At 42.8% G+C, this 144179-nt stretch overlaps 1 long non-coding RNA gene across 1 annotated transcript; it reads left to right on the top strand.

Annotated features, from left to right (window-relative positions):
* Window positions 1-54970: 54970 nt before the first annotated feature.
* Window positions 54971-109791, top strand: LOC140472978 (uncharacterized). Its single transcript, XR_011957997.1, has 3 exons — window positions 54971-55040; window positions 56046-56139; window positions 108839-109791. It is a non-coding gene; the product is annotated as an uncharacterized lncRNA (long non-coding RNA).
* The last annotated feature ends 34388 nt before the right edge of the window (window positions 109792-144179 follow it).

Below are 144179 nucleotides of genomic sequence, written 5' to 3'. Positions count from 1 at the left end.
TAGAAAGGATAGAGGTTAGTTTCGAACAGGTGTTTTCAATTCTAGAAGGATTGAATGTAGACAAGTCCCCTGGGCTAGATGGGATTTATCCGTAGATTGTCTGGGAAGCTAGGGAGAAGATAGCAAAGACTTTGGCTTTGATATTGAGCTGTCATTGCCTACAAGTTCAGTACCAGAGGACTGGATGATTGCAAATGTTATGCCCTTGATCAAGAAGGGCTGTTGAGATGACCCAGGTAATTATATACCAGTGACCCTTACTTCTGTTGTAGGAAAGGTTTTGGAAAGGATTATAAGAGACACTATTTGTAATCATCTGGCAAACAACAATATGATTTCAGATCGTTAATATGGTTTCGTCAAGGGCAGGTCGTGTCTCACAAATCTCATTGAGTTTTTTGAGATGGTGACCAAGCATATAGATGAGGGTAGGGCAGTTGACGTGGTATACATGGACTTCAGTAAAGCCTTTAACAAGGTTCCACATGGTAGGCGGTTAGAGAAAATGTAGTGACATGGAATTGAGTGTGATTTAGCAGTTTGGATTAGAAACTGGCTTTCTGAAAGAAGGCAGTGAGTGGTGGATGATGGAAAATAATCAGCCTCCAGTGCGGTTATTAGTGGTGTGCCACAAGGATCTGTTTTGGGACCACTGCTGTTTGTCATTTTTATAAAGGTGTTAGACGCAGGCATAGGTGGATGGATTAGTAAATTTGCAGACGACACCAAAGTCAGTGGAGTAATGGACAGTGTGGAAGAATGTTACAGGTTGCAGGAGGACTTGGATAAACTGCAGAATTCGTCTGAATGTAGCAAATGGAGTTCAATGCAGCTAAATGTAAGGTGATGCACTTTGTGAAGAATAACAGGAAGGCAGAGTACTGGGTCAATGGACAGATTCTTGGTAGTGTAGATGTGCAGAAGGATGTTGGAGGCCATGTACATAGATGCCTGAAAGTTGCCACCAGGTGTACAGTACTGTTAAGGCGGCATACAGTGTGTTAGATTTCATTCGTAGATGGATTGAGTTCTGGAGCCGCAATATCATGCTGCAACTATACAAAACACTGGTGCGACCATATTTGGAATATTGTGTGCAGTTCTGGTGCCCATATTTCTGGAAGGATGTGGAAGCATGGGAAAAGGCGCAGAGGATATTTACCAGGATGTTGTGTGGTCTGGAGGGAAGGTCTTATGAGGAAAGGTTGAGAGACTTGAACGTGTTCTCATTGGCAAGAAGAAGGCGAAGAGAGGATTTGATAGAGACATACAAGATGATCAGAGGCTTAGATAGGGTAGACAGTGAAAGTCTTTTTCCTAGGATTATGACATTAGTGTGCATAAGGTGGCATATCTCCAATTCGAGGGGTGATAGATTTAAGACAGATGTCAGAGGAAGGTTCTTTACTCAGAGTGGTTAGGACATGGAATCCACTACCTACTAATGAAGTTAACTCAGCCACGTTAGTGAGATTTAAACAATCCTTTAGATAAGCACATGGGTGATTTCAGGATAGTGTAGGGGGACGAGCTGAGAATAGTTCATAGGTTGGCGCAACATCAAGGACTGAAGGGCCTGTTCTGCGCTGTATTGTTCTCTGACTATTGTGCGACAAGAGATTTTTACTGTCTTAAATAGAGTGATGGATCTTGTATTGTGGGCTTACGAAGTGTCACTGATCTCAACCAAACATGTAGAGGTAGAGAAAGCTGCCTGACCTGCTGCGCTTTTCCAGCAACACATTTTTCAGCTCTGATCTCCAGCATCTGCAGTCCTCACTTTCTCCATGTACGAGATAGAGTCAGGACAATAATAAGAGGCTGCAACAGGAGGGGGACAGGTAGCTCCATACAAAACCCGACTCCTTCTCAACAGTTTCCACCACAAATACCGAGCGACTTCCAGAAAAGCATCTCGAAATTCCACCACAACATTTTGCCCCCACAATCGTGGTTTCTGGCTGTGCACTAAGAGGCGCACAACAGTCTGTAGTGGGACCCTGAAACGCTGGGTAAAGAGTCAAATCATCTGAGCATTGAGAGCCCCACTACATTGCATGCATTTTCTATTGTTTTCTCTCTGTTTCTGACTTCCCTTGTTTTTCTTAATGAACCTGCTAAAAGTTGTTATTACACACATCTGCACAAGCTGTGAATTGAACCCAGGCCTCTCGGTCCAAGATTCGGGATATTTTCACCGCGTCACAAAACATCGACTTGAATTTCCTTTGTCCCTTGCCTGCGAAGTCTCGCCTGAATCAACTCTGCAATTGGGAGGAAGGGGCGGAACAGGAGGACCGAGTAGCGGCCGGTCCTCCAACCAGAGTGAGTGAGGAGAGGGGCCAAAGCATTCTCGGGGAGTCTAATTGCTGCCTCTGTCAGCGTCTCTCACTCTTGCAGCTACTCCAGATCCTGAGCCAACAGAATTCTCCACTCCAGAGAGATGAGGCAGTACAGGCCAGGAATGGAGACTGGAATTTTCCAGATCTCTGTGGGGCTCAGTGCCATTTTACATGTGTAACCCTCACAAGCATCAGTCTAATTTCCCATTCTGCCTATTTCTGTGTATTCTACAGGTACTGAAGGAGGTACTGCCTCAATAGACCTGCCAACTGCTGGTTGGGAAGATGTTTGGTCAGCCAGAGAGAAAAAGGTCAGGGAGGTCGGGAGCCTTATATAAATCCTGCCGCCAGCTAAGATTACTCACAGTGCACAGAGCAAAGAGCAATGAGAGGGCTCCAAACATCAGCTAAGAGGCCATGACATAGATATAGTGCTGGAGGGGGAGCAGACTCGCCTCAGGCTCAATCACCACTTCTACTTTAAGTTTTATTGTACTGAGACAGCATCGGGAGTTCCCAGTTTTCAATCCAGGCGTGTGCTGTCTTGTTGAGCACCAGGACAACAGAAGGGAAAACAGGCCTGCAATGAGAGAGTGGTAATGCTGCCTGGGATCTTTCTGTTAACTATTCCCTCTCCAATACTGTATCTATGGCTCATCTTGTGGACCAGTGTCTTCAATCATTCGAACTCCTATAACAGTTCCTATCTCTGTCATCTCCTCACCTCTCACCAATTTCTTGACATATTTGAAACCTCCAGTCCAGACGACCACCCGTATCGCTGTAACTTGCTTCAGTCTCGACAAACATGCCTTGTCTCGATAGTCTCCTCCAACAACAACTGAAGACGTTGGGTCTGTTTCTGTGCTGCATTACTCTTTGTTTGATGTTTCCTAAATGGAATGAGTTGCATTTGCCTGTGTTTGGCCCATATCCCTTCCAATCTTCTCCTCTCCATGTACCTGACCAAGTGTCATTTCCATGTTGTAATTGTACTTGATTTCACCATTTCCTCTGGTAGTCCGTTCCATCTGTGCACCATCCTCTGTGGAAAATGTTGCCCGTCAGCTCCCTCTTTAAATCCTTGCTCTCTCACCACACGTTTATGGCTCTAGATTTGGACTCACCTACCCTTCGCAATTCACCTTACTTAAGGCCTACATTGTTTCATACACCTTTATAAGGTCAACCTGTGGCCTCCTCTGCCCAGGAGAAATATTGACGACAATGTTACAAATATCTCCAACTCACGTACTCAATGTTCTGGCCACTGATGACAAGTGTGCCAAATGCTGCTTTCCCCTCCCTGTCCCCCTGTGATGCCACTTCCAAGGAACAATGTAACTGCACCCCTTGATCTCCCTCTGTTCGACAACACTGCGCAGGTCCCTACCATTAACTGTTTTAGTCCTCCCTGGTTTGTCTGAACTAAATCCAACACCTGAATTAAATTCCATCTTTCATTCCTTAGCCCACTGGCCCAGTTGATTAACGTCCCCTTTGATCACTATATTCCCTGCCCACTCTTCCACTAATCTTGGTATCGGCAAAAATGCTAACAGGGACTGCTACCTTTTCACTCAGCTTGTTTATGTAAGTGGTGCACAACAGTGGTCCCAGCACCAATCCTTACAGCACACTGCTAGTCAGAGGCCCCAGTCTGAACAACAACCCTCTCCCACCACCCTCTGTCTCCCACTGTCATCCCATTTTGTATCCAGTTGGCTAGCTCTCCCTGATCCCTTGTGACCTAACCTTACTATCCAATGTATCATGCGACACCCTGACCAACTGTTGCTGAAGCCAGAAACAACGTCTGTTGCTCTGCCTTCATCTATCTTCAAGTCAAATTTGTGAGGCATGTTTTCCCACGCACAAAGACATATTGGCTGCCGTAATCAGTCCTTGTCGTTCCAAATACCACCTACCTCTCAGAATGACCTCCAACAACTGACGCACTCTGATGTCTGGCTCATCAGTCTGTAGTTTCCTGGCTTCCTCTTGCAGCCTTTGTTAATTAATGACACAACATTATAATCATAGTCAGAGAGTCAGAGCACACTGTTCGGTCAATGCTAACCATACTCGAAAACTGATCTTGTCCCACTTGCCTGTACCTTGATCCTATCCCTTCAAACCTTTCCTATTCATGTACTAATCCTAATGTCTTTTAAACATTGTAATTGTCCCCACATTCACCCCTTCCTTGGGAAGTTCAGTCCACACACAATCCACCCTCTGTGTAACAATGTGACCCTCACGACTTTTTTTTTAAATGTCTCTCCTCTTACACTTAAAAATGTAGCTTCTAGTCTTGAAACTCCCCTGTCCTTGGGAAAAAAAAACAGCTCCCATTAACTCTATCTATTCCCCTCATTATTTTATAAACTTCTACGAGGTCATCTGTCAACATTCAGGTTTCAATGAAAAAAATACCAACCTATTCAGCCTTTCTTTAGAACTGAAAACTTCCATACCCAGCCACATTCCAGTAAATCTCATCTGAACCCTTTCGAGCTTAATAATATCCTTCCGATAACTGGGCGACCTGAACTGAACACAGTATTCCTGAAGAGGACTCACTAATGGCCTGTATAATCTCAATGCGACTTCCCAACTACTATATCCAAAGTAATGAAAGCAAGTGTGGCAAGTCCCTTTTTAACCATCCTGTCTCCATGTTGCAAACTTCAAAGAATTATGTACTTATACCTCGAGGTCCCTCTGTTCTACAACACTACTGAAGGTCCTACCATTAATTGTATAGGCCCTGCCTGTGTTTGTTGTACCAAATGCATTCCCTCGCATTTATTCAGATTGAACTCCATCTACAGTTTTTCAGCCATTCACGCATTTCATCAGGATCCCTTTGCAATCTCAGAAAACCTTCTTCACTGTCCACAATGCCACCCTCCAGTCTACCTGCCTATCACACATGGTACAAATATCTCTGCTAGGGGCCCTACAATTTCTTCACTAGCTTCCCACAATGTCCTGAGATACATTGAATCAGGGCCTGGGGATTTATCTACCTTTGTGGTTTAAAACCTCCGGCACCTCCTCTTCGATGATGTGGACTCATTTCAAGACATTGAGTTATAGAGATGTACAGCACAGAAACAGATCCTTCAGACCAACTCCTGCATGATGTATCTAGTCACATTTGCCAGAATTTTGCCAATATCCCTCTAAACCCTTTTTATTCATATACCCATCATATAAAATGTATTTCTATCAGCCTGCACTATTTCCTCTGGCAGTTTATTCCATAGACTCTGCCGGAACCAGTTTTCCTTTAGGTCCCTTCGAAACGTTCCCCTCGCACTTTAAAGCTGTGCCCTGTCAATTTGGAATCCCCCAGCTTGGGAAAAAGACCTTGTCTATTGACCCTCTCGATGACCATCATGATTTTAAACACCTTTATCAGGTAACTCCTCAGCCTCCCACGTTCAAGTGAAAACAGCCCCAGCTTATTCAGGCTTTTCCCTGAAGAGCAAACCCTTCAACCCTGGAAGCATCCTTTTTCATTTCTTCTGAGACCTTTCATGTTCCACAACATCCTCCCGATGGCATTGAGACCAGAATTGCACACAGTATTCTAATAGTAGTCAGGACAAACATGGTTTAGTCCCCTGAGCGCCCCAGTCTTTATCCTCAGTAAGTTCCAAAGTGAAATATTTGTTTCGGATCCTGTAGTTGACCACATTGTTGGCTTCATTGATCATTATGGATACCTGTTTTGTCCCTCACTCTTCTTTTGCTCTTAATACACTTATAGAATCTCTTTCAATTCTCCTTAACTTTCTCTGCCAAAGCTATCTTCTGCTCCCTCTTTACGTTCCTGATTTCCATCCTCAGAGTATTTCTACAGCCCCGATGTTCCTGAAGGGATTCACTTGAGTCAGCCAGTTATGTGCCCCCCTGTTTTCTTGACCACAGCCTCGAAATTCAGCCAGTATTTCCTAATTCAGTCAGCATTGAGCTGCACACTAACAGGAACACGCTGGCGCTGAACGCTCCTTTTATCTTGGTTTTAAAATATTTCTATTTGCCAGACTTCCCTTTACCTGCAAATAGCCTCCCAGATCTACTTTTAAAATTTATGTCTAATACTATCTTGCTCCGTGGTATAACTTGAACTTGTCGACCAGGCCTGTCCTTTTCCATCACTATTTTCAAATTAATACAACTGTGGTGACTTTCCAAAGTGCTCCCCCACCAACACCTCAGTCCTGTTCCCTACCTTGTTTCCCAAGGGGAGGTCAGGTTTAGCCCCATTCTCCAGTTGGGCCATTTACATAATGACTGTGTACCTGTGCTGACACCTTCAGACATCCAGGGACTTGCCCACCAAGGTCCCTGTGTTCCTCAGTTCTCCAGGAGGACCTACCATTCATGACGTATACTGTTCGCTTATGAGACTCCCCACAGTGCATTACCTCACAGTGATCAGAAGTAAACTCTGTCTGCCATTCCTCTGCTCAGTTTATCATCTGATTGATATCAGACTGCAGCCTGAGACTGTCCCCCTCACTGTGGACAACACTCTCACTTTTCATGTCATCGGTAAACCTACTAATGTTTCCTTCTGCTTTCATATCCGATATATCAATGTACATAATAACCACCAATGGTTCCTGCACAGATCCCTGTTGTACATCCACTGGACAAAGGCTTCCAATCATAAAAACAATCCTCCAACAATTGTGGATACAACTTTCCAACTTGCCTTGGATCCCATGGGCTCTTCCCTTTTGGACCAGCCTTCCATGTGGGACCTTGTCAAAGACCTTAATGAACTCCATGTAACCCACATCATCTGCATTGCCCTCATCAAAATCAGAGGACAGTCCTCAAGCGAATCCATACAGACAATTCCTAATATATTCCTGTCCTTTCGAATGTTGATTCATCGTGTTCCTCAGAATTGTTTCCAATAATTTCCCTCCCCCTCCTATCAGACTATCTGCTCTGTAATTACCTGGCCTATCCCTGCTGCTCTTGAACAAAGGAACCACATTAGCGATCCTCCAGTCATTCAGCACTTCACCTGTGGCCAGCAAAGTATTAAATATATCCACCAGGGCCCCAGCAATCTGCTCCATGACCTCCCATAGCAGCTTGGGATGTATTTTATTGTTACTGGGGATTTCTCCACCTTTTTGCCTGTGAAAATATTTAATGCCTCCTCCTCATTGATCTTAACATGTTCCTGAACCTCACCATCCCTGGCTTCAATGTCTTTCTCCTGTGTGAATACAGATGGGAAGTATTCATTGAAGACCTCACCTTCTTCCTCTGGCTCCATGCACTGATTGTCCCTTTGGTTTCTAACAGGCCCCACTGCTTAGTTGGGAATTCTCTTACTCTAACTGTGCTTATTAAGTACCTTGTGGCTTATCGTTAACATTATTAGCTAAGGATATTTTGTGACCGTTGTTTGCCTGTTCATTTTTAAGGACTACAACCACCACCCCCAGCATCCACCCCATCCCCCCCTGCCCCACACACTCGAGACTTTTGAATGGCTTCGTCTGTTTTTATTGCTCTGTATTTTCTTTATCAAACTCACAATATCGCTTGATCAGTATTTGCTAAATGTGCTGTTTGAGCCATTCACTCCTCGCAAAACACATTTGCTCTGAATTCTCACTGCATCACATTTAACATCTCCCGTTTTCCAAATAGAGACTCCAACAAGTGTAGTTCCTTGCAGTCGAGGCTTGCCAGTCTAATGATAACGTTGAATGACAGTGATAATCTCATGATAAATGGCCTCCCCAAATTTAGATACTTAGCTTCTGCATTACCCTTATCTTTTTCCATAATGTCTTTGAAGCTAACAGTTATGGTCTCTGTGCTCAAAAAAGCTCCTCATCTCTGTCATCATGTCCAGAACCTACAGCCCACCCTGTCTCTAACATTCTCGAATCCTTACCAACCTCCCCATCTGTGCACCTTCCTCCAGCCTGGAGAGCACATGATATCACTGTAACCCTCCCCAGTCTTCACACCACTCATGCATTCACCTATTTACAATAGTGGGATTTGAACATGGCTGAGTTTCTGGATTAATAGCACAGCGATAATACCACCAGGCCATCACTTCACCTTCTCACAGGTTTCCCATCCCTGAGCACTGACACCAGAAGCAACATGAATCAAAACCTTCTTTCTACACAATGGTTTGTTACGAAATCTTCCTGCGCTCTGCTGATATCACTCAGTATCTCTCCATTTGGTATTCCTCACTGTGAGGGTCTAATTGTTGCCTCTGTCAGTGTCTCTCACTCTTCCAGCTACTCCAGATCCTGAGCCAACAGAACCCATCTCTCCAGAGAGATGAAGCAACACAGACCAGAGATAGAGATTGGGATTTTTCAGGTCAGTATGGCAATTATTACCATTCTGCATGTGTTTCCATCACCCTAATTTCAGAGACTGTCTATTTCTCTGTCTCCTGTAGGTATTTAGGAAGTTCCCGACTCAATAGTCTTCCCAATTGCTGGGTGTCTCATCCATCACCTCATTGATGATGGTTGGTCAACCAGAGAGACAAAGGGCAGGGAGATCTGGAGCATTCAATAAATCCTGCAGTGAGGTAAGATCACTCACAGTGCACAGAGCAGAGAGCAATGAGCTATCTCCAAACATCGGCTAACAAGACATGACACAGATACAGTGCTGGAGGGAGAGCACAGTACAGACACACCTCAGGCTCAATCACCACCCCCACTGTAAGTTTTCTTGCACTGAGACAGCATCGAGAGTTCCCAGTTTTCAATCCAGGCCTGTGCTGCCATGGTGAGCATCTGGACAACAGAGGGGAAAGCAGGCCTCCTACGAGAGGCTTGTAACCGTGACCAGTCTAAAGAGTCCTTGCTAACTCTGCAACCCTCAGTATTGCTAACTTCATCCAGTCTCGACAACCGAGCAGAAAGCAATGAGAAGGCTCCAAACCTCTGTTAACAAGACATGACATCGATACAGTTCTGGATGGGGAGTACAGAATATCCCCACCTCATGCACAATCACCACCCTGGCTTTACGTTCTGTTGTACTAAGACTTGCTACTCTCCAACGTTGCATCTACGGCATGTCTTGTGGACCAGTGTCTTCAATAATTTGTAACTCCTATAACAGATCCTATCTCTGTAACCTCCTCCTATCCCAATCGTCCCTCCACATGTTTGAAATGTACTGCATTCCAGACTACCATCCCTGTCGCTGTAACTTGCTTCAGTGTCTACAACATGCCTTATCTAAGTAATCTCCTCCTCCAATCACTGGAGACAGAGTCATACAGCACGGAAACCGTTCCTTTGATTCAAATAGTCCATAATGACCGGAGACCCTGAACGATTCGAGTTTCCCTGCATTTGACCCAAATCCCTTCAAAGCTTCTCCTCTCCATGTACCTGCCCAAATGTCTTTTGCATGTTGTTATTGTACTTTGCTCTACCACTTCCTCTGGAAGCTCATTCCATACCTGCATCATCCTATGTGTGGAAAATGTTCTCCTCCAATCCATTTACGTCTTTCTTTGCTCCTTTCATATTTATTCCCTCTAGAACATAGAATGTGGCAGCGCAGTCCAGGCTCTTTGACTCTCGATGTTGCGCCAAGCTGTGGAACAAATTTGAAGCCCAAGTGGCTGACACTATTCCATTCTCATCCATATGATTATCCAATGACCATTTAAATGCCTTTCAGGTTAACAGATCTACTCCTGTTTCTGGCAGACCTGAGGAGAGTCAATACAGTGTGTGAATAATCCTAAGACCTGAGGATAGTCAAGACTGTGTGTGAATAATCCTGGGACCTGAGAATGGTCAGTACAGTGTGTGAATACTCACGTGGCCTAAGAGGTTCGTCAGTACTATGTGTGAATATTATAGTGGCTGAGGACGGTCAATGCTGTTCGTGAATAATCCTGTGGCCTGAGGATGGTCAATACTGTGTCTGACTAATCCTGTAGTCACTGAAGTGTTGTTCTTTTGATTTACAACTGGTTGATCCTCTCCTTCATATGTCCCTCCACATTGCTGCAAATCCCTCCAGCTGCAGCAATCCGTACTGGCTTTGTTACACTGTTCAGGCCCTGATGACTCTCTGTAACACTCTCAGCACATTCGTCTCTCCCTGATCCTGTCGTGTCATTAAACGCTGACAATGAGTCCCCTTCCCACAGCCCTCCCCCTGCTAGCAGACCCTTTGCAATCTCTTTAAAACTTACTCATAAAACACACTCTCACTTTAGGATTTTAAGTACTTTTTGGTGACCTTCTCCACCTCATAATCTAATATGATCCATTTTGTTCTGAGTGAGGGACCGGTGGGAATTTCTTGCTGAGGATTTGTCTGTTTCAATGAAATGTTCTTTTGTTGAGTGTTTTACACTGTTCTTTCAAACGTTTTCCACTGTTCGTTTACAGACACATATTTCAGTCCGTTGAGCCTGTTAACCTTGGTCAGTTCTACTGTCAAACTTATGTGATTGGCTATTTTTGTTTCTAGTTGTAGCTTGGCCTTTCTGTGATTCACTGAAATGCTTTAACTTAATTTAAATTGCACTTTATCGCAATTTCCCAGAGGATCTCTCCAGGTGACGTGACTCATTCACTAAGTTTCATCTCACAACTATTTATCTGAGATAGTTACATCCCTAGCCAGTTGCACAGTGTGTTATTCAAAGAAACACTGAAAAAAATCTCTTTACTCCCCTTCCAATATCACACTTATCTGTGTGATTGTCCCAGATGATGCGAATATTGAACTTTCCCAAAATTATCACAATACATTTGTTTAAAAAATTCCAATGAATTCCTGTGCAATGCAGTGATGAGCAATGAAATACTGTTCTGTGGCGAAAACTGTTCTGCTGCTTGTGTCCTTGGCAAGTACTGGCCAGAATTTGACTACTGGCTGACTCTACTTCATGATCTGAGGCCAAATGATTTCTCCGTAATGCCGTTGTTATCCATTATTATTAGTATTGCCCATTTCGTCTGAGTTTCTGCAAGGTTGTGGATCATTGAATATTTATGTTCCATCGTTTGTTCGCCTGGACACCATGTCTCCCTGGTGTCTAAATCTCTTTTAACTTTGGGTCACAAATCCATCTACCTTATTGATGAGACTTTGTCCATTCCAAAAAAAAATTGCTCTTTCCCACAACTTCCTGTCAAAAACCGATTCACTGTTGTGCGACTTGAGTTAAACCTTGTCACATCCTGTCCCTTTCTGCTTGTCTTCAGCCACATTCCCATGCTGTTCTGATGCGTCACCTTTTCTCTTTGGATTTGGAAAGCTCCTTTCACCTGAACCCTGCATCCTCTGGGTCAGTTTAAAGCCCTGTCCATAAACCTACCAACATTATTGGCCAGGACACTGGTCCCAGCACAGTTCCAGTGGGACCATCCTAATGGATTATTTATTAAATCAGGTATGGGATGTGGGTGTCTCTGGCTGACCAGCCTTTCTTGCCCAACCCGAGCTGACCTTGAGTTGAGTAACTTGCTCAGCCATTTCAGAGGGTCATTGAGAGGCAAACACTTTGCTGTGAGTATGTCGTGCAGACCACGAGAGGATGGGCAGATGTCTTTCTAAAAGGACAAATGTTTGGATATTTTGTACATTAGCAATGGTTTTATACTTATTTATGGATTATTATTATTTTAAAAACTATTGATTTCAAATGTCTCCATTTCAGATGGTGGGATTCAAATCTGCCTCCCCTGAAGATTCGCTGAGGTTTTGGATACATTGTGTAGCAATAATATCACGAGGGCATCACTTCACCTGCTCACAGGTTGCTCATCCCAGAGCACTGATACCAGCGCACCATGAAGCTAAACCCATTCTTCCGACTCAGTTGTGTGATGCGGACATCTTCCAGCAATCTTGGGCTCTTAATTGATATCGCTCCATTTTCCACATCTCTGTGGGGCTCAATGCCATTCTCTATGTGTAACCCTCACTACATCAGTCTAATTTCCAATTGTGTCTATTCCTTTGTCTCCTCTTGGTACTCAGGAAGGTCCCGACACAGTAGACTTCCCAACTGCTGGGTGTCTCGTCCATCACCACATTGATGATGTTTGGTCAGCCAGAGAGACCAAGGGCAGGGAGATGTGGAACATTCAACAAATCCAGTAGTGAGGTAATATCACTTACAGTGCACAGAACAAAGAACAACGAGAGGGCTCCAAACATTGGCTAACAAGACATGACATAGATAGTGTTGGAGTGGAGGCACAGTACAGCCACAACACATGCTCAATCACCACCCCAACTTTAAGTTTTGTTGTACTAAGACTCACTACTCTGCACAACTCTATCTATGGCATGTCTTGTGGTCCAGTGTCTTCAATAATTTGTAATTCCTATAACCGAAGCTGTCCCTGTAAACTCCTCCCTTCCTGATGGTCCCTCCACATATTTGAAACGTACTGCATTCCAAACTACCATCTCCCTATCTCAGTATCTACAACATGCCTTATCTCGGTAATCTCCTCCTGTTTAACTGGATAGAGTCATGCACCACAGAAACGGTTCCTTTGATCCAACCAGTCCATGCAGACCAGAGTCCCTGAATGAGATGCGTTTCCTTGCATTTGACCCGTATCCCTTCAAACCTTCTCCTCTCCATGTAATTGCCCAAATGTCTTTTACATGTTCTCATTGTACTTTTCTCTACCACTTCCCCTGGAAGCTCATTCCATACCTGCACCATCTTCTGTGTGAAAAATGTTCTCCTCCAATTTCTTTAAAGTCTTTCTCTTTCATTTCATATTTATGTCCTCTAGAACATAGGACATGACAATGCACTGCAGGCCCTTCGGCCCTCAATTTTGTGTTAATTTCTGGAACCAATCTGAAGCCCAACTAACTGATGCTATTCCAGTCTCATCCGTATGCCTATCCAGTGACCATTTAAATGCTCTTAAAGTTGGTGAGTCTACTACTGTTGCAGGCTGTCCATTCCACGCCCCTACTACTCTGAGTTAAGAGGCTACCTCTGACATCTGTCCTTCATCTATCACCCTTCAATTTAAAGCCTCTGCTAGGCATTGCCTTCCAAGGGAAAAGGCTCTCAACCCATCTTAGATTATCTTAGATGTCTCAATTAATTCGCCTCAAACATCTTCTCTCGAACGAAAACAGCTTCAAGTCCCTCAGCCTTTTCTTGTAATATCTTCCCTCCAGAACAGGTAACATCCCAGTAAATCTCCTCTGAATCCTTTCCAAAGCTTACATATCCTTCCTGTAATGTAGTGACCTGAACTGTACACAATACCCCAGTTGTGGCCACCCGCGAGTTTTGTACAGCTGTGGCATGATCTCATTGTTCCAAAACTCACTCCCTCTCCTAATAAAAGCTAACGCACCAAATGCCTTCTGAACGAACTTATCAACTTGAGTGGCAATTTTCAGGGATCAGTGTACGTGGACAGAGAGATCTCTCTGCTTTTCTACCAAGAAACTTACCATTAGCCCAGTACTCTGTGTTCCAGTTACTCCTTCCAAAGTGAATCACCTCACACTTTTCTGTATTAAACTCCATTTGTGAAATTTCAGTCCAGCTGTGCAGCTGATCTATGCCTCTCTCTAACCTACAACATCCTGCATCACTATTCGCAACTCTACCAACCTTTACTAACCCATCCTTCAATGCCCTCATCCAGGCCATTTATATCAATAACAAGCAACAGTGGATCCAAAACAAGATCGTGGCGTTACCCCACCAGTAACTGAATTCCAGGATGAATATTTCCCATCAACCACTACTCTCTGTCTTCTTTCATTGAGCCACGTTCTGACCCAAACTGCAAAATTACCAACAATTTTGTTCTGATTTGGAGATGCCGGTGTTGGACTGGGGTGTACAAAGTAAAAAATCAAACAACACCAGGTTATAGTCCAACAGGTTTAACTGGAAGCACACGAGCTTTCGGAGTGCTGCTCCTTCATCAGGTGATTGTTCCAATTACAATCACCTGATGAAGGAGCGTCGCTCCGAAAGCTATTGTGCGTCCAATTCAACCTGTTGGACTATAACCTGGTGTTGTTTGATTTTCAACAATTGTGTTGGTATTGACCTCTGTATTGTCTGCAATAGCTTACCGTGGGGAACGTTAACAAATCCAAAAACACCACATCAACTGCTTTACCCTCATCCACTTCTTTGGTCACCTTCTCAAAGAACTCAGGTTTGCGATGCACGACCTATCCTTCAGAAAACCATGTTGACTATCCCTCATCAATTTATTCATCTCCAGATGGTTATAATTCCTATCTGTTATTAGCCTTTCCAACACTTTACCCAGAATCAAAGTAATGCTCACAGCTCTATAATTACCAGGGTTTTCTCTATTTCCCTTCTTGGACAAGGGGACAATATTTGCTATCCTCCATCCTTCTGGCACTATCTCTGTAGACAATAACAACATAAAGATCAAACCCAAAGACGTAGCAGTCACCTCCCTGGCTTCCCAGAGAATATGGGGATAAATCCTCATAAGCCCAGGGGGGTTAGCTAGCTTTACACTTTGCAGAATTGCTAACACCTTCTTCTTCTGTAGTCCAATCCCTTCTAGTTATGGACTCCACTACCCTGGGGTAAAGACGTTGGCTAATCAACTTACCTGTAACCATCATTGTTTTATAAACCTTTATGAGGTCACCTCTCAGCCAACTACGCCCAGTGGAAATACAAAGAACAATGATACATGTATTTCTGTTAACGTTCCCAACACTACTTTGCCACAATGTACTGGGATACACTTGTTCAGGACCTGGGGCTTTCTCTACCTTTGTGTTTTAAGACCTCCAGTACTAGGTCTTCTGTAATGGGGACTTTGTACAAGACATCACTGTTTCTTTCCCTTTGTTTCCTAGTCTTTGTCCACAGTATGTTCTGACATGAAATATTCATTTAGGGTCTCGCCCATCTCCTGTAGTTCCATATTTGGATGGCCTCACTGATCTTTCAGGGACCCTTTTGACTGTCCAGTTGCTTTTTTGTCCTTGTGTGCTGTAGAAAATTCTTTTGCATTCTCCTTAAACTTATGTGCCAAATCTATCTCACCCTCACTCCCCCCCCCTCCCCCCAACGACACCACCCCGCCCAATGTTGCTTTCCAGCTTATTCAGCCTCTCGGATTTTGTCAAACCCTCCAGTAATCAGGAACGTCTTCGTCAATCTTTGCTCCATTTACAGCATCAGTAAATGCTTCTTAAATCGCGAGGATCAGAATTCTACGCAGCGTTCCAAAGCTGTGCTGTCTATCTCTAAACAATCCTTGCCTTTGCAAATGCATGTAATTCCTGTTCAGCGGAATTGCTTCCAACAACGTATGCATCACTGACATCAAGCTAATTGGCGTTGATGTCCCTGGCTTTTCCTCACAGCCTTTCCTGAGGACTGGCAAAACATTAGCCACCCTCCAGGCTTCCAGCTCATCACCTGTGGCTGTCAGTGATAGACAAATCTCTTTATGGGACCCCACAATTTCTTCCTGAGTTTCCCACAATATCCAGGGATATGCTTGATTAGTTCCCAGGGATATGTCTACCATTTATGCATTTAAAAACCTCCGGCACCTCCTGTTCTATTATGCGGACTCTTTTGAAGACATCACTGTTTATTTCCCTGAGTTGCCCAGTTTTTCCTCACAGTAACTTGAAAAGTGAAATTTTCATTTAGGATCTCAGCCATCTCTTCTGGTTCCACACTTGGTTGGCCCCATTAAACCATATTCAATCCGTGTTTAATGTTCTGTTGTTAATATGCTTGTATTTTCCTCAGTTTGATCTGCCAGAGCTTTCTATGGTCCTCTTTGGCCCCACGTGATCTCCCACTTAAGTGTATTACTTCACCCGTAGTGTTCTTGAAGGGATTCCCTTAATCCAGCTGGCTATACGTGACACCTGGCCCCTTTTTCTGGACCAGAACCTGTATATCACCAGTCATCCAGTGTTTCTTACTTGCATCAGCATTATCCTTCACACTAACAGGAATATGCTGGTACTGAACTCTCATTTTATCTCTCTTTTGAACGCTTCCCACCTGCCTGACGTCCCTTTACCTGCAAATAGCCTCCACAAGCAATTGTTAAAAGCTCTTGACTCATATCTTCTGGATTCAGGCAAGGCCAGTTTTGATCATTAACTTGTGGACCAGCCATGTTCTTTTCCATCACTATTTTCAAACTAATACGATTGTTGTGACTTTTCCAAAGTGTTCCCCCACTAACTCCTCTGTCCCTTTCCCTTATTTGTTTCCCAAGGGGAAATCCGGTTTTACCCCTCCCTGCAGTCTGACCATTTCCATTCTGACTGGAACAATTTTCTTGAACGTGCCTAACAAATCCCTCCCATCCAACCTCCAAACACTCTGGTAGTCCAAATCTAGGTTTGGAAAATTAAAATCCGCGACCATTACAACCCTATCCTTCTTACAGATATCTGAGATTGCCTGAAATATTTACTGCTCAATTTCCCGCTGACTATTGAGGGCCTGTAGTGCAGTCATATCAAAGTGATGATCAATTCTTATTTCTAATTTCCACCAGTAGCCAATACCAACCTGCTGGACAGACATAACAAACAACAGGACGTTGAACCTATCAACAAAGACGGCATACTTAAACTACTGGACTTGTGCCTCACAACACACTTCACATTCAACAACCAAATATACGAACAAATCAACGGAACACCCATGGGCTCACCGATCTCTAGACTCATAGCAGAAGCAGTAATGCAAAGGTTAGAACAAAGAGTCTTACCACAAGTACAACCCAAACTCTGGGTCAGATACGTGGATGACACCTTTGTAATAAATAAAAACACGGAAATAGAGAACACACACCAGATCATCAACGCCACACTCACAGGAATCCGATTCACTAGAGAGGAAGAAAAGGACAACCAACTCCCATTCCTAGACGTGATAGTACAGAGAACACCGAACGGAGAATTCATCACAAAGGTATACAGGAAAGCCACACACACAGACCAAGTCCTAAACTATGAAAGCAACCACCCCAACACACACAAATGAAGTTGCATCAGGACACTATTCAAAAGGGCCATAACACACTGCAGCACACCAGAACTGCAAAAAGAGGAAGAGGAACACCTGTACAAGATATTCGCCAAAAACGGATACCCTCGCAATTCTCATCAACAGATGCCTAAGGGAGAGACAACGGAAAAAGGACATGCCGCAACCCAAAGGACTAGCCACACTACCATACATCAGGAGCATTTTCGAACTGACAGTCAGACTACTGCGACCACTCGGACTCATAACAGCACACAAACCAACAGCCATGCTCAGACAACAACTCACCAGAACGAAGGACCCGATACCCAACATGAGAAAAACTAATGTAGTGTATAAAATCCCATGCAAGGACTGCACAAAACACTACATCGGACAAACAGGAAGACAGTTAACGATCCATATACACGAACATCAACTAGCCACGAAATGACACGACCAGCTATCCTTAGTAGCCACACACACAGACGACAAGCAACATGAATTCGACTGGGACAACACTACCATTATAGGGCAAGCCAAACAGAGAACAGCCAGGGAAATCCTAGAGGCATGGCACTCATCCAAAGACTCTATCAACAAACACATCGACCTGGACCCAATATACCGGCCACTACAGCAGACAGCTCGAACTGACAACCGGAAGCAGCAGAGACAGGCCACTATAAATACCGGAGGAAACAGCACAGAAGCGCTTCACAGGAGGCTCTCAAGCACTGAGGATGTCACCTAGACAGGGGACGAAACATTTGCAAGACAAATTCCCAGCTCGACAAACAGAACCACAACAGAGGCTGAATAGGCTGGGGCTATTTTCTCTGGAGAGTCAAAGACGGAGAGGTGACTTCATGGAGATTTATAAAATCACGAGGGGTGTGAATAAGGTGGGCAGCCGGGGTCCTATTTCCTCAGGTTAGGTGGGTCCAAAACTAGATCACCTGGGTTTAAGTTGAGAGGGGAAAGATTTAAAAGGGATCTCAGTGGCAACGTTTTCAAGCTGAGTGTGACGTGTGTATGGGAGGGGCTAGCAGATGAAGTAGTGGAGGCTGATAAAATCACAACATTTCAAAGGCTTCCAATTGGGTACATGAATAGGAAGGGTTTTGATGGATACAGGCCAATAGATGGTAAATGGGAATCCATTAGTTTAGGATTCCTTGTTGGCTTGGACGAATTGGACTGAAGTCTGTTTCTTTGATCTCAATAAATTAAGATACATTCCTCTATTTTGTGGAGAGCTAGCTGAAGCACAGATAATTATCCTTGGAGCTGAGAAGGTGAAGCAGTGATTTCGATCTGAAGCAGATTTGGTTCCAAGGTCTTGAATTTGCAGAGAGAGAGAGAGGAATTGTGAACACTGTCACAATTTTTAGTAACTACTTTCAAGTAATTGGCAAATAATACAAGGTGAAAATGTGAACACTATTTTACTCCGTAAGTTCTGAGCATCTGGAACAGTCTGAACGACACAGATTCAGCAGGTATTCTGAAACAGACTTAGAATTTTACTTTTTCAGGAAAGATTTGGGGGGCTATGGGCACATGGTAGAGGACTTGGGACAGATTTGCAACATCTCCAGGTGGAGAGAGTACAGCCCCAATGGGCTGAATAGCCACCAGCCCCTGTGCTCTGTGATACTGCCCCATTCACTGTGAATGATGAAGCTCATCCCAGGGCAGAGAGAGGGATTAGCCCTCCGCTCTCATCACAATGGGGCCCAGCTAATTGACGGCAGCTCCAGACCAATGGGAGGAGAGTCTGTGTGGTCCTGCAGCCAATGGGAGTGAATGAGGTGTGTGGCCAGCAAGATGACACCTATCCATGAGCTGTGCAGGTGTAGTGTCACTGTTTGGGGTTGGGAGAGACAGCAGAGACTGGGACAGAGGCTGTTGGACCTGAATTACAAACTCCCGGTAAATTAAAAGCAAAAGAACTCCGGGAGATGTAAATCAGAAACAACAACCAGGAGGTTCTGGAAAAGCTCAGCAAGTCTGGCAGTATCTGTGAAGAGAAATCAGAGTTAAAGTTTTTGATCCAGTGTCCCTTCCTCAGGACAGATGTTACTGAGAAAATAAGTCAGTTTATGTGCAGAAGTTACTGTGGGGGGAGGATAAAAGGAGTAAAGGATAGGTGGGGATAGAGTTAGAAGAACGGTTGGGTAAAGGAGTGGATAACGATCTGGCTGGGGGAGGGTGATTAGCTGTTAATGGAGACAGTTAGAGGCTAACCATAGATAGTGTGTAATGGCAGGCTGTGACAACAAGGCCTGGTGTGTGGGGTAGGGGGCTACGACATGAGGTTGTTAACTTATGGTTAGCCACTAACTGTCTCCATTGTGAGCTGTTGCCCACCTTTCTCACTCCATGATTGGAGCTGCCGAGGACTCAAACCTTTGGAATATCCTCCCTAACTCCCTCTCTCCGCCTTAAAGATGTATCTAAAAATCGTTCTCTTTAATCAACGTTTCCATCATGCGTGAAGCATTTTAGGAGATTTGTCAATGTGAAAGGCTACATACAATACAGGTAGTTGTTGTTATTGTCTGATATAGGGAGAAACAGGGATGAGCCCTCTCTCTCTCATACCTGATGAACAACAGCAAAAGCAGGAAGCACTGAGCATGCTCCAGCCCACAATGGGCCTCGGATTATTGATGTCAGCGCAGGACCAATAAGAGTGGGAGAACGGGGGCGAGAGGTGCAAGTTGGTCCCTCAACCAATCGGAGTGAATGAGGGGCGGGACAATACTCAACCACGTGATAAACTTCATTGGCAGCACAGGGATGTTGTGGCCAAGGCATTGGGAATGTGTGAAGGTGAAGGGCATGGGAAAGGAAAGACATATTGACCAGGAAGAGAAGGAAATTTTCATGGTATGGGATGAGAGGTTTTACAGAACTTAGTGCACATTGTAAAACACAAATTTGAAAATCCCAAATTCTGCACCATTTTCCCTCCCTATAATGCATTTTGCACTCCCTGAAATATCAACTGTGTGTTTCTCCCTCCACAGATACCAGTGATCAGTCCCAAATCCCCGTTGCCTATGGAGAAGGTGATGTTTGACTTCCTTGTACAGCTGCAGTTCGTGTGGTGAAGGTGCTCGCACAGTGTGTTTGGGTAAGAGCTGTTTTAGATTATTCACTCAGTGACAGTGAAGAGTTGACCATGTGTGTGCAAATCAACAACCGTTTTTTTTAATCATGTTTATAATTACACAAAAATACTATTGAGAACTTCTAACATAAGGCCACAGATGGGGATATTAGGTCAGGTGATCAAAAGAATTGCCAATTAAGCAGGTTTTCAGGAATACCTTAAAGGAGGAAAGCAGGTCTGATGGGGTTCGGGTGGGAATTCCAGACCGTGTTTCCTTGGCAACAGGAGAAACAGCCAGACAGGTGAAGCAATGAATAAACACATCGTTGGGAGTCTGAAAGAAAATGAGTTGTCGGGGTCTCACAGGTTGTGTGGTGCAGGGAGACAGGGATGTTCACAGCCAGGAATTACATCAAGGGTGAGAATTTTAAATTGTTGCTTGTTAATAGGAGCCTTTTGATGGATCAACAAGTTTTGGTACAAGTGAGCACTTGGGCAGTAGTGTTTTAGATATTCTTGAGATTACATGGAAGTTGAATGTGGGAGGCTGGCCAGGAGAGTGTTTGGGTAATGAAGTCTGGAGATAACACAGGGATGGACGAGTATTTCAGTAAATGAGCTGAGACTAGGGTGGAGTTGGGTGATGTCACTGATGTAGGAATAGTGCTTTTGGAGTTGGGCTGCTCCTCCTCCTCATCACTCCCCCTCCCCAATTCACAGATATTGTTCCTTGTTCTACCTGTCTGCCTTTTCTGGTTATGTCCTTCTCTCCCATTCTGCTACAAACTAATATTTGACCCCACCGTTGTTGCAAAAACCTACTCCATCCCGACTCTCCCTTTCCTTTCTGAATTCCTTGTATTTGGTGTCCCTTAAGGATCTCTCCTTGGTCCCTCCTGTTTCTCACCTACATACTGCCAGGAGGTGACATCGTCCAAAAGCACCGTGTTAGGTTTCACATGTACACTGACAATGCCCCGCTCTCCCTCCCCAACATCCCTCTCCAGTACTCAGTTATCAAACTGCTCATCACACTCCCACTACGCAATTGGCTGCAAATTCCTGCAACGGAACGTTGCAATGGTTAAACCTTCAGTTGCTATTACAAATTACTTTCCCTTACTGCTGAGCCCCTCCCTCTCCCTGGGAACTATCTGAGAGAGAACCACACTCTTCACAATATTGCTGTCATATCTGACCCCAAGGTGACCTTCTGATCAGACATCTACACAATCACAAACACCAGGAATTCCAATCTCTTAAATGTTGCTCGTCTCCACCTCACCCCAGCTCCATTGCTACTGAAACCCCTGACCCGTGTCGGTGTTGCCTTAAAATTGACAAATCAAAAACAGGACCCCTGATTCCACGACTATGCCAGAATCTGGTTCCAGACTCCCTCATGATGGGAAACATCCTCTCAGTATTTACCCTGTCAAACTCCTTAATAATCCTACATGTTACAATGAGATCCCCTCTCATTCTTCCCAAATCCAGTGAGTAGAGTCCCAACTTCTTCAGCCTTTTCTTTAAAAGATAATCCCTGCAAACCAGGGTTCATCCCAGTCAATTTTCAGTGAAATGCCTCTGATGAAATGATGTATTTCCTTAAATAAAGGGACCAAAGCTTCTGTCATTACTCCAGATGAAGTCATGTTCCTCTCAGGTATATACTCCAAACAACTCCCTTTAAACTTGCACAGATGTTGTTGGAAATGCTCAGCAGGTCATGCAACATCTGTGAAGAAAATCAGTAAAAGTTTTGGGTCTGGTCACCCTTCCTTCGATACGTTAACTCTAATTTCTTTTGACAGATGCTGCTAGACCTGCTGAGCTTTTCTAGAAACTTCTGTTTCTCTTCCTGGTTTACAGCATCTTCAGTTGGTTCGATTTTCATATCCTTTAAACTTACCATCTCTCTTCGAGAATTTGTCATTTCCACCTTGGAAAAAAGATTCACATTTGTTTGGACTCCCCTACTCTGGGGGGAAAAAAAGAAACGATGGCTAGTCACACTATCATTGCTCCTCATAATTTTATACAGTTCAATAAAGCCACCTAAAGTGTCCAGTGCTGCAGGGAAATAGCCTCAGCCTATTCAGCCTCTCCCTATGGTTCAAATGTTCCAATACTGGCAACACCCTGGAAAAAAAATTCTGAACTCTTGCAAGTTTCCCAACATCTTTCGCAGGGAGACTGGAATTGAAAGCAGTCTGGGGATTCCAAAAGTGGCCGAGCCAATAAACTGTGCAACCGAAACATGATCTCCCAACGCCTATACTCAATGCACTGCCCAATAACAGCTAGCATACCAAACACCACCTTCACCGACCTGTCTACTTTCAACCACACTTTCAAGGAACTATCAACCCACACTGCACGGTCTGTTTGTCTGTCAACACTTCCCAGGAACTTGTCATTAAGAGGTTAAGTCCTATTCTGGTAACACCTTTCTGAAATCAGGGAGACCACAATTGAATGCAGTATTCTAAAACTGGCCTCACCAATGCCCTACTGAGCCACAACGTGACCTCCTAACCCCTACACTCAGTGACAGAATCCCTACAGTGTGGAAGCAGGCCTGTCGGCCCGTGAGACCATACCAAACAACGGAACAGCATTCCACCCTAACTCTGTAACCTGCCATTACTCAAAGCTAATCCAGCTAACCAGCATGTCTTTGGATTTGTGGGAGGAAATTAAGAGCATCCAGAGGAAGCCCACGCAGACACACAGGGAGAATGTTCAAACACCACACAGACAGTGGAATCGAACCAGAGTCCATTTATTGATCAGCACGTTCCATTCAATGTTCGTGTCCTAAGTGCCACGTTCAGAACCTGATCTCCCTGAAACTCTACTTTCCAAGAACTACGCAGTTGTTCTGAGCCCTTCAGAGGGAATTAAGGTGAGGAGGAGAAAACAGGAACAGGGTTGAGTTTTAGACCTATAAAATAACTCTACATTTTCTGCCCAACTTCCCCTACTCTGTCTGCTCCACACCCCCATCTCCCCCCACTCGTGTCTGCGCCCCCCGTCGGCCTGTTGCCCCCTCCCCTCTGTCGGCCTGGCTCTTCCCTCTCCCCCCCCCCCCATCGGCCACACACCACTCAACCCGTTGGCCTGTTCTCCCCCTCTGTCGGCCTGTTCCCCCTGCCCCCTCCCCCAGGTCTGTTACCCCCTTTCTGTCAGTCGCGCCCCCCCTTTGTTCCCCCTGTCTGTTCCCCTCCTCTCTAATCCCACTTTCTGTCCTCATCTGTCTCTATGCCACCCTTCTCTATCCCCCCTCTCTTTCTCCACCCATTTCAGTCCCACCCCTCTCGATCCACCCACTCCATGTCTACCTACCTACCCTTCCTCCTAGTACCCTAGTTCTGTACTCCCCCACTGCAGGGCAAATATCTTGTCTATTTACCCTATCCATACCCAGCCTGATTTTAAAAATCTCTTTCAGGTCACCATTCAGCATCTGACGCTCCAGGGAAAACAGCGTATCCAACCCTTGCAACATGCTTTAATTCTTTTCTGATCTCTTTAAAGTTTAAGAGCATCCATCTGATAGGAAGGAGAACAGAATTCTATGGAATATTGATTCGGCAATTTTTGCAATGTCCTGTACAGCCACACTATGACCTCCCAACACCTATACTCAATGTTCTGACCAGTAAAGACAAGCAGACCAACTGCCACCTTCACTATCCTATCTACTTGCTACTCTACTGTCAAGGAACTATGAACCTGCACTCCAAGGACTCTTTGTTTAGCAGCACTCCCCGGGAACTTACTATTAACTGTATACGTCCTGCTGAAGTTTGCTTTTCCAAAATGCAGCAGCTCGCATTTTTCTAAACTGAACTACTCAGTCCATCAACCATCTGATCCATATCCTCTTGTAATCTGAGGTAATCTTTTTTCACTGTTTACTACATCTCCCATTTTGGTGTCATCTGCAAACTTACTTACAATACCTCTTATGTTCACATCCAAATCATGGATATAAATGACAAAAAGTAGTGGATCCAGCACCGATCCTTGTGAGACTCCACTGGTCACAGGCCTCCAGCCTGAAAATCACCTTCTACCTTCGGGCCAGTTTTGTACTCCATGCGATCTAACCCTGCTGACCAGTCTCCCATGAGGAACCTTGTCAAACACATTACTGAAATCCATGCTCTGACCTCAGCAATCCTCTTTGTTACTACTTCAAAAAAACTGAGTCAAATTCATGAGATATGATTTCCCATGCACAAAACTGTTATTAGTATCCAGGATTTAACTCTGTACATTGGGGTCTGCGTTGCCCAGTTATAGGTGTTAATATTCTGGATGAAGTTCAAGTACACCAGCATTTTGTCAGTGAGTCTGTATTGAGTCTTGTTAATGTCACCAACACAGGTGAGTTCCTTTTGAAAGGCAGTCCCTGTACCCTTGCCCACCAGGAAATAGTGTAAGTGTCCTTATCCATGGACTAGGAGGATCAGGCTCAGAGTTGAGTAACAGCATCTTTGAAGAGGCTGATTAGTAAACCTGCCCAAGCACCCAGGCCATACTGTCTCCCAGCTGTCCCTGCCTGAGCCTCCAAACAGAACCATCCTGTAGTTTCTCTCCTGTCAGACTCTCCCATTGCTCAGTTTGTGCAGGATCCCCTCCTGCTGCTGCACTGATCCTGTCCCTCACTGACCTGTCCATCCCCCAGTGTCCTCCACAATCATTCGTCGTTTACAATCCAGTTGTCCCAGTCCTCCAGTCCCGCCCCCTCCACTCTATAGAGACGGCTCAGTGGTTGGCACTGCTGCCTCACAGCACCAGGTACCCGGGTTCGATTCCGGCCACGGGCGACTGTGTGGAGTTTGCGCATTCGCCCCGTGTCTGAGGGGGTTTCCTCCGGGTGCTCTGATTTCCTCCCACAATCCAAAGATGTGCAGGGCAGGTGAATTGGCCATGCTAAATTGCCCATAGTATTAGTTACATTAGTTAGGGGGAATGGGTCTGTGTAAGTTACTGTTTGGAGGGTCGATATGGACTTGTTTGGCCGAAGGGTCTGTTTCCATACTGTAGGGATTCTGATATATTGGGCAGCAACTGCTGTCAATCACCCGGACTCCTGTATGATCGGGAGCACGTGCTGTAGGAGGGGAGACCAGTGCATGGGTGCAGTGCTGGCAACTGTGGGAGTATGTTCAGTATAGGTCAGTGCCTGGGAAGGAGAGGTTGGACAAGTGAGGATTTTATGTTTAGAGCAGAGGAAACTGAGGGGGTTCTTTTCTAGAAGTGTATAAGGCCATGAGAGGCATGGATAAGGTGAATGCACTCAGTCTTTTTCTCAGGAACTCAACGATTGGACGGCTTGATTGGATCAGGTTAAGGTTAGAGGAGAAAGAATAAAAGGGAAGCTGAGGGGCATCTGTTTTACACAGAGGGTGGTATGTATATGGAATGAACTGCCAGTGGAAGTGGTTCAGGCAGGAACACTCTCAACAGGTAAAAGACATTTGGACAAATACATGGATAGGAAAGGGTCAGAAGCAAATTTGCCAAGTGCAGGAAAATGGGGTTAGCGTGGATGGACATTCTGATCAGCATGGGCCAGTTTGGGCCAAAGGGCCTGTCTCTGCTGTAGGATTCTACAACTCTCAGTGCATTTGCTATTTCTCCCACTAACCCTTTTGGTATCCTGGGATGTATTCCATTAGGGCAATGAGACTTGTCTGCGTTTAGATCCATTAGCTTGTCCAGCTCTAACCCTTTCACAATAATGGTTATTATCGAGGTCCTCACCCTCCTTTAGTCTCCTTATCCATTACAGCCATGTTCTTCGTATCCTCCACTGTGAAGACTGACTGCTGTTCACTCACATTCCTAAACCCTGCTGGATAGGAATAACTAGGCACAGAACTCTGAGAGGTCCTCTTTGAGTCTTTATTGATGACACATGGCAGTTACATGGAGAGTGTACATACAAAACACCTTCAGGCAGCATCAGGTAACTCCCCGCCTGTCCGATGGACAGCTCCCAATGTGGTTTGGGACTTTGAATAGAGACTGTCTCTCAGTATTATCTCCATGGCAACGGCATTTAGAAAGTCTAGTTCAGTTCAGCACTTTGTGGTTAAACCACACACCCCTCCCCCACGCCCCCATGACTCCCTCAAGTATCTGACAGGCGCTTCAGTTTCAGTGGGGTATCTATCAGGATTCTGATGTGGAGGAGGTGGTGGTGGGGTGGACAAAGTTAAAAACCACACATCACCATGTTATAGTCCAACAGGATTATTTGGAAGTACAAGCTTTTGGAGTGTGCTGTGATTTTTAACTTGATCAGGATTATCTCTAGTAACTGTTAAATGCTTCAACAATTACAGAGGCCATATGTTCCCCAAACAATAGGTTTCCCTCTAACAGTGTAAACTGCTATTCTGTCCCTGGGGATAGCTACTCATCACTTTTTATCCCCAATTCCATCTAGCTTTCTGTTGATCTTTAAGGTTTTTCTCATCTCCGTGGTCTTTGCCAATCTGTATGCATTCTATTTCCGTTTGATAGACTCCCTTATTTCCTGAGCCACCCATGGCAGCTTACTCCTTTTCCTACAGTCCTTCCTTTTCCCTGATATATACTTCTGCTGAGCACTTCAAAAAATTGCTTTGATATTCTCTCACTGTCCGTCAACTTTCCCACCATAAAGTCTTTGTTTCCAGTCTACATTAGCCAACTCCTGCCTCATCCTATTGGAGTCTCCTTTTGTTTAAGCACTGGATCTTGGGAGTGGATCTAATCTTCCAGCTTTCCATCTGCGTTCTAAGTTCAACCAGACTTAGCAGAAGCCTTTCATCACATTACGAGGGGAGGCAATGTTTCCTGGGAGTTCTGGTTTTCATTGTCAGAGACCTTGACTTTGTAATAAAGTACAGAATAGATATTCACAACAGAGTATTCTGGACGGTGTGAATATACTACACAGTCTACAACCATAAATCACCGTCTCCCCTTAGTTTAAAATTGCAAAATCATTATCTCCTACACGCTTCCTCACTATCTAAGCTTGGAAGGCGAATCCACCTGACTATCTGTCATTTTCTGAAAATCTCCTTTGGTGAAAGTGGTGAGTTTTTGATTCAGCTTTCCAGTTATTACCGTAAGAAGATAAGCACTGGGCACTGGAGAAGCAGCCCCAACATTTAATACGGTGATGATTGAGCTCACATCGGTCTCAGCTGGATTTTCCCGCCTGCTCTCTCTCACCCTTCATCTCATTGCAAATTCAACATCTGTATCTCTTCATTAAATTGGCTCATTGTCCTGGCATCTACCGCATTTTGAATAGGGGATTCCACAGATTCACAACACATTGAGATAGGTACATTCTTTCTCATGAGAATAGAATAGACTCCCTACAGTGCAGAAACAGGGTATTCATCCATCGAGTCCACACCAACCCTACAATGAACATCCCATTCAGACCCACTCGTTCCCTGTAACATTGCATTTCCCATGGCTAATTGTCTAACCGGCACGTGCATGGACACTGTCAGCAATTTAGCATGGGCAATCCACCTAACCTGTACATCTTTGGACTGTGTGAGGAAACTGGAGAACTGCACGAAACCATGCAAACATGGGGAGAATGTGTAAACTCCACACAGTCGCCTAAGGTCCCTGACGCTGTGAGGCAGCAGTGCTTGCCACTGAGCCACCTCTGCTTAAAACCTACTGTGCCTTATTAACCTCCCTATCCCCCAATTGGCTGAATCTATGTTCCTTACGTCAGAAATCAGTTTGTCTAAGCGGATGTCTCAGTAAATCCCAGTGACAGCCCACATGTCCCATGTGTCTGAATGGGGATCCGATACACAACTTCCTCCATCCCACACTTTTCATTCACATTCCAGAGACAGGGCTCCAGTGGCTGCATGAGGACTGCAACGCCCAAATTCCGAGGCAGGGACCACACGTCTGTGGGGAAACCTGGCACTGCACAAATACAGAATGTGGATAAGTTTTGGAGCATGTGCTTTGGGGTAACTAGTGGAAATTATTTCACACTGTGATTGTCTGGAGTAGGAAAGTATTTGCTTGTAGTATTGATCTGTTGGAGGGTCAAAGTGTCACCACACCCACATGGGACCAAGTTACATTCGCAACTTGTCATAACACTGGAATCGACCAATGAGAAACAAAAAAGGATGTGACCCATTCTCCCATACTGAGGGTTCCTCTTCTGTCCAGGATCTGCCAACTCCCTTTCTGTTTCCTTTTGTTTCATTCTGCTGTTACATTATTGCAGCAACTGAAGGGAAAGGAAGTTACACTCAGAAAGGGTGCAGAGTCTAACCAGGGACGGGAAGTGGTGGCATAGATCTGTTTATCAACAACTCCATGAGAATGGGGAGGGTGTACATTAGGGGGTAGCAGAGTCAGAATGGTGGGAGAGAGTAAATGGGCTGGAGGGTTACAGCTTTGGGGGAAGAAACGGGAAAAAGATATTCCAGAGAAACTAGAATAGTCTGTTCTGAATTTCTAATCTGTACATATTCCTTTACACTGGGTGCTAGATGGTGAAGATTTGCAGACTGAAATCTCAAAATCATGTGCCGATCGTGATAAAGTTAACCAGCATTTGAAGAACCAAAGATGGGGAATCACTCGGCCAAATTCCTGCAACACTCTTCCTCCCAGCATTGTTGGTCTACCTGTGACAAATGGGCTGTGAATTGTACAAGACAGCAGCTCACTACCATCTTCTGAAGGGTAACGAGAGATGGGGAATAAATGCTGGCTGAGCCAGAGATGCCCATATCCTGGAAGCGGTTTCTATCTCTAGTTGCTGAAACCCAGTTGATGTTCCTGCAGGATGATGAGGGATGCTGAGTGCATCCTCCAGGAGGCAGCACCATCACATTACTCCTGCCTACACCCACACAGTAACACAGCAACGCCACTGGAACAAAAGGCAGTGAAGCCCAATGAGGACTTAGATATAGTTCTTTGAGGTAAAGTCATGAAAGGGGATTGGAACACATCAGGAACAGGAGACTGAGCTGGATGGTCAGCTGTCTCCCATTGAATCGTGAGGCAGGATTGAAAGGCCGAATGGCCTCCTGCTGCTATCTCCCAGGTATGTATATAACCATGGAGCCCGGGTAGGAAGAAGTGGACAGGGATTCTACAGGAGATTGCACCTCCACATCAGTTTTCAGTGAGGGATGGTTTGATGGATTTTATTTAACATTTGTCTTTAACACAATGTTTGTGAATTTGGTTTTAAAATATTGTAGCTGTTTATTCCACAATAAATAAAACTAAAGGAAAAGAAATGAACCTATCTGAATATAACAGTTTTTAAAAATTTCAAACGCCTTGTGAAACAAAATCCTGTCTATTCCTGGACACCATTACTTTCCAGTTACTCAAACTCCATGGAAATATTCCCTCCCTTTCTGAGCCATTGGTTTGATTTAACTGCTTTTGAGTTCTCCTTCTGTGAGCTGTGAAGTGTTCTATTTCCACCACCCCACCCCCCCATTTCTCCTACCCAGAAGTGTTAGCTTAGATTACAGATTAGATTACATTACAGTGTGGAAACAGGCCCTTCGGCGCAACAAGTCCACAACCCACCCAGACCCCTACATTTACCCCTTACCTAACACTAGGGGCAATTTAGCATGGCCAATTCACCTGACCTGCAAATCTTTGGTCTGTGGGAGGAAACCGGAGTACCCGGAGGAAACCCACGCAGACACGAGGACAACGTGCAATCTCCACATAGTCAGAACTGAACCCGGGTCTCTGGCGCTGTGAGGCAGCAGTGCTAACGACTGTGCCAACCACTGTGCCACCATGCTGCCCATCACACAGCTGTGTGAATGGGTCACATACTTCTTTGTTTCTCATTGGTTGATTCCAGTGTTATCTCTCACAGCTGAGGAACCTTCCCACGTTCATTGTTACGCCATTTTGGGTTTTGTTAATATATAATCACCAGCAGTAAACCATCCATGTAACCAATTCAATATTTACAAACAAAGCCCATTACGGGTAAAGCAAACCATTACAACTGACACAGTGGGAAGGGACCAAATCAAAGTAGAGTTTGGGGTGAGGGGGAAGTAGTGGGGGTGAAGCACTGTATCCCCTGCGATGCCCACCTCTATCTAAAGGCATCGAGAGCATTGATACATACCACATGCTCCTTCTCCAAGGACACTCTGCTGTGTAGCCTTTATCCTCAATCATAGAATAGAATCCCAAAAGTGTGGCAGGAGAGCATTGGCCCATCAAACCCCACCAACCATCCAAAGAGCATCCCACCTGGAGCACTCCATCCTTGTAACACTGCATTTCCCATGGCTGATCCACCGAGTCTGCATAACCTGGATACTGTGGACAATTTCGCACAACTGATCCACCTAATGCACAAATATTTGAACTGTGGGAGGAAACCAGAGTACCTGGAGGGGGCCCATACAATCATAGGGGAATGTGCAATCTCCACACAGGCCGTTGACCAAGGCTGTACTCCAACCTTGTACCTGATGTTGTGAAGCAGCAGTGCTATAATCCCAATTTAAATCAAAACAGATGATCCATGCTCATTGTCACATTTCTGTTTGTGGAGACTTATTGCCTAGAGAGACATCCTGAGATTCAGAAAGAGACAATATAAATTCAGTCAACTCCATCCGAGTTAATGTTATTAACAACAACATCAATACTCCAACAGTGCCATCAGAACTCATACCTACTCTATCATTTACGAATTTTAACCCATGGGAAGTTGTTACCAGCTTCGATGACAGCCATAATGCTCTGACCACTTTGACAGAGCCAGTACAAGTCAGTTCTAATAGTTATCAATAGATTGAATCTAAACAGGATGCCCCACAACAGGAAGTGCTCTGACACTCAATGCCCGTAAACCAAGGTCATTTTCCTAAAACCACTCACGTCTGGCAATACCATTGAAGATATTTTATACAGTAACCTTTCAGTCTCAATTTCCAGTTCATGAAGCAGCCAGGAACATGCATCAGTGAATTGAATTCTAACAGCAGCATTGCCCTGGCAGGAGAGATTGAGGAGCTTGAAGCTGTCTTCTCTGGAGTATCTAAACATGAAACACTTCAAATGAACAAAGATCTTCAATAACTCGAGAGGATAGATTCAGAAAGGATGTGCTCCTAGGCTGGTGTGCCTGGAATAAAATTAACACTAACTACGGTATCTTTACCCAGCATCCCCTTTAGCTGCATCAATGTTTAAGATTTATTTGCTGCTTTAATTACACTCCCAGTTTTAACTGCTGTAAAGTTGATGACTATGCAAATGTATAAAATATAATTTAATCCATCCCAAAACCTCTCTGTACCTGTATCTCACTTGTGTTCACTGAGACTCATTCAATCTTACCTCTTTACAAACCCTGCCCTGATATTTCCTCAGATGGCTCAGAATGAAATATTCACTGAATTGTTACTGCACAAAAGGAGGCTGATTGGATCATCAGCTGTCCAAAGGATCACCTCACTGAATGCTATTCTTCTCCCTTTACCCCATAAACCTTCCCATTCATCCTCTTCAAATATTACAACAGCAAGATCACAAGTAACCACAACAATTGGATTTGTTTTGTTTGTTTGTGGCATCATGGCATCACTTGCTGGGGCAGCATTTGTCATCCATTCTTACTGCCCAAGAGATGGTTCAGAGTCAACCATGTTATTCAGTGTCTAGATTCACATGTCGGCTGGACCAGGTCAGAATTAACAGTTTCTCAGACCAAATGACATGAAAGTTGATTTCTGGCCTATTATATTTTTTCTGAAATGATAATGAATAATTTTTACAGTTGAATTAAAAGGGAAAGACCAAAATGTGTTTTATTCTGATTGAGCACATCCTCCTATTTTCTCAGTTGTTATTGACGGTCTCATTCCCCTCACACCAGAACCTGTTCCAGAGAGTGTTACAGAAAAGACAAATGGTCACCTGACCGGTCACTTTACCCAAAGGTTCACTCTCCACAGATGCTGCCAGATCTGCTGACTTTTTCCAGCAATTTCTGTTTTTGTTCCTGATTTCCCAGCATTTGCAGATGTTTCGTTTTTGAATATTGATCTTGTCTGTTGCAGAGGAGTTTATTGATGAATTTGGAGAGTTTTGAACATTGCAACTTAGGCCACAAATCTGCCATGATCTATTGAATGGCAGAGCAGTGATGAAGGCCTGAATGGCCTCCTCCTGTTCCAATGAAAGTTATCCATCTGCAGCTTGTGGTAACACTTCCCCGTCAATGCTCACTTCACCTCCATGTCTAACACACTGTTACTGACTGAACAAGCCTCCTGTGTTTGAACTAAACCTGCTAATGTTCAGTGGCTCCCTCCACTGCCACTCGGATTTAACTCTCATCATGGAATGCTGTCTCGTGTGACTGCGGGAATGCCCATAAGGACTAATCCTGGAGTCTGTATCCCGTGGGATCCAAAATTCCCATTTATTTCCTTCTTCCTATTTCATTCTGGCATTGAACTCTCAGTTTAAATCCATTCTCCTGTCATGCTCTTCAACATGCCCATGTGGGTGGACGAGAGGCAGCTGGCACCTGAGATTGAATCTGCCTCCCCCCACAATCAGGGATTCGGGAAAACACTCAGACAATGACCTATCCATCTGATTGTTGACTCAGACAGATAGGCGGAAAGAAGATGCACATTTAGATAGCACCTTTGATGACCTGGGGTAATGAAACATGCTTCACCCAATGATTTCAACCTCAAATCTCTGAAAACACAGACACAAAGCTTCCTACTTGTACCAGGTTGTCTCTCAGCCTCCTCTTTTCTTAAGAGTTTTAAGCTGTTATGCCTTTCCTGGTGATTATAACCTCTGTGTTTCTGTCAGATTTGTGACTGAACCTTTATTTTCCTGTTGTGAGTGATGCTAGTAGCAGAAACAGTTCCTGACTTGTGAGGGGTTTCGGTTGGAGTATTTATATTTACACATTCATTCCCTCACAGACAGTGTGAAATTGATGTAAAACAGAAGGAAAGGATTGAGTAAGCACACACAGAAACACAAAAGGCAGCATATGTACCTGAGTTGAATGAACCTGGAATTAGGAAAATGTGACAACAATCACAAGTAGTTAGAAATACAGAATCCCTTAGGAACAAAGAGACTATTCGGTCCATCGAATCTGCAATGACCTGCTGTCCCACCCTACCTCCATAACCACACATTTACGATGGCTAACCCAACCCACACACTACAGGCCATGTTAGCACGGCCAATCCATCAGACCTGCACATCTGTGGGAGGGTCACATATTATGTCTTACTGCTCAGGATTGTGAATGAAGGCTCACAAATACTTGACTCTGACGCAAATTCTCTTTTTATTTCAAAATAAAATCTGGGGGAAACTGCAGCCAGGAAGATTTCCAATTATCTCATGAGGAAGAGATTTCAAACCTCGTGCCACTGACCCAGGGAGCGCAGTGAAGTCACAGAGATCTGGGAGCCCTCAGAAATCTAATGAGTTGTGAGCAAGGTGGGGGTGAGACAAGGACAAAAAGACAGTCTGTTAAACGGGGGAAGGCAGAACAGATTAAATTGCAGAAATGGTAGTCCCTCGAGGCCATGGGGAATGGAGTTTGGGCTGGGAAAGAAACCAGGAAACAAGGTGAGCAGCTGTCAAAGAAATTCATTAACAAAACAGAGTACACAGTCTGAAATTATTGCTCTCATTGGTGAGTACAGAACGCTGTAAAGCCTAGGTCATTCTATTACAGCCAACACGTGCAGGATAGGCCATGTGGCCTCGATCTGTGCTGTAACTTTCTGATAAATTTATTCTAACATTTGGAATTCAGGTCAGGTGATGTTCATAAATTCTCAAATTGGACTTGAGTTTAATATTCTGGAGAAATGTTAAATAAATCACAATGATCCCGTTCTGCAGACTTTAGTCCGCAGCCCTGCATGTTCCAGCATCTCAGTTACATCCATGTCCTTTTATTCTAATGTGATGCTGGTTACTGCCTCTGCCACCCCATCAATGAGTTCCTGCTCCCCACCATTTCCGAGTGAAATGAATTCTCTCCTCCCGTTCTTTATGGGAATTAGTTTCAATCTAAATCCTCCAGTTTCTGACCCTCAGTAAATGAATAGTTCCTTCCTATCCACTCGATCTGGATTCCTCAGCATTTTATCCCTTCAATTAAATCTCAGGTCATCCTCCTCGGAAATCATCCCCAGCCTATCCAACCTTTCCTCAGAGCAGAAATTTTCCAATTGTAGAAACATTCTGATCAATCTTCTGTGTACCCTCTCTGGTGTGATCACATCAACCCTGGAATAAGGGGATCAGAAGTGTGTGCAGTACTTTAACTGTGGTCAATCGAGTGTTCCTGACATTTCCCGTGTCACCTCCGTGTTCTTGTGGTTGTCGCTCAGACAAGAAGTGTCCTGGTTTTCCCACATGGAACTGGATGTGCACTCCATGGGGCTGGGATTCCCGACCATGTGTTTATTTGTTAACTAATCCTAAATTAACTTCAGATTAAAACAACATTATCAGCTACCCACCAATCAACTTCTTCCATTATACACAAGTCACCTTACTTTTTCAAATCTCTTTAAAAATATTACTATCTAAACACGACAGGCTTTAATTTGCTGATCAAGTCTTAAGATGTCTCCACTGTTACAATCACTTGAAGATTATCTTTACCTTCAGCTACATTTGGTGAATTGAACACTGATTGTAAATATATGAATATCAAAAGGACTTGAGGTTTATGATAATTAATCCAGTCTGACATTCTTGTTGGTTAATATCTTGAAGAGAACTGTCCTCAGGATTCCTGCTGTGCTCTGACTTCATTCACGACTGGATTTAGTTGGACTCCAGATCTTAGATCTGTTCTGTTGTTTCCCGGATTACTTCACTCTGTCTATCACTTGCTACTATGCTGTTAGGCACACAAGTAGTCCTCTTTGGGAACTTCATCAGGTTAACACCTCAATTTTAGGTATTCGTGCTGCTGTTACTGACATGCCCTCCTGAATTCTCTCAGTTGAATAAGGATTGATACTCTGGTTTGATGGTAAGAGGTAAGTTGGGGGATATGCTTGGCCGTGATTCTGTAAGTTTTGTTGGAGTACAATTCTACTGCTGTTGTTGGAAGGAAAGAGCTAAACTCTTACACTATAGGCCCCATATACTACATGCAGTATCATGCACACTGATAGGCCAAGACATGAAATACGAGCAACACTGTACAATGATGCCAGATCACAACTGCAGTAAGGGGAGTTTAAGATCCAACTTGACACAGGAGTAGGGAAAGAAGCAGCTGATCAGATTGTCTCATTCATAGTCACAAAGAGACTCTATGAGGTTATTGTACTGTTGGGGGTGAGGATGGAGGAGGTTGGGGAGATGGAGAGCCCTTCAAAAGAAACTAATCTGCCTGAGAGTTGTGAGATAGAATTGATTGCCATGCATTTGACAGAAAGCTAATTGAAACTGTTTTTATCCCCAAAAGATAACAAGACTGATGGTGTTTCCAATCATCACCAGAAACAAACCCCAGAATACATGGTTCGGAGATGGATTTCAATTGCCAATCAACATCCAACTCCTGTAATCATTGAGCAAACGTATGTGTGATTACCCAGTTCTGATGAACCAGAAAATCCCTGTTCACTCTGTGCAGATGGACAGTGATGTGGGGAAGTACTGGCCGAGTGATATTGTTGTGAGACAGTTAATCTAAAACCCCAGATAGTGTTCTGGAGACCTGGGTTCAAACCCTACTGCAGCAGATGGGTGGAATTTGAATTCAATAAAAACAAACTTGTGAATGTAGAGTCTAATGATGACCATTAATCGATTGTCAGAAAAAACCCATCTGGATCACGAATACCCTTTCAGGAAGGAAGCTGCCATCCTTACCTGGTCTGGCCAACATTGTAACCTCAGACCCACAGTAATGTGGTCGACTCTTACCTGCCCTCTGGACAATTAGGGGTGGGCAGTAAATGCTGCCGGGCCTGCGACACCCTCATCCTGTGAATGAATAAAGGAAAATAAAAGTCTCTATCCAGTGTGAATCTGTACATGTTCAACAATGTTGTGAACATTTCCAAAGCTAAGATCTCTATGTGCACAACGTTATGAGCTGCCAAAACCATTGTTCATTCGTTGGCGTGAAAAACAGAAAAGATTCCTTCAACTGTAGCTATCAGTAAATTGACGGGTTTCTCAGCAGGATGGATGCCTGAGTGAATCCAATTCCTTCCTCCCCCCAACACACACACACACACACACACACACATACACACACACACACAGAGCAGGTGAACAGCTCCCCAGTCTGACTGGTTTGGTCAGTTTCCAGATGGGAATGGGTCAAGAATTCCCTTCTGACATTCCCCACATTTTCAGAGTCGATTCCTAGTGTGGCTACACTGGCGTTTTACCATTTCAGATAAATGCTGGCAGACTGTTACACACACCGTTAGCCCGCACCCCACCCCCCTCCACCCCCCAAAGAACGCAGTATAAAGCAGTAACCATTATCTCCTGCTGTGGAGGGACAGCCTGTCTTGGTCTGAGTAGGAACACTGAACAGATTTACCTCAATGACAATTTAATCAGTGACGAGAGCAAGTTAAGCAAGTCCAAATAAAATGCATTATAGCACTGAAAGAGGCCCATCAAATCCAAGCTGGCTCTCTGTAGCAGAATCCAATATTCTCATTCCCCCTCCGTACCCCAAACTCTGCAAGTTTATTTCCCCCACAACTGATCTAATTGTTTTTATCAATCATTGATCTTCTCTAATTGCACCACCATAATAGGCAACATGTTCTGCATATTTCCAGCCAATACAGTCAGCAGAGATACTTACTCATCTCCCACTGTCTCAAAACCTCACATCTGGTCTTAATTCTTGTGCCATCACCTATCAAATACAGATATTTTTGTCTGCTATATCTAGGTCTGTTATAATCTTATACAGCTTTATCAAAAATGTATTCAATTTGTTTATTTCCAAGAAAGCAGCAATCTCTTCAAATCAATCCAGTGACTGCATTTTCTTCATCAGTGAACCACTCCAGTAAGTCTGTACTCCACACCCTGAAGATCACTCATATCCTTCCTTGTTAATGTCTGTTTTGTTCCACAAATCCAGACGACACAAGTTTTCTGTACAACAGCAGTAGCTTTATTATTGGACAGCTGGAAAGAATTTCAAAGCATCTCTAAAGTAGCTTAGTGTCTACTTGTACAGACTCATCTTCACGAATCTCTGCCTTACCCACAGAGACAGTATATTTAATAAGAATTAGACAAAGTCACATCAGTCACATGGGCAATTGCAATTCCATAGTTTAAAGCTGGTAATTATGAATTTACAAAGCTTGATGAATGCCAATGTCCTGTGATAATGTGTGATGGATTACAGAACCTGATTATAGTATTGTTCATGATTAAGTGTTGATGGGAAGAGATTAAGGCAGAAGGATTCTTCCTTCACTAAATGGAGGATTCACTTACCTATGCTCATATGGAGGGGAGGTAAGACAATGGGAGCAGGAGGCAGTTTAACAGGATTGTGCCCAGGGCTCTCAGTCTTGTCTGGAAAGGGCAAATTGCTCTATCTGGGGTTATGGTGGAATCCACATGTGTGGCTCCAAGAGGTTCTATTTCGAAGATACGGTCTGCCTCACCCCTACTGAGGTGTTCAGTCTGTATTGGAAGAGTACAGGCCTTGTCCTGTTACAACACGGCAGGAAGACCTTTGGCAGGTGAATGTTTAACCCTTGAGTCACCAATGCATCCTGAAAGAGAAGCAAAGTATGGAACATGCCTCTCTGTGGTATTTTAACTTCCTCATCCTAACTAGGAATCTGTTGACCACAATTGGATGCAATGATTGATTGTGACCAAACCAGAACTTTGTCAATGATCAGCATCTTTTCCATGAGTATGTTATCATTCCCTCTGTTAATGAAGCTCAGCATCCTATACATTTACTCAAAACACGTTATGTTCTCTCTCCTTTCAGGATTTGTACACATTGACCCCATTCCTGCTGTCCTGCTCTCTGTGTCTGTGCCATTCAAATATATATTCCCTTCTACATTGCGTCTCCCAAAATGCATCAACTTACTGTGTGTTCTAAAGAAGAGACATATTATACTCAAAATATTATCTCTTGCTCCACACATTCTACCCCCCGGAAAACAGAACAGTGCAGCACTGGAATAATCAGCCCACCATGTCTGTGTGGATCATGATGCCATTCCAAACTGATTCCATCTGCCTGTACATGATCCATATCCCTGCCAACCTTTGCCTGCTTATCTGTCTGTCCAAATGCCTCTTAAACATTCTGATCGTTTCTGCTTTTACCATCTCTCAGGCAAGTACATTCTAGTCACTGACCACCTTCTGCATCAGAAACTTGTCTGACCCAACTCCCTTTTAACTTGCACAGATGTGGTTGAAAATGCTCAGCAGGTCATTCAGCATCTGTGAAGAAAAATCAGTTAATGTTTCGGGCCCAGTCCCCCTTCCTCAGAAATGTTAACTAATTTTCTTCACAGATGCTGCTAGAACTGCTGAGCTTTTTCAGAAACTTCTGTTTTTCTTTCTGGTTTATAACATCTGCTGTTCTTTCGGTTTTCATTTCCTTTAAACTTGCCCCCTCTCCCCTTAAATCTATGGCCTGTGGAATTGGTCATTTCCACTGGGAAAAAGATTCAGATTATTCACTCTGTCTGTGCCTCTCGATCACTCCACAGCCAGTGACTTTCCAAAGACAACAATCCAAGATTTTCCAACCTCTCCCAATCCAGGCAACATCCTGGTAAACCCATTTCCACCCTCTCCAAAGCCTCCACATCCTCCTTATAATGCGGTGCCCAACACAGCCCACAATCCCCCAAAGGTGGCCTAATGACAGTTTTATATTCACTCCCCTGACAGAAGAAGGCAAGCCTGCCATCCACCTCCTTCACCACTTTCAGGGAGTTGTGAACTTGCACCTGAAGATCCCTCTGTATATCAATGCTGCTCAGGGCACTTCCTTTTAGTGTATACATTCCTCTTACAATGAGCCTCCCAAAACGCATCACGTCACACTTGTCTGAATTAAAATCTATCTGCAATTTCTCCGCATAAACTTCCAACTGATCTCATCCTTGATGTTTCCTTTGACAACATTCTTCGTGATTCACAATTTCTTCACTTTGTGCCATCTACAAACTTGCTAATTATGTCGTTTACATTTTCAGGCTAATCATTTATATGTATTACAAAGGACAGATGTCCCAGCTCTGACCCTTGTGGAACAGAGGCACTGGTCACAGACCTCCAGCCACCAACATACCCCTGCACAACTGTTACTGGGAGAAATATCAAAGAGGAGCCTTGAGTTCTGTGTTGAGCAGCACGACCAATGTTTATTCAGAGCTCCTTACTAATGCAGGATGGAAGAGTTCCCTCTCTGGAATTCTGCGACTCCCCCAGCCAAGTCCAGCATTTGGATGTGTTTCTTTCATACGTTCCACTAATATTTCCCCCCCCCCCGACCCGATCTCCTGGGTTTGGGATGTCAGCTCGGATGTTTATGAGCTCCCTTTCCCAGTCTCTGATTCTCTGTCCGTCTGCAACTTCCCCTCTCAGCTCATGCAGTTGCTTTGTCAGCTCTTTCACTAATTGTTTCACCCTATCCTTGCCATTGTACATCTCCTGCCCTCCCACTACCATACCCTCTGGCAGCTGCATAGTCCATCCGGTCACTAATTCAAAGGGGGATTGCTCAGTTCCCTTTGCTGGGGTTGACATCAGTTTCATTAGGATTGTGGGGAGTACACTAACCCATCCCGGCCTGTCTCTGTCAGGGCCTTAGTCAGACTAGCTTTCAGTGTCTTCTTCATTCTTTCCACTGTCCCTGAGCTCTGGGGGTGGGATGTGAGATGGGATTTCTGCTCAGTACCAAACAGGCCACAGAGCTGCTTAACTTCGTTTCCTGGAACATGTGTCCCTTGGTCAGAATCTGCAGGGGAATGCTTCCACCCCCTGAGTAAACCTGTTTATTAAGACCCAGCAGGATTTCCTTCCCTGGGATTGGGATGGGGGTGTATGTAAAATCCGTCTGTAATTTTTCATGTGGGCCCCTGCTGCTGCCTCCATTTTATCCTGATTGTTTTCCCTTGCTCACACTTTGTACAGACTACACCCCTTCGACAAAACCTTCTTGTTCCAGAACACCCCTGTAGATGATCATCCGATATTGCATTTTATCCTGATCAATAAGGGCCAGCCCATGATATGTTTTTCATAATGTTTGTCTTGTACAGTGGCACTGCCGGATCATCCTATGTCCTATTACTGCCCCATCCTTTTCCCATTCCTGTTTCTCCTGCTATGGGACTGTTTCTGGAAATGTCTTTAAACTTTCCTTTCTCGCTTCTGTAGCTACTACCACTGCATCCTCCTCAAATGTCTGCCCTGTTTCAGTAAGTATGCTCACCCATGCTCACCAACTACCCCGTTGGTGTGAGGTTTCTACTTTCCTGTGAGCTCTAATCTTCATTAGTGCTGCTTCACTGGGAAAGTTAGCTGCTTCCACTAACTCTCTGACCTGTTCTTCATGCTCAATGTGGCCCCCAGACAGGGTGATATACCTTCACCAAGCCCAGTCATGAACTATACCAAAGGCATGCTGACTGTGTGCATTTTGCCTCCCTCACCCCTGGTTAATGTCTGCGCTTCTGCCAGGGCTCGTGATGGTTCTCTATTTCTGGATAAATTCCTCACAAAATTCCCACAATAATTAAACAATCCAAAAGTTTGCCTGATCCCTTTACGGTGTGTGGGTGGATAATTTTTTAATCATAGTTTTTGTTCCCGCTGGGTCTGTTCCCTCTTCCTTCCTGATTTGATCTCCCCAATATGATGTCCCAGTTCCGTCTCTCCCTACCTTCCCAGTTACACTCTCTGTGCATTAATTTTAAGCCTGGCCTGGCTAACCTGATCCAATACTCTGTCTAATATCTGGATATGTTCTTTCTCACCGCTTCAGGTGATGAGGTGTTGTGGTTAGATCAGTGTGACTCAATCCATCAAACACACATCGGTGGGATATACTGGAATATTGCGGGATCCCTGAGGTAATAGTATCCTGGTGGACTGTTCTCCTCGGTCAGTAAACACCACTTTCATCTGCCATTCAATGTCCACAGGTATGGACCCAGACTATTTCCAGCTTATGTCAATCTATCACTGTCACAATTACTGCGTCTTCAGCCCCAGCTTTGATGAGATCGCATTTGTGTGGGGAATGAGAGGGCCCTCTATCTCTACAGGGTCAATAGAAAACAACCCACATTCCTTTTTGAGTTACGCACACCGCTGAGTGAGTCTGAGCTATAACCCACCAGATTCTCTGACTGTCCCAGTCTCCCTCCAATGTAGCTACTCCGGAGAGGTTGCCTCTCCTTTTCTTTCTGTCCCAGTCCTGGCCGGAACATCCCCATGTTTAAATTCGGGTGTTGATGTCAATAGTTGCCATTTTAGAATAAATAGGAGCAACTCCCAGAATGGTCTCTTCTTGAGTGTCACACCTCCATATCTGAATACATTTTGTCATACTCCCGGTCTACATCGGGGCAGGTTTGCTTCATCCAGCTTCCTGGGTTCCCTCTCCGACTGCCCTCATTTTAGTAATTGATGGGGGGAGGAGTAAATCCTTATCGGTAACTGACAAAAATGCTCCGGTGTTAGAATCATGCAAGTGTTGGCCCCTTAACAGCACGTCAATGAATATTCAGGGGCTATGCATCTACCTACATGAACACAGGCCACACACAATGTGAACATCTATCTCCCTCTCTCTGCCTACGTTCCTCGGCTATGTCCCCTTTTCTGCTTCCCTTGTAACATTGTGGGTCTGATTACCCTCCCTGTACTGCAGCTATTCCCCTGTGTTTCTCCGTTTGCCTCAGCTCTCATGACCCAATTCAGAATGGGGTTAGAATTATCTCCCACTGGGAGTCCCATGTTTATAATTACAGTTAAATAGGGTCCCATGTCATCTTTTAAATGCATCAAACCTATTTCATTATCACAGATTTGGGTTTGGTAATCCCCCGTGGTCCTTACACACCTCAGACTTCCTCTCTGTATGATCCTCGATATTACCCTTGGTTCCCTGAGACACCAAGGTTATTTTAGCCCATTCAGCCTGTCCCCTCCCCAGTGTGTCCCTGTAATATCTGTAAATGCCTGGAGCCACTGATCGGCTGTGCATTGGGGGAACCGACTCACACCCTCACCCTCTAATTGCAGGGACAGATTCTGTTGTACACGTCAGGGCATCTTGGCCCGAGGGAGGGTCCATACATCATATTCGGTGAGACTGTGTACCTCTACTAATTCATCCATATTGTCCCAATAAGGCCCATTATTACCATTTCTCTATCAGGCTGGGTGTTCATTCACCAACATCTGTCATTCAGCTGGATAAACGGTTCAGGTTTCGTTTGTCAGTTCCCCTTGTTGCTCCCTACTGTCTGTCCAAGTTTGAGTTTTGATGTACAGTGGAGCCATAGACAGGGCCTTCTGGGCCTTATCGGGCAGTGGGTCATCCCACCCATTGTCTTCCCTCTGTCCATACGTGGGCGCTTTGTCATCTAACCCGTTCCAGTCAGTGTCACCATCCTCACTGCCTTCTGAGGAGAGCGGGGCACTAGGTACCTCCCCCCCCCCCACTGTAACTACCACCTGGCCCTTTGGCTTTAAGGCCTCACGTCTGAGAGCCACCACCTTCACTTGTTCCTGTTTCCCATAATAATGTAACTCATCCTGTCATTCCTGGAATAAAACAGAGCAAAATGTAAATTTATATTTACTTGAAATATTAACAATTTGACATTCACTTTGACATATCTATAGAGGTGAGAATTGTACTGTGATTATTTAAGTGAATTTAACGTGATCATACAATAAAAATAACTCTGATAATCAACAACAATGAATGAGCTGAATAATATGTGATTATTTGTACCAGTTCTTGCATTGATAATTCAATTTTATTTTAATGCTTGTCAGCCATTACACCGTGGGCATTGTTATTAGGGAATAAAGTAATGGAAGGATATCAGAGAAAATAAAGACTTTAATTTTAGCTTCTCTGCAATAATGAACCAAAACAATATTTGGAAATATGGTTAAACTACATAACAAAGTTTCCAGTGTCATTATTGACATGAAAACTATTTTAGTTTGCAAGTTGCTTTGCTCTAAGAATAATTGGAAATGAATTGTGATTATGAATTGACCATTTAAAATATATTTTGAAGAGAATAGTCAGATATATATTTTTGGAGGAAACTTAGGAAAGGAAATAAATATATACACATTGGTATTAATAATTTTAAAATGTTTGGAAGTTGACTAGAATTATTTGATCGAGAGAGGCTGCATAATAATTTATACTAATTCACCTTTTTCATTTCATTGTTGGTTTCACTAGAATCTGTTATGGTCTAAGCTCTTGTTGTGTGCAATGTACTGTCACTAATAGCTTAATTAACCGGCGAGTCTCAGATCAGGTCTCCATTGTAAGTCAGTCTGTAAGTGCGCGACACACCTGTTTTTCTGAGGGGAAACAGATTCTTTTCAAAGGAAATAAGTGGCAGCTCTCACTGAGAATGGTTTCTCCCACACACCATAAACAGAATTTTTCTGAAGAATTTTTCTGAAGAATTTCATTGTCTATCTATAAACTGATGGTACCTGTGTTTTTCAGTTTGTGGAGGATTCAGCACCTTTGTTTTGAGCTGGTTTTATACAAGCAGTTGGTTCATTCTGTCTTTGCCAAGAATGTTGTTTACTTTCCCCTTTTACTGTGATTTTGCAGGTTAGAATATTCTGAGAGTCATTAATATTCAATAACTGAACGTTTAATGATTTTGACTCTAACAGAGCAGTGGCCTTGTTTTCAGCTCATTATTCACTTTCCATTTCCTGGTTGTGTTGAATGTTCCAGAAACAGGCTCTGAGCAATGTTTCCATTCCCTTGTGTTGGAGTCACTGACAGCCATGTGGTCAGTCAGTTTCAGGCTGATGGATCAGTTTCTCTGTCCTATTAGATGGTGGTCACTTGCTCAGTTTCCGATGGCTCACCTGAGCGTCAGTCCATCAGCTGCTGAAACCCTCCATCCACCATTTGTTCCCTCTCACCATGACTAATCCAATACAGTCCCAGCTTGTCTCCCACATTCACCTCCAAATACTCATGATCACCTCAGATTCTACTGTCTGTGTCCTTGCAGCAAGTTGTGTAAGACAGCTCCTTCAGTTTTAACCTGATCTATATTATGTTCAGAAAGATCATTTCAAAATGTGGTCCACTGCTTTTAAACCTACCCGTGACTTCACCCTGTCCTCCCTGCATAGTTCCACACCTCCCTGAGGTATCTGCATTTATCCAATTCCAGCTGTGTCAGTGTTTCTTCTTTTATTCTCCTCCCTCTTGGTGGCTTTAGTTTCTAGCTGCCTTGAACCTAAACTTAGTCATTCTCTTCCCCCATTTCCTTCAATTCTCCTCCATTCTATCAGCTCTCCTTAATTTCTACCTGTTTGATCAAGGATTTGGTTTCCACCCTTAAAACTGTCCCTTTGTAGATTGGTAACAGCCCCATGGTATCGTTGCCGAACTGTTAATCCAGAGACCCAGGTAATATTCTGGGAACCCTGATTCGAATCCCATCACAGCAGATGTGGAATTTGATTTCAATACAAATCTAGAATTATAAGCCTATTGATGAAATTATTCTCAATTGTGGGGCTGTATCTATGAAGGTCTTTAAACTTGCCTTACTCACTTCTGCAGTTCCTGCCACTGCCACTTCCCCAAATATCTGCCCTGTTTCAGTCAGTATTTCACTCGCCTTACCCACATACTTACTGCCCCGTTGGTGTGGGGTTTCTACTTCCCTGTGAGCTCTAATCTTCATTATTGCTGCTTCACTGGGATAATTAGCTGCTCCCACTAACTCTCTGACCTGTACTTCGTGCTCTATGTGGCCCCCAGACAGGGTGATGTACCCTCACCGAGCACAGGCCAACACATGGTCATGAACAATACCAAAGGCATGATGACTGTCTGTGTATATGTTGACTCCCTGACCCCTGACTAATGTCCGTGCTTCTGTCAGGGCTTGTGATGGTTCCGGCCTATCACCCTCACCTTGACCTCCCTCCACCTATAGCATTCCCAACACCCCTCCCCCAAGTCCCTCCTCCCTACCTTTTATCTTAGCCTGCTGGACACACTTTCCTCATTCCTGAAGAAGGGCTAATGTCTGAAATGTCAATTCTCCTGTTTCTTGGATGCTGCCTGACCTGCTGCGCTTTTCCAGCAACACATTTTCAGCTTGTGATGGTTCTGCCAATTCTGGAGAATTCTCCACAAAATTTCCACAGTAATTAAACAATCCCAAAGTTTGCCTTACCTCCTTCACAGTGTGGGGGTGGATAGTTTTGAAATCATGGTCTATCGTTCCGCTGGGATTGTCCCCTCTTCCTTCCTGATTTGATCTCCCTGATGTGATGTCCCAGGTACATCTCTCCCTACCTTCCCATTCTCTGTGGGTTAATTTTAAGCCCGGCCTGCCTGACCTGACCCTATATTCTGTTTAATATCTGAGGTAATGAGGTGTTGGAAAGATCAATGTGACTAACTCCATCAGCCATATATCGGTGGGATATAGTGGAATATTGTGGGATCCCTGAGGTAACTGGATCCAGGAGTACTGTTTTCCTCAGCCAGTAAACGCCAGCCTATTCTGGGATTCCAGGTCCACAGGTATGGACCAGAACCGATTCACAATATCAAGGACTGAGACTATATCCTGTTGCGATTTCAATCCATTAAATAGTGGTGTGGTTCGCTAATGTAGGATACTCTTTAGTGGCGGATTCACTGAGGGACGTATACTCAATAGTGAGGTGGGATGAGCTGTCCGGCTTCTGTGAGTTAGTCTGGGTTACTGTTGGTCTGACTATTCACTGCTTTTGTCAATCTGATACTGTCACAATTACTGCCTCCTCAGCTTTAATGGGATCCGGTTTGTGTGGGGATTGAGAGGGCCCTTGATCTTTACAGGATCTACAAATAATAACCCACATTCCTGTTTGAGTTACCCGCCCTGCTGTTTGGGTCCTAGCTATAACTCCCCAGATTCCCTGACTGTTCCAGTCTCCCTGCAAGGTAACTACTCTGGAGATGTCGACTCTCCTTTGCTTCCTGTCCCAGGCCTGTTCAGGTTGTTCCCATATTACAGTTTGAGTCTCTACATCAATAGTTGTTCCTTAACTGTTCAAAACGGACAACTCCCAGAGTGGTCCCTTCCTCAGTTTCCCACACCCCACATCTGAATATATTTTGCCATATGCATGATCTGCATCGGGAGAAGTTTATTTCATCCAGCTTCCTTGATTCCTTCTCCGACTGCTCTCATTTTAGTAATTGAGGTGGTAAGGGGCAAATCCATATCAGTCATTGATATAGATGCTCCTGTATTAAAATTTGTTCTGCTGGTTCCCAAACACAGCGTCAATGAATATTCATGTGCCTACATGAACTCATGCACACAAAATGTGAACATCTAACTCCCTCCCTCTGCCTACGTTCCTTGGCTATGTGCCATTTCTTGCTACTCTTGTAACATTGCCAGTTTGGTTACACTCTCTGTACTGCAGCTATTCCCCTGTGTTTTTGAGTTTGCCTCAGCTCTCATGGTCCAATTCAGAAAGTGGTTAGAATAATCTCCCACTGGGAGTCCCATGTATAAAATTACAGTTAAATAGGGTCCCAGTTTAAAAACAAAAAAAAATAATATCATCATCACAGATTTGGGTTTGGTCCTTATACACCTCAGGCTTCCTCTCTGTATGATCCTCGATATTACCCTTGGTTCCCTGAGACACCCAGGTTATTTTAGCCCATTCAGCCTGTCCCCTCCCCAGTGTGTCCCTGTAATATCTGGAAATGCCTGGAGACACTGCTCGGCTGTGCACTGGGGGGGACCAGCTCACACCCTCACCCTCTCATTGCAGGGACAGGTTTGGATGTACACATCAGGGTATCTTGGCCTGAGAGATTTTGGCCTGACACCATCATCGGTAATACTGTACATCAACTAATTCATCCATATTCTCCCAATAAGGCCCATTATTACCATTTCTCTATCAGGCTGGGTGTTAACTCACCAACATCTGTCATTCAGCGGGTTAAATGTTCATCTTTGGTTTCTGACAGTTCCCTTTGTTGCTCCCTACTGTCTGTCCAAGTTGAGCTTTGATGCCCAGTGGTGCCATGGACATAGCCTTCTGGGCCATACAGGGTGGTGGGTGATCCCACCCATTGCCGCCCTTCTGTCCATACGTGTGCGCTTTGTCATCATCCTCACTGCCTTCTGAGGAGAGCGGGGCACTAGGTACCTCCCCCACTGGAACTACCACCTGGCCCTTTGGCTTTAAGGCCTCACGTCTGAGACCCACCACCTTCACTTGTTCCTGTTTCCCATAATAATTCAACACATCCTGTCATTCCTGGAATAAAACAGATCAAAATGTGAATTTATATTTACTTGAAATAAGAATAATTTGACATTCATTCGACATATCTATAAAGGTGAGAATTGTACTGTGATTATTTAAGTGAATTTAACGTGATCATACAGTGAAAATAACTGATAATCAACGACAATGAATTAACTGAATAATACGTGATTATTTGTACAAGTTCTTGCAATGAAAATTCAATTTTATTTAATGTTTGTCATCCGTTGCACCATGGACATTGTTATTAGGGAATAAAGTAATGGAACGATATCAGAGAAAATAAATAGAGTTTAATTTTAGCTTCACTGTAATAATGAACCAAAACAATATTTGGAAATATGGTTAAACTACATAACAAATTTTCTAGTGTCATTATTGACGTGAAAACGATTTTAGTTTGCAATTTGTTCTTCTCTAAGAATAATTGGAAATGAATTGTGATTATGAATTGACCATTTAAAATATATTTTGAAGAGAATTATCAGATATATTTTTGAAGGAAATTAGGAAAGTAAATAAATATGTATACATTGTATTAATAGTTTAAAAATGTTTGAAAGTTGACTGGGATTATTTGATTGAGAGAGGCTACATTTCAACTACAGTATTTCTTAAAGTCTCACATTGATTTATACGAGAGATTTAATGCTCCACTATGTCGTGAGAATGATCAATCCTGCAAAATAGTTTGCTCTCTGACCAATCTTGAAGCGTTCATTCCCGAGAATGCTTTGGCCCCTCTGGCAAGGGACAAAGGAAGTTCGAGTCGATGTTTTGGGACGCGGTGAAAATATCCCGAATCTTGGACCGAGAGGCCTGGGTTCAATTCACAGCTTGTGCAGATGTGTGTAATAACAACTTTTAGCAGGTTCATTAAGAAAAACAAGGGAAGTCAGGAACAGAGTGAAAACAATAGAAAATGCATGCAATGTGGTGGGGCTCTCAATGCTCAGATGATTTGACTCTTTACCAAGCGATTCAGGGTCCCAGTACAGACTGTTGTGCGCCTCTTAGTGCACAGCCAGATACCACGATTGTGGGGGCAAAATGTTGTGGTGGGATATAGAGGTGTTTTTCTGGAAGGCGCTCGGTTTTTGTGGTGAAAACTGTTGAGAAGGAGTCAGGTTTTGTATGGAGCTACCTGTCCCCCTCCTGTTGCAGCCTCTTATTATTGTCCTGACTCTACCTCGTACATGGAGAAAGTAGGGACTGCAGATGCTGGAGATCAGAGCTGAAAAATGTGTTGCTGGAAAAGCGCAGCAGGTCAGGCAGCATTCTCTACCTCGACATGTTTGGTTGAGATCAGTGACACTTCGTAAGCCCACAATACAAGATCCATCACTCTGTTTAAGACAGGAAAAATCTCTTGTCGCACAATAGTCAGAGAACAATACAGCGCAGAACAGGCCCTTTGGTCCTTGATGTTGCGCCAACCTATGAACTATTCTCAGCTCGTCCCCCTACACTGTCCTGAAATCACCCATGTGCTTATCTAAAAGATTGTTTAAATCTCACTAACGTGGCTGAGTTAACTACATTAGTAGGTAGTGGATTCCATGTCTTAACCACTCTGAGTAAAGAACCTGCCTCTGACATCTGTCTTAAATCTATCACCCTTCGATTTGGAGATATGCCCCCTTATACACACTAATGTCATAATCCTAGGAAAAAGACTTTCACTGTCTACCCTATCTAAGCCTCTGATCATCTGGTATGTCTCTATCAAATCCTCTCTTCGCCTTCTTCTTCCCAATGAGAACACGTTCAAGTCTCTCAACCTTTCCTCATAAGACCTTCCCTCCAGACCACACAACATCCTGGTAAATATCCTCTGCACCTTTTCCCATGCTTCCGCATCCTTCCAGAAATATGGGCACCAGAACTGCACACAATATTCCAAATATGGCCGCACCAGTGTTTTGGATAGTTGCAGCATGATATTGCGGCTCCAGAACTCAATCCATCTACGAATGAAACCTAACACACTGTATGCCGCCTTAACAGTACTGTACACCTGGTGGCAACTTTCAGGCATCTATGTACATGGCCTCCAACATCCTTCTGCACATCTACACTACCAAGAATCTTTCTATTGACCCAGTACTCTGCCTTCCTGTTATTCTTCACAAAGTGCATCACCTTACATTTAGCTGCATTGAACTCCATTTGCTACATTCAGCCCAATTCTGCAGTTTATCCAAGTCCTCCTGCAACCTGTAACATTCTTCCACACTGTCCATTACTCCACTGACTTTGGTGTCGTCTGCAAATTTACTAATCCATCCACCTATGCCTGCGTCTAACACCTTTATAAAAATGACAAACAGCAGTGGTCCCAAAACAGATCCTTGTGGCACACCACTAATAACCGCACTGGAGGCTGATTATTTTCCATCATCCACCACTCACTGCCTTCTTTCAGAAAGCCAGTTTCTAATCCAAACTACTAAATCACACTCAATTCCATGTCACTGCATTTTCTCTAACAGCCTACCATGTGGAAACTTGTTAAAGGCTTTACTGAAGTCCATGTATACCACGTCAACTGCCCTACCCTCATCTATATGCTTGGTCACCATCTCAAAAAACTCAATGAGATTTGTGAGACATGACCTGCCCTTGACGAAAACATATTGACGATATGAAATCATGTTGTTGTTTGCCAGATGATTACAAATAGTGTCTCTTATAATCCTTTCCAAAACCTTTCCTACATCAGAAGTAAGGGTCACTGGTATATAATTACCTGGGTCATCTCTACAGCCCTTCTTGATCAAGGGCAAAACATTTGCAATCATCCAGTCCTCTGGTACTGAACTTGTAGGCAATGACAGCTCAATATCAAAGCCAAAGTCTTTGCTATCTTCTCCCTAGCTTCCCAGACAATCTACGGATAAATCCCATCTAGCCCAGGGGACTTGTCTACTTTCAATCCTTCTAGAATTGATAACTCCTGTTCGAAACTAACCTCGATCCTTTCTGGTCTAACATCTTCTACCTCATTATTATCTACAATATTCTAATTTTCCTGAGTGAAAACCAATGAGAAATATTCGTTTCGCACCTCTCCGATTTCCACAGTGTCCACACTCAAATTCCCACTTCTGTCTTTGATTGGCCCGATTCCTAACCTATCCTTTATTCCGCACATACCGATAGAAAGCTTAAGGGTTCTCCTTTATTCTATTCGCTAAAGACTGCTCGTGTCCTCTCTTTGTTTTTCTTAACTCTCTTTAAAGCCTTCCTCGCTGATCTGTAAGTCTCCATCGCCTCATCTGTACCATTTGCCTCATCAAAACATAAGCCTCCTACTTCTTCTTAACAAGAGATGCAATTTCCGTGGTAAACCACGGTTCCCTTACCTTATCACTTCCTCCCTGCCTGACAGGGACATACCTATCAAGGACACACAATATCTGTTCCTTAAACCAGCTCCACATTTCCATTGTCTCCATCCACTACATTTCGGTACCCCATCCTATGCATCCTAATTCTTGCTGAATCGCATTATAATTGCCACTGCCCCATCGATAAGTCTTCACCTGTGGCATGTACCTATCCCTTTTCATCACCAAACTAAACATAACTGAATTATGATCACTCTCTCCAAAGTGCTCACCTACAACTAAATCAAACACCTAGTCCAGTTCATGACCGAGCACCAGATCCAATGTGGCTTCCCTCTTGTTCGGCCCTTTGACATACTGTGTCAGGAAACCCTCCTGTACACATTGGACAAAAACTGATCCATCCAAAGTACTAGAGTTATAGCATTTCCAGTCAATGTTGGGCAAGTTAAAGTCCCCCATAATGACCACCATGTTACTTTCACTCCTACCCAGAGTAATTTTGCTAATCATCTCTTCCCCCTCCCTGGAACTCTGTGGTGGCCTATAAAAAATCCAAGACGTGTGACCTCCCCTCTCCTGTTTCTAACCTCAGCCCACACTACTTCAGTAGACAAGTCCTCATCAAATGTTCTCTCAGCCACCGTTATACTATCCGTGACTAACATGACATGCATGGGCCTATTGTGGTGCTTCAAATTCCATGAGGCAGCCATACTGTCTATGACAGACAAACTCAGTCTGGAACCTCCTCTATCCTTAAGACCTTATGCACTGCCTACGCTCCTCCATTTCCACTTTGCACGTTCGCTTTTCAACCCACCCCACCTGCATCACTCGACAATTGGAGCTGTCAAGGGCAGAAGTCTGTGGAATACCCTCCCTAACCTTCTCTATCCTCCGTTAAGATGTATTTTAAAATCATTCTCCTTCATCAATGTTTTCATCATCCATGAAGCACCATAGGAGATTTGCCATTATGAAAGATTCCATACAATGCAAGTAGTTGTTGGTAATGCTATACATTAGGAGAAACAGGAATGATGCTTTCAAAATTCTAACAAGAAAGTCACTGATAGGCGCAGTGTGTAGGCCAAATAACAACATCACATTGGGATGGGCAATAAACAACGAAATAACTAATGCCTGTAAAAATGGCATGTCTATTACCATGAGTGATTTTAATCTACATGTAGATTTGTCAAACCAGCTCAGTCAGGGTAGCCTTGAGGAGTTTATTAAGTGTATCCATGATAGTTTTTTTGAACAGTATGAAATGTAACCGACGTGGAGCATGCTATCAAAAATCTGGCCCCTGTGCAATGAGACAGGAATGATTAATGACCTCAGAGTTATGGATCCTCTTGGAAGAAGTGATCACTGTATGGTTGAAGTTAGAGTACATATGGAGAGTGTGAAGATAAAATTGAATAACTTCGTCCTGTGCTTGAAGACGGGGAACTAAAATAGAATGAGGGAGAACCTGGATAAAGTAGACTGAAAACAAAGATTTTATGGTGGGACAGTTGATGAGAAGTGAAAGAGTTTCAAAGACATTTTCGGAAGTGCTCAGCAAAGGCATATTCCAGTGAAAAGGAAGGACTGTAAGAAAAGGCGGTGTACAAAAGATAGGGAATTCTACACCATTTAGTTTATTCTCTGCAGTTGGAAAGATGCTTGGGTCTATTATCAGGGAAGAAATAACAGGGAAGCTCGATAGAAATTGTCCCATTGGGCAGACAGAGCATGGATTCATGCAGGGCAGGTCCTGCTTGACAAATCGTTTGGAATTCTATGAAGACATTTCAGGCAAGGTGGACAACGGGGGCCCAGTGGATGTGGTGTACCTTGATTTCCAAAAGGCCTTCAACAAGGTGCCACGCAAGTGGCTGTTGCATTATATAAGGGTGCATGGGATACAGTATTCGCATGGATAAAAGATTGGTTGACTAACAGAAAGCAAAGAGTTGGGATAAATAAGCCTTATTCTGGCTGGCAATCAATAACTAGTAGTGTGCCTCTAGGATCAGTGTCGGGACTGCAATTATTTAGAATTGATACCGATGATTTGGAGTTGGGGACCACATGTAGGGTTTCAAAGTTTTCATATGAGACTAAGATAAGTAGCAGAACAAAGTGTGCGGAGGACTGAGAAACTTTGCAGGGGAACAGAGATACATTGAGTGAGTGGGCAATGGTCTGGCAAGTGGAATATTATTTTCATAAATGTAAAGTCATACTCTTTGGTTGGAGTAACATTAATAAAAAGGTTATTGCTTGAATTTTAAAAAAAAGTTACATTATTTGCTATGCAGAGGCACCTGAACATCCTTCTGCAGGAGGGTTGGTCACCAGGTACAATAATCAATTCAGAAGGCAAATGGAATTTTGTCCTTCACTGCTGAAGGGATTGTGTTTAAAAGCAGAGGTTATGTTCTTGCTATAGTGGGTGCTGGTGAGGCCACACCTGGAGTACTGCATGCAGTTTTTATCTCCTTACGTGCTCAAGGATGTACTGGCACTAGAGGGGGTGCAGAGGAGGTTAACTATGTTGATTCCGAAGGTGAGGGGTTTGGCTTAATACAGACTGAGTAGATTGGGATTATATTCAATGGAATTCAGAAGAATGGGAAATATATAAAATAATGAATGGAATGAATAAACTAGAAGTAGAGAGGATGTTTCCACTGGCAGATGAAGCCAGGACAAGAGGGCATCACCACAAGATTAGAGGAAGCAAATTTAGGAGTGAATTGAGAAGGAATGTCTGACCACGATGGAGTGCATTGCCCAGGTAAGTAGTTGATATTAGTTCAATTAACTTTTTAAAGCTAAGTTAGTTTTATTTTAAGAAGAAATAACTATTGAAGGAATATGGTGAGAATATGGATAAATGGTTCTGCATCCACGAAATGATCAGCCATGATCTTATTGAATGGTAGAGTAGGCTCGAAGGGCAGGACGGCCTTCTCCTTTTCCAAAGTCTTTTGTTCTTATGTTATGCATTCCTCCCTCACACGTGACTTGGAGATGCTGGTGTTGGATTAGGATGGACAGAGTTAAAATTCACAGAACACCAGGTTATAGTCCAACAGGTTTATTTGGAAGCACTACTTTGCTGGTCCTTCATCAGGTGGTTGTGTGATTTTAACTTTGTCCCACACTCTTGTAACTGAGAAATAGCAACAAAAGCCACGAAGCAGTGCGCAAGCTCCAGCCAACAGTTGGTATTGTGGACAATGAAGAAGGTTATCTCAGAATACAATGGGATATTGATCAGATGGGCCAATGGGCTGAGGAGTGGCAGCTAGGATTTAATTAGGTTAGGATAAATGGTTGGCAAAAACCGGTTGGACCGAAGATGTGATTGATGTCAGCGGCGGACCAATGCAGAGGCAGGGGCGGAGCTGGAGGACCTGGCGGGGCAGTTGGTCCTCCGACCAATCAGTGAATAAGGGCGGGACTAGACTATACCACCTGATCATCCTCGCGCTGGGCGCGGATGTTCGGAATGTCTGCACGGAGAGTTGTCGGTAAGGAAAGAAATAAACAGCAGGAAGCGGGAGGGAAATGGTGTTGGTATGGTCTGAGAGGTTTTACAATCATTTGGTACACATCGAAAAATACAAATTTGAAACTTACAGTCCAGTTTTTGCAGCAAACGCGAAAATGCCTCGTTGAGTAATCGGCCCGAGTGAGCGCCGCCATCTTTATTCGGGGCAATGATTCACTGGACACGTGCGCGGCCGCCAGCTTTGTAGGGGGCAAAGTTCAGAGGAATGTGTGTACAGCCTTCCCTGGTAAAAAGAGTCATAGGGCAGGATTTACACAGAGCGCATTCATTTAAATGATTTGGATGTGAATAGAGACTGTATAGTTCGTAAGTTTGCAGGTGACACCAAAATTAGCGGTACTGTGGACAATGAAGAAGGTTTTCTCAGAGTACAGTGGGATATTGATCAGATGGGCCAATGGGCTGAGGAGTGGCAGATAGGATTTAATTTAAATAGATTAGGTTAGGATATCTGGTTGGCATAGGTTGGACCGAAAAAGTCTGTTTCTGTGCTCGACATCTTTGTGGGATCATAAAAGTGAACTCTGATCTGGTTCACCTCTGGGTTCTCTGATGTCCACTTGTTCATTATCTTGCTTCCTCAGTCTCTCATGGTTGTATTTTTGGTCTGTATGGTATTTTACTATTGCTTTCACAGCTGTTTTGTAAATGAATTGAAAAATGTAGAGCTGGAAAAACACAGCAGGCCAGGCAGCATCCGAGGAGCAGGAGTATCAACATTTCGGGCATAAGCCCTTCTTCAGGAATGTAAATGAATTGTCCACTGCTGCTTGGCTCCTGACCATATGCTGTTCCATTATCAGGTTATTTTTTCCACAATATCTTTGACAGTCAAGAATTCTTTTTTCCAATAAGCGAGTGCATTTTCCTTCAAATTCTGACAGTCAAATTCTGCACCATTTTCATTCCCTGTAATTCATATTGCACTCCCTGAAACATCAACTGTGTATTTCTCCTTCCACAGAAACCAGTGATCAATGCCAAAGGCTTGTTGCCTGTGGAGAGGGTGATGTTTGACTTCTTTGTACTGCTGAAGTTTTTATGGTGAAGGTGGTTGGGTAAGAGACATTACAGATTATTCACTCAATGATATTGAAGTGTAGAAGATATTTGTACAAATCATCATGGTTTTAATTTCACAAAAATATTATTGAAAACTTTTGACATAAGGCTACAGATGGATAATATTGTGTCCAGTGACCAAAACCATTGCCAAATAAGCAGTTTTTCAAGAATGCCTTAAAGGAAGAAGGGTTAGAGTGGGGATTCCTGACCATGTTCCCGTGGAGTCCATAGAAATAGTCACACAGGTGAACTCAAAAATAAATACATCATTGAGTGTTTGAACTAAAATGAGTTGTTGAGATATGAAAGGGTGTGTGGTGCAGGGAGATAGTAATGATTACAGCCAGGAATTAATTCAAAGGTGCAAAAGTAAATTGTTGTTGCTTACAAATGGGATTGATCAGCTCGTTTTGGGACAAGTGAGCACTTCGGCAGTAGAGTTTTCAATACTCTTGATATTATCAGGAGGGTGAATGTGGGATGCTGGCCATGAGTGGGTTTAGATAATGAAATCTAGAGTCTCATAAAAAAGAATAAATGAAAGTTTCAGCAAATGAGCTGAGACTGTGGTGAGGTCAGGTGATAGCACTGAAGTCGAAATAGTGGACTTGGAGGGGGTCTGGCCTGTCATCCTTACCTCATTCAGCTGTTTGTCAGTTTGTGAATCAAGTCTGTAACAAGCTCAGGAACTGAATGGCCCTGGTAGAACCCAATCTGGGCATCGCTGAGCAGGTTATTGCTGAGCAGGTGCTTGACAGCACTGTCGATGAGACCTTCCATCACTTCACTGCTGAGCGCGTGCGGACTGATGGAGGGGATTTGGCTGAGTTGGATCTGCCCTGTGTTTTTGTGTTGGAACATCTCTGAGCAATGTTCCACAAAGTCGGTTGGTGCCAGTGCTGGAGAAGTACTTGCCTTGATGGACAGCAAGTTCTGAAGCACAGCCATCAGTACGGATGCCAGAATATTGGCAGGGCCCATAGCCTTTACACTACTTATCAATTTCTTGATCTGATTTGAAATGATTCAATTTGAAATAAACCAAGTCGATTGATATCTGTGATGTAAGGGACCAATGGAGAAGACTCATCCACTTGGCACTGCTGGCTGAAAATCGCTGCTAATGCTGTCCTCTTATCTGTTGAAAGGATGTGTGAGACCCTCCATCAGTAAGGGTGGGGATATCTGTGATGCTGTAATTGTCCATCACTACTCTTGACTAGGTGTGACAGAACTCAGATCTAATCCATTGGTTATGGGGTCACTTAGTTCTATTTGGTGTTGCTTGGTCGCTGCACCAGGTTGGCACCTCATTTTTAGCTTTGCCTGGTGCTGCTGGCATGCCCTTCTGCATTCACCATTGAACCAGGGTTGATTCCCCTGGCTTGATGTGAATGGTTGAATGAGGATATACTAGGCCATGAGATTTCTGATTGAGTTGGAGTACACATCTGCTGCTATTGTTGGCCCACAGTGAGGCAGAAGTTGCAGGGTCAAGATGGCTGATTGTGTTGTTGTATTTGCTAGTGCATTCCTTTTAGATTAGATTACTTAGTCTGGAAGCAGGCATTTCGGCCCAACAAGTCCACACTGACCCGCCGAAGCGCAACTCACCCAGACCCATTCCCCTACATTTACCCCTTCACCTAACACTACGGACAATATAGCATGGCCAATTCACCTAACCTGCACGTTTTTGAACTGTGGGAGGAAACGGGAGCACCCGGAGGAAACCCAAGCAGACACGGACATGGGGAGAATGTACAAACTCCACACAGTCAGTCGGCTGAGGCAGGAATTGAACCCGGGTCTGTGGCACTGTGAGGCAGCAGTGCTAACCACTGTGCCACCGTGCCGTCCTTTGTTGAGACTGTGCAGTGATTAATACAATGAGCGATTTGATGGGCCACTGTCGTGTTTCTTTCCCTCAAGGACATTGTCAATGGCAGGAAAAACATTCCCAATGGTTCCATGGCAAACAGTAGAGTCTTCATTCCAGTTTCTTTTTTTTTTGACTTCAGAGCAACCCTCTACCAATTCGGCATTCAAACCTGAACTTCAGTTGTGTATTTTAATATTCTTGATAAATGATAAATACGACAGGTTTGTTCACTTATTTTTAGAATCACTATCACAAGTTTTGTTTTTTATAATTTACAAAAACAATGTCCATAATCCTGTCTCCTCCATCCTCCCTTCCTACAACAAGAGTGAGGAGCACATGGGGTTTCTCTGTCAATAACATTGAGATAATCGGATCAGCTGCCTCTGTTTCTTCCCTCCCTCTCCACTAGCCCACCGAGCCAAACTGCCTCACAAGGGTGTTCCTCATTTTAGTCCTAAACTTGCATTTCCTAGAGTCTCTTGTCAACCCTTATTAGAGGTCATCTTGACCATTTACCCTAGTGTAGCTAAATCATGGACTTTCCAAATCTTTCTCTCATCCTCCTGCATGTCACCACCCCCCTCCCCCACCCCGGCCAATTCACATATATTGTTCCATGATCTGTCTGTCTTTTCTGGTTATGTCCTTCTCTCCCATTCTGCTTAAAACTAATATTTAACCTCACCATCATTGGAAAATCCTGCTCAATCTCCACTCTCCCTTTCCTTTCTGAATTCATTGTATTTGGTGTCCCTCCAGGATCGATCCTTGGTCTGTCCTGTTTCTCACCAAAATACTGCCAGGAGTTAACATCGCCCAAAAGCACTGTGTTAGGTTTCACATGTACACTGACAATGTCCAGCTCTCCCTCCCCATCATCCATCTCCATTACTCCCATGTTACTCAGTTATCAAACTGCTTACCACACTTCGATTAGCTGCAATTCACTCCAATGCAACACTGCAATAGCCTTCACTTGCTATTCCAAATTCATTTCCAATCCTGCTGTGTCCCTCCCTCTCACTGCGAAGTGTCTGAGGCAGAACTACATTCTTCACAATATTGCTTTCATATCTGACCCCAAAGTGACTTTCTGATCAGACATCAATACAATCACAAATACCAGGAATTCCAATCACTAAAATGTTGCTTGTCTCCTCCTCACACAGCTCCATTGCTGCTGAAACCCTAACCTGTGTCGGTGTTTCCTTTAACTTGACAAATCTGAAACAGAACCCTAGATTTCGCGACTGACCCAGAATCTGGTTCAAGACTCACCCGTAATGGGACACATCCTCTCCGTATTTACCCTGTCAAACCTCGATAGAATCCTGTATGTTTCAAAGAGATCACCTCTGATTCTTCCAAAGTCCAGTGAGTAGATTCCCAACTTGTTCAGCCTTTGCTTACAGGATAATCCCTTCAAAACAGGGATCATCCCAATGGATCTTCTCTGAAATGCCTCCAATAAACTGCTCTATTTCGTTAACTAAAGCAACCAAATTTGTTCACGTTACTCCAGATGTGGTCTCACACGCCATTTGTTTAGTTGCCCAAAGGTATACATTCCAAACTTTTATGTTGCAATCTATTTGAAATAAGGGACAACATTCCATTCCCTTTCCTGATTCCCTGTTGTAACTGTGTGCTAGCTTTTTGTGTTTCCTGCTCATTTTCCCCCCTGGTCACTTTCTGGTGCAGCCTTCTACAGTTCCAGACCATAGGACTACTCTCTCATTAGAGAGAGGTGTCGCTGGTGGTTAACCTGAAGGTTACCACAGCGCAGGCAAGGGGATAGGTTGAAAAGGAGAGTCCATTAATTGTGGATGGTTATTCTTGATATGTATTAGCAGCACACATATCACATGAGTAATTCATGTTAAAACAGCACCACAAATTCTGCAACTAAAATCCCTCCTTCCTTGAATCATCCTAGTAAATCTCCTGTGCCCTCATCTCAGGGTCCCTGCCATCCTTCCCAATGTGTGGGCGATCTCTGGTTTGCACAGACCCAGCTGCTCTGTGTTCTTGTGGGTGATATCATAGAGCAACAGTTGCACTAAACCTCACTGTCTGGATATGAGTGAGAGACAAAAATCCCGATGGCATTTCAGATGTATTTAGGAACACACTTGCAATGCCAAGGCTGACAAATCTATGGGCTCAGTGCTGGAAAATGGGATTAAAATAGTTAGCTGGGAGATTTCTTTACAGCATAAACCGATGGACCACAACATCTTTTTCTGTCACCACAGATGCATAATATAGGAATATGACAAGCCACAACAGAAACCAGGTCAGAGAAGGTGAAATTAGAATAGATGATACGTGATTGATTAATGTTTTTTTGGAGGAAAATGTGACAGAGGTTAAGCGGGACATTGTGGAGCTCTGGGTGCAGGAATCTGAAATAAAAATGGGTTATCCTGAAGGTTGGAATTAAAGAAAGGCACATCACAGAGATTTGAGAGGGTGGACAAGATTAGAGATAGGGAGGGTGTTGAGATTGGAGGAGATTCGAGATTGGAGGATGTTGCATAGATTGAGATGTCTTTGATGCAGAGATAGTGATAGTTCTGAGGCTAGTGAGGAATTATAGAGATAAGGATGAGTTGTTCGCTTTCCCAACATTACCTCTTCACTGATAATGATTGTTCTCTGTCATCATCTGCCATTGCCTCCATAGGCCTGCGACAATGAGAGTTCGCAGATAGTATGTTCCCGTTAAGGCCAAGGCTGGGAGGTGTCGAGAATGCTGCATGACCTGAGAAATTGAGGCTCTGGCCAAGAAAATTAAGAAAGGATATGGCAGGTACAGAGCACTGGGTTTGACTGAGTCCCCAGAGGAATATAAGGGCAGTAGGAGTATACTCGCGGGAATCCAGGATGCAGAAAAGGGGACATGAGATAGCTTTGGGAAATAGGTTTAAGGAGAATCCAAAGAGATTCTACACATACACTAAAGACAAAAGAATAACTAGGCAGAGAATAGCGACCCTCAAAGATCAACAAGACTGTCTATGGAACAACAGGAGATGGGACAGATTCTGTAAGTATTTCATGTCAGTTTTTACTGAAAGCGGATATGGAAGTTAGAGAAGTTGGAGAAATAAATAGTGATAACTTGGCAAGTGTACATGTTATAGAGGAGGAGGTACTGGGTGTCTTAAAATGCATAAAGGTGGATAAATCCCTGGAATCTGATTAGGTGTATCCCAGAACCTTGTGGGAAATTAGGGAAGCTTTTGCTGGGTCCCTCGCTGCGATATTTGTATCATCGATCGCCACAAGTGAGGTGCTGGAAGACTGGTGCCATTAGTCGAGAAAGGTGGGAAGGAAAAGCCAGGGAACTATAAACAGGTGAGCCTGAAGTCAGTGGCAGAGAAGTTGCTGGAAAGGATTCTCAGGGACAGGATTTACATGTCGTTGGAAAGGCAAGAAATGATTAGGGAGAGTCAGAATGGCTTTGTGCATTGAAATCATTAACTTGGACTTGAGAAAGTCACAAAGTTTAACAAATACACACTGGCTAGCAGGTTCAATACCATAGAATTCTGGCGGAACTCGCTGTTTGGATACGGAATTGGCTGGAAGGGCAAACAGTCATAGATGGACAGCACAGAAACAGAGATCTGTCAGTCCAACCAGTACATGCTGATCAGATATCCCAATGCAATCTAGTCCCACCTGTCAGCACCCGGCCCATATCCTACCTGTTCATATACACATGAAGATGCCTTTTAAATGTTGCAATCGTAATGGCCTCCACCACTTCCTCTGGCAGCTCATTCCATACACGTACCACCCTCTGTGTGGAAATGTTGTCTCTCAAGTCTGTTTAAAGTCTTTCCACTTGTACCATAAACCTATGCCCTCTACAGCTGGGATCCCCCACGCCAGGGGATCTTTGTCTATTTATCCTATCCATACACCTCATGTTTTTATAAACATCGATAAGATCACCTTTCAGCCTCCGACGCTGCAGGGAAAACAGCCCCAGTCTATTCAACCTCTATTCAACCCCCAGCCTAGCTCAAATCCTCCAATCCTGGCAACGTTCTTGGAAATCTTTCCTGAACCCTTTCAAGTTTCACAACATCCTTCCAATAGGAGGGAGACCAGATTTGTACGCAACGATCCAAAAGTAGCCTAACCAATGTCCTGTACAGCCACAACATGACCTCACAACTCCTGTACTCTATACTTTGTCCGATAAAGGAAAGCATACCAAATGCCGCCTTCACTATCCTATCTGCCTGCACTCCAAGGTCTCTTTGTTCAGTAACACTCAACAGGAACTTACCATTAAGTGTATAAGTCTTGCTAAGATTTGAGTTTCCAAAATGCCAATCCTGAGCCCATTCACCCATCTGATCAAGATCCCATTGTACTCTGAGGTAATCTTTTTCACTGTCCACTACACCTCCAGTTTTGGTGTCATCTCACTAACTATACCTCCTATGTTCACATCCAAGTCATTGATATAAATGACGAAAGGTAGTGGATCCAGCAGTGATCCTTGTAACACACCACTAGTCACAGGCGTCCAGTCGGAAGAGCCAGTTCTGTATCCAAATGGTTAGTTCTCCCTGTATGCCATGAGCTCCAACCTTGCTGAGAATTCAGCGTCATAGTGGAGGGCGCTTTTTGTACTGGAAGCCTGTGATGAGCAATATGCTGTCAGGCTGGGTACTGGGTCCACTGCTTTTTGCCATTTATACAAATGATTTCTATGTGAATATAGAAGCTATGGTTAGTAGGTTTACAACAGACACCAAAATTGGAGGTGCAGTGGATAGCAAAGAGACTCCAATCAAATGGGCTGAGGAGTGGCAGATGCAGTTTAATTTAAATAAATGTGAGGTTCTGCACTTTGGAAAAGCAAGTCAGGGCAGGACTTCTACACTTAATGGGAAGGTCGTGGCGAGTGTTGCTGAACAAAGAAATCTTGGAGTGCAGGTTCATAGTTCCTTGAAAGTGGAATAAAAAATAGGCAGTGTAGTGAAGAAAGTGTTTGGTGTACTTGCCTTTATTGCTCTGTGCATTGGGTACAGGAGTTGTGACGTCATTTTACGGCTCTACAGGACATTCATTCACCCACTTCTGGAATTCTGCTTTCAGTCCTGGTCTCCCCGCTATCGGAATGATATTGTGAAACTTGAAAGGATTCAGAAATAGTGCAAAGATATTGCCAGGGTATGAGGGATTGAGTTTTCGGTAGAGGCTGAATAGACTGATGCTGTTTTGACTGGAGAATCGGATGCTAAGAGGTGACCATAGAGGTTGATTAAAATCGTGAGGGGCATGGATAGGCTAAACAGCCAGTGTCTTTTTCCTGTTTAGGTGAGTCCAAAACGAGAAAGCACAAGCGTGATGGAAAAGATTGAAAATTGATATTCGGGGTAAAGTTTCAAACTGAACGTGGTACGTGTATGGAATGAGCTGCCAGAGAAAGTGTGGAGGCTGGAACAGTTACAACATATAAAAGGCATCTCATTGGATATGTGATTGGGAAAGGTTTAGAAGGCTATGGGCCAACTGCTGGCATATGGGCCGAGATTAATTTAGGATATATGGTCGGCATGGACAAGTTGGACTGAATGGTCTGTTTCTGTGCTGTACATCTCTATAACACTAATAAATTAAAATTAATATAGGTTTCTCTTTTATGGAGAGTTAGCAGAAGGCCAGACAATTCTCCTTGTAGGTGAGAAGGTTAAGCAGTGATTTCGACCAGGAGTTGATTGGTTTCCAGGGTATTTCATTTACAGAGAGACAGAGTGATAAATTTTTAACATCACAATTTTTAGTAACTATTTTCAGGTCACTGGCAAATAATACAGGTTAAAAATGTGAAGATTATTTTACTCACTAAGTTCTGAGCATCTGGAACAGTTTAAAAGACAGCTGGATGCAGATTCAGTAGTTATTGGCAAAACAATTTTGAAATTTAACTTTTTTAAGAAAGGACTTGGAGGGCTATGTCCAAATGGGAAGTGAGTTGGGATAGACTGGCACCATCTCCAGAGGGAGAGAGTACAGCCCCAATGGGCTGAATAGCCCCCAGCCCCTGTGCTCTGTGATACTGACGCATTCACTGTGAATGATGAAGCTCATCACAGGGCAGAGCCATAGAGATGTACAGCATGAAAATAAACCCTTTGGTTAAACTGGTCCATGCTGACCAGATATCCCAACCTAATCTAATCCCATTGGCCAACACTTGGCACATATCACTCTACACCCTTCCTATTCATATACCCATCCAGATGCCAAATGGTATAATTGTATCAAAATCTTCCACTTCCTGACAGAAGGTTCCATACACGCACCTACCTCAGTAGGAAAAGAAATTGCCCCTCAGATCCATTTTAAATTCTTCACCTCACATATTAAACCTCTGCCTTCTCATTCCGGACTCCCCGACCCCAGGGAAATGACCTTGTCTATTCATCCTACCATTGCCCCTCATGATTTTATAAATCTCTGAGGTCACCCCTCAGCCTTTGATGCACCTGGGAGGATCCCACCACTCAGGTCACTCAGGCCTGGCTGATTGACACAGCTTCAGACCAATAGGAGAGTTGGCGTGATCCTACAGCCAATGGGAGTGAATGAGGGGTGGGTCCAGCAGGCCAACCCATGACCATCAGTTTTGCAGGCGCAGTGTCACTGTGAGGGGGGACTGAATGTGAAGGAGTGGGAGAGACAGCAGATACTGGGAGAGAGATGGAGTTAGTGTGGACTGGGAAGGTTGATAAACACTGTTTCAGTCTGTTGGACCTGAATTAGATACTCCGGGTAAAGTAGAACCAAAAGAACTTCGGATGTTGTAAATCACACACAACAACCAGAAGGTACTGGAAAAGCTCAGCAGATCTGGCAGCATCTGTGAAAAGAAATCAGTTCGCATTTTCAATCCAGTGACTCTTCCTCAGGAACTGATGTTACTGAGAAAAAAATGTCCTTTTTTATGCAGAATGTAGGCGTTAAGGAGTAAATGACAGCGGGGGATAGAGTCCAAAGAGTGAGATAGGCGCAGTTGGACAAAGGAGTGGATAACGATCTGACGGGGGGAGGGTGAATAGCTGTTTATGGGGACTGTTAGTGGCTCACCTTAGGCAATGTGTAATGGAAGGCGACGTAATAACAAGGCCTGGTATGTGGGGTAGAGGACAAAGACACTATGACGTGGGAGAGTTCAGGACTTAAAATTATTGAATTTGATGTTGAATCCAGAGGGTTGCAGGGTCCCCTAGTGGGAGGTGAGGTGTTGTTCTTCCAGATTGTGTGGCGCTGGAAAAGCACAGCAGGTCAGGCAGCATCCAAGGAGCAGGAGAATTGACCTATTGGGCATGTCAGCACTTCATCAGATATGTGGGTGGTGGAATACAGCTGAGAGATAAATAGGGAGGGGTATTTGGGGTTGGGGGGAAGGGAGCTAGGGTGGCAATAGGTGGTTGTAGATGGAGGGTAGAATGGACAATTGGAAAGGAAGATGGGCAGGTGGGACTGTTCAAGAGGGTTTTGCCGAGTTGGAGGGTTGAATCTGAGATAAGTTGGGGGAGGGAGATGCGGAAACCTTGATGCCGTGTCGTTGAAAGTTCCCAAGGTGGAAGATGAGGCTTTCTTCCTCCAGGTGTCGGGTGGCTCGGATTTGTGGGATGGAGGACTTGCATGTCCTTGGAAGCGTGGTGATGGAGGGGGTGGGGGGTAGCCGAAATGGTTGGCCACAGGGCAGTGGGTTTGGCTGGTGCATGTTTCCCAGAAATGTTCCCTGACATACTCCACAATTTGGCGTCCCGAGAGCAAGGGACACAATAGGTGAGGTGTTTGGGTGGGCAGGGAATTCTGTGCAGGATGTGGGAGGATCCAGTTGTGCCTTGGATGGAGGCGAGGGGAAGGTGTGGGCAAAGGTTTTCCACCTCTTGCAGTGGCAAGCGAAGGTGCCTGGAGTGGAGGATGGGTTGGTGGGGAGTGTGGATCTAACGTGGAAGTCACAGAAGGTATGATCTCTGTGGAAATGAAAGGGGTGGGGAGGGAAATATCTCTTAGGTGGTTGGATCTGATGGTGGAAATAGCAGAGGACGATGCGTTGTATCTGGGTGGAGGTGAGGATGGTGGAATTCCATCCTTGTTGCATTTGAAGGGGTGGGGTTCAAGGGCAGTGGTGTGGGAAGTGGAGGAGATACATTGGAGGGAATTGTTGACCGCATGTGAGGGGACATTGCAGTTCTTGAAATAGGAAGCCATTTGATATGTTCTGAAGTGTTCTTCCAGCTTGCATCAAACCTCACTGGAACACTGCAGTAAGCATGAGACAGATGTTGGACAGGGAACAGTTTTGTGTGTTAAAGAGCTGGCAAGTGGAAGCTCAGGGTCTTTTTTGCAGGCACAATGTAGATCATCAGCCGCCATTTCCACCACCGCCACTGAGATGCTAGAAAGTTCCTGTCTCCTCCATTAATAGTTTTCCAACTTCCCACTCCTTTATGTTTCCAAATGTACCTGTGTCTCTTTGGGCTCTCTCCCCACCTATTAGTTACTCTTTAACCCCTATCTCTTGTAGTCCAAAGATCTGTAGGTTAGATGAATTGACTGGGATCTCAATAAATAAGTTTCTACAGTCAGCGGAGTCATCAGGATCTGAATATCATTGGCATTTAACTGTGGAACGAGAAAGGTTTGTCTGTTCTGTCTGTGGGAAAATATCTTCAATATTTTTGTCAAGCCAAAAGCAGAAAGATGTTCAAGTCCATGGTTGGATCACCCTTGGGGTATGTGTTCGGGTTTGGCCCTGCAACTGTGGAAGGAGGTATTGGCCTCAGAGAGAGCACAGATTTATCCAAATTACACCTCGTCTTTTTGCAGGAACTGTCAGATTTAGTCTCAATCATCCACTTTATAATGTTAATCTGTAAACTCCCTACTTCCAATTCTCTGCAAATTTCTCATTGAAATTCCTTGTGGACTCAAATTCCAGCACCATTTCAGGTGGAACGTTCCAGATTCTGACAACTGTCTGTTCATTCAGAAACTGCTGAAGTCCATTTTGAATCTGGGGTTACAAAGGGCTCAATTGAAAGATACAATGCTGGTCCTGAGCTCCCATTGAGATGCATTGTAACAGTACAGGAGGCTGAGGGAAGGGGAGGTGTGAGCAGACAATGAAAATGGCAGAGCTGCACCAAGAGTGCTGCTTGGCTCAATGAGAGTGTTTTGGAGTTGGTTGTAAATAGTGAGGTGAGACAGGGAGAAGGTGAAGCTGAAACTCCGTTTTAGTTCAGGCCTTTCAGAAATTCACAGTACCAATGGGAATAGCCAATTTGTCAGTGATACCTGCGGAGTATTTAAGTTTTTAAAGTATGACATATCAGCTAAAGTAAAGTTTTTTTGTTATTATAATGGCCATGTTTGAAGTGAAGGTAGGTTGCTCACTCATTTAAATTCTCTTAATGGGAGTAACTAGATAAATGTAGAGAGATGTTGTGACATGGCACCTCAGAGCCGTGGTGTGCTCCTCTTGCACAATGTGGGAAATAAGGGACGCTTCCATTATCTTCAACGGGAAATCAGCAACAGCCAGGTTCATGACACCACAGAGAGCTCTGCTGCACAGATCGGGAGGAAAGAGAGGAAACACTGCTGTAGTGACAGGGGATTCAATGGTCAGGGTTAGGGCGGGCACTGCTGTGGCCACAGACATGAATCCAGGATGGTACGTTACCTCCTGAAGCGAGGATCTGCGATATCATGGATTGGCTGCAGGGCATTCTGGAGCTGGAGGTTGAACAGCCAATGGTGGTGGAACACATAGATACTAATGACATCACTTATCAAAGGGATGAGGACCTGAAAGCTGGATATAGGGAGATCAGGGATGCATTAAAATGTAGCTCCTGAAATGTAATAACCCGAGATTTGCACCCAGTGCCATGTGCTAGTGAGAGCATGAATAAGAGGGCAGATCAGTTAGATATGTGGCTGGGGAAATGGTGTACCAGAGAAAGGTTTAGATTGTTCAGGCACTGGGACTGTTTCTGGGTGGGACCTATACCAGCCTGACCGGTTACCCCTGGGCAGAGCTGGGAGAAATATCCTGGTGGGGGCTTTTGCAGTTCCATTGGTGAGTTTGTAACTAGTCTGGCAGGGGGATGAGAACTAAAGTTTAGGCTTAGATGGGTCAGATTCAGGACAGGGAATGGGAGGTAGAATATTACTGAAGTTGTCAGCAACTCAGAAAACCAAAGGAAAGGAGGATTAAACGAGGATTGAGTCCCTGTTCATCCATCAGTCCTGCCATCCCAGGAATCAGACTCAACAAAACCTGGAGCTGTACAGCTCTCTGCCTCCAAGTGTTTCAGCAAGATGGTGGAAATCTGCAATAAAACCAAAAAGCACTGGAGATCCTCAGCAGGTCGGGCAGGATCTGAAATGGTGACAGATGCAGGAAAAATTGCAGCGTTGAAGAAGTTGTGGGATGGCATTATACAGTGTCCACTGCTACAGGGAAAATATCCTCAGCCCCTCCCTATGGTTCAAATATTTCAATACTGGCAACACCCTTGTAAATCTTTTCTGAACTCTTCCAAGTTTCCCAACATATTTCCTCTTGCATGGAGACTGGAATTGAAAGCAGTTTGGGCATTACAAAAATGGCCGAGCCAATAAACTGTACAACCGAAACATGATCTCCCAACTCCTATCCTCAGTGCACTGCCCAATAACAGCTAGCATACCAAACACCACCTTCACCGACCTGTCTACCTTCAACCCCACTTTCAAGAACTATCAACCCACACTGCAAGGTCTATTTGTTCGTCAAAACTTCCCAGGAACTTGTCATTATGGGGTTGAGTCCTATTCTAGTAATATTTGTCTGAAGTCGGGAGACTAGAATTGAATGTAGTACTCTAAAACAGGCCTCACCAATGCCCTATACCGTCACAACATGACCTCCTACCCCCCTATACTCAGTCACAGAATCCCTAAAATGTAGAAACAGGCCATTCAGCCCATGAGACTATAACAACCATCGGAACAACATTCCACCTGAACCATGTAACCCAACATTTCCCACAGCTAATCCACCTAACCTGCACGATTTTGGATTGTTTGAGGAAATCAGAGCACCCAGAGGAAGCCCACAGAGAACTTAGAGGAAGAATGTGCAAACACCACACAGAGTGGAATTGAATACAGGTTCCTTTATTGATCAGTGCAAAGACCAATAAAGGTCAGTGTCCCAAATGCCACCTTCAGCACCTGATATCCCTGAAACTCCATTTTTCAGGAACTGTACAGTTGTTCTGAGCCCTTCAGAGGGATTGAAGGTGAGGAGGAGAAAACAGGAACAGGGTTGAGTTGTAGATCTATAAAATAAAATAACTGCCTGTCCACTGCCCCTCTCTGTTCCCCTGTGCTTCTCCTGCTCACTCTTCCCCCCACCCCGCTCTCTGTTCTCCCCCCTGCTCTCTGTTCTCTCCCCCCCCACTCTCTGTTCTCCCCACCCCAGCTATCTGTTCACCCACGCTCTCTGTCCCCTACCCCGGTTTTTGTTCTCCCCCCCCCCCCCGCTCTCTGTAACCCCCGTCCCCTGCCCTCCCCCGCTCTCTGTCCTCGCCCTCCCCACTCCTCTGCCTGTCCCCTGGTGCCTGTCCCCCTTCTCTCTCCCCTTACCCGATTCTGTGCCTTCCCTCTCTATCCCCATAACCCTCTCTTCACACACACGCGCTGCCCACATCTCTCTGCCTACCCTCCCCTCCGTGTCTCCTAGTTCCGTACTCCCCAACCACAGGGAAAAGACTTTGTCTATTTACACTCCCCTTGCCCTGCCTGATTTTATAAATCGCTATAAGGTCACCCCTCAGCCTCTGACATTCCAGGGAAAACACCCTATCCAACCCTGGCAACATCCTTGTAATTGTTTTCTGACTCCTTTCAAGTATGAAAACATTTTTCTGATAGGAAAGAGACTAGAATTGCTTGGAATATTCCAAAAAATTCCTAATGAATGTCCTGTACAGCCGCAATATGACCTCCCAACCCCGATACTCAATGCTCTGACCAATAAAGGAAAGCAGACCAACTGTCTTCTTCACTATCATATCTACCTGCGACTCTACTTTCAGGGAACTATGAACCTGCACTCCAAGATCTCTTTATTTTGGAACACACCCCAGGAACTTACTATTAACTGTATAAGTCCTGCCAAGGTCTGCTTTTCTAAAATGCAGCACCTCACATTTTTCTAAACTGAACTCCTAAGCCCATTCACCGTCTGATGCAGGTCCCCTTGCACTCTGAGGTATTTTTTTTTCACTGTCGACTACATCTCTAATTTTGGTGTCATCTGCAAATTTACTGAAAATACCTCTTATGTTCACATCCAAATCATTGATATAAATGACGAAAAGTGCAGGATCCAGCACCGATCCTTGTGACACTCCACTGGTCACAGGCCTCCAGCCTGAAAAGCATCCCTATGGCACCACTCTGTCTTCTACCTTTGAGTCAGTTCTGTATTTAAATGGTTAGTTCTCGATGTATTCCATGAGATCTAATCTTGCTAACCAGTCTCCCATGAGGAACCTTGCGAACGCCTTACTGAAGTCCATGTAGATCATGTCCACTGCTCTGCCCTCATCAATCCTCTTTGTTACCTCTTCAGTAAACTTAGTCCAGTTCATGAGACATGATTTTCCACGCACAAAGCTGTTATGAATATCCAGGACTGAACTCTGTATATTAGGGTCTGCATAGGTGTTAATATTCTGTATAAAGTTCACGTACACCAGCTTTGTGTTAGTGACTGTGTCTTGAGTCTTGTTAATATCGCCAACACGGGTGAGTTCCTTTTGAAAGGCAGTCCCTATATCCCTCACCACCTCCCACCTGCTCTGTCTCCTCCATCCCCACCATAGACAGAAAGTGGGAGGAGCTCATGGAGTTTCCATGTGAGTGAGATTGAGAACATCTTCCCTTCTTTCCACTAGCCCACCAGGAAATGATGGTAGTGTCCTCACCTCTGGACAAGGAGAATCGGGTTTAGAGTTGAATGACAGCATCTTTAAAGAGGCTGATTGGAAAACGTGCCCAAGCCACCAGTCCATACTGTCTTCCAGCTGTCCCTGCCTGAGCCTCCAAACAGAACCTTCCTGTAGTTTCTCTCCTGTCAGACTCTTCACATTGCTCAGTTTGTCCAGGATCCCCTCCTGCTGCTGCACTGATCCTGACCCTCACTGACCTGCCCATCCCCCAATGTCCTCCACATTCGTTCACTGTTTACAATCCCATTGTCTCAGTCCAGCCCCGCCCCATCCATCCCATTGGGAAGCAGCTGCTGTCAATCACCCAGGTTTCTGTGTGATCTGGAGCATGTGCTGTCGGAGGGGAGACCAGTGCACGGGCTCAGTGCTTGCCAATTGTTGACGTATGTGCAGTATGGGTCAGTGCCAGGGAGGGAGGCTGTGGGTGTCTTTCATTGGCAGCTCCCTCTGAGAGCAGGACCCAGAGGAATGGCCCCTCTCCTGGTATCCTGACGAATTGTCAAAGTATCAATGGGGGAGCATTTTTCAGAAAGTTATCAGAACTCGTGTGAATATTCAGGAATATTATAGAAAAGGATAAGGATGGGCATGCAATTAGAGTGCTAATTTGGTTCATTTTAGTTCAACCAGATATGATTTGGCCAGTGTGTGCAGGATGGTTCTCATCAGAGGTGGGCTGGGGAAAATAAGTAAGAGGTTCCAGATTGGTTTTTTTCCACAATGTCGGTCTGACCAGGAAGGAAACCCTGGGAGGTGGGGGCAGGATTCTCCAACACCCAGGAGGCTCCGAGTCATAATCATTGATTTGGTTCATAGCTTGTAGACAGGAGCTAGGAAATTGAATTCAAATAGAGGAGAGAGAGAGAAAACTGGGTGTGGAGGAGAGGAGTGAGGAGATTGGTTTGGATTTCAGTTCATGGAAGAAAGAATTTGACACTGTCATTTAAAGCTTTGGGGGAACAAGGAAACTACAATTTAATAATACAATTATCTTACGAATCCTGTATTAACAGTGGTGACTTGTTTTCTCTGTTGTTGGGTACTGAAAGGGTCAATTTGCGGTTGAGAAATTCAGATTGAACTTCGTGTTCAAATCTGATATTCAGATCGGCACGGATCAAGTAAATATCATTAGCCATTTCATGTGGAAGGAAAGGTGCATTCTGTCCATGAGCAAATATTTCAAATATCAGTGTGACTGGAAAAGTCCATGTTAGTGTGGTGAGTGTGGAGAGACAGTTCATTTGGTTGTAAAAGTCTGAAAAAACATGGCACATTTCCCAGGAACAGTCAAGCCTCAGATTTATTTTGTATGAGGACAAGTTTTTAATTAATCATGCAACCAGAAAGACACAACGATAACTGTCTCATGGAAAAACCATGAAAATGGGAATTTTGTAAAGGAGTAAGTTATTGATCATTGGCTTGTAATCCATTGGCGTTGTCACGTCGGTTCCAGCCTCGTGGGGAAACCCTGGAAACGTGATGAATGCAGTGTAGGGTTCAGTTATTTAACTGTAAAAAGTGCAGAAGAAATTATAAGGCTGTTGCCCGGGCTCAGGGGTCTGAGTTATAGGGAAAGGTTGGACAAGCGTGGACATTTTATTTAGAGCAGAGGAAACAGAGGGGGGAACTTTTATAGAAGTGTACAAAATCATGAGAGGCTTGGGTAAGGTGAATTCACTCAGTCTTATTCCAAAGGCATCAATGACTGGGGGCGTCAGCTTAAGGTCAGAGGAGAAAGAATACAAGGGAACCTGAGTGGCAACTGAGGGTGGTACATGCATGGAATGAGGTGCCAGTGGAAGTGGTTAGGTGGGTACATTAACAACATGTGAAAGGCATTTGGACAAATACATGGATAGCAAAGAGTCAGAAGCAGATGGGCCAAGTGCAGGGAAATGGGGTTCGCGTGGATGGGCATTCTGGTCGGCATGGACCAGTTTGGGCCAAAGGGCCTGTCTCTGCAGTAGGACGCTATAATTTTAAGTATATTTGCTATTTCTCCCACTATCTCTGGTAGCACCCTGGGATGTATTCCATATGGGCAAGGAGATTTGTCTACCTTTAGCTACATTAGCTTGCCCAGCTCTAACGCTTTCGTGACAATGGTTGTTTCTTGGTACTCACCTTCCTTAGTCTCCTTATCAATTTCTGGCATGTTCTTCATATCCTCCACTGTGAAGACTGACTGCTGTGTATTCATATTCCTGAACCCTGCTGGATAGGAATAACCAGGCACAGAACTCTGAGAGGTCTTATTTTCGTCTTTATTGATGAGACATGGCAGTTACCTGGATAGTGTACATGCAAAACACCTCCAGGCATTATCATGTAATTTTCCGATATGCGGCTCCCATTCTTTTACGTTTGTGACTTGAGGTTTTGAATAGAAGCTGTCTATCAGCATTATCTCCATGGCACTGGCAGTTTAAAACGTCTAGTTTAGCTCAGCACTTTGTGGTTAAACCACAAACCCCTCCCCCACGGCTCACTCAAGTACCTGACAGACACTTCAGTTTCAGTGGGGTTGTCTGTCAAGATTCTGATATGGAGGAGCCTGTGTTGGGGTGTGGTGGACAAAGTTAAAAATCACACAACACCAAGTTGTAATCCAACAGGTTTACTTGGAAGTACAAGCTTTTGGAGTGTGCTGTGAATTTTAATTTGATCAGGATTATCTCTATGTTAATAGTTAAGTGCTTCAACAATTACATCGGCCCCAAGATGTTCCCCTCTCGCAGTTAAAACTGCTATTCTGACCATGGGGATAGCTACTCATCACTTTTCTCCCCAAATCCCATCTAGGTTTCAGTAGATCTTTGAAGATTTTCCAATCTCCTGGTTTCTCGTTGGTCTTTGCCAATTTGTATGCCTTCTATTTCAATTTGATAGACTACCTTATTTCCTCAGCCACCCATGGCAGATTACTCCTTTTCCTACAATCCTTCCTTTTCACTGATATATACTTTTGCTGAGCACTTTGAAAAATTGCTTTGATATTCCTCCACTGTCCATCAACTCTCCCACTGTAAATATTTGCTTCCAGTCTACATTCGCCAACTCTTGCCTCATCCTGTGGTAGTCTCCATTGTTTAACACAGGATCTTGGCATTGGATTTAATCTTCCCACTTTCCATCTGAATTCTAAATTCAACCAGAATTATCACAAATCTTTTATCAGATTGAGGTGAGGTGATGTTTCCTGGGTGTTTGGGTTTTCATTGTCAGAGACGTTGGCTTTGTAATAAAGTACAGGATATATATTCACAACAGAGTATTCTGGACGGTGTAAATGTACAACGCAATCTAAAAACATAAATCACTCTCTCCCCTCAGTTTAAAATTGCAAAATCATTATCTCCTACACACTTCCTCACTATCTAAGTTTGGAATGCTAATCCACCTGACTATCCTGCTTTTACCGAAAATCTCCTTTGGTGAAGGTGGTGAGTTTTGGATTCAGCTTTCCAGTTATTACCGTAAGAAGATAAGCCCTGGGCACAGGAGAGGCAATGCAGCCCTTCGAACCAGCTCCACCATTTAATACGGTGATGATTGAGCTCACCTCGGTCTCAGCTGGATTTTCCCGCCTGCTCTTTCTCACACTTCAATTCATTGCAAATTAAAAATCTGTATCTCTTCATTAAATTTGGTCATTGTCATGGCATCCACCACATTTTGAGTAGGAAATTCCACAGATTCACAACACATTGAGATAGGTGCATTCTTCTTCATGAGAATAGAATAGAATGCCGAGAGTGCAGAAACATGGTATTCATCGATCGAATCCACAACAACCCTATGATGAGCATCCCATTCAGACCCACTCGTTCCCTGTAACATTGCATTTCCCATGTCTAATTGTCTAACCGGCACGTGCATGGACACTATCAGCAATTTAGCATGGGCAATCCACCTAACCTGTACATCTTTGGACTGTGTGAGGAAACTGGAGAACTGAACAAAACCATGCAAACATGGGGAGAATGTGTAAACTCCACACAGTCGCCTCAGGTCGCTGACGCTGTGAGGCAGCAGTACTCGCCACTGAGCCACCTTTGCTTAAAACCTACTGCGCCTTATTAACCTCCCTATCCCCCAATTGGCTGAATCTATGTTCCTTACGTCAGAAATCAGGTTGTCGAAGCAGATGTCTCAGTAAATCCCAGTGACGGCCCACATGTCCCGTGTGTCTGAATGGGGATCCGATACACAACATCCTCCACCCCACACTTTTCATTCACGTTCCAGAGACAGGTCTCCAGTGGCTGCATGAGGACTGCAGCTCCCAAATTCCGAGGCAGGGACCGCACATCTTTGAGGAAACCTGGCACTGATCATGTACAGAATGTGGGTGGGGTTTGGAGCGTGTGCTTTGAGGTAAATCCTGGGAAGTATTTCACACTGTGATTGTCTGGAGGAGGAACGTATTTGCTTGTAGTATTGATCTGTTAGAGGGTCAAAGTATCACCAAATCCACATGGGACCAAGTTCCATTCCCAACTTGTCATAACACTGGAATCGACCAATGAGAAACAAAAAAGGATGTGACCCATTCTCCCAAACTGAAGGTTCCTCTTCTGTCCAGGATCTGCCATCTGCCTTTCTGTTTCCTTTTGTTTCATTCTGCTGTTACATTATTGACTTGCAGCAACTGAAGGGAAAGGAAATGAACCCAGAAAGGGTGCAGAGTCTAACCAGGGACGGGAAATGGTGGCATAGACCTGTTTATCAACAATTCCATGAGAATGGGGAGGGTGTACATTAGGGGTAGCAGAGTCAGAATGGTGAGAGAGAGTAAGTGGGCTGGAGGGTTACAGCTTTGGGGGAAAAAAGGGGAAAAAGATATTCCAGCAAAACCAGGACTGTCTGCTCTGAATTTCTAATCTATACATATTCATTTATTCAGGGAGCTAGATGGTGAAGATTTGCAGACCGAAATCTCAAAATCATGGGCAGATTGTGATTAAGTTAACCAGCATTTGAAGAACCAAAGATCGAGAATCACTTAGCCAAAATCCTGCAATACCATTCCTCCCAGCATTGTCGGTCTATCTGCGCCAAATGGACTGGGAATGGTACAAGACAGCAGCTCACTACCATCTTCTCAAGGGTAACTAGAGATGGGGAATAAATGCGAACTGAGCCAGTGATGCCCATATCCTGGAAACGGTTTCTATCTCTAGTTGCTGAAACCCAATTGATGTTACTGCAGGATGATGAGGGATACTGAGTACATCCTCCAGTAGGCAGCACCATCATATTACCCCTGCCTACACTCACACAGTGACAAAGCAACATCACTCGAGCAAAAGGCAGTGAAACCAAAGGAGGACTTAGATATAGTTCTTTGAGGTAAAGTCACGAAAGGGGATTGGAACGCAGCAGCAACAGGAGACTGAGCTGGTTGGTCAGCTGTCTCCCATTGAATGGTGGAGCAGGATTGAAAGGCCGAACGGCCTCCTGCTGCTATCTCCCAGGTATGTATATAACCATGGAGCCCGGGTAGGAAGAAGTGGACAGGGATTCTTCAGGAGATTGCACCTCCACATCAGTTTTCAGTGAGGGATGGTTTGATGGATTTTATTTAACAGAAGGTTAGTGAATTTGGTTCTAAAATATTGTAGCTATTTATTCCACAATAAATAAAACTAAAAGAAAAGAAATGAAACTATCTGAATATAACAGATTTTTTAAAAAATTCAAACGCCCTGTAAAACAAAATCCTGTCTATTCCCAGACACCATCACTTTCCAGTTACTCAGACTCCAGGGAAATATTCCCTCTCTGTCTGAACCTTTGGTTTGATTTAACTGCTTTTCAGTTCTTCTTCTTTGAGCTATGAAGTGTTCTTTTCCCCCCATTTCTCCTACCCAGACATGTTATCACACACAACTGAGCAACCTTCCCACCAACAAAATACTCATTACACCATTTTGGGTTTTGTCAATATATATTATCACCAGCAGTAAGCAACCCATGTAACCAATTGAATATTTACAAACAAAGCCCATTAGGGCAAAGCAAACTATTACAAATGACAGAGTGGGAAGGGACCAAATCAAAGTAGAGTTGGGGGAGAGGGAGCAGCAGTGGAAATAAAGCACTGTATCCCCTGCCATGCCCACCTCGATCTAAAGGCATCGCGAACATTGATACATACCACATGCTCCTTCTCCAAGGACACCCTGCTGTGTAGCCTTTATCCTCAATCATAGAATAGAATCCCAAAAGTGTGGCAGGAGAGCATTGGCCCATGAAACCCCACCAACCATCCAAAGAGCATCCCACCTGGAGCACTCCATCCTTGTAACACTGCATTTCCCATGGCTGATCCATCGAGTCTGCACAATCCTGGACACTGTAGACAATTTTGCACAACTGATCCACCTAACCCACAAATCTTTGAACTGTGGGAGGAAAACAGGGCACCTGGAGGGGGCCCACACTATATTGGGGAGAATATGGGAACTCCACACAGGCTGTTGACCAAGGCTGGACTCCAACCTTGTAACTGGTGCTGTGAAGCAGCAGTGCTATAATCCCAATTTAAATCAAAACAGATGATCCCTGCTCACTGTCACGTTGCTGTTTGTGGAGACTTACTGCCCAGAGAGACATCCTGAGATTCAGAAAGAGACAATATAAATTCAGTCAACTCCAGCCGAGTTAATGTGATTAACAATAACATAAATACTCCAACAGTGCCATCAGACCTCGTACCTACTCTATCATTGACGATTTTTAACCCATGGTAAGTTTGTTACCAGCTTCGATGACAGCCATAATGCTCTGACCACTTTGACGGAGCCAGTGCAAGTCAGTTCGAATAGTTATCAATAGATTGAATCTAAACAGGATGCCCAACAACAGGAAGTGCTCTGACACTCAATGCCCGTAAGTCAAGGTCATTTTTCTAAAACCACTCACATCTGGCAATACCATTGGAGATATTTTATACAGTAACCTTTCAGTCTCAATTGTCAGTTCCAGTCCATGAAGCAGCCAGGAACATGCACCAGTGAATTGAATTCTAACAGCAGCATTGCCCTGGCAGGAGAGATTGAGGATCTTGAAGCTGTCTTCTCTGGAGTATCGAAACATGAAACACTTCAAAGGAACAAAAATCTTCAAGAGCTCGACAGGATAGATACAGGAAGCATGTGGCCCTAGGCTGGTGTGCCTGGAATAAAATAAGCACTAACTACGGTATCTTAACCCAGCATCCCCTTTAGATGCATAAATGTAAAAGATTTATTTGCTGCTCTAATTCCACTCCCAGTTTTAACTGCTGTAAAGTTGATGACTATACAAATGTTTAAAATATAATTTAATCCATCCCAAAACCTCTATGTACCTGTGTCTCACTTGTGTTCACCGAGACGCTCATTCAATCTGACTTCTTTAGAAACCCTGCTCTGTATTTCCTTAGAGGGCTCAGAATGAAATATTCACTGAATTGTTACTGCGCAAAAGGAGGCTTATTGGTTCATCAGTTTTCCAAAGGATCACCTCACTGAATCTCATTCTTCTCCCTTTACCTCATAAACCTTCCCATTCGTCCTCTTCCAATAACACCAGCGAGTTCACAAGTAACCACAGCGATTGGATTTGGTTTGTTTGTTCATGGGATCACGGCATCACTTGCTGGGGCAGCATTTGTCATCAATTCTAACTGCCCAAGAGATGGTTCAGAGTCAACCACGTTACTCAGTGTCTAGATTCACATGTAGGCTGGACCAGGTCAGAATTAACAGTTTCTCAGACCCAATGACATGAAGAGATGATTTCTGGCCTATTATCTTATTTCTGAAATGATAATGAATAATTTTTGCAGTTGAATTAAAAGTGAAAGACCAAAATCTGTTTTATTCTGATTGATCACGTTCTCCTATTTTCTAAGTTGTTATTGACAGTCTCATTCCCCTCGCACCAGAACCTGTTCCAGAGAGTGTTACAGAAAAAGCAGAATTGTCAGCTGCAGGTTGTCACCTGACCTGTCACTGGACCCAAAGGTTCACTTTCCACAGATGCTGCCAGATCTGCTGACTTTTTCTAGCAATTTCTGTTTTTGTTCCTGATTTCCCAGCATTTGCAGATGTTTCATGTTTGAATATTGATCTTGTCTGTTGCAGAGGAGTTTATTGATAAGTTTGGAGAGTTTTGAGCATTGCAACTTAAGCCACAAATCAGCCATGATCTATTGAATGGTAGAGTAGGGTTGAAGGGCTGAATGGCCTCCTCCTGTTCCAATGAAAGTTATCCATCTGCAGCTTGTGGTAACATTTCCACTCACTGCTCACTTCACATCCATGTCTAACGCACTGTTACTGACTGAACAAACTTCCTGTGTTTGAACTAAACCTGCTAATGTTCAGTGGCTCCCTCCACTGCCACCCGGATTTAATTCTGATCATGGAATGCTGTCTCGTGTTACTGCGGGAATGCCCACAAGGACAAATCCTGGAGTCTGTATCCCGTGGGATCCAAAATTCCCGTTTATTTCCTTCTTCATATTTCATTCTGGCATTGAACTCTCGGTTTAAATTCATTCTCCTGTCATGCTCTTCAACATGCCCATGTGGGTGGACTAGAGGCAGCTGGCACCTGAGATTGAATCTGCCTACCCCCATAATCAGGGATTCGGGAAAACACTCAGACAATGACATATCCATCTGATTGTTGACTCAGACAGATAGGCAGAAAGAAAGGCGCACATTTCGGTCGCACCTTTGATGTCCCGGGGCAATGAAACATGCTTCCAACCCAATGATTTCAACCTCAAATCTCTGAAAACACCGACATAAAGCTTCCTACTTGTACCAGGTTGCCTCTCAGCCTCTTCTTTTCTTAAGAATTTTAAGCTGTTAAGTCTTTCCTGGTGATTTTAACCTCTGTGTTTCTGTCAGAGTTGTGACTGACCCTTTATTTTCCTGTTGTGAGTGATGCTAGTAGCAGAATCAGTTCCTGACTTGTGAGGGGTTTTGGTTAAAGTATTTATATTTACACATACATTCCCACCCTCACATACAGTCTGAAATTGATGTAAAACAGAAGGAAAGGATTGAGTGAGCACCCACAGAAACAGAAAAGGCAGCATGTGTACCTGAGTTGAATGAACCTGGATTTAGGAAAATGTGACAACAATCACAGCTAGTTAGGATTACAGAATCTCTTAGGTGCACAAAGAGACCATTCGGTCAATCGAGTCTGCAATGACTTGTTGTCCTACCCGACCTCCATAACCCCACATTTACCATGGCTAACCCAACCCACCGAAACTACACACTACAGGCCATGTTAGCACGGCCAATCCATCAAACCTGCACATCTGTGGGAGGGTCACATATTATGTCTAAGTGCTCAGGATTGTGGATGAAGGCTCACAAATACTTGACTCTGACGCAAATCCTCTTTTTTTCAAAATAAAATCTTGGGGAAACTGCAGCCAGAAAGATTTCCAATTATCTCATGAGGAAGAGAATTCAAAATTCGTGCCACTTACCCAGGGGGCGCTGTGAAGTCACAGAGGTCTGGGAACCATCAGAAATGTAACGAGTTGTGAGCAAGGTGGGAGTGAGACAAGGACAAAAAGACAGTCTGTCACACGGGGGAAGGCAGAACAGATTAAATTGCAGAAATGGGAGTCCCTCAAGGCCACGGGGAATGGAGTTAGGGCTTGTAAAGAAACCAGGAAACAAGGTGAGCAGCTGTCAAAGAAATATATTGAAAAAACAGATTATAACAACATCGAGGGCAGAGTACGCAGTTTGAAATTGTTTCTCTCATTGGTGAGTGCAGAACACTGCAAAGCCTGGGTCATTCTATTACAGCCAACACATGCAGGATAGGCCAAGTGGCCTCGATCTGTGCTGTAACTTTCTGGTAAATTTATTCTAACATTTAGAATTCAGGTCGGGTGATGTTCATAAATTCTCAAATTGGACTTGAGTTTAGTATTCTGGAGAAATGTTAAAAAAATCACAATGATCCCGTTCTGCAGACTTTAGTCCGCAGCCCTGCATGTTCCAGCATCTCAGTTACATCCATGTCCTTTTGTTCTAATGTGATGCTGGTTACTGCCTCTGCCACCCCATCAATGAGTTCCTGCTCCCCACCATCTCCGAGTGAAATAAATTCTCCCCTCCCCTTCTTTCTGGGAATTAGTTTCAATCTAATCCTCCAGTTTCTGACCCTCAGTAAATGAATAGTTCCTTCCTATCCACTCGATCTGGATTCCTCAGCATTTTACCCTTCAATTAAATCTCAGCTCATCCCCCTCGGAAATCATCCCCAGCCTGTCCAACCTTTTCTCAGAGCAGAAATTTTCCAATTGTAGAAATATTCTGATCAATCTCCTGTGTACCCTCTGTGGTGTGATCACATTAACCCTGGAATAAGGGGATCAGAAGTGTGTGCGGTACTTTAACCGCAGTCAAACGAGTGTTCCTGACATTTCCCATGTCACCTCCGTGTTCTTGTGGTTGTCGCTCAGACAGGAAGTGTCCTGGTTCTCCCACATGGAACTGGATGTGCACTCCATGGGGCTGGGATTCCCTACCATGTGTTTATTTGTTAAGTAATCCTAAATTAACTTCAGATTAAAACAAGATTATCAGCTACCACCAATCAACATCTTCCATTATACTCAAGTCACCTTACTTTTTGAAATCTCTTTAAAAATATTACTATCTAAACACGACAGGCTTTAATTTGCTGATCAAGTATTCAGATGTCTCCACTGTCACTATCACTTGAAGATTATCTTTACCTTCAGCGACATTTGGTGAATTAAATACTGATTGTAAATATATGAACATCAAAAGGACTTGAGTTTTATGGTAATTAATCCAGTCTGACATTCTTGTTGGTTAATATTTTGAAGAGAACTGGCCTCCGAACTCCAGCTGTGCTCTGACTTCATTCACAACTGGACTTGGTTGGGCTGCAGTTCTGTTGTTTCCCGGATTGCTTCACTCTGTCTATTACTTGCTGCTTATGCTGTTAGGCACACAAGTAGTCCTCTTTGGGAACTTCATCAGGTTAACACCTTATTTTTAGGTATTCATGCTGCTGTTACTGGCATGCCCTCATGAATTCTCTCAGTTGAATGAGGATCGATCCTCTGGTTTGATGGTAATAGGTAAGTTGCGGGAAATGCTTGGCCGTGATTCTGTAAGTTTTTTTGGAGTACAATTCTACTGCTGTTCTCGGAAGGAAAGAGCTAAACTCTTACACTGTTGGCCCCATATACTACATGCAGTATCATGAACACTGATAGGACTTGACATGAAATACGAGCAACTCTGTACAATGATGCAGGATCACAACTGCAGTCAGCGGAGTCGAAGATTCAACTTGACATAGGAGTAGGGAAAGAAGCAGCTGATCCGATTGTCTCATTCATAATCATAAAGAGACTCTATGAGATTATTGTACTGTTGGAGGTGAGGACGGAGGAGGTTGGGGAGATGGAGAGTTCTTCTACAAAAACTAATCTGCCTGAGAGTTGTGAGATAGAATTGATTGCCATGCATTTAACAGAAAGCTAATTGAAACTGGTTTTATTGCCAAAAGATAACAAGACTGATGATGCTTCCAATCATCATCAGAAACAAACCCCAGAATACATGGTTCGGAGATGGATGTCAATTGCCAATCAACATCCAACTCCTGTAATCATTGAGCAAACGTATGTGTGATTACCCAGTTCTGATCAACCAGAAAATCACTGTTCACTCTGTGCAGATGGACAGCGATGTGGGGGAGTATTGGCCGAGTGGTATTGTCGTGAGACAGTTAATCTAAAACCCCAGATAGTGTTCTGAAGACCTGTGTTCAAAGCCTACTGCAGCAGATGGGGGAATTTGAATTCAATAAATAAAACTTGTGAATTTAGAGTCTAATGATGACCATTAATCGATTGTCAGAAAAACCCATCTGGTTCAGTAATGCCATTTCAGGAAGGAAGCTGCTTTCCTTACCTGGTCTGCCCAACATTGTAACCTCAGACCTACAGCAATGTGGTTGACTCTTACCTGCCCTCTGGGCAATTAGGGATGGGCAGTAAATGCTGCCGGGACAGTGACACCCTCATCCTGTGAATGATTAAAAATAAAAATAAAAATCTGTGCACAGTGTGAATCTGTGCATGTTCAACAATGTTGTGAAAATTTCCAAAGCTAAGATCTCTATGTGCACAACTTTATGAGCTGCCAAAATCATTGTTCATTACTTGCCGTGAAAAAGAGAAAAAAACCCTTCAACTGTGGCTATCAGTAAATTGGCTGGTGTCTCAGCAGGATGCAGGCATGAGTGAATCCATTCCCCCCCCACACACGCACAGAGCAGGTGAACGGCTCCCCAGTCTGAGTGGTTTGGCCAGTTTCCAGGTGGGATGGGTAAAGAATTCCCTTCTGGCATTCCCCACATTTCCAGAGTCAATCCCTAGTGTGGCTGCACTGGTGTTTTGCTGTTTCAGATAAATGCTAGCAGATTGTTACACACACCGTTAGCCCGCACCCCCCACCCCCACCCCCCACCCCACCCCACCCCCAAGGAACCCAGTATAAAGCCGTAAACATTCTCTCCTGATGTGGAGGGACAGCCTGTATTGGTCTGAGTAGGAACACTGAGCAGATTTACCTAAATGACAACTTTATCGGTGACCAGAGCAAGTTAAGCAAGTCCAATTAAAATGCATTATAGCACAGAAAGAGGCCCATCAAATCCAAGCTGGCTCTCTGTAGTCGAATCCAATATTCTCATTCCCCCTACGTACCTCAAACTCAAGTTTATTTCCCCCAGAACTGGTCTAATTGTTTTTATCAATCATTGATCTTCTCTACTTGCACCACCATAATAGGCAACATGTTCTGCATATTTCCAGCCAATATAGTCAGCAGAAACACTTGCTCATCTCCCGCTATCTCAAAACCTTTCATCTGACCTTAACTCTTGTGCCATCACCTATCGAATGCAGATATTTTTGTCTGCTATATCTACGTCTGTTATAATCTTATACAGCTTTATCAAAAATATATCCAACTTCTTCACTTCAAAGAAAATAGCAATTTCTAACAATCAATTCAGTAACTGCATTTTCTTCATCAGTGAACCACTCCAGTAAATCTGTACTCCACACTCTGAAGATCATTCATATCCTGCATTGTTGATGCCTATTTTGTTCCACAAATCCAGATGATGCAGGTTTTCTGCACAATAGCAGTAGCTTTATTATTGGACAGCCGACGAGAGTTTCAAAGCGTCTCTAAAGTAGCTGAGTGTCTACTTGTAGAGACTCTTCTTCATAAATCTCTGCCTTACCCACAGCGACAGTATATTTAATAGGAATTAGACAAAGGCATATCAGTCACATGGGCGATTGTCAACAGATAGTTTAAAGTAGATAATTATGACCTTACAAAGCGTGATGAATGACAATGTCCTGTGATAACGTGTGATGGATTACAGAAACTGATGATCGTATTGTTCATGATTATGAGTTGATGGGAAGAGATTAAAGCAGAAGGGTTCTTCCTTCAGGAAATGGGGGATTCACTTACCTATGCTAATATGGAGGGGAGGTAAGATAATGGGAGCAGGAGGCAGTTTAACAGGGTTGTGCCCAGGGCTCTCAGTCTTGTCTGGAAAGGGCAAATTCCTCTGACTGGGGTTACAGGGCAATCCATATGTGTGGCTGCAAGAGGTTCTATTTTGAGATACTGTCAGCTCCACACCCCCCGCCCACCCACCCACTTCTGAGGTGTTCTGTCTGTATTCTAATACGACAGGCCTTCAGTTGATGAAATCAAGCCTTTGGCAAGGGAATGTTTAACCCTTGAGACCCCACGGTGTCCTGAAAGAGAAGCAAAAGGTATGGAACTGGTCCATCTATAGTATTTTACCTTCCTTGTTCTGACCAGGAATCTGTTGATCAGAATTGAATGCAATAATTGACTGTGACCTAACTAGAGCTTTGTCAAAGATCAGCGTCTTTTTTTGAGATTGTTATCATTCCCCCATTAACGAAGCCCAGCATCCCATTTGTTTTACTCAAAACACATTATGTTCACTCCTTTAATGATTTGTACACATTGTCCCCCATTCCTGCTGTCCTGCTATCTGTGTCTGTGCCACTCAAATGTATATTCCCTTTCTACATTTTTTCTCTCAAAATGCATCAACTTACTGTGTGTTCTAAAGAAGAGACATATTATACTCAAAATATTATCTCTCACTCCACACATTCTACCCCCTGGAAAACAGAACAGTACAACACTGGAATAATGGGCCCACCATGTCAGTGCTGACCATGATGCCATTCCAAACTAATTCCACTTGCCTGGACATGATCCATATCACTGCCAACCCCTTCCTGCTTATGTGCCTGCACAAATGCCTCTTAAGCATTGTGATTGTTTCTGCTTTTACCACCTCCCAAGAGAGAACATTCTAGTCATCTACCAGCTTTTGCATAAGAAACTTGCCTGACATAACTCCCTTTAAACTTTCACATGTTGTTGGAAATGCTCAGCAGGTCTTGCCGCATCTCTGAAAATAAAAATCCGTTAATGTTTCGGGTCCTTCCTCAGAAACGTGAACTCTGATTTCTCTTCACAGATGCTTCCAGACTTGTTGAGCATTTCCAGAAACTTCTGTTTTTGTTTCTGATTTACAGCATCTGCTGTTCTCTCGGTTTTTATTTTCTTTAAATTTCCCCCGTCCCCTGAAATCTATGGCCTCTAGAATTTGTCATTTCTATCTTGGAAACTGATTCAGATTATAGAACATAGAACAATACAGTGCAGAACAGGCCCTTTGGCCCTCAATATTGCACCGACCTGTGGAATTTTCTCAACTCGTCCCCCTACACGATCCCAAAATCATCCATGAGCTTATCTAAGGATTGTTTAAAACTCCCTAATGTGGCTGAGTTGACTACCTTAGCTGGTAGGGCATTCCACACACTTACCACTCTCTCTGTATAAAGAATTTGCCTCTGACATCTGTCTTAAATCAACAGCCCTCAATTTGTAGTTGTTCCATCTCGTGCAAGCTGTCATCATCATCCTAAGAAAAAGACTTTCACTGTCTACCATATCTAATCCTCTGATCATCTTGTATGTATCTATCAAACACCCCCCCCCCCCACCCCCAGCCCCTTTCTTTCCAATGAAAACAGATCCAAGTCTCTCAGCCTTTCCTCATAAGACCTTCCCTCCACACCAGGCACGATCCTGATAAATCTCCTCTGCACCTTTTCCAATGTTTCCACCTCCTTTTTGTAATGGGGCGACCAGAACTGTACACAATATTAAAACTGTGGCCACACCAGTATTTTGTATAGTTGCAGCATGATATTGTGGTTCCAGAACTCAATCCATCTACCAATGAAACCTACGATGCCGTATGCCGCCTTAACAGCACGATCCACCTTGATGGCAACCTTCAGGGATCTATGTACATGGACTCCAACATTCCTCTGCACACCCACACTACCAAGAATCTTTCCATTGACCCAGTGCTCTGCCTTCCTGTTATTCTACTCAAAGTGCATCACCTCGCAATTAGCTGCATTGAACTCCACTTGCACCTCTCAGCCCAATTCTGCAGTTTATCGAAATCCCCCTGCAACCTGTAACATTCTTCCAAACTGTCTACTACTACACAGACTTTAGTGTCGTCAGCAAATTTACTAATCCATCCACCTATGCCTGCGTCTAAGTCATTTATAAAAATGACAAACAGCAGTGGTCCCAAAACAGATCTTGTGGAACACCACAAGTAACTGGGCTCCAGACTGAATATTTTCCATCAACCACCACTCGCTGCCTTCTTTCAGAAAGCCAGTTTCTAATCCAAACTGCTAAATCACCCTCAACTCCATGCCTCTGCAATTTCTCTAACAGCCTACCATGTGGAACCTTATCAAAGGCTTGCCTGAAGTCCATGTATACCACGTCAACTGCCCTAGTCTCATTTAAATGCTTGGTCACCTTCTCAAAAAACTCAATGAGATTTGTGAGACACGTCCTGCCCTTGACAAAACCATGTTGACTATCTGAAATCAAATTGTTGCTTGAGAGATTATTATAACTGTTATCTCTTATAATCCTTTCCAAAACCTTTCCTACAATGGAAATAAGGCTCACTGGTCTATAATTACCTGGGTCACCTCTGCTGCCCTTCTTGAACAAGGCACAACATTTGCAATCCTCCAGTCCCCGGGTACTAAACCCATAGACAATAATGACTCAAATATCAAAGCCAAAGTCTCTGCTATCTCCTCCCTAGCTTCCCAGAGAATCCACGGATAAACCCCATCCGGCCTGGGGACTTGTCTACTTTCACTCCTTCTAGAATTGATAACACCTGTGCGTAACTAACCTCAATCCTTTCTAGTCTAATATCTCGTACCACATTTTTGTCCTCTACAATATTCTCCTTTTCCTGTGTAAACCCCAATGAGAAATGTTCATTTAGAACTCCTCCGATCTCTGCAAGATCCACACTCACACACTCAACTTCCCACTTCTGTCTTTGATTAGCCCTATTCCTACCCTAATCATACTTTTATTCTTCACATACCTAGAGAAAATTTCAGGGTTATCCTTTATTCTGTTTGCTAAAGACTGCCCATGTTCTCCCTTTGCTTTTTTTAACTCTCTCCTTAAATCCTTCCTAGCTGATCTGTAACTCTTTATTGCTTCACCTGTACCATTTTGCCTCATCAACACAAAAGCCTCTTTCTTCTTCTTAACAAGAGATGCAATTTCAGTAGTAAACCATGGTTTAAAAAGTCTGTCTGTGCCAGTTGGGTCACCCCACAGCCATTGACTTTCCAAAGAGAACAATCCAAGATTTTCTAACCTCTCCCAATCCAGGCAATATCCTGGCAAACCTGTTTCCACCTTCCCAAAATCCTTCACATTCTACCTATAATATGATCAAAACGGCACACAATACCCCAAAGGTGGCCTGATTATAGTTTTATATTCACTCCCTTGACAGGAGAAGGCAAGCCTGCCATTCACCTCCTTCACCACTTTGAGGGATATTTCAGTTTGCAACTGAAGATCCCTCTGTATATCAGAGCTGCTCAGGACCCTTCCATTTATTGAAAACATTCCTCTTGCTGTGTGTCTTCCAAAACCCATCACCTCACACTTGTCTGAATTAAAATATATCTGCAATTTCTCCACAAATATTTCTGACTCATCTCTTTCTTGCTGTATCCTTTGACATAATTCTTCACGATTCACAACTTCAACAGTTTGTGCCATCTCCAAACTTGCTCATTAAATCGTTTACATTTTCAAAATTTTCATTTATGTATATTACAAGCAACAGATGTCCCAGTTCTGATCCTTGTGGAACAGCACTAGCCACAGATCTCCAGCCAGAAACATGCCCCTGCACAACTGTTGCTGGTAGAAATGTCAAAGAGAAGCCTTGATTTCTGTGTTGAGCAGCTTGATGAACGTTTATTCAGAGCTCCTTACTAATACATGATGGGAGAGGTCCCTCTCTGTCTCCCCCAGATAAGTCCAGCATTTTGATGTGTTTACTTCGTACGTTCCCCCAGTAATATTTTCCCCCTGACCTGAACTCCAGGGTTTGGAATGTCAGCTCGGATATTTCCACGTTCCCTTTCCCAGTCTCTGATTCTCTCAGCTCATGCAGCTGCTTTGCCAGTTCTTTCAGAAATGGTTTTACCCTATCCTTGTCATTGCACATCTCTAGCCCTCCCACTACCACACATCTCCGGCCCTCCCACTACCATACCCTGTGGCATCTGCATTGTCCATCCAGTCACTAATTCAAAGCGGGACAGCCCCGTCCACTTTGCGGGGGTTGTCCTTAGTTTCATTAGGCTGCTGGGTTGTACTCTAACCCATCGCTGTCCTGTCTCTGAGAGAGCCTTAGTCAGACTAGTTTTCAGTATCTGCGTCATTCCTTCTACTGTCCCAGAGCTCTGGGTGTGGTATGGGGGATGGGATTTCTGTTCAGTACCAAACAGGGCACATATGTCTTTAGATATGTTCCCTGTAACATTTGTCCCTTGGTTAGAATCTGCAGGGGAATGCTTCCAGCCACTGAGTAAACCTATTTATTAAAACCCAGCAGGACTTCCCTCGGATTGGGATGGGGGTGTGTGTAAAATCCATCTGTAATTGTTCCAATGGGCCCCTGGGTCCCTTCTGCTGCCTCCATTTTATTGCTTTCCCTGGCTCACACTGTGAACAGACTACACACCTTCGATAAAACCTTGCTGTATTTTTCCCTATTCCAGGCAAGGTTTGTCGTGGATCATCTGATATTGCATTTTATCCTCCCCAATATGGGCCAGCCCATGATATGTTTTTTATAATGTTTGTCTTATACTGTGTAGTGGCACTGCTGGGTCATCCAGACTCTGACGTGTCCTATTACTGCCCCACCCTTTTCCCATTCCTGTTTCTCCTGTTGTGGGATTGTTTCTGGGAATATCTTCAAACCTTCCTCTCTCACTTCTGTAGCTACGGCCATTGCTATCTCCTCAAATGTCTGCACTGTTTCAGTCAGTATTTCACATATTAGATTATTAAAGGATTTGACACTCTGGAGGCAGGAAGCATGTTTCCGCTGATGGGTGAGTCCCGAACCAGAGAACACAGTTTAAAAATAAGGGGTAGGCCACTTAGTACAGAGTTGTGGAGAAACTTCTTCACCCAAAGAGTGGTGGGTGTATGGAATGCTCTGCACCAGGAGGCTGTCGAGGCTTGGTCTCAGGACACTTTCAAGAAAGAGTTGGATAGCGTTATTAAGGATAGTGGAATCAAGGGTTATGGGGATAAGGCAGGAGCAGGATACTAATTGAGGATGATCAGCCATCAACATAATGAATGGTGGTGCTGTCTCGAAGGGCAGAAGGGTCTACTCCTGCACCTATTGTCTATTGTGTATTCACCTGCCTTACTCACATACTCACTGCCCTGTTGGCGTGAGGTTTCTACTTTCCTGTGAGCTATAATCTTCATTATTGCTGCTTCTCTGGGAAAGTTAGCTGCTTCCACTAACTCTCTGACCTCTCCTTCATGCTCTATGTGCCCCAGACAGGGTGATGTACCCTCACCGAGCCCAGGATATCACTTGGTCATGAACTATACTAAAGGCATGCTGTCTGTCTGTGTATATGCTGACTCCCTGACCCCTGGCTAATGTCCGTGCTTCTGTCAGGGCTCGTGATGGTTCTGCCATTTCTGGATAATTCTCCATAAAAGTCCTCCAATAATTAAACAATCCTAATGATTGCCTTACCCCCTTCACGGTGTGCGGGTGGATAGTTTTGAAATCATGGTCTTTTGTTTCACTGGGATTGTCCCCCTCCCTTCATGATTTGATCTCCCTCATGTGATGTCCCAGGTACATCTCTCCCGATCTTCCTACGCTCTGTGGGTTAATTTTAAGCTGGGCCTGCCTGACCTGACACAATACTCTGTGTAATATCTGGATATGTTCTTTCTCTCCAACTGAGGTAAGGAGGTGTTGGTAAGATTAAATCGACGAACTCCATCAGCCATGTATCGGTGGGATATAGTGGAATATTATGGGATCCCTGAGGTAACTGCTTACCTCAGACAGTAGATACTAGCTTATTCTGCCATTCTAGATCTACAGGAACCCATTCACAATATCACAGGCTGAGACTGTATTCTGTTGCAATTTTCATCCATTAAATAAAGTGGTGTGGTTCGCTACTGTAGGATACTCTTCAGTGGAGGATTTACTGGAGGGCGGTATACTCAATAGTGAGGTGGGATGAGCCGTTCGGCTTCTGTGAGTTAGTCTGGGGTACTGTTGGTCTGACTATTCCCTGCTTCTCTCAATCTGTTACTGTCATAATTATTGCCTCCTCAGCCCCAGCTTTAATGGGATCCGGTTTGTGTGGGGAGTGAGAGGGCCCTCGACCTTTACAGGATCCATAGATAATAACACACATACCTGTTTGAGTTACCCGCCCTGATGTTTGGGTCCTAGCTATAACTCCCCAGATTCCCTGACTGTTCCAGTCTCCCTGCAAGGCAACTACTCTGGAGATGTCGCCTCTCCGTTGCTTCCTGTTCCGGGCCTGGCCAGGTTGTTCCCATATTCGAGTTTGTGTCTCTGCATCAATAGTTGTTCCGAACTGTTCTAAACTGGCAACTCCCGGAATGGTCCCTTCCTCAGTTTCACACTCCCATATCTGAATATATTTTGCCATATCTATGATATGCAATGGGACAGGTTTATTTCATCCAGCTTACTCGATTCCCTCTCCAATTGCTTTCATTTAGTAATTGAGGGGTGACGGGCAAATCCATATCGGTAACTGATGTAGATGCTCCTGTATTAATATTATGTTCTGCTGGTTCCCAAACACAGCATCAATGAATATTCATGGGCTATGCATTTGCCTACGTGAACTCATGCACACACACAATGTGAACATCTATCTCCCTCTCTCTGACTACGTTCCTTTTCTATGTGCCCTTTCGTGCTTCACTTGTAACATTGTTCACTGTACCACTTCCTGTATTTCTGAGTTTGCCTCAGATCTCATGGCCCAATTCAGAATGTCGTTAGAATGATCTCCCACTGGCAGTCCCAAGTTCATAATTACAGTTAAAAAGGGTCCCATGTTATCTTTTAAACACATCAAACCTATTTCATCATCACAGGTTGGGGTTTGGTAATCCCCTGTGGTCGTTGCACACTTCAGGCTTCCTCTCTGTATGATCCTCGATATTACCCTTGGGCCCCTGAGTCACCAAGGTTATTTTAGCCCATTCAGCCTGTCCCCTCCCCAGTGTGTCCCTGTAATATCTGTAAATGCCTGGAGACACTGATCGGCTGTGCACTGGGGGGAACTAGCTCACACCTTCACCCTCTCATTGCCGGGACAGATTCTGCTGTACACGTCGGGACATCTTGGCCTGAGAGATATTGACTTACACCATCATCGGTGAGACTGTACCTCAACTAATTCATCCATATTCTCCCAATAAGGCCCATTATTACCATTTCTCTATCAGGCTGGGTGTTCATCGCCAACACCTGTCGTTCAGCTGGGTAAACGGTTCAATTGGTTTCTGTCAGTTCCCTTTCTTGCCCCCCTCCTGTCTGTCAAAGTTTGAATTTAGATGCACTGCGGTGCCATAAACACGGCCTTCTGAGCCTTACAGGGTGGTGGGTCATCCCACCCATTGCCGTCCCTCTGTCCAGACGTGGGCGCTTTCTCATCTATCCTGTTCCAGTCAGTGTCACCATCCTCACTGCCTTCTGGGGAGAGCGGGGCACGAGTTACCTCCCCCCACTGTAACTACCACCTGGCACTTTGGCTTTAAGGCCTCACGTCTGAGAGCCACCACCTTCACTTGTTCCTGTTTCCCATAATAATGTAACACATCCTGTCATTCCTGGAATGTGAATTTGGTTTGACTTTAAACATTAATAATTTGACACTTACTTTACATATCTATCGAGGCGAAAATTCTGCTGTGATTATTAAAGTGAATTTAACGTGATCATACAGTGAACATAACTGATAATCAACGACAATGAATGAACTGAGTAATACGTGATGATTTGTACAAGTTATTGCAATGAAAATTCAATTTTATTCAATGTTTGTCACCCATTACACAATGGGCATTCTTATTAGGGAATAAAGTAATGGAAGGGTATCAGAGAACATAAATAGACTTTAATTTTATTTTCACTGCTATAATGAACCAAAACAATATTTGAAAATATGATTAAACTACATAACAAAGTTTCTAGTGTCATGATTAACATCAAAACTATTTTAGTTTGCAAGTTGTTTTGTAATAAGAATAATTGGAAATGAATTGTGATTATGAATTGACCATTTAAAATATATTTTCAAGAGAATAATCAGATATATTTTTTGGAGTAAATTAGGAAAGGAAATAAATATGTATACATTGGTATTAATAGTTTTAAAGTGTTTGGAAGTTGACAGCGATTATTTGATTGAGAGAGGCTGCATGATTATAAAGACTAATTCATCTTTTACATTGCATTGTTGGTTTCACTAGAATCTGTTGTGGTCAAAGCTCTTGTTGTGTGCAATGGACTGTCACTAATAGCTTAATCAATCTCCGAGTCCCTGATCAGGTTTCCTTTGTCTGTAAGTCAGTCTGTAAGCGCGCGACACATCTGCTTTTCTGAGGGGAAACAGAGATTCTTTTCAAAGGAAATAAGTGGTAGTTCACACTGAGAATGGTTTCTACCACACACCATAAGCAGGGAAGTGTTTTTCGAAAGAATTCTAATCACTATCTTTAAATCTGATGGTATCTGTGTTTGTCAGTTTGTGGAGGATTCAGCCTCTTTGTGCTGAGCTGTTTTTATACAAGCAGTTGGTTCATTATGTCTTTGCCAAGAATGTTGTTTACTTTCCCCTTTTACTGTGATTCTGCAGGTTAGAATATTCTGAGAGTCAATAATGTTCAATAACTGAAATGATTTTTACTCTACCAGAGCAGTTGCATTGTTTTCAGCTAATTATTCACTTTCCATTTCCTGGATGTGTTGAATGTTACAGAAACAGGCTCTGAGCAATGTTTCCATTCACTTGTGTTGGAGTCACTGACAGCCACGTGTCAGTCAGTTTCAGGCTGATGGATCAGTTTCTCTGTCCTATTAGATGGTGGTCACTTGCTCAGTTTCTCATGGCTCACCTGAGCGTCAGTCCATCAGCTGCTGAAAGCCTGCATCCAGCATTTGTTCCCTCTCACAGTGACTAATCCAATACAGTCCCAGCTTGTCTCCCACATTCACCTCCACATCCTCATGATCACCTCAGATTCTACTGTCTGTGTTCTTGCAGCAAGTTGTGTAAGACAGCTCCTTCAGTTTTAACATGATCCATATTATGTTCAGAAAGATCATTTCAAAATTTGGTTCACTGCTTCTTCAGGACCTTCCTGAAGAAGGACTCATGCCCGAAACGTCGATTCTCCTGCTCCTTTGATGCTGCCTGACCTGCTGTGCTTTTCCAGCAACACATTTTCAGTTGTAATTTTAGTAAACAGTTAATTACAAGATACTGACAAAATAGTTTAAGAGGAGCTGCTATTGGTGGTGGAAATGCTGCTGGTTGGTATAAAAGAGGGCTGAGGTGAATACTGTACTCGGTTTTGATGAGAAAGTTAAGCAATGTAAGATTCTTTTATCTTTGTTAATAAGAAGAGGCAGAGATTGCAGCTAGGACATCCACAAGCATCCACCCTCACCACCACTGATGCTCAGTAGCAGCAGTGCCAATCAAGGGGGCTTCTTTATTCCGGATGGTATCAAGTTTCTTGAGTGTTGTTAGGGCTGCACTCATCCAGGCAAGTGGGGAGTATTCTATCACACTCCTGGTTTGTACTTGTTAGCGTTTGGACAGGATTTCAGGAGCCAGGAGTTGAATTACTCTTGTAGCCACTGTGTTTATGTGGGGAGACCAATTCAGTTCCTTATCAATGATTATCCACAGGATAATGTTGATAGTGGGTGTTCAATCATGGTAACACCATCGAATGTCAAGGGATGGTCGTTAGGTTATGTCTTATACGTGATAGCCTGCATTTGTGTGGCATGATTGTTACCTGCCTCCTGTAAGCCCAAGCCCGGATATTGTCCAGATCTTGTTGTACTTGGACTTGGACTGCTTCAGTACCTGAGGACTTAATTATTTATTAACATTAAATAGTCATGAGATTATGCAAATTCCTTTTTCTATCAAATGTCATGGACTGTATCTTGTGGTCACTCTCATATTCACTTTCATTTTCTTTTTATTTTCTTCTTAATTCAGACACAAATGTTTGAACATCGATCAGAATAAAATTACATAAATTAAAAACACATGTTTCTACAAGTAAACGAATTGAATGAAATACATAACTTCTGTATTGTCTGCATTTTGAAAAAAAAATTCTTTTCAATACCTACTGAATGGCTCATTTATTGTCCTCAATCCATCAATCTAAGTATTATATTTCAGTCTTCAGTTTATCGATCTTAATGTACGTCTAATCAACTTCTGAGCAAAGTGTTTTTAAAATATTGTGTCAATTTATTTTTTCGGAATACAACATTTATTCGGAATTCATTATCCTTATAATAATTGCAGAATAATTTGTTTGTCTTTCTAACGTGTATCGTCAGATCCAAATATTATTTTAATCCATATTATAATTTAATCAATTGCAACAATGCTATTGTTTTCAGGTCAACTATCCTACAATGGAACCAATCATTTTGCATTCAACATGCTTTGTAAACTAACTTTTGCCATTTGAATAATCACAGTAATCTCAGCCTTATGAATTCAGAGAACTATAACTACTTTTCACTGCAATAATTCCTGTTCATGTCTGCACATTGCACAGTCATGTAGCAAAATTAAATTTCTCCTTCTTCGAAGTGTACTGATAGATTTTCGAAAATCTAAGTGTTGCTAATATCTAATTATTGTTCAGTTCAGTAGGGGATATAAATGTATAATAATGGCTCAGTACATGAAGTAATGTGAAGATATTGCAATGTACAAACTCACAATGATTGTGAATATCAATTTTTATTCTAACCATGGAAACATAGTTGAATTGATTTAATTATATTTCACTTTAATGCTCGCATTCATTGTATTTCTAATCACAATAAGAGCGAACTATTTCATGCGAAAAAATGATTTAAAATTCATGTCACTTTTTTATGGACAAAAAATGGAATTAACACCCGTTTGTTCTTTCTTTACCAATCACAATGAAGTTTGAATTGTAGAATGCTAGACTGATACAGCACGGAAACAGGCCATTCAACCAAACTTGGCATTCCGGCCAGGTTTCCTAAACTAAACTAGTCCCATTTCCCTGTGTTTGTCCCATACCCCTTTGGACGTTTTCTATCCAATAAACTGTCCAAAAATCTTTTAGATGTTGTAATTGTACCAGCCACTGCCCTTCCTCTCACAGCTCATCCCAATATGTGAAACACAGTGTGTGGAAAAGTTGCCCCTCAGACCCCTTTTAAATCATTCCCCCTCACTGTAAATATTATTTACACCGTAGAATCTTTAAGACTGCAAAGTTATTAAAAGTTAAGAGGTATTTAGAAGCAGCGTAATAGCATTCATACTTTAATCAATGATGTGAAGCAAATAAATTCAAGATGTTGTGATCATTATAATGAACAACAGTTACAAGTTGAGACAATGTTGGTTGAAAAGCAATTCAATAGACACTTAGATTTTTTTAAAATCAGTTCTGAGGTGTTTTGACACATCTCTGTTGAAGATGGGAATTGAACCCATGGCTCCTGGTCTACTAGTACTCACATTACCAGAGCCGTCCATAATATTCCCATGCAGGAATGGCAGGACTATAATCACATACTTACTGTGTTTATTCACAGGGATAACTGCTCAGATATTTATTGTTATAATTGGACTAGGATTGTATTAGACAGTTCCAGTGCGTAATGGACCGATAAAAAGAATTAGTAATTTCTAATGATGATGGAACGAAGCAACAATGGTCTTAAATAAACATAAATCTCATGATATTCAAGTAAGTCAATTTGTTTGAAGCAGTTATTCATCTGCATAAATTAAATTTAACCTGTTTTGTAATGCACATGAATTGGAAATAAAGCATTAGTCATTCAATGTAACTACTCAGCGAAAGACAACTTCCCTCATTTTCAAAAAATTGTGATTTCTAAGAATTCAAGATCTGTTGTAAAAGCATAGAACAAACATTTGTTAATTCTAGTTTATTTACACAACGAACACGTGAAATTTAAATAATGCTTAACATGAAAAATTCTTGGCTCTTATTATAATAATCAGAAATGTAGAAATGTTAGAATTGAAGTGAAATACAATCAGTACAAGAATGTAAACGAAACTATGGATGTTGGAAATCGCAAATTAAATCAGTAATTGCTGGAAAATAACTCAGCAGGTCTGGCAGCATCTGTGGGGAGAAATCAGTGTAAATAATTGGGCCCAGTGACCTTTCTTCAGACTGCACTTTTTCTCACAACTAATTCAATCCAGCTAAGATTCCACACTTAAAATTATTTTTGCTAATATTAGGAGATTGTAGAGTGCAATATTGTTTGTGTCAGCTGATGTACTGAGACATAGTTCCACATCAACGCTGGAGATATTGGATTTCAACAATGATTACCGGTTAGATTTTGGTAATAATTAGTTTCAAATGGCTGATAACAAATTATGAAAGTAAATAAATATGTATACGTTGGTATTAATAGTTTTAAAATGTTTGGAAGTTGCCTGGGATTATTTGATTGAGAGAGGCTGCATGATTATAAAGACTAATTGTTGTGTGCAATGGACTGTCACTAATAGCTTAATTAACCTGCGAGTCCCTGATCAGGTTTCCTTTGTCTGTTGAAGAACGTGTCGATCCCCTGAGGAGATTATTATGGATCCTTGCTGTGTCAAGTCGGAACACGTGTGTACACCTCCCACCGTGCAAGTGGCAGGTACTTGTGTGACTCAGCCAACGCTGTCTATCTTATACGTTGCAGGAAAGGATGCCTTGAGACATGGTACACAGGGGAATTTCGAATTTCTGTGGCGTCACATGTGAAGAAGATTATTGAACACTTAAGTTTGAGTATGAAAAAAGCTGATAGTTTTGAAAAGTCACTGTACCCTTGGCTTGCCCGCAATTTAAATCGAAGCGGTCGCTGTTTAGTAGCATTTTCGAGCTGAACAAGATCACCTGCTCATGTTTCTCCCCAGTTCAAATATTTCCAGGATAAGTTGGGTGATAGACGAGACATTTCTCAGGAAAGGTCATTTGGCAATCCCGAGAAACTTGTATTTTCCAACAGACTCGTTGGTCATAAGTAGATAAAAGCACTCCAGGGGAGACTCGAACTCACAACCTCGGCATTGCACACGCCGCCATAAAGCCATATAAGTACCATGCGCTGACCGATTGCGTCACTGGAGCTGCACACTGCAAACCACTCCAATATCACAAGTTATACATCAACGGTTGACAAATTGGCCGTGATGTCAGATTTTACGGTTGTAATCACATGTGGTTCCTCACTTATTTGAGGAATTTGCTTAATTACACATTGCTAAACTGGATTGATATTGAAAAATGTTCTTTCAACATTTTCCTCAATTGGTCTCTGAGCCATCGAGGTCTTTAGTCAGTAGAAACATACAATCTCATTCAGGGATAGACTGATACTGATCACCACCGTATCTTGGGCACCAAGTTCCCGAGGTTGATCTAGTGTATATGCCAGCAGTTGGTCTATATCCCTCTCAAACCTTCCGATGTGAATGTGTTTAGAAAAGATGTACAAGGATGGCTTGCCTGCACTTTAAATGGAAGCAGTCCACTGTTTGGAGCAAGGCGACCTGCTCATGTTTCTCCCCAGATAATTTTTCATGTTTCTGGGGATAAACAAGATCATATGTTGTTCGCCTGAAGCCCAACAGATCCAGGGCCAGTCAATTCAAGATTTCCTCCCAGAAGTCAGCTGAGTGTATCTTCTATGGATTGCATTTCATATCATTGTGGCCATCGCTCTCTCATGTGGTCACATCACTACTTTGCATATGTAGAAAATCGCCCCTACAAGTGAACAGGCCAACATTGTTTCAGAATTCAACTTGAAAGACTAATTGGAATATTCTGGTGTCTGTGCTCAAAGATATTGGCGGGTTGAATGGAAACGGAGTGTATTATTTCAGTGGAGAGATTGGCTTTTTGAGAGGACCGGGCCCCTGGGTTACAAAATAAAAACTTTACGTGTACATCAAATTTTTATGGAGGTAAGATAAATGTTGAAACTTTCTGAAACAGAGTACATTCAAATATTTCCAGGATAAGGCATTGCTCAGGAAAGGTCATTTGTCAATCCAGAGAAACTGGTATTTTCCAATAGACCCTGTGACCATGAGTCGATAAAGATGCTGCAGGTGAGGCTCAAACTCATAACCTCAGCACTGCACTCACCGCCATACTGACATATAAGTACCGCACGCTGACCGATCACACCACCTCCTGCACTGTCCCACTTTTGGAAGCAACGACAATCGTATTTTTGTGGAAACGCCCTATTCAGAAATGCTATTGCGCAGCTCTGACCTGTTTAAAGTCTGTACCATTCCGTACATATCATTGTGTGGAGGGTCTGCAAAATGTGAACATAGACCTTGCTCCCTATAAGGACCGTGTAGTGATCATCCTTACCGATATATGAAATGGAGAGGTGTATCTGCAGCTGGCAGAAAGGTGACAATGTGGTCAATTATAGGTTTCTCTTTTATTGATTCCCGCAAAACCTGCTGCAGAGCAGTCTCGCAGCCGCAGGATCCAGCATCAACGCTGAGCACCATGACTAGAATAGATTACCTACAGTGTGGAACAGACCCTTCGGCCCAACCAGTCCACACTAACCCTCCAAAGAACAACCCTCCACCATGGCCAATTCACCTGAGCTGCACATATTTGGACTGTGGGGTGAAACCCACGTAGAGGGGAGAATGTGTAAACTCAACACAGGCAGTTGCCCAAGGCTGGAATCGAACCTGAAAAAAATGACACGATTGTCATGAACATGAAGAATTTTCCTTTCAGATTATTGGGCACAGCTTTCCATATGTGACATTTAAACGGCACTCAGAAACCCTCAGTAAGGATTCATGATGTTGTAGAGAGGTCAGGAGCATAGGACAAAGGGAAAGCCTTGCTTGAAACTGCTGTAGAAATCAGATTGGGTCAATTGGATAACTTTAATACAGCAGATTCCTTTCTGTTGTTCTTGTGAGGTGCGTTTCATTACCAAGGCCAGCATTCTGTTGCCTGTTTTTTAATTTCTATTCAGAATATGGTGATAAACCCCAGGGGTTCTTAAGGTGCAGGAACACTAACAGGAATATTACAAAGAGAGAAACGGGGTTCTTAACAATTTGATAGTGAAGGGAGAATGATATAGCTTCAAATCTTGTGGGCCCTTGGAGATTGCATTCCTCACTATTTGATGCCCACAAGCTATGGAAATAGTGAGACCACATTCTCTGTTTCCAACAATTAAAGTGACAGAGTCATACAGCATACAAACCCACCCTTCAGCCCAATACAACCAAGCCAGATAGAAAACACCAAGCTACGTTACTCCCGGTTACCTGAAGATCTATACCCTGGCATTTAGCGTTTAAATGCTGCGTTACGATGTATCTGTGACCTGAGCGTTTTTGTCCTTCCAATGCATGCACAAAATGATTTCACGGAAATAGATCACACAATTTCAAAGACAGCGAGAAGCTCATCAGATCAACAAAATGTCCTCATTGTTTAATAATTATTAGAAAATCGGATTCTCTTTTTAGTTCATTTGGGATTTTAATGAAGCTAGACCAGCATTAATTGCCTTGAGACGTTCAAGTCCAGTTGGGGTTGGTGCATCCAAGTGGCTGGTGGATGGAGTACCAGCTGTGCATCTCATGCGCCGGTTTGGCTGGGAACAAATATTACTCGTGGAGGGTGGAGTGTTACACAAGTCGCCACGCTGTAATAAACAGCGCGCACAAAAACAGACTATTTGTCAATACGAATATATGAGAAGGAATTTATTATTCTTCAGAGAAACAACAACTTTCACAAGACGTTAACATAATAATGAAGGGAAGCCTGTTTCCATGTTATTGGTGTCCTTAAAATAATGGCGTCAAATGGTTGGAAAAATGTTGGTGCTGTCGTTGGAGGATTCTTACACTGAGCATGTGAATTATCCTGGACGTTTTCAGAAGTCATTGGACTGTCCACGGTTGAGTAAGTGCTGATACTCCATGGGAAGATGCTGGTTTGTAATCTCACGATTGACTGAGCACAGTTCGAATGAACAGACCAACAAGTCCCATTGGCTATTGTTTCAGAACATATCAGAGCTTTCTTGGCTGCTACCGCATGAAATCATGTTGTAAAGACAAGGCCTATCGAGTCTGCATCGTCCAGTGCTGATAAAAGTGCTTTATAATGTTTCTGAGGTTTCCTTCCTTATCCACCCTCTTAGGCAATGCATTCTAAATACAAACCATCGCCTGGGTTCAAAGCAGATTCAACAAATCCTCTCTTAATGTCTTGTCTTTCAATTTAAACGTGTTCTCCTTTATTTTTAACCCTTTATCGAAGGGGGTCAGCTGCTGTCTGTTCACTCTGCTCATACCTTTCATGTTCTAATACACGTCTGTCAGGTTCCGTTTCCTCCCACAGTGCACACAGCTTCAGTAGATTGACCATGCTAAATTACCCTTCATATGCAGCGAGATGTGTTAGCTATGGGAGACGCAGGGACAGAGTTGGGGGCGGGTTAGCCATGGGAAATGCAGGAATGTGGTATGAGGTGGGTCTGGGAGCAACGCTCTGCAGAGCATCAGTGTGGACTCGATGGGCCAACGTCCCATAAAATAACAAAAATAAAGGTTAAATCAAACAATGAAAAATACTGTGGTTCTGATGCAAAAATAAAACAGAGTGCTGGGGAAACGGAGTAGGTTTGGTAGACTCTGTCGAGAGAAAAACAGAGTCAGCATTTTGAGTCCACTCACCATGCATTAGATCTGGAAGCAACTGGGAAATTGTTCAATGTGTGTTGGTGGATTGAGTTGAATATATGGAGAAATAAAAACATTGAAAAAAAATAAACAAAGGGACTGTGGATAATCAGCTGGTATGGAAATAAATTGGGAGATCATTTTCATTTTATTTTTCACCTTTTCCCATATTACTGAGTATCATGCCCATGTAGGTATATATCCAAGTCCCTGTTTCATGTGAGTTCTGTCCCCTCTATCACTCCATCCTGAGTGTGGTCATCTTCTTTTCTTAATTAATGGGACATGGTGTTGTTGGCTGGGCCAGCATTCATTTCTCTTTCCGAGTTACTTTCGTGAAGATGCTGGGGAACTGCTTCTTTGAACCACTGCAATTCGACATGTTGTAGACTGGCACTTTTTTGAGACCTTGTAGTGTTATTACAGAATGTCTGACTTGGCTATTTCAAAGGCCATTTGAGAGACTACCACTGCTGACGGCCTGGAATCACATGCAGGCCAGACCAGTGAAGAAATCAAATTTCCTTCCATGAAGGAGGCGAGTGAGTCAGGTGTTCTTAATTTTGGCACCCATCGATATTTCATTAGATTGAGAATTCCAAATATTTGATTGAATTCAAATTCCAGCGTCTGATGTGGCTGGATGGAAGTCCAGGTTTGGGTCATTACCTGGGAAAGGTATACCATTGGGAAATATTTGTGGAAATCTCAGAATTTACAGTCTCGAGAAAATACTGCTAGACCATCACCTCCCCAGTATCTCCACCATCAATAGCAGTGTTGCTATTATCGTGACTGATGTTCAGATAATTGTGCAGTTACATTGTCAACTATTTCCACGACAGCAGAACTATTCATACTTCAGAAATGGCACAGAAATGTAACAGTTTATCAGCCACAATACAAACAAAGGAGAGGTAGGCATTTTCAACACTGTGCCATATTTCCAAGTATTGACTTACTCCTGACATTTGAAAGTCAGTGTCGGTTCTCTGGATGGTTTTCTTGGATTTGTGTTGTCACCTGCTGCATTCATTCAGGGAGACCAGATGGCCGGGTGTTCCTCCTCTGTGTAAGGTATGAGGATAGATTTTATAGTGTATCTGGGTCTGCAGAGAATGCATAGGGAGGAGGAGAGCACGGCATTATCCTTTCTGAGATTTTTACAAACACTTCCCAATGGCATACCTTTCCCAGGTGCAAAGAGTGAAACCAGTTTATTTCAACAATGAGGAGGTCACAGAGCTGTGCAGTCTCACACTGGGGAGAGGGCTATATTCAAAATGTCCATCAACCATTTTGATTCTAGATCTTGCCAGGCAGGAGTAGGGGACATATCCATTTTGCCAGTGTCCCATCATCTCACGTATTCACGAGGTGACGGAGGCCACTTCTGTCCGGCGATTTGAATACATGGGTTCTGTCTAAACAGAAGAAGCAACAGAAAATCTTTTTTGGAAATATTAGTGAACATGGTTACGGGCAAAAGTGAGGAAATTAAGCTGAAGTCGAAATACTGGAAAAACTCATTGTGTTGAAGCTGCTGGACCAGATGAGTGATGAATTTAGAGGGCTGCAGAGATAGGGTTGGAGAATTGAGCTTGCTGGATAACTCTCTTCGGAGCTGGTGGGGTCAGGATGGGTCAATGCCTTCCCTATTTCCTGCCTTGTCCGTGATTTTGTGAGGGAGATCAAAGCTCTTTATGATCTGTAATGGATCCTGCACACTGGAAAGCAGCTATTATGACAACTCATATTTAGATTAGATTAGATTAGATTACTTACAGTGTGGAAACAGGCCCTTCGGCCCAACACGTCCACACCAACACGCCAAAGCGCATCCACCCAGACCCATTCCCCTACATATATCCCTGCACCTAATACTACGGGCAATTTAGCACGGCCAATTCACCTGCACATCTTTGGACTGTGGGTGGAAACCGGAGCACCCGGAGGAAACCCACGCAGACACGGGGAGTATGTGCAAACTCCACACAGTCAGTCGCCTGAGGCAGGAATTGAACCCAGTTCTCTGGCGCTGTGAGGCAGCAGTGCTGACCACTGTGCCACCGTGCTGCCCCAAACAGGGCGCAGAGTGAAAACAGAAAAAAACAATGGGGGATAGGTTTATGTCATTAGTGAGGAAACTATGAGCAATTTCTGTAAGTAATCATAAATAGATCATTGGAGAACAATAATATGATTGAGCAGTGTCAACCAGATTCAGGACAGGAAAACTACCTTTGAAAAACGTACTGGTGTTCATGGACGATGTTGGTTGTGACATCGACGACTGAGAACTAGTGTGAACGGTGTATTTGTATTTTCAGAAGAAGGTTGACACCGATGCACACAGGTGAGAGAAGAAAGTTACAGTCCTTGGGTAAGGGGCAGGTACCCTATATGGATTGAGAATTGGATGATGGAGAGAACACAGAGACTTGCGTCCTCCTTTGGACAGAAGGCCACGACTGATTGGGAATCACATGCATCAGTGCTTGGAACACCGCTATTTGTAATACAAAGAAGTGATTTGAATGTGAGCAACACACACAGTCCTTTTATTAGAAGGTGAAAGTTTGCGAAAAGCTTTTGGCAAAAAGGATCGGAATGTCCTTGGCCACAAGTCACGAACAGAATTCGTGCAGGGCATCCATTAATCAGGACAGGAAATTAAATGGCAGCCTTCATTACAAAATGAATCACGTGTAGGAGTTGTGGAGTGTTGTTGAGGCAGTATTTGCGTTATTGTGGACAGACTTTCTAACCTTTATAAATCAGTGATCTCCTTGTCACAGTGGCACTGCAAAGCTGTTTTATCAGAATAATCTCTGGGATGATGGTAACATGAAGAGAGTGTGAAAGAATTTGATGTTCAATTTATCGCACGGTGAGAGTATAAGAGTTGACTGTATTGAAACTTGAAGATTATGGACAAACACACATTATGTCCAGAGAAAGACATTGGTGGCATAAGAAATTACATTTTTCCCATGATACGTGCTTCTTGGTAGTTTATGTACCTCTGTGAAGCTCCTATGTTGGTTGGGGGAGAGCTTCAGGCTCTAAATTAACTCTCATTGCCTCAATGTGCAGTTGGTGTGTGACCTTGCACTGAAAGTCACATTGTTCAAAATCTGTCAGGAGTTGCAATGCTTAACTCCTGAAAATGTTAGCCTTTCCCAACAGCTTCTGACCTCCATAGGGAATACCGGTCTGCCTTCTCGGAGATGTCCTCGTTCCTCACCGTCAACAAACCATATTAATGTATCCATTGTGTGCCATTAGCAATGGAGCCAGGAGGAAAGACATGGAGCAGTCTACACATGCTTTCTCTATTTCATTGGTTTGTCATGTTTGGTCAGAAATAACATCCTCCTATTTCTGTATTAGGGGCTTGAGCGGCTGAATGTCTACCTCATGATGTCATGGGAGACGCTCAAGAACCTGACTGGGCAACCCGTGGTTCCTGATTAGCAGCTCAATGTGTTTTACTGGACTCCTTATCTTCCTGTGTAATAGTCAGGAGAGAATGAATGGGCTATCCCTATTCTTATCCAATAGCATTGTTGGGCGGAATGACCTCCTCATAGTCCTGTGAAGTGAGCTTGAGGTACTGAACGAGCACCTCTCTTTACTCCGATATCGCACAGTATCCAGCAGGATTGTTACATGGATGTTACCAACACTTCAACAGCACCAGCCTGAATGCTGTCCGGGTCTTCCTGCTTATGGACACTGACCGCTTCAGGAGCTGAGGGGGGCACATTGTTCTGAACATTACATGATTTTCAGTCACCATCTCCACTTCTGAGATTCTGATGGGGGAAGACACTGAGGTGCAAATGAGGATGTTTGTGCTGTGGATCTCCCACAGAGATGTCACGAGACTAAGGAGGTACATGTCGAAGAACCACAAACATCTTCTTTGTGCTGAATCACTCAAACTGGTGGGGAGGTTCCCTTTGACTTCCATTAAGTTCCATTTTCTTCAGGTTCCTTGATACCATCCTCAGGTAAACGCTGTCTTGTTGTCAGGGCCAGTTACTATTACCTGGTTTTTACATATTCTGTTCATGTCAATATGTCACGGTGTATGTGTGCAGTGTGTTTCCTTCTCACAGAGGGGTGTGACCATCGAGACTTCTCTATCCCAGAGAGGTTGGGGGGATAGATCATTGAAATCGTGGTAAGACAGGGATAGATGGATGTTTGACACGGCAGACACTCCAGGATTTGGGGCCTAGAGCAGATCAGCCATGATCTTATTGAAGGGAAAGGCAGGCAGAAGGGGCTGAATGACCTATCCTGCTTCTCATGTTCTTAAATTCTCTTATTAAAAAGTTCATCGATGTTATTTTCCTGGCTTTCCTGTGAAGGAATGTTGTCGTCAAAGAGACTAGAGGATTTTGGGAGCAATATCTGGGTACAGTATGGAGTCATTATTCACTGTGAATCTGGGTCAACAACATGACAAATAAATGAATACAGGGGAACTTCTGTAAAGAGAGATGCAGGGACTGTTTCACAGTAACAACAACTCTTTTTTTCCCAAAAACATTTTCCAATCTACACCAAGGCATGTTTGACTGTATTCAGGGGCTGAATGGCCACCTCGGTTTCTGTACACCAAGTAATAGGAGCAAGTGGTCTCCAACTGCTCCTGAGTTGCAGATTGGGGGACTGAATGGAATGGGGTGAAGTAGGTCTGAGGAACAGGAGTGGGTCCCTGCCCGACCAGGCACTAATGTTGTGGCTGAACAGATTATGGTCTCAGCCCCATGTTACTATCGGCAGTCCATTACCCTTGAGTCACTTTCCCGTCAAATATTTAACTAACACACCTTTGAATAATTGCAAATACACAGGTACCACAACCCTATGGGTAGGAGAAATTCCCACTCAAATGGCCTTTTGAGAAATTCTCCTAATCCCTGTTCCTACTGAGGTTAGAGAGTCATTGCTTCTTTTTCTAGTCCCACTCCTCCAGATGTCACGGCAAATTATCAGTGTAACTAATTGTATGATATGGTAAATGATATCCGTCTCAGACAGGGTCAGGTTCAGTGTTAGGAACAAGTCAGAGAGGTTTCTTAAATTTGTAAATATTCTAAAACCAAAGCAAAGTTACTCGAAATATGATGGATATATAAATGATATAGAGTTTGAAAATTGACACTATGTACATCAACATTTATTTTTCTATAAATCTGAGACACAGAAATATGCACACAAAGAGACACGCACACGCACACACACAGACGTCTGAAAGCAAACAGAAAGAAAATGAAACTTCAGAATATAAATTCGAAAGAGTTTTGTCCATTAACAGTAAATTTCATGACAAAAGCAAAATTGAGAGAGTTTCAATTGTTATTCTGCCTCTGAAGCTATTCTGCCTCACAAAAGCTGCTAGCACTGGGGTTTCTTCCAGGAACAGTTGGATTTGGCTGTATTCCCTTTGCTGCAAGCAGAGGAGAGATTCCAATGAATCCTCAACAGGAACCCTCAAAGGGTGCTAAAGATGGCTGATTGGTTTTCAGTCTCATTTGTTGTTGTAGAGAAGTACAAGTAGAGACGGAGAAATGGCCGTTGCTTCTATGACAGGTTGCATTTGCTCCCTCTCTGATCTGAAACATGCAATAATGTGACCCAAACACCAACCTGGGCTCGGTAAGGTCTGGGTGAACATTCTCCTTATTGAATGATTCTATCCCTGTTACCTGCTCCAATTAGGAATGGTCTGTAATTTATAATTTGAAGGTATATTTATATGTGTCTGCATAATTGTTGTACAATATATTAAAGTCTTCATCGGACCTGTGTTAAACTGATTATGTTGTTTTCTAAAATTAAATCCTTAGTTTTATTCTCTAATCCTCAGCTACGCCCCAGTACACTCTCTCTCAGTGTCTGATATGGTTCAATATGAACAGCTCTCATTCTCAGGCCTGAAGTACTCTGACCTTGGAGAGGTGATGAGGGGCATGGGTGTGGGATCAGCCAAGGTTATTATCCAGGACTGGAGGAGTCCAAACCAGAGGGTACAGATTTAAAGTGAGAGGGGAAAATTAAAAAGATACTTGAGTGGTATCTTTATCACACAGAGGGTAGTGTGTGTATGGAGCGAGCTGGCAGCGAAAGTGATGGACGCTGGGTATATGAATATGAAGGGTTTAGAGAGTTATGGGTCTAATGTTGGTAAATGGTTTTGCATCAGATTGTAATATCTGGTCGGTGCAAATGAGCTGGACTGAAGAGTCTGTTTCCGTGCTCTATGACACTATGATTCTATCAGGCCTTCATTCCAGCAAGGAGTAAAGTGAAGCATCTGTGAAAAGCTTCTCAAACAATTGCATATTTTTGTCTTTCAATTTCAGGGTTCATTACTACACACAATACTTTTGATGTAGTCTCAGCATCATCACGTACAGATGCAGTAAAACATCCCCATGATTATACCCGATAACCTTCGCATGAAACAGCATCATTCAAAACACTTCTCTAATCACTTGCTGAATCTGCTGACAGGGTTTATATGGCTCATTTACCGTGATGCACACATCCCTCCATCCCAATGCATTCTGCGATGTTCTTTACATTTAAGTAGATTACTGTAATTTTATCTGTTCAATAGAGCACTGACGTCCCTTAGCCCTTGTTGTACAGTTTCCTGCCAAAGCTTTGCTCACTAACTCCCCCTGTCGGTATCCCATTGCAGGGTATCCATGTGCTGTTAAATGACTATCTTGGTAAATGAACTAATTGAGCAATTCAATAAGTCCACTCATCTAGGTCCTTGCTATCGATTGTAAATTGTTGATAATGTCACACTTCTAATGAGGCACTCCACCAAGTTACAATTTTATAACCTGAATATAAACATTTATCCTGAATGTTTATTCCCTGATATGATTTGGAGATGTCGTTGGCCCCCGGGAGATGCCTCACTCTCAGGACAACTCCATACAACCCTGTCACGGTGGACGCTGCAAGAAGTATCAGATTGTGGACATAGATATCGCTATTACGCGTGGGAATACATCCCGCCTTGTACTTGACAGGTACTCATGTGACTCAGCCAACGTTGTCGATCTTATACATTGCAGGCAAGGATGCCCAGAGGCATGGTACATTGGGGAAACTGAGCAAAGGCTACGACAACGGATGAATGGGCAACGCACTAAAATCAACAGACAGGAGGGTTCCCTCCCAGCTGGACAACACTTCAGTGGTGCAGGACATTCAGCCTCGGACCTTTGGGTGACCATCCTCTAAGGTGGACTTCGGGACAGGCAGCAGAGAAATGTGGCCGAGCAGAGTCTGATAGCTAAGTTTGGTCCGCATAGGGAGGGTCTCAACCGGGACCTTGAGTTCATGTCACATTACAGGTGATCACCATTGCACTACACACACACACAGATATTCCTCCACACACACACTCACATACACATGGACACAGGTACACGCAGACGTGCATATAGACGCCCACGCACACCCTTATAAATACACACACTCCCACACTCACACATGCACCACCTCACAGACTTAAGACACTCTGCACTCACTACACACACACACTTTCTCACACTCACAACCCCCACTCCAGACAGACACACACACAGACAGACAAATACGCACATGAACACATATATTTTGTGGGGTGAATTTGTACTTGCAGAGTTACATTGCACTTTGCTCAAAAGCTGCATGCATTCATGTAGAACTCTGAGCTCAAAAACTGCATGAATTTATGTAAAACTCTGTTATCTCACTTTTTAGATTAGAATCAATCTAAACATCATGGTATAGATAGAGAACAAAGGGGGCCAACACTTTCAACATATTGTCTAGCTATCACTATTATTCACAGCTAACCCGAGAATGCAACCTTAAAAAAAGAGTTTGTGATTTCCACATGAAAGAAGTGAAACTATCACCTTATTCTAACAGATGAAAGGATTAACAGACAATCAATTTTACATGTATAATTTCAGTTACATCTCTCTGTAAATTTTTGCTATAAATTCTGTGTTACGATCGAGCCATCCACTATCACCTGATGAAGGAGCGTCGCTCTGAAAGCTAGTGTGCTTCCAATTAAACCTGTTGGACTATAACCTGGTGTTGTGTGATGTTTAACTTTGTATTCCCTGATCATTTACCAAGTTTCTCCTGTTGCTGGGCAGCAGGCTAGAATGGTAGGATTTTCTCATTCTACACTGTGTAATACACTGAGCCGGCTGATTGACTTCAATCTATTTTTGCTTAAATCAAGATGGCAGAATGGCCTCCACCTGTCTCATTATAACATGGTACCTGGCTGAATGGGATCTGTCTTTACGTCTGTAGCATTGCTGTGTGGTTGAGAGAACAACATATGTGTTAGGGTCAGCGGCTGACCATTCAACCCCTCACGCCTGCTGCACCATTCAGAATGTGCATTGTTGATTTGATTGTTACTAAACATCTCCTTCCTGTCGGTTCCTAATAAATATCGATTCTCTAATTCATCAAAGGTCAATGGAACTGAACCTTGCTACTTCGATGTGAGAACACCACAGATCATACAACCCTAAACAGAAAGGAACATCCCTGTCTCAGTCAGAAATGGGAAGGTCCTTATTCTCAAAATGTGTTACCCCAAACCAATTACCACTCTTTTGATATATAAGGAGTCGACAATTACGAACACATCAGCCATTCATATTACAATTCAGCCCTTCAAGCCTGTCCACATTCTCATTAACTCTCCTAAATCAAAAACTTACCAAATTCAACCTCCACTGACGTCATAGAAAGACAATTCCATTCACCACAAGATCATATGAGCAATGAACCCGGCAGCAGAATTAGGCCATTCAGCCCATTTGTCTGCCATGACATTTGGTCGTGGCCAAAATATGTCTCAACCCCATTCTCCTAACTTCTCCAACTGACTATTGATAACTTATTAATAAAAACGTATATATCTTTGTATTTAAGACAGTTTGTGCCTGTATGTGTGGTTGTGTTCGTGTGTTTGTGTGTACATCCATAACTGTGTGCGTATCTCTGTGTCCATGTGTTATGTGTGTTAGTATCAGTATCTGTTTGTGTGTACCTCTGTCTGCATCTCTGTAAAGTTGCCATTGAAGTAAATATATTGAAATTGGAATCAAAGTCTCCCTCCTCCTCTGTCTATCCCTGTCCCTGTTGTTCGCAGAGTTAATAGAATTCGTACAGTGTGGAAACAGGCCCTTCAACCGAACACATCCACACTAACCCTTCGAAGAGTAACCCACCCAGACCCGTTAAAATACTATCCTACGTTTACTCATGACTATTGTCCCTAACATATACATCCCTGGGAACTATGGACAATTTAGCATGGCCAATTCACCTAACACCACACCGGTGGAAACCCATGCAGACATGGCGATAATGTGAAACTCCACACAGACAATCGCCCAAGGGTAGAATCGAGCCGGGGTGCCTGGTGCTGTGAGGCAGCAGTGCTAGCCTCTGACTTTTATGATTAGATTCATACAATACGACCAACTGCTGGCCTCCCCACAACACTGCATCAACGGCAGAGATTTTCACTCTCTCAGAAGATAACAAATCCTTTGCTGTGAATCTCTCAAATTGCATGGCCATTTGATTTTTCCAATAACATCTTTGGAAACATAGAGCAGTTATGTCTGTTACTGAGCAATGTTGTCCCTGCGTAATTAGCAACACTATTGGGCCTTTTCCAGGACTTTTCAATACTTTCTCACATACGTTTTAAGCGTTGCAAGTCATAGTGTGAGAAATTAATTCATCTCATCTCCTGACAAAATGGTTGACTCAGATGTGAACATTTCCATTCTGACAGGCCCAAGAATATTTGCAATATTCCATCTACCAGTATTGTGTGTGCGAGCCTGCTTGTGTGTACGTGTGTGTGTGAGTGTTGATGGTGCTCTCCGTTTGGATCGTGCTGTGAGCTCTCTCCCTCTCTCTCCCTCCCAATCTGAATCCTCAAGTGATGTCACTCTCTGCCGCTGTTACTGCAGTAGGGTGAGGAGGCCAGCTGAGGGAGAGTTTGTTTCATTTTCAGCACAACAGAGACGGTCAGACCTGCACTTACATACAGATCCTCGCAGAGTCAAATACAGACACACAGATACGAGTGGTGTTGGATAGTTGGATATCGGGCACTCCACAGCCGTCTGGGCCCTTTCCGTCCTATTCCCAGCTGTTTTTCTTGGAATGTGAGAAATGGAAGGTGGGAGTGGGGGTCCCTGCTGTTCGTGCTGATGTGGGTGGGGTGGTGTGGGGATGGTGATCTATCCAGGGGGAGTCAGTACATAGTGTTGCATCCAAACAGCGTTATGAATGAGAGAGATATAGTGGAGGGGAAAGAAAGAGAGAAGGAAGGTGCTGCTTGCAGCAGTGAGAGTGGTGGCGTATTAGCCTTGTTCGTGTGTCGGTGCTACAACAGATATGCAGTGAGTGTGAGGGAGCAGAGAGAATATGGTGGCCCTTATCCTGACAGAGCAGAGAAGGTTATTGATGCTCATCCTGTATAGCTGGACATTTCTTCAGACCGCAGATACTGAACTGAGCTGGGTGGAGAGCTCAGACCATGCTCGGTGTGTCTGATGGTGTGGCCCCCTCTTGGGAAGAGAATGGTCCCCCTCTGTACTCGCCCATCTACCAGGAGCAAAAGGGAAGCGTGTGTCAGGTATTGAGGTTTTTATTTTCCTTAATTCGTTCACGGGATGAAGGCGTCCCTGGCTGGGCAAGCATCTATGACCCATCCCTAATTGCCCAGAAGGCAGCTAACAGTCAACTACTTTGCTGTGGGCCTGGAGTCCCTTGTAGGCTTGACCAGCTAAGGATGGCAGTTTGTTTCCTTAAAGGGTGTCAGTGAACCAGATGGATATTGCCGGCAATCAGAATGGTCGTCATTAGCCGCTTAATTCCTGATTTAACTTGAATCACATGAAGAGCCTGAAGGCAACAAGATTATAGTTGAGAGGGAAATTGGGAGCATAAAATGGGGACATGTGATAGCTTTGGCAAATAGAGTTAAGGAGAATCCAGAGGAATTCTACAAATAGGTCAAGGACAAAAGAGTAACTAGGGAGAGAATAGGGCATCCTTAAAGATCAGCAAGGCTGCCCATGTGCAGAACCACAGGAAAAGGGGGAGCTACTGAACGAATATTTTTTTTATCAGTATTTGCTGTGCAGACGGATATGGAAGTTACAGAACTCGGGAAAAAAAGTACTGTCATCTTGGAAAGTGTCTGTATCACAGAGGAGCTGCTGGAGGTCTTAAAGCATACAAAGGAAGGGAAATGTCCTGGATTCTACTGGATACACGCTCGAACTTTGTGGGAAGTGATTGCTGGGCTTTGTGCTAACAATAGCCACATGTAAAGTGCCGGAAGACTGGGTGTTGGCTAACGTGGTGCCACTACTTAATGGATTTTTGAAGGATAATAAGGAAAAGCCAGTGAGCCTGACATTTGTGGTGGGTAAGTTGTTGGAGGGGATTATGAGGCATAGGATTTTCAAGCATTTTGAAAGGTAACGACTGATTAAGGATAGTCAACATGACTTTGTGCAAGCAATATTTGTCTCACTGACTTGACTGAGATTATTTTGAAGAAGCGACTAAGAAGATGAGCTGAGATAGAGTGCTGTACATTGTCAATGTGAACTTCAGTAAGATGTTGAACAACATTGTGCATGGTCATCTGTTTAACACGGTTGGTTCATATGAAAGCCATTTGGTTATAAAACTGGCTCAAAGGTCGGAGACAGAGGGTGGTGGTAGAGGGTTGCAATATCCTGGCAAAGGTTTGCAATGCTCGACATGCTGTGCAGATAGTCCAGTTTATGGAGTAATCCTCTAGCATGGCCTGCACAGGTCTCCATCTTGGCCGTTACCTTACCCTAGTTTATGGTATCTGGGGTGTTTCTGTGAAGCAGATTCAGAATTTGAGGCAATGGACCATGCTAGTGGATCTGGCAATGTCTCCATTCAATGTTTGCTTTCATGGGATTGGATCCACCATTGTCTCACTTATCCCGTTATTCCAATCGCCACCATCTCCTTATCCATATTTTCATCAGCTCATCAGTTAATAAATTATTTGGTTTTGTTTCTGTATCTTTCCCTGGTCTTAGTTTTTGTCTCCCTTTTGCATCAAGTGCTGGCATTGTGAAGCTCAAAAACATTGAAATGGCGTGTGTCAGGCTGTAGTTTACTTCCCGATGTGTCCCATGTGGTGTTCTATAGAGAGGGGTGTTCCAGCAGCTCTTGTGTTTGAAACTTGGTATGGGCCTGTCCATCGAACACCTGTTTGTCTCTCTCAGTTGATCGTGCAGGCAGTAACACGAGGGAAATCCTGGAATATAGTTGTTAAGGAAAAGGCATCTAACTTGAAGCTGAGGTGCTTCTGACTGACTCCTGTTATTGAAAAGGTATTGGAAGTGCTCGGGATGGTTTACTGGAGGTTGTGCTGTGAGCTGCCTCAGACATTAACGGCGATGTGAGGATTTGGTGACCCAACTCTGGATGGAGCAAGGGGACTGTAGTTACAGCATCTGGGTCTGTAACATGAAGAACAAATGGAACAGAAGCTGCAGAGACGGGAAGCTCTGAAACCACGGAGTGAGTATGTTGGGGAAAGGGATTTGCTGTATTTGTCTGTGTTTTCGCCTGGACTCTCAGTCTCCCCGTTACATACACTGATGCACACTCTCCATATCTGCTCCACACACATTCTCTCTCTCCCTTTCTCACATGCTCACATGCGCAGTCTTCTCTGTCACATGCAGGCATGCACACAGTCTCTCTCTCTCCCTCGCACACTCATACACATACACTCTCCCTCACTCTCGCTCACGTACACACAGTCTCTCTCTATCTCCTTCACACAGACACACCACTGTCTCCCACATGCGCGCACACACAAGTATACAGATATGAATCTGCGGGGTGAATTTTCAGTTGCCCATATGTATTTGCAGATACATTTTATTTTGTTCCAAATACGTACAATTTGTAGACAGTCAGTCAATGTGATATTTTATGAACTACTTTGTAAATAAAGCCAGTCTGACTCCAGGTCAAGACACACACAGTGTCCAAACAAGGGCCTCACACGTCTGACTGCAAGTGTTACTTCATTTACATCGATATTACCTGAAGGTATCTCCAGGCAGTGACTTGAAATAAATTCTGCGATTTGCATATTAACCAATCAAACTCGCACCTCCATTCTAACTGATTAAGTACTTAAGAGCCATCTTAGGTGTGTGGACAATTCATGTGCATATGTTGTACAACCCTTTGATCTTTCCTTTATAACTTCTATGTTTAATGTCTTCCTCTCCCTTACACCTGATGAAGGGGCAGTGCAATGAAACCTTGTGTTTACAAATAAACCCATTGGACTCTAACCTGGTGTCGTTTGATTTTTGACCTTGTCCAACCAAATCCAAAACCAGCGACTCCATGTCATGGTTTTTCCTGTTCAGCTAATATACTCCACTGGCAAGTAAATTGTTCCTAACCCCATGTGTCCTTGTCTTCCATATTAATATTTTGCAAGGCACCTTATGCACTGATGTCTGGAAGTCCAGATATCTATAGGATCCCCATTATCCACCTTGCTTGTAACGGCTTTTTTAAAAAAGAAAGTTAGTCAAATCATTCAAACATGATGTATCCTTCATAAAACTATGTTGACTGTGCTGGGTTGTGGCTTGACTTTGGAAATTTCCTGTTATTAATTCCTACTTAACGGATTCTAAAAACTTGTTTTCAATCCCAAAATAGTTTTCTCACTACTTCTCATTCCCGAGTGAAGCTGGTTATTCGAAGTTCTTCCCTTTCTATGACCTTTATGTTCCCTTTCACAATTCCTGTGTAACAGGCACAAGGCTGCAAAAGATCTGCTCCAATTGCTGTGTAAGAGACATGACTAGTTGTTTCTGTTCCTGCTTTACACACTTGCTGGGCTCAATATACTCCTGGCATTCCTATATTATAGTCTCAATGGAGTTGCATGTTCTATTCCTGTCTCTGACCAAGCGCTCAAGATCTGAATGTACACCTCCTCTTGCTCAATGACAGGTCTGGGGTCTTATGGAATCTCCCTGTTCAAATGTAACTGTTCATGGACTGGCAAGTTGTGTTGCCCACACTGGGTAGCTCAGTGGTTAGCACTGTTGCCTCATTACACCAGAGATCCCAGTTCAATTTCAGTCTCCAGTTTCCTGCCACAGTCCCAAGATGTGCAGGTAAGGTAGATTGGCCAAGCTAAATTACCCATAATGTCCGGGGATGTGGAGGCTAGGGGCATCAGTCTTGGAAAATGCCAGGTTATAAAGATGTAGTGGGGGAGATGGTGAGGATTGGATGGGATGATCTTGGGAGGATCAGTGTGGAGTCGATGGGCCAAATAGCCTGCTTCCACACTGCAGGGATTTTATGATTAACACTTTTGTTGCAGAAATCAGTGTTGGGAACAATCTTTGAATTCATTCCAATATCCTTTCCTCAGTGAGGGGATTAAATCTGTGTGCACTACTCCAGATGTGATCTCACTAAGACACTGTACAGCAGCAGCAACACTAAAGTGGTGTAAGGTTCCCACGAAGGTTAGAGCAGTCTCAGCTCTCTGGGAAGTACACAGCATTGTTTAAAGTTCATTGTCCTTCTCTACTCCAGCAGCATAACGGTAGATCTGGTGATAACGTCACAATGACACTTGAGATGAACAGGTAAGGTGTGGTGAGATGATAACAATGTTGAGATATGCCTCACCAAACATCTCGCCTGAATCTACCAAGAAACTCGCCATGGTCCATGTCACGCAGATTCCACAGAATCTGGTGAGGGGATCTCAGAAAGAGCAAGGAGAAGCAAATATTAATGGGAGTTAAATATCAAAGTCAAAATTGTGATACAAATGTTGGTTAAGTTCCAAAACAGGAAAGTAGACATGCAACTTTATGGGTACTGCAATAATAATGGGCAGCTTCAATTACATCGAAAGTGTTCACCCAAGTGAATGTTGATGCTGGGAAAATGGATTTCACGATAGTCTGTGAGGTGGGTTGCTTTAACAATATGTTGAACACCGAGCTAGAGATCAGGTTGTTCTGGAAGGGATGATGTGTGATCAGAACAGCTAATAGAAGACTTCGATGTAAAGGAGCTTTTGGGAATAGTGACCTTAATATTTTGAATTTAAATGACATCTGAATACAAAGCAGTTTTTTTTTCTTACATTAATGGTTGTGTCATGCACGCCGTTAAGATGCCAGGATAAAGTTGGCTTCAGTGCATTTGAAATGTACATTAAAATGATTTAATGAAAGACAGGCAATGACTTTACTTATACAAACACTGTCAGGTTTGTAAGGACATTCTCGAGATTAATGCCTCAGATGGCAAGATTGTCTGATCAGAGAACATTGCCTCTGTTCCAGAGAGCTTCAGAGAAGGAGAAGTGATCGAAATGAAACTTAAAAAGTTCACACAGAGTGGAGTGACGAACATGGGCATTGACAAGTGAGAGCACGACTAGCGAGAATCCCAGGATACTCCACAAGGACATCAAGCAGAGCAGAATAACCAGGAAATAATTAGGGCCTATTATACACCGAGGGAGCAATCTGTGTGTGAAGCTGGAGAAGGTTGCTAGATTGTGACACGAGAGCTTCACATCCATTTAACTTGGGAGAAGAAGGAGGCAGGTACATATTTCAAGAAGAACGGACTGGGAAGCTTTTCACCAGATTGATATAAGATGCGAGCAGGAAATGATGGTATTGGCTGGTATAAAATTGGACAAGTCCCCAGGTCTGGAAGAATTGTATCACAAGCTGCAGTGGGAGACAAGGAAGGAAATGACCTGACTCGAATGTTTAAGTAGAATCTCGTTACAGGGGAGTTGCCAGAGTAATAGAGATCACCTTTTACAGGAAGGGTTGGTGCAGGTAGACCAGGGAACTATAGATCAGTGAGTATCAGATCAGTGTCAGGGAAAATATTGGGAAAACAGGGAAGGAGACAATTGATCTTCATTGAGAGAGGCAATGTTTGATCAGGGATCGTCAACATGAAGTTAAGAGAGGGTGTTCATGTTGAACGAATTTTATTAAAATTTTTCGAGGAGGTCGTTTATATGTTTTCTTTATGAGGAACGCCTTTGACAAAGCCTCACATGGAAAATTGATAAAGAATGTACAACATCATAGTATCAAGGGAACTAGGTAAATGCCATTCAAATCGTCTTAGAGGCAGGAGAAATAGGGTCGTGGGAGAAGGCTGTTTGTGTGACTGGAGACCAGTGACCCCTGATGTACCCCAGGGATCAGTGCTGTAACCCTTATTATTTGTGTTATTCAAAATGATGCAGATATGAATGTGGAAGGGGTGGGGTGTGTGTGATAAATCAGTGTATCTTTCACACAAAGATTGGCCGGGTAGTTGGCAGTGAGGTGGAAGGCCTTATGTTACAGAAAGATATAGATGCAATGGTCAGATGGGCAGATCAATGGCAGACGGAATGTAACCCTGATAAATATGAGGTGATGCGTTTTGGGAGAAGGAATCAGATAGGGGAGTACTCAACGATTGTCAGCACACAAGGAAGCTCAAAGGGTGCTTCTACACACCTCCCTGAATGTGATTGGACAGGGTAATAGTTGAGTTAAGAAGACATTGGGAATTGTAAATAGCTTTTACTCATTGGAACATCGATTATGAGAACTATACAGGACTTTACTTCGGCCAAGGTAGAATACTGTTTGGAGTTCTGGGAGCCACATTACAGGGAGGATGTGGTTCCACTGGAGTGAGTGCAGAGGAGATTCACCAGGATGTTCCCAGGGTTGGAGCATGTTACCTGTGGAGAGAACCTGGAAAAGCTTGGTTTGTTTACTTCGGAGCAGAGAAGACTGAGGGGGGTGTGATTCAGAAGGATAAGATTACGAGGGTCATGGACAGGGTGGATCGACAGCAGCTGTTCCTTTTAGTCAAAGGGGCAAAACCAGGGAAACACACTTTTCAAGTGAAGGATTTAATGATTTGAGGATTGTTTTTCACCCAGAGGGTGTTGTGTTCTGGAATATACTTCATGAGAGGGGAGCTGTGACGGTAACCACATAACAGCTAAATAGGACTTGAACGAGCTCTTGTAGTTCCATAATATTCCCGGCTACAGGCCTCATGTAGGAGAGTGGGACGTGTGTCGACCATTCTGTATGTCTGACGGTACAAAGACAATGCTCGAAGATTGTATGATATGGACATGAATTGATGGGTTCCTGAAGAGAATATTAACAAGAATTATAAGGGTGAACTGTCAATGGAAAAGGTTAGAGAAAAGAAGTGCAGCTTATTTACAATCTGAACCCAGAAGAAGGAGAATAGAGTACGGGGCAATAGCAAAACTATGACGCAACTACTTCAGTTCTGTCTTCACAGAAGGAAACAAACCAAATAAATTAAATCTTCCCAGCAAGACTGGAAAGTGCCAGTCTCGAGAGAAAAAAAGAATGAAATTAATAAATGAATGCTTTGGGAGAAATTATTGTGACTGAATGTATGGTTGAATTTAGAATACAGATGGAAGGTGAGAAGATAAAGTCCAGTACCAGGGTTCTGAGCAAAAAATAAAGGAGACAACAACAGGATGAGGGAGGAGTTGGCTAAGGTTGGCTGGAAGCAAAGACTTTAAGGTGGAACCATTGATGAACAGTGGCTGGCTTTCAAAACAGTGTTTTTGCAAATGGTCAGCAACAGCATGTAACAGTGAAATGGAAGGACTGTACGAAAAGGGTGATCAGACATGGATGTCTCATGAAATAAGGGGGGCTATCAAAATAAAATAAATGGTATAAATAATGGCAAAGATCAGTGGAAAAGTAGAAGATTGGGAAAGCTATAAAGGTTAAAAGAAAGCAACAAAAAACCTGTCAAGAAAGATAAGATAGATAGATTATAAGAGCAAACTACCTCAGAATATAAAGACAGAAATCAAAAGATACTAAAAATATATAAAATGAAAAGAATGGCTACGGTATTGGTCCTGTAGAGGGTGAGAAGGGGATTTAGTCAGGAAATGGCAGAGGAATTGAAAGGCCACTAATAAGATGCCAGAATTGTGAAAGAGAGGAAGGTAGGTGAGGACCTGGAAACAGCCATGAGAGAGATAGTGTCAGGCAGGTTCATGGATCTAAAGTTAGATAAGCCTCCTGGACGTGATGGAATGCATCCCAGGGTACTAACAGAGGTGGTGGTAGAAATAACAAATGCATTTGTTTTGTAAATTTACTGGATTCTGGTACAGTTCCAGCAGGGGAGAAAACAGGAAATCAGACACCACTGTTTAAAAAAAGTATATCAAAAAGTGGGAAATATAGTCAAGTTAGCCTCACGTGTAGTGGGGAAAATACTTCAAGCTGTAATCAAAGAAAAAATAGCAATGCATCTAGATAGAAATTGTTCCGTTGGACAGATACAACATCAGTTCATAAAAGGCAGGTCGTGGTTAACTAATTTACTGGAAAGCTAAGAAGACATTATGACCACGTGGACCCAGTAGATGTGGTGTACATTTACAAAAGTCATTCAATACAGAACTGTCAAATAAGCTGCTGAATAAGGTAAAGATGTGTGGCGTTACGGGTAATGTATTCACATAAGTAGAGGTTTGGTTAACTAACAGGAAGCAAAAAGTGGGAATAAATGAGTGGTTTTTATTTGGTTACTGATCAGTGACTAGTGGTGTGCCTCTGGGATCAGTGCTGGAACCGCAATAATTCACAGCTTACATGGAAGATTTGGAGTTGGTGACCACGTGTAATATTTCAAAGATTGTAGATGATAAGGAAATGAGTGGCAGAGCAAATCTGCAGACGACGGATAAACTTTTCAAAGCGACAAAAAATAAGTGAGTGGGCAAAGGTCTGGCAGAAGGAGTACAATTACAATAAATGTGATTTCATCCATTTTGGACGGAATAACAGTACAAAAGACGATTATTTGCATGGCAAAAAAGCAGCATGCGTCTGTGCAGAGGGAGCTGGGTGTCCTTGTGCATGAATTACAGATGTTGGTCTGCAGGTGCAGCAGGTAATTAATAAGGTAAATGGAATTGTTTTCGTCATTGTGAAAAGGATTGACTTTAAACACAGGGAGGTTATGTTGCTGCTGTATAGGGTGCTGGGGAGGTCACTCCTGCAATACTGTGTGCAGTGTTGGTCTCCCTACTTGAGAAGGTTCGTCCTGGCACTATAGTGGATGCAGAGGAGGGTCGCTAGGTTGGTTCTGGAGTTGTGGTGGTTGGCTTATGAGGAGAGACTAAGTAGACTCGAACAATATGTTGATTGGAATTTGAAAGAATGAGGGAGAATCTGGGAGAAACAGGTATAATTATGAAGGGAATAGATAAGATAAAAATAAAGAGGATTTTTCCAGTAGCAAGATGAAAGTAGGACAAGAGGACAAAATCTCAAAATTAGTTGGAGCAGATTTGGGACTGAATTGAGAAGGAACTTCTTGACCAAGAAGGTTGTGAATCTGTGAAATTCCCTGCCCAGAGAAATAGTTGAGGCTTTATCATTGATTGTTTTTAAATGTCAGATAGATTTTATTTGAGTAGTAAAGGAACAAAGGGTTATGGTGAACGGGCGGGTAAGTGGAGCTGGGGCCATGGAATGATCAGCCATGATCTTATTGATGCTCCTAGTTCTTATGTAATGGTTCAACATGAAATGGAAATCATAGTTAAGAAACTGACTAGTTGATACATACGGAGAAGCAATGGATGCAATGCATTTGGATTTTCAGAAAGATCTTGATAAAGACTCTGACCTAGTGTGCAAAGTCAATTGTTACAGGATTGGGGTTAAAATATGAACATGGTTTTAGAATAGGAGAGCTGACAGGAAACAATTAACAGGAATAAAACATTCAGTTTTGAAGTACAAGGATAATTACCCAGCGATTCCTATTGCATGTCAAACGTTTAGTTAAGGGACTCAAATGTAATATTTCGCAACCTGCTGACAGCACTAAATGAGGTGGGCTTGTGAGTGGGTGAGGAGGATGTAAAAAAAGCTCCAAGGTGGTTGAGACAAGTGGGGTGAATGGGCAAATACGTGCCACATGGAGACCAATGGGATGGGTGTGATGGTATGTACTTTTGTGGGAAGAGTAGAACAGCAACCTCTCATTTGAAAAGAGATTAGTTGAAACATGTTGATCTTTAAAGTGATTTATGTTACTTCTTTGTTTCTTCTCTGCAGACCTCCAATATCCATGCAGGGCAGTGAGTTCTGAACCTAGAAGCCAATACTGGGAATGGTATTGGTACGCTGCCCACTCTACACAGACCCACCAAGTGGGGAGCTGTAACATTGAAAAGGATTTGGATCTCCTTGTATACCAGTCACCGAAAGCAATATTGTAGGAGCAGTAAGCAGTTAGGAAGATAAATTATGTATTGAACGTTATTTCAGGGAATTTTGAGTACAGGAGTAAGGGTATCTTACTGTATAGGGCCTTGGTGAGATCCCATCCTGAACATCGTGCAGTATTGTGTGCATTTTATATTTCCTTACTTAATAAAAGAGAAACCTGACATTGAGGAAGTACAGTGAAGGATGACCAGACTGATCTCGGGGATGACAGGCTTGTTGCGGGAGCAGAGTTTGGAGTAATTGAACATGTATTCTATGGGCTTGAGGAAAATGAGTGAAGATCTAAGTGAGATATATAAAACTCTGACAGAGTGAGACAGATTGGAAGCAGGGATGATACTTCCCCTGGCTGGGACGTCTAAAACAATGGACCACAGTATTAGGTATGGACAGTTCACTCTGCATTAAGATGAGAATAAATGTCTGTACACCGAGACTGGTGAACCTGCAGAGTTCTTTCCCATATAAAGGACAATGTCCTGTGCATGCCAGGACTCTAAATATAAAAAAGGATTTCCGGACACTAAAGAGATCAGGAGACAGCCTGAGTACAGCTGTTACATGCTCTCAGATGTTAGGAAAGAGATCTCTGCAATGTCAACAGAACTGTGTTTCCCGTTCCCTTTTCCAATATCGAGTTTTCTGTCGGTTTTATCGTTTCAAACCTCGGAGCAATTTGATATATTTGATGCCTTGCTTGACCGTTCCCGAGACCATTGAAGAGTTTAACACATCTCTGTGTGTCTGGAGTCACTTTTAGGACAGACCAGGAAAACACGGGAGATTCACTTCCCGAAAGTATATTGGGGAAGAAAATTGGTGTGTACAATCAATATTAACTTCAATGTGAATATTACTGGCAGCAGATTTTACAGCTCGATATTTTAAAAATTGTTATTTACTTTCACCAGCTGCCCAAGCATTAGCCTGGTCTGGATTAGTAATGCAGCGCCATTTCCACACCAGCACCGTCTCCACAAGCAACCGATTGGATACCACACTGAGCAGGTTATTTCTGTGCTTGATAGCTCTATCAGAAAAACAACTACTAATTTGCCTTTTGTGATGGCACTGAGGGTGTGGTAATTGGTCAGATTGCAACTATTCCTCTCTTTGGGAATTGATGTCAGAGTTGTCAGCTTGGTGGTAGTGCTGGACTGAGGGATTATCCCATTCAAAAAGTTAGAGATTGTGCTTGAATTTAATGCTGCTTCTGCTGATGTTGCTGCTGTGATCTACAGCACCACATCAATGTCAGGAATTCTGTATTGAAGAAAGTTCAGAGATTTATATCTTTGAAAGTATTTACAGAGGATGTTTGACTTGGAAATGAATTGAGGGCAATGAAGAATTAATAGACTCTGACCCTCATACGATATGAAAACAGACCCTTTGACCCAACTCATCCATGCTCACCAGGTTTCCTAAACTGAACGAGTTCTGTTTTGCTGTTTTTTTGGCACTTACCCCTCCAAAACTTTCCTATTCATATATACATCAAATTGCCTTTCAATTGTTGCACTCACTAATACCACTTCCTCTGACAGCTCGCTACATGTACGCACCACTCGCTGTGAGAAACAGCTGCCATTAGATTTCAATTAAATCTCTTCCCTCTCACCTTAAACCGCTCCTCTCAGAATTTGGGCACCTCCACCCTGGGGAAAAGACTTTGGCTATTCATCCTATCCATGCTCCTCATGATTTTATAAAGCTCAATAAAGTCACCCCTCAGCCTCCTACGCAAAAGCAACAAAATCGCAGCCTATCCATATACCACAAAACCTCCAATCTCCCTCACACCATTTAAAATATTTTGTCCCCTTTCCAGTTTATAGCATCCTTCCTTTAGCACGGCGACAAGAATTGTACTCAGTACCCAAACGTGGCCTAAACATTCTCTTGTACAGGCACAACATGCTATACCAATTCCGATAATCAATGCTCTGACCAATGAAGGTAACCGTGCCTAACGCCTTCTCCACCACCATGTCGACCTGTGACTCCACTTGCAAGGAACTATGTACCTGCACCCTGGATCTCTCTGTTTGACAGCACTCCCCAATGCCCTACCGTTAACTGCATGAATCCTGTCCTGGCTTGTCTAACAAAATGCAACACCTCACATTTATCTGCATGAAGCTCTATCTGCCAATCATCAGCCCACTTTCCAAGTTGGTCAAGATCTTATTGTTCTCCAAGATAACCTTCTTCACTGTCCACTATTAACATTACCTTTGGGGTTTCATCTACGAACTTACGATCCATGGTTCCTATATTATGTTCCAAATCATTTACAAAAATAATGAACAGCAGCAGCCTGGTCCTTGTGGCATCCACTGGTCGCAGGCCTCAAATTGTAATAACAAATTTCTCCCAGCACCATCGACCTCCTACTGTCAAGCCAATTTTGTATCTAATTTGATAGCTCTCCCTGATCCCCTGTGATGTAACCTTATTAAGCAGGCTACCATGTGGAACATGTTGGTCCTCACTATTTCCACTTAGACAACGTATGCTGCTTTACCTTCAAGTATTTTCTTTGTCAACTCTTCAAAACTGCAATCTAGTTTGTGAGACGTGGATTCCCAGACACAAAGTCGTGCTGAATATCCCTAATCAGTCCTTGCCTTTCCAAATGCATGTAAATCCTGCCTCTCAGAACCTCCTACAAAGACTTACCCACGCTTGACATCAAATACACTGGTCTGCAGTTCCCTGGCTTTTCCTTTCAGCCTTGTTACAAATAATGACATTAGCTGTCTTCCTGTCTTCCAGCACCTCAACCGTGGCTGTCAATGATACAAATAAGAAAGTCAAGAGAATTTCAGATTTCGTAAGCCAGAAACAAAGCTCAACAGGTCTGGCAGCATCTGTGTAGAGAATTCAGACTTAATGTGTTACAATAAGGGGTAAATTCCCCCTCCCCCTCCCCCCTCCCCCCCCCCCCCCAACCCCGCTAATTTAAACCTGCAACACAGAAAATGATTAACCCGTGCTGTAACCTGTTAAAATTCGGGAGGCCAAGAACAATCCTCAAGGTCAGTATTTAAAGTAAAAATTAACAACTCTTTTTTTAAAAATAAAGGTATAACAGAGAATAATTAACTAACAATTAATTGCAACTCCTTTCTCTGACCTATCTTTTATTTTCCCTTCTACACTACTGGTCTGGTACATAAATACTCAATTAAGATTTGCTAAAACATTCAAATTTCAGAACCAGACCGCTTTTACATCTTCTCTTTGTATTTTGCTCTGTCATGTTTCATTTTCTTTCGGGTTTTTGTTTCCCAGGGTATTGACAAATAAAGGTACATGTAGGATAGCTGTGCTCCGGGAAGGCAGTCTGCAGATGTTGGTGGCTTGGTAATTCTCCCCCAACTGTTCATTTTTTTTTGGTTTTATATCCTAAAGCATCGGGTCATTTCATTTGTTTTTAACATTGTCAAAATGCAAAATTCAAATTCGATTGGAGTTTAGAATCTTGGGGCACAATGTAAACTGATAGATCGAATTTCATTTTATTTTGGTCTCATAGTTATCCAGGTACTACCAGTTTCTGGACCAAATGTTAGTAAATCCTTCAACTCTCTTAAAGATACAATACCCTTTACACGTTCATAACACCTTCCCTCTCAAAAAAGAGCCATCATAATGTAAACACCGTCTTATTTCTTTTTGTATTCGTTAAACAGATGACTATAACATACTGATAACTTAAATCTAAGTTCACCTAAACTTTTTCCCGTATTTAACATTGGATAAATACAAATGTCATCTCAACTTTATCAGTTAAATCCGTGAGGACGCCTCTGCAATTACATTTTTATGACACGCTGCATGTACAATTTTAAAATTAAAAGTATGTAACATAGTCTCCAAAGGAATATTCTTTAAAGCGTTCTAATGATGTAAGCAGATTGGGATCCGTGTACACAATTGTCTCCAATGCATTATTCGTGACATACACATTAAAATGCCATTAGGCTAGTACCAAACTCAATAGTTCTGTCTCAATCATGGAATGTTTCCTCTCGTGGCTGTTGAGTTTCTTTCGAAAGTACAATTCCATCTCATCGTCCTGTAGCAATACAACTCCATCTCCTAAGTCACTTGCATCGATTGCAGCTTTGAAAGGTTTCGTAAAGTTTGGTGCATCTAAAACTGGGTTGGTGGTCAATATTTCTTTTTAATGGACGACGATGTCCTGGCATTGTTCTGTACACCAAAACTTTGTGTTCTTTTTCAGCAAATCGGTTAACGGTGCCACTGCACTGCTGACGTTTGGAACAAACCTCTGAATGAATCCGCTGCGACCGAAGAAATGAAGCATTTTTTTTTCTTTGAGGTTGGTCGTGGAAATTCCTCGGTAGCTTTTGTCTTTGCATTCCATGGAGTCAAGAGCATGTCCCAAGAACATCACGTCTGCTTTCACAAATTCAGTTTTCTTTAATTTTACCACTACTTTTGCTGCTTGTATTCGTTCAAAGAGCTCTGCCAACAGTATCAAGTGATCTTTCCAGGACTTACTAAAGATTACTACATCGTCCAAATGGACTGAACAGGTTGTTAATCTAGCCACACATCTGTTCTTGAGTGTTTGGAATATGTTGGGTGCGTCCTTAATTTCAAAGTTTTAATTGATACAGCTGATTTGGTGTTACTAATCAGAGATTTCTTTCCCCGTGTATGATAAAGGTGCCTGCCAGTATCCACGCATTAAATCCAACTTGGTGATGTAGCTGACTTGTCCAACTTTCTCGATATAGTCCTCCTATGTTGGTATTGGATATTTCTGAATTTGTAACAGTGTTGACCTTCCAGAAAAAATATTGATTCCTGTCAGGTTTGGGACGATTGGCTAGCTCCACTCACTCTGGCTTGTTTTGATGATGTCCTCATTGAACATGGCCTCCACCTCCTTCTGGACCTATCTGGCTTTGAGAGGATTAAGCCAATATGGATGCTGTTTTATTGGAACAGTATTCCTTAAGTCTACTTCATGTACAATAGCAGTTGTTCTCCACATATGATTCTTACATATGTCCTCATACTGCAATAACAAACCTTTCAACTTTGTTCTATGCTCCTGAGACAGACAGCTTACGAACCTATCCCATTGCTCATGGACTTCTACATTTTTAACATATTTTGAGCACATCAAAATCCACAAGATTTGGATTTGGTTTCTCGCTGTGCGGGGAAGTATCTGACACCTGTTTCTCCAATTCTATCTCTCCTCTATTTTTTAGGAGGGGACGTACACTCATTTATAACCAACATAAGGGGGTCTTAGAATGCGGGAATTGGCAACAGAGGTGTTAGTTTCATTACTGCCTGTGGCCTACCTACCATTTGGCATGAATGACTCATATGTCAAAAGTTAACCAAGTACTTGTGCATTTCAGGTCAATAAAAATATTTTTGCCCGTTAGCCTGAGTCTTTCGTCCAGGTAGTTCATGTGCTACCCATAACACTTCCTGTCTGTATGCTATCGGCAACACAATCTGGTGCACTTTGGCACATTTCTCCTCTGCACTAACTTGACGTGGTCTCCATTTCAGACTTAAAATTCTATCTTTCAGATAATAACCCTCACGAATATGCTCTGCCTCCTTTTCAGAATACACATCCACATATAAAACTTTTATCAACTTGTCTGCCTGTTGCAAGTCCCTTAAGTCTTTCAGGACAAAACCCCTCTGCCTGACTCACTGCCTGTTCAGGTTTTACCTGCATCATTACGGCAAACAGGGTGTCCGGTAACTGAAAGTCAACTCCTTCATATTTGTCTTCAGCTGTGCTTTGTGCTCTGACTTATGATTGTGGGATCTGGTTACTGTACAGCCTGGGAAAATACCAGGATATTTCTGATTTAACTCCTCAGTTTCTTAGTCTGCCTTGCGCTTCTCCACAACAAGGATTGTCACTCAGAACTTGGACCCTGCTAAATCATTCTCAAGAACAAATTGGATTCCAGGAACTGACTCTCTGTCAATCATTCCTACTGTAAAGTCCCCAGTCTTGGCTAGGCACTCCAACCTGATCTTCCATAGAAGAATGCTACATTTCTGTCCATCTATTCCACAAATCACCACAGTCTCCTTTAACATATCAGAAAGATTGAAAATTTGCTCATCTCTTACTTTTAGAGACTGGTTAGACCCTGTATCTCTCAAAATTATAACTTCTTGCCCTTCTACCCCTGTTATTTCTGAGTAAACTTTACTCACAGAGGTGAATTCTTTGTAGAGATTAGGCACAACCTCCATACGCAGCCCTGCCTTGGCTGTGCACTTTTCTGCAGCTCCTCGGCTCGTGTTGGGGTTTTATTTACAACTTTTACTAATGCCACTGGCTTACCTTCTTTGATGACATATTTTCCCACAGTGCCTTTCTTAACGACTAGCACTGTGACCATACGTATCCCTCCTTATGGTAGTGAAAACATAATTTTTAGATTAGATTAGATTACTTACAGTGTGGAAACAGGCCCTTCGGCCCAACAAGTCCACACCGCCCCGCCGAAGCGCAACCCACCCATAGCCCTAACCGAACACTACGGGCAATTTAGCATGGCCAATTCACCTGACCTGCACATCTTTGGAGTGTGGGAGGAAACCGGAGCACCCGGAGGAAACCCACGCAGACACGGGGAGAATGTGCAAACTCCACACAGTCAGTCGCCTGAGGTAGGAATTGAACCCAGCTCTCTGGCGCTGTGAGGCAGCAGTGCTAACCACCGTGCCACCCATTTCCTAGTGGGTTTCCTAGTGCACTTCTTAAACCACCGACACTGTAATTTTCTGTGTCCCAATACATTACAGTGAAAACACCTGAGACCTTTCACCTCCTTTCCACTCTCTTGGGCATCTACTTTAACCTGTGGTAAACTCTTATTCTCTACTCTTTCTTTTTAGTGTAGCATCTCCCCTTCTCCCAAATTCTATCCCTCATAGGTCGAAATTTTGGCTGGAAGCTTGTCTTATGCAGGACCATGTATTTATCTACTAATTCCCCTGCCCTTCTCAATTCCTGAACTTTCTGTTCCTCCAAGTGAATTCTTATCATCTCTGGAAGTGAGCTTCTAAACTCCTCCAGCAGAATAACCTCCCTTAGAGCTCATAGGTCTCAGCTATCTTTAAACACCGCACCCATCAATCAAAATGCATATGTTTAATTCTTTTGAACTCAACATAAGGCTGACCTGGATCCTTCCTTAACTTTCTGAACTGCTATCTATATGCTTCTAGTACCAATTCGCAAACACTTTAAATAGCTTGTTTGACGTCTTCATAATCTCCTGAACCCTCATCTGACAACGCTGCAAATATCTCACTAGCCCTGCCTACCAGCTTAGTCCGAACTAGCATTACCCATTGATCCTTGGACAACTCCACCTGCCTAGCCAAATTATCAAATGAAATAAAGAAGGCTTCAACACCTTTCTCATCAACACGTGGCAGACCTTTTGAAACAGTTGTATATATCACTGACGCCCTTTTTAATTTCCATCTTGTTAACTTGACTTTGCTGACTAAATCGCAATTTCTAAAATTCAAATTCTCTCTCTTTTTTGCTCAGCTAAGAATTTTTTTTCTCTTTTTCTCCCACTGTCTTCTCTCTTTGATCAGCTAAGAACATCCTCCTCTCTTTCTTCTCTCTCTTACTCTGTCTCTTTGTTTATCTTTAAACTGCATTTTCTTCAATTGTAATTTTAGTTTTTTTTCTAAATCTCCTGCACTTGTCTGTTTCTCTGACGCACCTTAGTGTTCGAGTAATTTCCTGTCAACTTCTGCTTTACTCTTGTTATTGGTTAGACCCAAATCTAAATTCTTTGCTAATTCTAAACGTTTGGCCTTTATCTTTCCTTCTAAACGCCCTCGGCAAATATGAGAAACATCTTCAAACCCCAGAAAATCTTTAACAATTTTTAAGATCCATTTCTCGCACTTTAAATTTAACCAACGACAAGTCACTGAAATTAAACAAACTGTCTCACCGACGTTTTATTTAAAGCTCTCAGACAATAATGTGCAAATAACTAAATCTACTGTGAGTTAACTCTGTCCAAATCTCAGACTGGATCTGTCTAAGCCTGTTCAAATCGCAAAGGAAAACCCGCACACTGTTTAACACAGGGTAAACCTTTCTCCTAATTTAAACCAGACACAGAGAAAATGTTCACCTCATGCTGGAAACTGTTAAACCTCGAGAGGCAAAGATCTATTTCCAGAGGTCACTATTTAAAGTAAAACTAACAATTTTGTTAGTTAAGTCCAGCAGAGAATATTAAAACGAACAACTATTTAGAATTCCTTTTGTTTACCCTATCTTTTACCTCCCACACTACAATACTGATCCGATAAAACAAAACAGCACGATTAAGATTTACAACAAATATAAACGCATTCCAAAACCAGTCAGCTTTTTCAATTCTCCTTTGTAGATTTTACTCTGTAGGTTTTTTTTCTCTTGGTCGGCTAAGATGTTCTGCTGTAGAAACCTCTTATAGACAGGTACCTTTTAGAAAGCTCTTCAGGTAGCAGTCTATCTTTGTGGCTGTCCTGTGCAGTTCTCCTCCAAAATGTTCAAAATGAGCAGTTTTATACCTCAAAACATTGGTTCATTTCATTGAATTTGAAGTCATAGAATACATTATATTTCAAACTCGATTGGCTTTCAGTGTATTTGGCCATAATTTAAACTGACTGGCCCAATTTTAATTTGTTTTTGTTCCATGGCAACTCAGTATCACTGTTGATTTCGCAGTCAAATTTTATATTTTAACTTCTTTCAAAATAATGTACATCCCTACACCTTCATAACAATATCTTTTGTTTTCTGTAAATTTGATGATCTGAGTAAGTTCACATAATAGCATATTCTGTTCCATAAAAAGACACGTTTAATATCATCCTTCCTTGATCTAAATCCTTCTTTCCAGTTATGATTGCAATTACTAACAATGTTACTGGTATTCTTCAACAAAGTACTGCATTGTGTGTGTGTGTGTGTGTGTGTGTGTGTGTGTGTGTGTGTGTGTGTGTGTGTGTGTGTGTTTTGTGATTAATCCTCTGTAATTAAACTGACATGAAAGAATGAGATGCAATCACATTCCCATATGAAGAAATAAATGTGCAACGTTTCCGAGCTTTCTGATATTAAAAAAAGGTGCAAAAATCTCCTTTATTCAGGATTGGAAAGTGAGCACATGACGTTCATGTACAGAACAGAAATAATTTAATGAACATTTACTGGGATTATTGAACGACCAAATATTTAGTTTTCTCCTGAGAGTTTAAATTCAGTATTTTTCAAGTCTGAGTTGCACATGTTTTTATCAATACGCAATCGTTATCAGTGAAAAAGCAGCAATTGCTGGAAATGCTCAGTAGCTCGGCAGTATCTGTTGAGAGAAAGCAGATTCAACACAGGGTAGCGGAATAGGTCTGGGATGTTTACTTTTCTCCATTAGTGTTCAGCAATGTGCCGGTTAGATGCATTAGTCAAGGGTAAATGCAGAGTAACAGAGAAGGGGGATGGGTCTGGTTATGTTGCTTTTTGGAGGGTCAGCGTATACATGCTGGATGAAACGGCTTGCTTCCCCACCGTAGAGATTCTGTGATTCCATGATTTATTCATGCAAATGGTGGTTAGTGCTAGGATCAAGAATGTCTCAGAGTATGTTCAGGGCACACTGAAGGGGAAGGGTGAACAACCAGTGGTCGTGGTACACATTGGTACCAATGACAGATGTAAGAAGAGTGAAAGGTCCTGCAAAAAAAAGCTCAGTGAGCTCGGAGTGAGTTCAAAAGCAAGATCTCCAGGATGATAATCTTGGGATTGCTCCCTGTGCCACCTGGAAGTGAGAGAAGGAAGAGGAAGATAGTCAAGTTAAATATGTGGCTAAAGACCTGGTCTGGGAGGAGGCTTTCTGATTTTTGCATGATTCGGATAGCTTCCGGGGCAGGTAGGAACAGTACGAAAAGTACAGGGTTCACCTTAAATGGAGGGGCCCCATCATCCTGCAAGGGAGGTGTGAATGTGTAACTAGAGTAGATTTAAGTTAATAATATAGGAGGCTGGGAACCACAGCAGCAGGTCAGAAACTGAGCAGAAAGTTGAGTTTAGTCGAATAAACAGGCAGAGCCAGTTTAATGATCATGCTGAAGGAAGGAAACATAACAATTTAAAAATGTGAATCGAAAGTTGGAGTAAATAATAGACTCACTATTGTTGGCGATCAATAAATAAAGATGGACTGCCTGAACACAAAAATATTAAAAGAGAAAAACAAATCAATGGTGGTTGGTGCCAGGATCAAGATGTCTCAGAGCATGTTCAGGGCACCCTGAAGGGGAGGGTGAACGGCCAGTGGTCGTGGGACACATTGGTACCAATGACAGAGGTAAGTAGAGTGGAAGATCCTGCAAAGAATGCTCAGGGAGCTCGGAGTGAGTTTAAAAGCACGCTCTCCAGGATTGTAATGTTGGGATTGCTCCTTGTGCCACCTGGAAGTGAGACAAGGAAGAGAAAGATAGTCGATTTGAATATGTTGAAAACTTTTCAACTAAATGTGTGCAGCATTTGGAGTAAAATGAATGAGCTGACAGCTCAAACAGTGATAAATAGGTATGGCCTTGTGGGGATTCCTGAAACATGGTTACAGGAAGGTCAAGACTGGTGTGTTAAATGTCAAGGGGACTCTATTCAGACAAGAAGGAACAGCCGGTGGATTGTCTGTATTGGTTAAGGATAATGTCAATGCTGTATAAAGAAGTGATATTACCACGTGGGAAGAAAATTATTAATCAATCTGGTTCGAAATAATACACATGGAAAGAAAACCATTGGTAGGAACATTTCCAGCCCACAAGCTCCCACTCCGGAAAACTACTTTCAATGTAGCAAATAACATGAAGCAGAGAATATTGATGACTTGAGACAAGGGCACCACAGTGATTATGAGTAATTTGAACATTCACATTTACTGGATTAATCAATTTGGCAAGGGGAGCCTCAGAGAACGATTCACGAAATGTATGAAGGATTATTTCTTCGAGTATCATGAGATCTATCCAAACAGAGAACTGGGTTTGGTATTACATAATGAGGAAGGCGTGATAAATCATATTGTAGTACTGGATTATTTTAGAAAGAGTGATCACAGCATGCTGCAGTTTCACATTCAGATTGAAACAGGAAAAACAGAGTCACATATGAGAGGTTTAGTGTTGGACAATGATAATTTTACTGGCCTGAGGAAGGGATTGGCCCGAGCGAACTTGGCAAAATATTAAAGGGCAGGACAGTTGAAGAACAGTGGCAACTACTTAGGGAGATAATCAAAACCCCTCAATTAAAGTGTAATCCTGAGTGGAACAGGAATTGTAAAAAGGTGAAAAGTGATCCATGTTTTAACAAGGAAATCAATAATAACATGAAGGTGATAGCCTGGTCGTATTATCGCTGACCAATAATGCAGATAATGTTCCGGGGACACGGCTTCAAATGCCACCATGGTTGATGGTGGAAGATAAATTCGACGTAAAACTGGAATTAAGAGACTACTAATGGTAATGAAGCCACTGCTCACTGTTGGATACACCCATCTATTTCATGACTCTCCTTTCGGGACAGAAATCACCATCCTTACCTGATCTGACCTACATGTGACTTCAAACCCATACAAATTTGGTTGACGCTTAACTGTCTTCTGGGCAATTTGGGACGGACACTGAGTGCTGTGCAACCTTGTGACGCCATCATCCTGTGAACGAATTAAAGAAAAACGCTTACATTGTCAGTAAATGGTTGCTAAAAACAAAATCAAAATGGCTACGAAGGAAAACGAGCAGATATCATAATAATTGATAAAGAACACTTCTCCGATCAGACAAAAAAGGAAAAGAATGCTTATCCGAAATGTTGGTCTTTTCGAGGATGAAAACGGCAAGGTAATAATGGGAAACTCAGAAGTGGCAGAGGCAAAACCAATATTACCTATTTTCACAGTTTCTTCCCAAAATGTACGATAATTGCAAAGGATCTTGATGGAAGTACGATGTTGAGGAAGAAGATATTAAATACATTGATGGGATTAAAGACAGGTCAGGCCGTCGGCCTGCACTCTATCATATTAAAGGAGGTAACAGCAGAGGTACTGGATGCTTTAGTAACGATACTCAAAACATCCCTGGATTCTAGAACAGTGCCGAACTATTGGAAAATTAATAATATGGCATCAGCATTCAAAACAGGAGATAGGCAAATAAATCACAAAGTATAGACAAATCAGTTTAACCTCTGCCGTGGGGAAGTTTATTCAACAACTTTAAAGTAGGAAATAACTGAACACTTGGAAAAACAAAAATCAATTCACCAGTGTCAGCAAGGCTTCATGATTGACATGTTGTGCTTGGCAAACCTGTTGGAGTTCTTTAAGAATGTAACCAACAATGTGGATAATTAGGATGCAGTAACTGCTTTACAACTAAACTTCAGAAGGCATTTGACAAGATGGTGCATAAAGGACTGATCAAGAAGATTATATCCAAGGGGTTAAGTGTAGGGTATTGAATTGGACAGAGAATCGGTTGACTAACAGAAAGCAAAGCATTGGGGTAAATCGTCTTTCTCTGGCGAAGTGAAACTAGTGAGGTGCTGCAGTGTTCAGTATTCGGACCTCAATTGTTTGCAATCTGCCCAAATGACCAGGAAGGAGAGACCGAGTGTAGTAACTAAATTCACAGATGGTATAAAACTAGGTGGTAAAACAGACTGTAATCAGGAGGTGAAGAGTTTACAGATGAATATTGATCGGCTTGGAAAATGGGGCAGATTGCTGTATCTGGAAGATGGTGTTTAATCTGGATAAGTGCAAACTTGAATTTCCTACCGTCAGTCTTAATGTCTATGTTCTTGTGTTGCTCCATCAACAGTTCTTTGGATTTTGTTCATCGTTGATGACTGGGGTAACAGGAATTGAGGGGTTTGGTTGAGGGAGATACTGGTTGCTCTGTGTGTGGGGAACATAACATTAATGTGGAGAAAATATCGCAGTCAGGCCTTGTTGATTATCACAGCAAACCTGGCAACCAGGTGGCCTATCCCTATTCGTAATAAACCAATCACACTGTTGCAGTCAGACAGACAATCCATAATTTATCCATCTCATAATAAAGGGAAAAATTACCATTCAGATCGGAAGTAAAGATTTGGCAAGTCTTTTTAGATTTAATGGCTATTTGAAACTGCAGTCTGAGAAGCGTGTGGCGGGACAACAAAACACTCTAGCATTGTTGCAACTTTATAGTTTCGGTATTGAGTAAGAATATTACATTATCAACATTGTTGGAAAGTGTCCATTATCTACATCTTGTGAAAAATATTTTGTATGTTTCATGGGAGAATACAAGCATTGAAATGGTTAGAAAAGGAAAATCTGAAGAGGATCTAAGTCATTAAAGAGGTCTGGGCATGTCAAGGGAATGGGTTAACATTGATGTTTGGATCATAGTTGGGAAAATGTACCTGTGTTTGTGAACTTTGGCGAGTTGAACGGAAAAACAGATTATTTTTCTGGAGGCAATATAAATCTTGAAATATTTTAAAACCAAACGCGTTTAGAAAAAGGAAGCTTTTCTACAGTTTACACTTTCACTTTATAAGTGTGTCTCCTTATTATTAAGCCTTTGAGAAAGGAGAAAAGCTGCTCTCTGTTCACCCTGTCCATATCCCTTATGCTGTTAAACACCTCCATCAGGAGCACCACGGAACCTCTTCATTGGTTAAAAGTAAAATCCAATAAATAGAGCCTCCCTTCAGTTTGAGTACTCTCTTGTCTTGTTACTTCTGAAATGTATCACATTTATCAGTGTAAAATTTCATCAGCGATTGATCTGGCCACCTGAACCATAGGTTTTACCCTCCTGTTCCCTCACGTGTTCTTCCTGACTGTGACCACCATCTCATCTTTGTGTCATCCACAGCATTATTTATCATTCCCCCTAATATCCATCGCTCCTATTCTTCTCATCATCTTTTATGAAGTTCGCTATTTATCCTTGATTTTCCTCATGTTCTTCGGATGTAGTTCAAAGGAAAAGAACTGAGAAACCATTCTCTTGTTTTTTCCTATTTCAATGAATTTACACCGTGATGCAGTTGAGGTATTTTTTCCTTATGAGAGAGCCACACATTTTATTTTCAATATGGAGCTGAATTCCCCTTTTATACTATGCGCCTTTGTATGTATTATTCATAAGGCTTGTACGTAATTAATATTGGATTAGATTGAGGTGGTTTTCACTGCAGGATTTGTGTCTTACATGGACCTGGGTATCGTTGTATCGTTCCCTGCAACAGTCAGAGCTGAAGGAACTTTCCGTCTGTTTGATGGACACAGATTCATAATTTTGTTTGAAAGAGCGAGAGAGATGATGATAAAGATTCAATTAAATTCTATATATAGAATCACGGCAGGAGATTAAATTATGTCGCCAAGTCACCTAGAATTGGAAACAAATTATTAAAACATACGCCCACTTCTCTTCCTATTGTAAAAACAGGTCCACAAAATGTTCTTAGAGCAGCATGGATCTTACAGTTGCTCCTCGGATTGCAGGCAGTTAAATATTTAAGGCAGTATTTTTTGCAATTGATATAGTTATCATAGTTTATTAATTTAACTTTTTTCTATTTTGTTTTCTTAACATTCAAAAGCAAACAAAAAAAGTAAAACAACTCATGATTTCCTTTCAAACGAATATTTTAGTAAAGATCTTTTTAAGTTTGGTTTACAAAAAAATGTCTATTTATGTTTTAAAATGTTTCTTGTGTTACACTGCAAACTTTTTTTTTGTTTTGAAAATGTAATCAGTTTTTTTTAAAAAGGAGTTGTCCCTTCATTCCAGAGAGTCCTACACATTCTCAGGTCTGGAGAAGGCTATTATCTTCTCGGAATCTGTTAATGAGGAATATTTGTATTGATTTAATGAGCTAAATGCTTGATTTTTATATATATATACATTTAATGCCATATTTTTCCACTTTAATATCATTGTCTGTACGTCATGAAAGGAAACAGAAGGTGTCATAAAACAATCTTGCTTTTAAGGTCACATATAGGGGTCAGAGAGGACGGCTGGTAGATTTAGGGAAAAAAAGACCCAGCAAATCAGTCAGATAAATGGATGTCTGTCTGGAAAGATAGGAATGTGGTTCACCCCTCTCTTGTGGCTGTTCCTCTATCAAAATGATTTTCAGTTTTTATAACTGCTGAAGGGGATTGTCACTCTGAGGAAAATGGAAGAGCCATCAGTTTTTGGACAGTTGGAATGATTCTTATGTTTGGCAGAGTTTGAGAAGATTTTGAAGAATTATTGCTACATTGGATGCTTCTGTCGGGGGCAACAACAGAAGATTCTATGGCAGTGGCCATGGATTTATGATGGTTTGTTGCTTTCCTTGTGCTAGGATTAAGAACGCCTCTAAACGTTTCAAGCACATTGTTAGATTGAGTTACCAGAAACTATTTTACATATTGCTAGGAATGATATTTAAGGGAAGGATTAAAGCAGTACAGAATGAATTTAAGAGGGGTGGTCGAAGATTAAAAATGAAACCTTAAAAGTAGTGATTTCTGGTTTACTCCCAATGCCAACCCCAACCGGGAAGGAACAAAAAGTTAAAGGAGAAAAAATGATGGCTGAAGAACTGCTATGTTGTTGAGGGATTTAGATATTTGAGTAAAATGAATCTATTTTAGAATAGAAGAGAGCTGTTCAGAAAGCATTGGTCGAATCTAAACTGGAAAACAACCAATATCTGGACAGGGACATTTGTTCATTCTATGTCGAGAGACTTTATATTGACAGAGACAACAAGGGGGATATTCCAAGTAGCATAATAAATGGTAGGATTTGTGAAGAAGTTTATTAATGTGAGGAGAGCATGTCAATTAGAAAAGAAAGACGAGTGAGTCAAGGGGATATAGTAATTCTGATGCACTCAATTGCATTTATTCCAATGTCAGGGGTCTTACAGGGAAGGCTGATGAACTCAGAGCTTGTTTAAGAACATGGGACTGGGAAATCTTATTTATTACAGGAAGTTGGTTGAGAGATGTTCAATTCGAGAATGTAGTGCTGGGAAAGCATAGCAGCCAGGCAAATGTAAGAAGCAGAAAATTCGACGTTTTGGCAAAAAGCCCCTCATCAGTAATGGGCTGATGAAGGACTTTTGCCTGAAAAAGCGATTTTCCTCCTTATCAGATGCTGCCTGACCTGCTGTGCAATTTCTGCCCCACAGTCTCGACTCTAATCTCCAGCATCTGCAGTCCTCACTTTTGCCTGAGAGATGTTCAAGACTGACAATTCAATGTTTCAGGTGGTAAGTGTCATAGAAAGGATAGAAAAATGCGGTTGGCTTTGAGATGGAGGTCTGCCGTTTTTGATTAAGGAATAAATTAATGCTTCAACTGGAAAAGATATTTCTGAAAAAAAAATCCAGTTAAAATATACGGGTAGTATTAAAAATAAGAAAGTAAAGATCTGTTTGAAGAGATTGCACTAAATGCTCATTTGTGACAAACCTTCCAATGAAAATATATTGGTAGAAATTAAAAAGAAGTAAGGAAGGAGCATATCGATGGTATTGTACCAAATGCTCTCCAACAGAAAGAACGAAATTGAGAAACAAACATGTAGGGCGATCTCGGATATATGTAAGCGTAATAAGGTTGTACTAATGGGGAGTTTTAATTTTCTTAAAATTGATTGTAACTACCACAGCGTTAAAGGGTTGGATGGTGAAGAATTTGTCAAACGTTTTCACGAAAATTTTCTTCATCAATATGTAGATGATCCGAACAGAGAAGGAGCAAAACTAGGCCTTCTTTTGTGCAATAGTCAGGGCAGGTGACTGAAGTAAATGTGAGGGAATATTTTGAGTATTACAATATAGCTCTATTAGTTTATAACGGTTATAGAAAAGAATAAGCCTGTCAATTTTTTTAACTGGAGTATCATAAATTTTAATGGCATGGAACAAGGACATTCCAAGTTTGATTGGAGTAGACTGTTAGCAGGTAAAACGATATCTGAAAAGTGGGAGGCATTCAGCAGTGTGACGACGAGAGTTGAGAGGCATTATGTTAACAATGGTCAACTACAGTTATTGAAGTTTTATTCAAGCATCAAAGAAAATCTTACTTCAGATATAGACAACTTTATTAAATTGAATGTCTGGATCAATATAAAGAGTATTTGGCATTATTTGGAGAGAAATCAGGAAAGCAAAAAGGAGATATGAGATAGCATGGGCAGAAAAGTTTAAGGACAATCCAAAGATATTGTGCAACTAGAGTAACAGCAAGAGGGTAACCACCCAGATGGTAAGGCTGTCAAAGGTCATGAAGGCTATCCATGTTTTGAATCCAGGAGATGGCGAATAAAATCCCATTCCTGGTTCACTAAACAGCAATAATCACACAAAATTGGGTGCATCGCACATTCATCCAGCTTGAAATCTATCAGCTATTTATTAGCCTGTTGGCCCATTTGATCAAGATCCTTTTGTAATCTTAGAAAAACTTTCTCACTTTCCACTGTCCCACCTGTTTTGGTGTCATTTGCAAACTTACATACCATGCCTTCCATAGTCTCACACAATTCATTTACATAAGTGACAAACAATGAAAACCCAGAACCAAACTCTGTGGAACACTGCTGGGCACAAGCCTTCAGTCCGAAAAGCATACGCCCACCATTACTCTCTGTCTCCTGCCATTGCACCAATTGAAATTGATGAAGAGAAACCCTACAGTTCTGGCAGTATTTGAGTCCAATATGACCTGTACAGAACAGGTTCATATAAGATTCGATATGTTAACTCTATTTCTCTGCGCAGATCCTGCATCATCTATTGCATTTATCCATCATATTTCATTTGTATTTCAGATTTTCACTAGCTCGAATATTTTTCTTTTTCTTTGATTGTTCTAGATGCTGGACTCTATTATATTTGCACCATATTTTCCATTCCTGTTCCCATCATGTGTGCCAGTGATGCATGTATTACAGTCGACTCTGTTTCCCCTTTAAGTTCTGCAAATAAATGCGTGGATCTCATCAGTGATTTTCATTTAAAAAGCCTTTTAGGGACAGCTGCTCTCGATGAAAAAACAGGAATAGTTTATTAATTATGACATGGTCTGTGCGTTCTATGACTAAAATTTTCTTCCCAGTCCCTGAATATTTTCAATATATTTCTCTGAATAATTTCAGCAAATATGGTTGTCATGTAATTCATCATATCTGTACCAGCTCGGTATGAGCTGTATACTCACTCTGACTCTGCTGTAACTCACTGTAACTCAATACATTTTGTTATCTGTGTCTGTTCTTATTTCTGCATATCCCATTCAGATGGAAACAATCTCGACAACCTGTATAACCTGTGATAAAACAGTCTCTGTATAAAATATAATTGTGTACATCACATTTAAAGTTGTCCTATTCTGTTCACATTATCGTTCAACATTCCATCTACAAAGGTCATCCGTTATCTTGCTCTGCATTTCATTTCATTTCATTTGTCAGAAAGAGTAATTGTTGAATACTCGTGACTGGGAGAAGTTGCTGCACTCCCCTCAGGTCTCCTCAGCCACTGGCCACAGTCCTTTCTGCCTCATAGACATTATCATATTCATTCCATCCCATACTCATTAATTCATGACTTTTAATGAACAAGGTTTTTGTACCTTGTTATGGATCAGGCCCGATCCCTGAAAACATTTTGAAGCACATAGCTCAGACTGTAATGTGGTAATTTGTTGAAGAAAAGTGTATCGTGGATATTCCCAGAGATAATTAGCTGGTCCGACTGCCGACTTTTAAACAAATAGAATGTATTTGCAAAAATAAGGAATGAAACACAACGAACCGAAAATAACTTACCTGAATAATCCATCCTATCTGAACCTGACAAGCTACCTCGAATTAACGATGCTGATCCAAATTACTTACAACAATTCCAATAAAGAAGCACCTGAGCACAAAAAAGTAAAATTAAATAATAAAATTACACGTTACAGAGTCAGAGGTCTGACGGAGGGGGAGAGCATCCAATTTCAACAGTGAACCTGACTCAACTAACCCTCGAACTGAACTGAACTGACCTGAGCAGCTGGAGAGCTGGCCACATCCCCTTGACTTCATCAGTTTTCTTTTTGTTAGAGACGTAAATCCCTTCTGTCCGACGCATTATCTGTTAGGTAAAAAACAAAGCCCCCAATGCAGCATTCAAAATTGAGACATGTTGGAACTTTGGGTTGGTTAGAACCTCTCTGAAAACAACTCAAGAACAACATAACCTTGTAAGGAGACCACCTTTGTGACAACTCCCCGATATAAACAATCATCAAAATCAAAAGATGCCTTCAGGTTTCAACTCCCCCCCCCAAAAAAAAGTGGTTAGTACACGAAAATACGCATGTACATTCATTTACTATAAACATGCAAACCTGCACAACTACATCCGGTTTCAGTGTGTGGTATTCCTTTCAATTACTGCCTCAATCTGTCATTCAAGTTTGGACAATGCATCAACAATCGTGTTTTAAAGACCTGCCACATGCACAATTTTCAAGTTGAATGGTTGTTAGAACAGGCTCCAGCTAAACAGTCTCGCGTTTTTGTCCTTAAATTTCTCCAAAAACGTCACTGGGTTATGATCAGCGTACATGATTATCTCCGATGTGTTGCTGGTAATTTAAACACTGAAATGTTGTAGTGCCAACACAAAGCTCACAGTGACTTTCTCAACTGTTGAATATTTTAACCATTGAACATTCAACTTCTTGGAGAAATACCTAATAGGTCTTTCTGTCTTCTCGTCACTTTCCTGCAGGTGCCCAGCACTGAGACCCACATCACTTGCATTTAAAGCCACCTTGAATGATTTTGCATAATCAGGTGTGGCTGATAGTGGGGCAGTGGTTAATACATATTTCATGCCGTTCAATGCCTTTTGACAGTCCTCTGTCCACTGAAACGTCTTGCCTTTCTTTAACAAGTCTGTGAGTGGAGCAATCACATTGCGAAAATGAGGCAGAAAACGTCGATAAAATCTACACAATTCCAAGAACCATAGTACTGCTCCTTTTGTCAATAGTATGGGAAATTCCCCAAATACCTTCACTTTTACCTCCCATGACACCGTTTATCTATGTCCAATAGCATGGCCCAGGAAGGTGATTTTTGCTTTGCCAATTTCACTTTTTGCTCGTTTTACCAACAAGCCTTCCTTCCGAAGTTAATCGAACAAATCCAATAAATGCTGTAAAAGTTCCTTCCATGACTGACAAAACATCACCAGGTTATCAATGTGCACCACACATTTGATAATCCGGTAATTTATTGTATACCCCTGAAATGTGGCCAGCAAGTTTTTCATATCAAATGTAAGTTGCTTGTCCCACATTTTCAACACAGTCTTCCCACCGTGTAACTGGGCACAAATCAATTATTTTAACTACATTGACTTTACGATAGTCTCCACACGTAACCATTGGGTAGCATTTGGCTTTGGCACCACGACTATGGATGAGTACCAATCACTGTAAAGCAGGTTGACTATGTCATCTTACAGCATGCATTCAATCCCCTTCTGAACTTGTGTCAGCCTTAGATAATTATGCCTGTTAGGATGTTGCTCACTCATAACAACATCTCCTATAGCTACATTATGCACAATTTGGCGAGTAATTCCAGGTTAATTTCTGCTTATCTCCCCATGTGACAGTAATACATTTTTCTGGTCATTTAAATGTTTCTCAAAAAGGTAACTCAATCATTTATCCCAATTTTAGAAAACTACCTCATTGTCCACTTTAGATTAGATTAGATTACTTACAGTGTGGAAACAGGCCCTTCGGCCCAACAAGTCCACACCGCCCCGCCGAAGCGTACCCACCCATACCCCTACATCTACATCGACCCCTTACCTAACACTACGGGCAATTTAGCATGGCCAAATCACCTAACCTGCACATCTTTGGACTGTGGGAGGAAACCGGAGCACCCGGAGGAAACCCACGCAGACGCGGGGCGAACGTGCAAACTCCACACAGTCAGTCGCCTGAGGCGGGAATTGAACCCGGGTCTCCGGCGCTGTGAGGCAGCAGTGCTAACCACTGTGCCACCGTGCCACCGTGCCGCCCATTCCTTTATTTAAGGAATGCCAGAATCATTAACACCTTCTCCTCTTGCTTTACTTCCCTGTGAAAATATCTTTTGAGCATATTCACATGACATAAATTGTGAAATGTATTTCTGTCTGGAGTCCTTATCAAGCAGTAACACCCACTCTTTCTATTTATAAGGTCCACTAAACCTTGCTTTTCAAGGTTCACCTATCACTGGAAGTAACAGTAATAACTTATCTCGGATAGCAAAATTGCAAATTTTTAATTTCCTGTCCAATTCCTGTTTTGTTGCATGCTCCAATGCATTTAAATGCTGTCTAGTCAACTCCCCAGCGGTATTAATCGTTCCTGAAAGTTGGGACATAGTCCAAAAATGTGACTTTTGAATTCTGATTTACTACTTTCTCCTTAATCAATTGTAATGGCCCAAAAACTAATTCAAATGGATTGAATTTGCTCCGTTAATTTGGTACATCCCTGATCACAAAAAGTGCAAGTGGATTTTCCTTAACCTAATTATCTGGATAATCCTGATCATAAGCCCTCAACATGGTCTTTAATGTTTAATATCACCTTTCTAGCTCTCCGAGCAATTTTGGATGGTACGCAGTAGATTAGAATTTCTTTATTCCTAACACGTTGGAGTGAATAATTTAAATGTGAAGCTTGAACCTTGATCCCACTGTAGCTGTATTAGTGGTCTATATCTATTTGGAAAAAAAGATTAATTCCTTTGCAATTCTTTTAGCAGCTTG

This window comes from Chiloscyllium punctatum, unplaced genomic scaffold (genome assembly GCF_047496795.1).
Source record: "Chiloscyllium punctatum isolate Juve2018m unplaced genomic scaffold, sChiPun1.3 scaffold_483, whole genome shotgun sequence".
Lineage (NCBI taxonomy): Eukaryota > Metazoa > Chordata > Chondrichthyes > Orectolobiformes > Hemiscylliidae > Chiloscyllium > Chiloscyllium punctatum.
Note: the sequence above shows the minus strand (reverse complement) of the source record. Positions and strands in the feature narration are given on the sequence as shown.